General features: G+C 41.5%; 3 protein-coding genes across 6 annotated transcripts; 1 reads left to right on the top strand and 2 right to left on the bottom strand.

Annotated features, from left to right (window-relative positions):
• Window positions 1-43,624: 43,624 nt before the first annotated feature.
• Window positions 43,625-65,049, top strand: klf4 (Kruppel-like factor 4). 2 transcript variants are annotated; one of them, XM_041960205.1, is made up of 5 exons: window positions 43,625-43,784; window positions 60,946-61,057; window positions 61,751-62,630; window positions 63,258-63,428; window positions 63,886-65,049. In XM_041960205.1, exons 2-5 carry the CDS (start codon window positions 60,968-60,970, stop codon window positions 64,059-64,061), a joined length of 1,317 nt encoding a protein of 438 aa, XP_041816139.1. In that variant the 5' UTR covers window positions 43,625-43,784; window positions 60,946-60,967; the 3' UTR covers window positions 64,062-65,049. The 2 variants fall into 2 exon arrangements, with proteins under 2 accessions (XP_041816139.1, XP_041816138.1); XM_041960204.1 differs by lacking the exon at window positions 43,625-43,784 and adding an exon at window positions 60,541-60,820.
• A 1,895-nt stretch (window positions 65,050-66,944) lies between these two features.
• Window positions 66,945-75,991, bottom strand: rad23b (RAD23 homolog B, nucleotide excision repair protein). Its single transcript, XM_041960150.1, has 10 exons — window positions 75,797-75,991; window positions 74,867-74,948; window positions 72,227-72,306; window positions 71,430-71,611; window positions 71,264-71,319; window positions 70,284-70,411; window positions 68,469-68,610; window positions 68,230-68,357; window positions 67,522-67,701; window positions 66,945-67,304 (listed from the first exon to the last, which is right to left on the bottom strand). Exons 1-10 carry the CDS (start codon window positions 75,860-75,862, stop codon window positions 67,191-67,193), a joined length of 1,158 nt encoding a protein of 385 aa, XP_041816084.1. The 5' UTR covers window positions 75,863-75,991; the 3' UTR covers window positions 66,945-67,190.
• Window positions 75,992-79,624: 3,633 nt separating this feature from the next.
• On the bottom strand, window positions 79,625-131,415 carry znf462 (zinc finger protein 462). Of its 3 annotated transcripts, none has more exons than XM_041959910.1 (13): window positions 131,287-131,415; window positions 107,952-108,211; window positions 102,497-107,718; window positions 101,759-101,893; window positions 98,111-98,535; window positions 95,875-95,993; window positions 93,965-94,162; window positions 90,607-90,862; window positions 90,282-90,421; window positions 89,467-89,690; window positions 85,330-85,645; window positions 84,370-84,508; window positions 79,625-83,222 (listed from the first exon to the last, which is right to left on the bottom strand). In XM_041959910.1, the coding sequence occupies exons 2-13, from the start codon at window positions 108,169-108,171 to the stop codon at window positions 83,018-83,020; spliced, it is 7,599 nt and encodes a 2,532-aa protein (XP_041815844.1). In that variant the 5' UTR covers window positions 108,172-108,211; window positions 131,287-131,415; the 3' UTR covers window positions 79,625-83,017. The 3 variants fall into 3 exon arrangements, with proteins under 3 accessions (XP_041815844.1, XP_041815848.1, XP_041815845.1); XM_041959914.1 differs by having other exon boundaries at window positions 94,076-94,162; XM_041959911.1 differs by lacking the exon at window positions 131,287-131,415 and adding an exon at window positions 126,426-126,549.
• Between the last annotated feature and the right edge of the window lie 12,764 nt (window positions 131,416-144,179).

Raw genomic sequence — 144,179 nt, 5'->3', positions numbered from 1 at the left:
TCCTGCTACTTAGCTCCGATTGCCAAAATCAAATAGCATCTTCCCTCATCCGGTGGGACTGTTTGTTTAAGATGAAACATTTGAGCCTTTTCCCTCCAGTTTTATCCCAACGACATATTTTCTGTTTTCTCCTGGTGGCCCATCCGTCCCAGTAATGGCTCGCAGACTCTCGCCCTCTCTGCCTTTGCCTGGACACTGTCCATGCTTTGACTCATCAGACGGTTGGCAGACTGTGGGGGAGAGCTCACTGCTTTGTTAGTCACTCTTTGGGCGTTGGTAGATGTTCCAATTTGAAAGTGGGCGCAGCAGCAAAGAGGTGATCATCTGGATTGCCTCTGTGCTTTTGTTAAAGTCAAAGGCGCCTGAATACACCCCACAGTATTTAATTATGGTCACCAAGAAAAGGGGGGCTGCTGGTTTCAGGTTTTGACTAATGCAGTCATGTATTTGTAGCCATCTGTTGCATTTAAATATAGTTCTGTGCCTCCTTTTGCATTTAGTTACTGTACTGCCTGAAAGCGCAAATATTTTTTACACTTTGAATCAAATTCCATTTAAGTACAAAGTAAAAACAAATTTATGAACTCGTCAGTCGTTTCCCAGCACCTTAAAACTGCTTAAAAAATATAATTTCTCTTTTCCTCTAAAATTGGAATATACCAAGAAGAACCAGTAAGTATTTTATAGGTGGCTGACTCACACAACCATCACACTGTAAAGCACAGGCTGCATTATAAAGTTGCAGTTATTCTTTATCTGAATCAAGAGTCCAAGGATATGAGATATTGTTGTAATTTGGAGCTAACGCTGTAGTTAAAGTTGTCTTGACTTGCTACTCCAAATGTAATTTCTTAATATATTTTCTGAGTCATACAGGATACAGTTAGTTTCCCAACTTTCCACGACTATAGGATCATTTTTAGGGAGTGACTCCAGTGACTAAGTTAATTGCACTGGTGGGGTGATACCTCACAGATCAAGCCTTTTTTATGTAGCACCTCTTCCAATCAGTTATTCCCCCTCCCACCCAACAATAGTTTCAGACGTTCTGGTTTTACGAGTAAAAACCTCCATGCATTAATTCTCTGATCCAGATGGAATCGCTTTACCAGTTTTACTGTTACAATTCCCAGGGAAAGCCCTTGACTTCCCCACCTGGACGTTCTCACAGCCCACAGCCTTTGCTGGCTCTGTTTGCTCTAAGGTGTAGGATGCCTGTGTTTTTACGGCTTTGACCCACTTTCTCTTCTGAGGTGAAACTGAAATCTGTCAGATTCAAAGTCTTACATAAAATGCCTGACCAGACTTTCTGCCTGCATGGAGAAACGGTCACAAGATGGCACCATAACATACTAAAACAGCAGACATATCTGTGCGTCTGCAGACTTAACAGGGATCCGGCAAACATTTGTGACCATTGTTTAACTTGCACTTGCATTTGATGGCTGAGAGGAGATACTAGTAATAAATGCAAAATGCCTACATCTATATAGTTGTCATGAAATGTTTTGAAAACAGCACAAGTAAAGAAGGAAAATAAATCTCTTGGCATCAATATATGAGACTATATATGAAATGTGAAAGTATAAGAGAGCAGGAGATGGTGTCATAAAAATGTAATATTTCTTTAAGAGATCTTGGGAGAGATGAGTGAATTGTGCAGCTGTGATGTTGACACAACAGCTTGTTGTCCACAATCACCCTGAGATTGTTAGCAGTCAGGGCAGGTGGTGTGGTCACTGAGTCTGCTGCATCTGGCAGACATTTAACTAGAAGTGATAAATGTCCACATCTCAACACGAGCAACTGAAGAAGGTAAATGTAATTGATATGCCAGGATACCAGTGAGAGAGAAAAGGGGAAGATCGACTCACAGTGGAGAAGAAGCTATATGATGGACACAGAAATCTCCATCATCTCCATCAAGGTGAAAATTTGCTGGTTCTCAGCTGAGGTTCTTAACAAGGCCATCATCAGTGTGTGGAAAACACAAAAAGGGTCTTATAATCAAATGAACAGGGAGATATGATCCGTTTTACAGAAAGCCATGACGTAGCTTCAGCAGCATTTACTGACGTCAGCAAACTATGATCTCAGTTCTTCCTCCTGATCAAATTAGTCGCACTGGTAACATATATGAATAATATTAATAAATTGTTACCTTGGTCGAAACGGGACAGCAAACAATCAAAGAGGCTTTTTTTTTTTGTCTAAATTACTCCACATGTGGGAAATCAACATTCTGTTTAATGATGATTTTAAATATTCTTGTTTGCTACTGAGGCCAAAAAATGATTACATCACATTTAGTGAAAGCATCAGCAGTGTCATGACGGCTGGTAACATGAAAACATCTCGTATCCAGGGAACTCCTTGATGAGAAGTGAGAGCGCGACTGGGCTTCACGATAATTACGATATTGGGCTTTGAAATCACATGGTGATGGTCCTCGCTGTCACCATGTGATTTCAGAGCTCCTATCAGATGCATGCCGCACGCTGGAAGCAATTTAGTGCATCAGTTGAAATCCAATCACAAAACTAGAAGAACCTGTAAACCCTCTGGGTGACTTGCCAGCAGCACAGTTCTGTGGATGCCGATGTCAGTCGGTCGTCCATCACAGGTCCAGACTGAAATAACTCAGCAGCTACTCTGCTGGATGGATTGTCAAGACATTTTGTACAGGAATCCATGTTGTAAGCGTCTAGTTTTCACTTAATCTGTGAAATATCTTAACATGTACTGGATAGATTGGCACGACAGACATTCACGATCCTCTGACCTTTCTTCAGGGCCACCATGAGTTCAAAACTTTGTTTTGTTTACGACAAACTTCCTGCAAAACCAATGACATTCCCAACAGCCTCGGCTGTATTTTGTGTTTTGCGCTAATAAGCAAACGTTAGCATTGCATATATCACAATTTTAACATTGTCATTGTGAGAATAGCATGCTGATGTTAGCATTTAGCTCAAAGCACAACCTAACAGTACCGCTAGCATGGCTGTCGGCTTAACATCTTGTTATATTACCAAATCAAATGGTGTGAAACGTTAGTCAAGTTGCTCAAAGTGAAGACCGCACAGAGAATTATTGTGTGTCTTCTGGATGTGCTAATAGACAGCAGTATGCTAAAACGTATGTAGCCTGTGCATGTTGGTGTTTACAGCTTGCTGCTCTGTCGCAAGTGGCCAAAAAAAATCAGTCACTGCAATTTTAAGGATTGTTGAGCAGCTAAAGAGCCAGATATTTCCCTCAGGAGGTGGTGGCGACCAAAATCAGAGCTAGAAGAAAAAACAACTATTTGCTGGGTGGTCAGACACACAACTTCAAATAAAAGCTAATCGTACTCAATGTCTGCTGGATGTGCAAACAGGCAAGTGTTTGCTAACATGTTAGCCATTCTAACTTTATATGGTGTTAGCTAATACGTTACGATTAGTTGTTGTAGTTTTCTTCTCCTTCAGCAGCGTTTCTGGCTTTGCATTCACCATTAACTTCCTAAAATTGAATGAAAAATTAACATTACTTTGCTTCAAATACCCGTGAGCCTTTGGTAGCCAGCGTTCTCCACTAAATGACTAAATGACACTAAATGTGCTGCAGCTCGAGAGGCTCCAGCACAATCAGGACGCTCAGTGACTGATAATCCGCATGTATTAGCTGTCTACATGGCTGATAAGAGGACACAGCAGACTGTCTTGAGTCATGACGATAATTCACTCGCACACTCTGGCTATCAAATATGTTTTTCTTCTCTCAGTCCACAACGATAGGTTCAAAGGGAAGTCGTGGCGTTGCAGAGGGAAGGAGAGCAGCTTGATGGATGGCTGACTGTACAGTATATACAGCTACGATCGCAATGTTGTTGTTTGGTGGAGCTCGGCAACGTGGATCAAGAGGACAACTTCGAAGACTTAATTAGTTAAGGATGTCTTCTTCAAAACATTTCCTTTAAAGATGAGAGAACGCAAAGAAAAGAGGATAGAAGAAGAGTACAAGTTCAAGTTACCGTTGGAGGATGAGTCCTAGAAAACATTTAGAAATTTCCTGAAATCTAAAAGCATGTGAAGATTCCATTGACTTTAGGTATGCGCGGAGGAAAAAAAACAGCTTTTTCCGGGGTTGACCAAATGAATTACCCTCACCTGGAGTTTTGTTTGGCTGCCAAACGCTTCACGAGGCTCACTCACAAACTTGAAGAGGACAGTGCATTCACCAGATGTTCATTAACCACCATGGCAACCTGCTGCAGGTCATTTATCTGTGAAATCGACAAGACACTCGGTTTCAGTTACAATTGAAACCAAATGAAACCTTTTTAAATCCATAAGCACGTTGGGCCTATCACCACACACACACAAGCACACACATGCACACATTTTCCTGTGGAACTGGATCTGCGTAGTGCTAGAGGAAAGCCTACATGGTTCTATGCCATGGATTTGTGGTTTCCAATACAAATCTCTGGCAGGGAAAGAGGCATTTTCACTTTGGCCTGTTGCTCTACAGCATCAGTCACTGTTTCATAACAACATGCTTCACTTGTTTTCTCAACATAAACCCAGCAACAGTGAAACCAGGACCTAAGGCAAAACGTATCTAACTCCGAATCTGTGTGATGTAAAACCATTACAAACACTGCGGGAGCTCCATTTTAACCGTAATGATCTAATTTACTGTGTTAATTGTTCAACATCTGAGTTGATCTGAGTAGAAACTGTAGCCAAAAACGGCTTTAGGTTATCACAGTATGCGGGACATCTGCCTTGGCCCCAGACTGTATACATTTACGTCGAAAGATGAGGTGCTACAGCCGCTGACACCCAATTCATGATATCATGTAAAGTGTGTGTGGATGCGTTTGTGTGTGTGTGTGTGTGTGTGTGTGTGTGTGTGTGTGCTAGTGTTACTGTTGGAGGGGATCCAGGCATGCAGATGGCCCTGGTTTGTGTTTGCACTGAACGGCTGCAAGCCTCTTGCCTCCCTAGTGACCATGACAAGCCATGTGCGCATGCACACACACACGCTAAGGGCCATGTGCACTGACTTTTCAAGGGTTGGGTCAGAAAACAATCTCAAGTCTTCCAAAGCACCAATGTACCGTTGTGATTCTGCGAATTATTCTGTTCCAGACCTGAACTAAGCTTGACGATAAAGGCAATGAGACCCACAACTTTGTTTATAATAATCATTTCAGTTTCTATTCCTCATTAACTACCAATTTTCTGCAGATATCGTGTTGGTACGTTGTTTATATCTACGGTACAAACATGCCAGACTAATGTTACGCCAGTGACGTCTTTCAGGTGTGTCCTTGTCGTATATATAAAGACTGTGCTCTATTTTTGTCAAAAGTGTTTAATGGAAGGTGACAGGTAGAGGTGGGTGCAGTAGGTGTACCTGTTTTCACCTGTACCTGTATTTGCTGGCTGGCAGCCACTACTATAGCAACAACAATAACAACACGGCAGGAAAGCCTTTTGGACTTCCTGGGAGATCCTCTGGTATGCAGGCTCAAGTCTGGGCCAATGTTTATCGACTCAGGAATGTTGCCCGGGCGACCGGAGGCCGTGGAGGGGGAAACCCCTTATCTGCTGACGGTGTCATTCAACAGTTGTCACGGTTCAAAGGCCGCTTAGGTAGAGACGAAAAAAGGAAAAAAAGACATACAGATGCACACCTTAAACGTTGGTCTGCATACAGTGTGTGTCGCCATGGAGATACTGTTTGGGTGGAGCGTACACTCCACAGGGCATGAATGGCTGCAAAGCTGAGCCGGAGAAAAGAGAAAAAGGGCGTCCCTTGGCTTTCAGTCAGAACTGGTAGACTTACACTTTCTAGCAGGAACTCCAAAGACGTAGATTCATGAATGAGCTGCAAACTGAAGGCTTGTTTATGTTTGTGAAGGAAAGGCAGGGTCGGATTTTAAAACCTCGCTCAGATAGAGGAATGCGATTGCGACACTGTTTTCTCTCCATGGTGTTGCAAGTGTTGTTTAGCACTTCGCAGATCTGTTGATAACTTCAGATCTGGCCTTGGTTTTAAAATGGAGACGCTTTATGGTGCAGAGAGATGAGTTTCAGCCTTTGTGGGCTTACAAGAAATGCATCTCAGAGCAGCGTAACCTAGAATACTATCAAATACTGGGAAATCATGGAAAACCTCCTTTGTGATACAACAACATGCACACACTGCTTTGTATGTGTTTAATATTTTCCTACCTGCTATTTGCCTATACAAAGGCAATACATGATGTGACGTGAATGGATGTATAGAAATGTTTAATCTTCATGCACAATATACTTTGCATGCCACCACAGTTGTATAGAATAACACGCTTTATCAGATCTAAAATCTCTAGTCTTCATGCTGCGAGCTGTATTTCCATCATACTGCAGAGAACAGAAGGTGATGAAAAAAGTTAAAAGTGTCCAGATATCAAAATACATGAAGTGTCTTTATTCTCGCCTGGCAGCTGACACAACCTGCACAGATGGTGCAGATTGTGTCTGCGCTCTGATGGCGCTTCACTCACTCCTTTCAAAAATGATCACAAGTGCCTGCGTCCTCAGTTGACCGCCTTGGCTCGACGGACCACAAACACGAAGGTTTGTCCTCGCATTAAGAGCAATCCTGCGCAGCTCGTGGGAATTCTCAAAAAAAAATATGCTTATTCATTTGGCTTTTCTTCTACATCTGAGAAATTTCATGATGGGAATTTCCAGTGCAACGAGGCCACATTTCTGATCTGAGGATAATGGGGCCAAAGCAGCATTGTTGTGCCTCAGATTAGCACGAAAACTTTGCACTTCAGCATGCTGATTCATGCTCGTATAATTAAACCCAAAACAATCTTTTGAGTTGTTTTTCTCCCTGAGAAATTATGCTCTGCCTTTACTCAAACCTGCCTCTCTTTTTGCACACAGATCCCTTGTCGACACAGAGGCGGCATGGCCGAGGAGCGCGCCGATGAGCTTTAAACGACTCCTCTGCTCTCCATCATCTTATAAAATAATAAAAAATCTTTAACGCTTGTGTTTCACCCTGTAACATCATCTTACCTCCTCCTACGTGCCAAATGGAGCATTACACAGGCATCATACACCACTATGTTCATTAAAAAACACTACCTCTGCCAGGTTTAATAATTTAATGCTCTGTTCGCAAATTGAATCAAATGTTATATCAGCTGGACTCTGTCAGACTCGGTGAGTGAACTTACATCAGCCTGCACTCTTACAATAAAAGAAGACCAGAGGAGGAGAAGTACCTGATTTCACTGTTTGGCTACAACTGCTGTTTTCATGAGCAAAACTAGCATATTTCTGCTTATCAGTGCATCAAAAATTAACTCCCACTTGATCAGACGAAGCCTTTTTGGTGATTGCCTTGATGTTTAAAAGCCAAACATTTAGTTACGGGCTCACGCTGGAAGACCTTTTATGTCACGGCTCCTCTCAACACTTTATTCTTTGTTATTTAAAAGGAAAACAAAAGCAACATTATCTCAGAGAAGCAGCAACAAAAATACAATCAGAAGGATTCCAAAAGCAGCAATAACTCAACGAACATCTGTGTGAGATTCATCAGTTTTAGAGGCTTTTTGAAAGGAAACTTTTGATCTGTGGGGTGTCGGTGGGGAGCATATTCGAGGCAGAAGGCAGAACCTAGTTTTACTGCACTGCCTTAAGCCCTGAAACCCAGCAGAACAGCACACCAGCACACACAGAGCAGTGGCTTATCACAGCTGCAGGGGTGAGATATTTTGCCGAGTATGAACGATGAGTCATCTATCCGAACATAAATTTCATGGTTTTTCACTGATGAGATCTCGGATTTGCATGCAGCAGTTGTGATGATTTAATTGTCTTTCTTGATTTATTTTTGCTTTAGCGACAGGACTAAATTTTCTCTCACTTGTAGAACACGCACACACTGCTGCGTTCTGTATTGTGTCCCCGAAGGGATGTGTAAACATTTACTTATGAATCATTAGTGATGATAAACCTAAGCTAAGCTAAACCATTGATCAATATTACACCATGTCTTCCTATGGAGTCCTCAGGAAGACACCTCTGTTGGACAGCCAAATACATCAAGTGACCTTTCCTTTGATAAACAACATTTAAGTATGCAAAGGCACTTAATCAATTTGGATAATGTTAATATATGCGTTGAAATATTGATTAGGGATGATCTACCACCTATGAGGAGAAGCTCGTTAAAAAACATAATCCCCCGAGCATCCAGCCGGCAGAAAGAGATCAGACGGGGGTGTTTATGCTGAGGTTGACCTGCTGAATTAAAGATCAACAAAAACCAAGTTTACCCTTAAATGAGCATCAATGATTTATGCATAAATCCCACATTTAAAAACAAGGATTTTTATAATATATTTACTTCTAAATGGACACTGGCATCTCTCAGAGTTGGCTTTGACTGAAAACGTTCTTCTTTTTGGAGCTGTAAAGCCAGATATCACCGGATGTTTTGGTCACATTGCTTCTCTACAGCTGACAAAAACTAAATTATCAAGATGATGAACAAAGACAGAAGAAAAGAAGAAGAAGCCGATTAAAACACCGCTCCAAACCAGCTCCTTGACGGAAGCACCGCATCGTGAGCTCACCTGCAGTGCAACATGAATGGCAAGGTGTGCTATACCTTGCCAACATGACACCTTGCCAACATGAATGGCAAGGTGTGCTATAAAAGACGTCCTTTTTGTTGTGATTTATTGAGAGGGAACTCTGCCCAAACAGGTCCAGCTGGTTCCTCAAAGCAGCAATGGACAATGAAACTTGGGAACACCAGCGTAAATCCTGGTCTAATACCACCTCCACGCCCTTGTATGCAGCCGTTGTTTCGAAAAAGACACATAAGTAACTCACAGGCAGTGTGTGTGTTTGTGCTCCATTTTCCACGATGATGAAAGAGGCAAACCTTTCTAATCTTAAGTCTGTTTAAAATTTACAAATTAAATCAAGAATATATATCAACTTTAGAGGGACTGTTAGGTGGATTTTTAAGCTTTGGTCTTTATGCTAAGCTAACCCGATGGTCTCTAGCTCAATAGAGTTGTAAAGAGCTTTTCATCTTTGTGTGTGTGTGTGTTTTTTTTTTTTCTTTAATCTTTAACTTCTCCCAGGTTTGTGCCTTCGGCTTTCTTTTGGTAAAGAACCGGATATTTATGTAAACCAAAGAGAGTTTCAAGTTCATCCAAGCTGTACAAATGCTCCAATGTAACACGGTCAGTGGGACCCTATACTTAACACACAGACATGAGAGTCAAAATGTCTAACTATTCATTTACGAGAGGACGCCAGTGATTTAATGATAAAGAGGGGAGACAGGGTCAGGCCTAAGATAAGATAAGTGAAAAATGAGGCAGGAGAGGTGAGAAATCCTGATATTTATATTTATATATATACAGCTCTTTTCTTAACAATGTTCTAAAATGCTTTACAAAATAAAAATAAAACCAGATAAGACAGAAAAAGTTATTTAAGTAGGAGGAAATAAAGACAATAAAATGAAGTGAACAAGTTCAAATAAGTAGGAACAAAAGATATTCAATGCAATACAGTCAAGCTCCAGAAACACTGGATCCTACACTTCCCATAATGCACTTTTGTTAAACCCTCCCTGTCTGGTAAACACCCACCTTTAACCTCCCACTTTGTAAGCTCGTAGTTTCAAATTTGCAGCCACCAAGACCGAGCTGAGACAATTTTAGACTTAACGGAAGACATTAGACAAAATGGAGGCGTGCCCCTTTAACATAGACCAAGCTGAAGTTCAGCGTCGCACACCTTGACCTAACTTCATCTCTCTAATGACCCCCCTTCACGCTCTCGCTCTCTGCACTTCTAGTGTTACAGGGCTGACTAACGTTATGGCGGATGCTCTGCTGGCCTCAGGTCACAGATGGCTGACAATTACAGCTCTCATTGTGTTTCCTACAGTTTTCGTACAGTATCTCCCCCCCGGCCTTGTCCTTTCCATCCCAGCTTCCCAGCCGCCTTCTGGCCCCCTTAATCAAAGCAGAGTAAGATTTAGAGAGGAGGTAAACACTCTGGTTTTATGATTGGGCCCCTTCTTACAGCGTGGCCTGTGTAATTGAAAAGCCCTCGTTGACTATTTTAAGACACTAGTGGGAACAGACTCCCATGTGTGCGCTATGGCTGGGAATGGGGCTCTCTCTTTTTCTCTTGCGTTCACTGATTGCTAAACAAGTATGGTGTCTTTGGCTTGTTCTCTTCTGTGATTACCGTATTGCATTGAATATACAGAAACTCAAACAAAAGCTTAAAACAAATATCTGTCGTCTTACCACAACAATGATCTGTCACTTGTGTGATAAAATAAGAACGGCGAATTTCACAATTAGGAGGAGAAAGAAAAGCTGCGCTGTCATAACTGGTTGTGTGTTTTCGAACAGGTTTTTCACTCGGGCCATCTGTTCTTCACACCGCTCCACAGTCCCCGACCGCCAACATCCCGCAAACCAAAATTAACGTTGTTTCGCTGTGAGTAAAAAGTTTAAACAAACAGAAATATCAGCAGTCAGCGTCTTCTCTCTGCCCCAGAAACAGCCACAACAGACTCTTTGTTCAGCTGAAATTATAAACTCGTATTTCTGTATGCATGTGTCAACCTTGTGCGTCATGATGATAAATGCTTGGTACCTGAGAGTTTCACCTCTGCAAAGAAAGTCACAAACTTATTCCTAAGGTCATCATACTTAAAAATAAGAAAAAAGGACAAAGACTCCAAACCAAAAAGAAAGAGCAAGTGAGGACATCCATTTACAAAACTAATTAAATTGCCAAATTACTCTTCAACAAGGTGACGTGAGGTAGTCTAACCGCATGTAGTGACAGATTTATGGCTCTCGCGAGCTTCCTAACCTGACGTGCCCTGAACTCATTACGTAGGATAATGAAGGTGGGGAAATCGGAGTCTAGATACAGCATGAGCTGGCAGAGTTGAGACATTCCCAAGTCCCTGAAAACAGGACTGACATCACTTGTCCGCCTTAAATATTCTGAATCACACAGAAAGGAAGCACCTGCTGCTCAGTTACTGAATGCTGCCCTTTTTTTTTTAAATAATATACAGGACTAGGAGCGACGTGAGGCTGTGCATTGAGCTACATGCCAACATCAGCAATGCTAACATGCCCACAATGACAATGCTAACATGTTGATGCAAAGGAGATGTAATGTTTACCATGTTTGTTTAGCATTTTAGCACGATATCATTTTCTAATTAGCTGTTCAATCTTAAGTTAAGTTAAGGGGTTACCAAATGTATTACAAGTCATCCTGAGGTGGAGATGAATTTCACTATAATCCCATAGTTTTTTCATTAAAACCACAAATATCAACCTCATGGTGATGCAACAGGAGACATCAGTGCATCGTTAGTTTCATTAGTGTTCATCCTCTGGGAACCATGAACGTCTGTACCCAATTTCAGGGCAATCCATCCAACAGTTGTTAAGATATTTCAGTCTGGACCAAAGTGGTGGAACGAAAGACGCGCTGCCATCGTAATGCTGGTATATATTCATGGTTAAAGACAACTCACTTTTAAATGATACTGTAGCAGGTCAGGAGAGAAACCAAGAGCCATATATCTTCACTACTAAATGCACAGTCACATTAAAGAAACTCTCCATGGTGCTTGTGGTAAAAAGATCTTTTTTATATATAGAAATATAGTCCAATAAAGCCATTTAAGTAACATAAGGGCATGGTCCCCCAACTCCAACAAATAGGCTTATTACCACATGAAAGACATGCTCTGCTCTAATTCCATTTGCCATTATAGCCTTACATGCCTTAACTCCCAGCTTTACTGGGTGTACCTCTTCAGACAGAGGCTCAGTTTACCAGTGTTTCAACATACACTGGTGTTTGATAATGCTTGATGAACAGGAAAAACACAATCAAGTAGAAGGACCCCAACTAGGCAACTGAAGGTGCACAAATGTTAAGACTATTTGGTGAAATGGGCTGAATAAATAAACGAATTGTTCTATTAGCAAGCTATAATGTTATTATCAAGTGCAAATTGTGCACTCCAGCAGCAGATGAAAATAGATTAGAGTGGGTACAAAGTGAGGTTGCAATTAACATCCACCATAGCAGATTCAATCAATACACATTACTCATGCAAGAGCAATCAAATCAAACTGTATAACATTAGTGGACACTGAAAGTAAATGGGCTTTCCAGGAATTTGTAATTCAACACTGCTTACACTGTGGCACATTAATGCTCTAATGCAACAGAGGGCTGAGAGTGTGCAGGTTTCATTACACCCAATCACGACAGATGAATTCCTGCGCTGATGTAGTAGCGTTGGGGCTCGGTCACACAATTAGGACGGTTAAATTTTGGACTTAAATCAGTCGCTGTGATCAGGGGATTTGCTCGTCAAGGCAAAGTCAAGTCATGTGGTGGTTTCTCCTAGAGTTTAAATTTGGTGAACTCTGGCATCAGAATTCATGCGGTTGGCCAATTGCAACTGTACCGACATTGTTGGCCTTTGAGGGAGGCTATATTAGCTGTGAGGCACCACCCAATTCTTTATAACCCTGCTCTGCTGAATGAGAAGCCATGACTGTAAAGCTTTCCTCGTTGTATGTATTTTGCCCCAAATAAATCTAGATACAACCAGCAGCAGCAACAACACAGCCAAACTGCATTGTCAAGCTACAGGTCAAGTATATCAGTCTTGGTAGATTTGGCGACACCTGTGGTTACTGGTGGTAACAGCAAGAGCAGTTTAAAACTACAGGTCCCAGAATTCTGGAGGCAGCAAAACAAACTACTGTCATTTTAATAAAGATGTCAGGCAATAATTGGCCTTTTCCATCATTTTGTGAACCACTGTCAACTGATTTTATGCTGCACATGTCATGAGTCAGCTGCTGAGAAGTTGGAGGTGTGCAGCCTGCAGCTCTTCAGCTAACGGCTCACTGTGGCTGCTCCCTCTCGTTCCATCACTCCCAGCAATATTTTAAACTGAAAAGTCAACTCGTGGCAGTAACATGCATTTAATGTGAAGCTGCCACAGTGGGAAATTCAGTTTGCATTAGCAGTAATTTGATACAGCATTTATTCCAGGAATGCTGCCACAGACACCAGTTAATAACACTGCATATATAAATATTGCAATACTTTCATAAGAAGGCAATAGGCATTCTTGCTCTGGAGTTATCATAACAGCCAGTTTCCGACTCGTGAACAGTGTTCATCCCAACATCCAAGTTGTAATTATGACATTTTTGAAAGATCTGAAATCTGAATTTGCTATTAAAGGAAGAGGCTGAACAAACAAACATGGATGACTCATATCAGCCAAAGTCTGTCGTTTATGGTAACTACACCCAGCTTTAATGTGTGTTGTGCTATATTGTCAATTGACTGTACTTTTAACCAACCTTTCACAAAACCCTGCAATCGTACAACCGCCTTATCGTACAAGGATGACGTGAATGCTCACAAAGTGTAAAACGTAAGAATCTCTCCCGTCTCTACTGTTCTTCCCACATGACGTGAGCAGGCAGTAGCGGGTAGCATAAAAACAGGATGGCGGAGGAAACAGCTAGCTATTGATTAAAATGCTACGCTAATTTGTCTAATTCGTACACAAACAGAAATGTCACTGTTTCTTAGCTTAGCGCTGGTTGCTTGCGTCCCTTGACTCTAGGTAGGTAGTGCAGTGCCCGGCCACTGTTCTCTAAGGAACAGGTGTATTTTGAACTTTGGAGCGAGCCAAGCTAGCTGTTTCCCCATGTTTCCACTCTTTATGCTAAGCTAAGTTAGCCACCACCTGATTCCAGCTCCATACGAACAGATATGAGTGGCATCAGTGAAATCTCCTGGCAAGACGGCAAGAAAGTGCATTTCCCAAAATGTCAGAATGTTGCTTAAATAATCTGGTTCAACTAAATAAAACAGCAGCACACAGCGTCTTAAATGTGCCAGCGAGAACCGTGCAAAGCAGCTCTGCAACGAGACATAGCAAGTGTGTTTCCAGATTTCAAAGTTAGCCACAATCATTACATTTGATTCCAGAAAAAGATCAAAGAGAGTGGAAGGCAACCCGCACACTGCAGACATCAGGAAAAGCTCCTCACCAGAGGTTCATAAAAATAGATGCGTTTTTACATTTCAACCGTGCTCAAAAATCAGTCCACATTACCATCAATGGATCATCACACTACATCACATACAATGAATAAGATAGAGCGCAAGATGACGGTGCCACATTTGTTACATGCGGTAAATGGCAAACAAAATTAGAGAATGACTTGTTTTATGAGTGTCCGCTGTGGCAGCAGTCAGCATCGCCACACTGTCTCTACACAAGGAAACACAGTGGCAGTGAGTCACTCCAAAGAGGTTTTGGTCACATTCACTGTAACAAACATGGATTCACCAAATTTCAGATGTTCATGTAGCTTGTGCAGGTGAGCATCTGAGCACCTGGATGGATTACTAGACCCAGTATGTGCACTTTGAGCCTTCAGATATGTATGTTCATATTGATCCATCTTAATAAACCAATTAGTCAAAAACACATACATTTCTCTCAATATCTAACTTTGTGCATTGGGAAGAAAATGTCATTCTTCACTTCTGCAGTCTGCTTTTAACTTTGAACTGGCTTCTTACATTTTAAAGGCCAGAACGCTTTACGAGTGTAACAAAAGCACTTTGTGGGAAGTCTTTAAAAGAGGCAGTAATTTTTCAGTTAAGGAGCCAAGATTGTAAATGAAGGGGTTGAATTACATCTCCAGATACAGGTATAGGACACGTTATTGCTCAACATTTTCAGAAACAAGCTTTCTTTCCGAGAGTTAGTTTGACGTTCACTAAGAAATAATCTGACTCATAACTCCCCGTAAAACAGCAAATGATCTGATTTATATATTTTTTTTATTTTTCACCTCTGGACAGAGACAGGCAAGTTGTTTCCCTCTACTTCCAGCCTTCATGCTAACGTACGCTACCCAGCTGCTAGCTGAGTGTTCAATTCAAAGATCAATCTTCTCATCTCGCTCTCTCAAAAAAAGCACATGTTGATCTATTGTTTGAAGCGGCTTAAGATGCAAGAGCAAAAACAACTTGGTGCCCAAATACTGCAAGCAAGCAGCACACAGCACAAGAATAACTGTTGAAGCCATGATTCCCGACTCGACGGGCTCTGCATTATAGTTAGCCTGAATTAGCAGCCACTTCAATAACAATAAAGCAACAGTAGGCAAGCTAATGAAACACTGAGCTGTTTCCAGCGTGCGAGTCTGACCCAGACTTCACTCACACCCACCAGCATACTTTCCCCTTACATCAGCAAACAAGAAAACTGCAAAGCTTTTTATTATTCATAAAACAAGATAATATAAACTGTCACTGGCACTGCAGACAACATTGTGGAGTTTTTTTTTAACTGTGTATTACGCTCTCATAAAATCCCCACTTTTTATTCAATACAGCATGTCTAGACTATATTTTTATTATCATTATCGCCAGTAGCTAATTAGAATTTTATTGTGCAAGTCAATTGGGGTTTTGGTGTGCCTTTGTTTTTCTAAGTTTTTGTCATTCCTTGTGTCTCTGGGGGTATGCCAGTCAACCAGGCAGTCAGCCACCCACTCAGATTCAGAACAACCACAAGGAACCAGGAACCGTCTGCATGTCTCCCCGAGCGTCACACTGAAATAGAAAAAGACGAGCGCTGCTGTACATCAGACACACTGAAAGGAAACTCTGCAGCCAAGATGTTGACCAGCTGATATGACAGGACAGTGTCACGCTATAATACAAAATGCTTAAAACATGACTAATACTTACTGTATTAAAGACACATGACCTTCATTGCAGATATGTTGCTACTTGGGCCTGCAAAAACTTCTATGATAATGTGGGCACTAAAAACATTGGTAAGGCCAGATTTTTCCAAATATATGCGGCTGACAATGTCTGTTTCTGTGCAGCATAATGGGGGACTGAAGCCTATCCCAGCATGCAACAGGCGTAGCCGGGGAAACAACCTGAACAGGCTGCCAGTCCATCACAGGTCTGACGCACAGTCAAATCAGGAGTAATGTTTCCTCCTAAAAGTATTTGGCAACAGAAATGAACAGTATATACACACATTTTTTAGAAGAATAGGCTGCAACTTCATGTTCATCCATTGGAATTTATTGGCATGTTAGAGTCCACATTGAGAATTAAAGCAAGACAGCCTGGGCTCTGGTTCACTGAGCCACTTACCTTTCTGCCCCTATACACTGTGGACTGTATGTGATACTTTTCTGCTGTTAATTCATGAAGGTTCATGTTTTTAGCCATGTTAGAGGCTCTGTGTGTCGCAACCTGTCAGTTAGTTGGTCGATCGTTTGGCCTAATACAATGTCCAGGCTGCTCAAAAGCGATATGGATTACCATGAAATATAATGCACACATTCATGCTCTGCAGAGGATCAATCTTACTGAGTTGGTGGTGAGGTCAAAATTGTAACTTTGCCAGTGCTTTTGTTTATGCCCAAATGCCTGCAAAAATAGTAACAGTTCTATCAGCTGCACGTTAGCATGCTAGCATGCAAAGCTAAGTTGGCGAACATGGTAAACTTTATACCTACCAAACATCAGCACGTTAGCACTGTCATTGTGAGCATGATAGCATGCTGATATTAGCATTTAGTTCTAGCCACTAGTAGCCACTAGCCACTTTTGACTGTAGACATAAGTCTGGACAAAGCAGTCAGGGTTCATGAAAACATATTCAGTCTCAACAGCGATCAGTGTTTGATGTTATTTTGGTTGTTTTTAGCCTGACTGACCATTGATATCTCACACTTCTGTATACTGCATCTGCTCTGCTTTGCCCTCAATCATGCTGCAGATTTAGACTGTGTGCATTTCCTCACATGATTTAGTTGATGTCTTATATATCAAACTGTATCTTGTGGAGAATGCTAATAGCAGCACCTTTCCTTTCCTGCTGTAGATAATGTCCGTCCCCTCTGGTGATCGATGAGTAAATGGAGGAGATTTTTTGCTCTAACAGCAAAGCGTATGGAAGAATTTGATTTAATGTACTTAATGAATTGAGGTTGCTGCTGCTGTGTAAGCACCCAAAATCCAGAGCTGAGATAGTTATAATGTGTGAACTATTAACACAGTGCACCACAAAGCACCATCCTTTTACTAAAGGGTGCCTTTCCACAGAAAAATAAGTAAAATGCAGCTGAATCCTGTGAGAAAGAACCATCTCTTCAAATTTCTCCCAGAACATCTTTTCACTAATTTCCAATGTGCATGAAACCTTGACTGATGAGCTCAAATGCTTGAATGTAGGTGCCTCTGCGTACATATTCTGAGACTACTCTGTGACTGACAGGTACTCGGGGGGTGAAAGGGGGGAAAGGGCTGCTCCAGGGTGGGAGCTGTGCAGAAAAGAAGAGTGAGAATCACACAGATACAAAGAAAGAGAGGAAAGACTGAAACTGAAAGCAGCCCACAAGCTATATATAGGGCAGATGTGGTGCTGGTGATGCTCCTTATAATAGAGGTGGTGGTTGGTGTCAGGCTACACCCCCCACCCTCCCCTCGCTCTGTGTCTCTCTTTCTAGCTCTCTCCCTCTCTTTATTACCCTTTGGTTCCTGGCTTACAGCTCTTTACCCCTTGAGCGCAATTACCCCTGAGGACGTCATCAGCTCGTTCTCCACTCCACAGCTGTCGGTGGTGGCGTCCAAAGGCAAGAGACGGACATGGGAGGAGGAAGGGCAGAGGTGGGGAAAGAAGATGTCACCCTGCATGTGCTTCCTCGAGATTCCCCACAGAACGACTGTTTGTGTTCCTGATGACTGAGAGATAAACAACAGGTGTTACATATGGGATGCCTGGGGTGATAATCTAAAAAGGGATTAGCTAAAATAGCATACAGGAGATTGGGTGACACAACAAGAAACACGAAGCATTGTCTGGGATGGTAGTAATGCCGAGCTGGCCCTCTGGCACACACATAGGCTGCTTGTGTGTACTTTTACATCTCTTGTCTGTTCGTTTATTTGTGCTTTTCTTCCAGGAGGTGAAGCCTGTGCACACGACGTCTTCTTGTTCCTATCAGTGGATGCATGACTGTTCAATAAGTATTTTACTCAGGTGAGTCACAAGGCTGCAGTAAACACATACTGCTGGTAAGTATTAGTTTAAGAGGAGAGCCATACAAACAAAATCTATAAGAACTCAGAAACTTGGACATTAGTCAGGTTTCCATCTAAATGTATTGCAAACTTTAACCAAACATACAGAAAACTGGCAGAATAAAATGCAAATTAATGTTTGGTTCCATCCACTGCTGCTATGTGACAAGAAGAAGTTAAATGCCCCGAGATAAACAGTTGGTGGCACTAATTCTTCAGTCAGGTGCTGTTCATACGCTGCAGGAGAGAAGGGCGCAACCATAGGCTGTATAAAGAAGTGGACGCAGCCACTGTGATGTCACCCAATGGTTTGTGTACCATTGTTTTGAAGCCTCAAGTTTGGCATTATGGCTGTCGCCATCTTGGTTTTTTGGAGCCAGAAGTGACCGTATTTGGACGAGACGGTGGAGGTGCCATGCATACACATTCCTCCATCCTGACTGACGGTCACCGTGGTAGCAACTGGTCAATCACTTGACAGCCACGCCCAAAAGCACACCCTGCTTTATTAACACACGCTCACTCCCAACTCGTCACGTACGGACGATGGAAGATGGTCCAATAGACTTCAGTGGACGACTTTTCTCCTCAGCCACATGTTTTTTATTTTCTGCATTTCCATCCAGCTGTTTTTATGCACAAATTGAAAATGTGCATAAAAACTGGTGAATGGAAATGCAACTACAGTAACTGAAAGTCAGAATGTCTCCTGTAAACTCTACTGATCTCAACTGCACCACTGAGATGATAGTGGAGTCCTCTACCAGGGCTGTATGGTTTAACCTGGCGTCAAAGTGGACACATTTGCATTATGTCTGTAAAGCACTTAGAAACATTTGCATTATGCACGCTCGGCCGGCTGAGCCATTAAAAATGAGGCATTCACTGACCTTAGCCACAGCCTCAGCCCATATGACCTTTGGTTGTTAGATCCTACAGAGAGGGAGTTTTCCCAGTTTTCAGTAAGTAGACTGTGATGATATATTGGCTGTTTGCAAGGTGTATAATTCTGTTTATTATTTTTATTTATTATTCTGTTTATTTCTCAGTCACCAAATTTCAATACTTCTTATGTTTAAGTCAGGTAGGTTATGTTAATACTGCACAATATAACAAATGCCAGCACAAGTTCATATAGTGTATACAATTTGCAGATATTTACAGACACCTACGATGATTGCCGTTAGGATGTCTTTGCCCTTAGAAAACAGCTTGCATAGGAGGTAGAGGTCTGGACCAGATTTGGAGAACCTGGAGAACCTGAGGATGGAGAATGAAGAAATTTTGAAAAGTAATGGTCAGACGTTCTTGAGTCCTTATCAGTCCTACTTTTTAGAGACAGTTGTTATATTAAAGTAAAATGACCTAAATGAAAGACAACTGTGTGCTGTAACATGCACATGAATGAAACCTGAAACAAATGAGAAATGCCTGTGCCATGTATATGTCAGCAATAATTTACTTTACATTGATGTAAATGAGTGTGTGTTGTCCCTGATAGATAAATGAATAAAGTAAAGTAAATTATATGTTAAAAGGCTGAATTCATATGGGCCTGACAGAGAGACGTGATTACTGTTGACCTCCTCGAGCTCTTCCACTTACAGAGAGTATGATCTCTGCTTTTCATTTTTGTCTCTTTCTCTTCTCATGCTCTCATATATCAGTTAGTTTGAGTCTCTTTCTCTCTCTCTCTCACACACACACACACACACACACACACACATACAGCCATGTTTCCATTACTTTCGGGGACATTACATAGACTTACACTCATATCCTGGAGACTTACCCGAACCATAACCATAACCATTAGTGCCTTACCTTAACCAAAGTCTTCACCCTAAAATGACTTATTTTATGGGGACTTGCATTTTATCCCCATAAGGAAGACAATTCCCCACAATGTGACTATGTAAACATATTTATGTCCCCACAACATGAGTAAGACCTGTACAAACACACACACACACACACACACACACACACACACACACACACACAGCTGCATGCCAAGCAGTAATCTGATGGGCAGAGCTGTACCCAGATGGTTTGATTCATAGCCCTGCTGTTAGTTGCTGATGTTAAACAGGTGCTACCTGACCTTCATTCCACCGCTGCTCTGCCCTCCTTCTCTCCATATTTCCTCTGTATAAAATAACACTGTGTTATGCCTCTTCCCAGCCCTGCTATTTTACTGACAGTGGTGTTAACAATGCCGTAATTACTAGATGGCAAATTGGCTTATAGTGACATACTGACGCCTTTTTATTTTGCCAATATTTTAATCAGAAGCCAATCACTGTTTTGTATAAACTCGGCCTGAAGCCATTGTCTCCCAGACTGCATTTTGGTGCCTACAGTTATTATGTTCTGTTAATGAGAGCTTTTTTTCACTGTAGTAAACAGCACATCTTTGCATGTACCATTGTAACTGTTATTGCTGATCAAAACCGTTGGCAATACTAAACTTAGCTGGCTTGCTGGGCTCAGGCATATTGAGGCGTGTGTCCATTTAGCTTAATGATCCATGGTGTGATGATTGTTTGTCTTTCTCTCTCGTGGAAATGATTGATTAGGCAAATATTTTTACTGGAGACAATGTGATTAAATTTCAAAGAGCAGGCATTTCAGGCGTTTTCTGTAATTTCCCAACTGTTTTGCTTGAGTTCTGTTTTCCTCATGCTATACAAATCAAGACGTAGCCTTATCTAACCGATATGATTCAAAGCAGTGCAGCACTAAAAAAAGCCTCCTCGTTTAATTACTGGGCTTGCGGGAAAGCTGATTCCCTCTATTTATTTGGCCAAACATTACAGTTCCGGTTGGGACAGATGAAACACACTCCTGCCATCAGTCCCCTCTTTGGTGATGTACTGCGAAGTGTTTAATTATGTCAGAAATTTATGTTCTGAGAAAGTGGATCATTCAGATTAAGTTTGTTTCCCAGGCCAGTGTACAACCTCCCCCACTCCACACATATGAGCACGCAAACTGGTTTAAATAGACCTCTGGTGTCTCCCACATGTGAGTACAGAGGATATCACATGGGAATTAACTGTGTTTTCATTATAATAGTTCAGACAGTCAAGATCTTAAAAGTCCCAATGATGACAACAAGCCACTTTGCTGCCTAAAATTCGTTAATCCCACCTCAGGGCCTAAAACAGCTCTGGTTATCTTTCTCTCTGCTGAATGGAGGCATGCACAAAGAGAAGAGGGTAGGGTGGTAACTCAAGCTTTGGGCCTGTGTTGCTGGGTAGCGTGCTGACTGTGAGAGGCCTAGATTGCATCCTGGGTTTCCCGTGGCTTGGAGAAAAGAGTCAATTCTCCTTGGTGGTGTCTGATGTCACTGGATCCAGTGGCTACTCTGGTTACCTGTGTATCCTACTGGGGGAAAGCTGAGAGAGAGTGAAAGAGAGGCTTTTTGAACATAAACTGTAGTACAATAAAATATACATGACATATTTCATGCATAAAATGGACAATTCATAGCAACCTGCAGCAACTGTACATATGTTGGGAGTCAATATGTTTACTTTTAAAAGCAAAAGTGTTAAACATAAAAATTACAGCTGTGTTATTATTTTTTATGAGATGGCTGCTTTTTTGGAGCACTTGGCAATCATCCTGCTAGTCATCCTATACTTGTCTCTGGGAAGGCCAGGATAAGGTGGCCAGAGAGGATGTTCTGGGATAAAGTGACACAAAGCAGCAGGTGTGGGAAGAAATGGCTCAGTCTATTCGGCCCAAACTCTGGCATTTCCCAAGGTGGCCATCAATAGCTTAGATTTCCAACTGCCTATTTGACCTGTGTGTGCATTGATATTGTATGTGTGTGTGAGAGAGAGAGAGGAGAAAAAGAAAATGGGGGGAGGTAAAGGTTGCAGGATACGGGTACTGGGTGAGAAGCATGCAGAGGTGTTACACCTCCTTAAGGTTAACTTCCTGAGAAGTAACATTTCATATGCAAATCCAGACACTCAGGGTGTCAGCTCCTTACAAATTCATGCTGTGCTGCTAAACATTGTTCAAACCTACAAAACTTTACGTTAAATTCTTGTGGGGATCCTGAAGTTTCCAAAGAAACCTGATATGTCAGGTTGAATTTTGGGAAAATGTGCATAGCATATGCATAAGACACCTGGAGTCTGAGGTTTGAATATTTCAGTGCAAAAGCTTCAGCAAACAGCTGGAAGAAGCTGACACAGAGAGTCAGACAGTGCAACACAATGGCTTTAAAGGCACTTAAACGGCAACTCAGAGGAGCTGCATGATGTTTGAAAAACTGTCAAACTGAACTTTTGGTGGTTGAGTTGCATTGTGGGACATGTATGCAGCAGGTGTGTTGTGTTTTGGAGCTTCAGCAAGGAGACAGTTACCTGAGCTTAGTGTAAAGACTAGAAACAGGAGGAAGCAGGTAGCCTGGCTCTGTTCAAAGGTAGAACAATCTGCACAGGCTACAAGCACGTCTAAAGCTCACTAATTTACATGTTATGTCCCGTTTGTCAATTTAATACAAAAACCAAAGTGTAAGAACAACAGGTTGTGTTTAATTAGGTGCAGCACTATTTCTTGGCTGAGCAAAAGTAGGCCACGAGCAGTGAAAGATGGAGCTAATCTCACTATCTAAGATAACTGCCTCCTGTCTTAGCTTGATATTTAACAAACAGATATCAGAGCGGGATTCCCCTGTCAAGAAAGCAAATAAGTGTGTTTCCAAGAGTCATTGAAGGGGAAACAAAAGGAGAAACATGGATTTTAGGGGTTCATGGTTCCTGTCTCAGCTATTACAGAGGTATTCAGGTGTCTCTAAGACACACAGAGCGTAAGGAGGATAAAACAAACATGTGGAAGCCTGTATACTGTAGCAGTTGCCTGACAGTCATTATTCGTCTCATATTTCACTTAATATAGCTCCCTTTACAGTATATTAGCAGCTTGTGGTTTGAGGACACATACGTTCATGAGGCTTTGAAGGGCAGAAACATTCTTTTCTCTGATGTGTGCTAAGCTGTTTGGTTCAGCTTGTACCCCCTCTGGCCTGTAATTAGTCGAAATCTGGTAGAGTCCTCACTACAAAACACAGAAAGGAGAAATCAGCTCTCATTTCTCACACTCCTAATGAACCGTACCTTGCATGTGAAGAAGAAGGAGAAGCGGAGTGGAACATGCAAAGCCTAAACCAGACGGATGGGTTGTCATACGCAAGTTTGAACTGAAACCTTGATAATACATAGCAGGCCTATCTTCAGTCCACTGCAATACATGCTGAAGACACTCCAGAGAGTAAAAGCAAATATGCTTACTCAGTTTCCCTGGATTCCCTCTGAAGTGCTCCTCGGTGTTTGCTGCCAAACGAACAGCATGATTTTGTCATTATTTCTTATCCTTGTTTTCCCCTTCTCCTTTTTTTCCTCACTTTATGAAAGCCTGGCTGCTGTGATATGCTGCTTTGTTTATGTGCCATCTAAACTTGCTTAAGTAAATGCATCATCACTTCAGTGAACCTCATGGGAAATACTTGTAAATGTCCCAGAAGGTGCACTGACATCAAAGACAGAGTTTATTCGAGTGTAAAGTACACAGGAAAAGTAGAAAGTGCAAGAGGGAGAGGGTTTGGATAAAAAATGTCACTAACATCTGTTCCCCGATGATGCAACTGCATCATGCTTGTAGCTTAATGTAGTTGAAGCTTTATGGTTTCAAGAAATGGACCAAAGCCTTCACCCTGAGTTTGCACATGAAGCTCAAGCACAGACTTGTTGTATTCAAACCTGAAAAAGAACTTATCCTTTAAAAGTACACATGAATCATCAACGATACAGAAGTGCGCTCCCTTTACACACCCTTTCCTACCCGGTGAGGAAAGCCCTTTGTGTAGTTTTATTGATGTATAGCACGCAGCTATGCATCTACACGCACTAAACAAGTGCGACACCATCGTCACGTGGCGAAATGCCCAGTAATTCCAGATCCTCGCTCCTGCAACGGTGCCAAAAAGAAGACTCCCCACGCCTTGATCTGGTCTGAGTCAGCAGAGCGGGGATGGTGCCCTGCAGATTTAGTCCCTGTTTGTGTGCGCGGGGCAGAGCAGACATGGAAGGGGGGTTGGAGACGAAATTGAATACACAAGAAACACAAGAACTGAGCTATGGTTTAGGCAACTTTAATGACATAGTATGTGAAAAGGTATTTTAGAGGTAATTACATAATCATAGAAAAGCATGGGGTTCAGTTCTATTGTACTACAACACAACAGAAGTGACTTAAAACAGTCTTCCATATTACTGAAAATGTAAACAGTCTGCTTTGCTTTGTCATGCTGAGCAGAAATATGATTATTTATGGGTAAAAAACTGACATCAAGTGACATTAAATATCATCCATAGTTTCATAGTTTATAGGAGGGTTTTATGCATCAGCAGTTCTGGGAAGATTAGTTTTGAAATTTAATAGGTTACAGATGTTGGTCTGTTAAAAATATAAGCAATGTGAGCATTTTAATTGGTTCATCAAAACAATGTGACTTATTAATTTAATTACTTTTCTTGCAAGTGTTTTAAAGTAGAAAATAAAGATGAAAAATAACATGGTGGGGTGGAAGATAATGTATTTCATGGGACTGATTGAGGTTTCATTAACTTACCTGTAGATGTTTCCTCAGGTTTGAAATCAAGCATTTTGATGTTGACAGCATTCTAGCTAAACAAGCTTTACACTGTGCAGTGATGTTAGAGCGCTTTTCTGATTTCATGAGGAAAATACTGTTGAATTTCCACCACTGAAAGGCGTTCTTGGCCACCCGTGGATGTGGAGTCAGACTGAGCCCATACTGACCAATGAGTGGAGCCTGTCTAGATGAGGAGACAGCTCCTAACTTTCCATCCTAACTTTGATGGTGTTGCACTCAAATGTGTCCCAGTGGCTTTGCTGACCCATGTTGTCTGGAAATGTGCCAAAAGACGACATTCCTGCAGGTGAAAAGATGCAAAGCAACAGAATGAATGTTATATTCTCTGCAAAATATTTTTACCAAAAAGAATACATTCAGATGTAACTTTGTAATCACCAACATTTTGATGAATAACTTAAATCACATACTGTTTCTAATACCTTTATTTTTTAATTATAATTATCTAGTTACTCCCCAAACCTGTGTATCAGTAATGAAAAGCTTCATTCAGAACAGACATTAACAGAGCTGAATTGGATTAAATACTCCTGGTTAAATATCACATATTAACAGGACCCAATCAAATTTATGTCACCTAAGAAAAGACCTTGTCTCTGACATAAGTGCTTGGACCTCACTTCATTTCTCTCCCTTCGTGGAGGTTGGAAACATTGACACTATCATAATTTTATTGCAGTATTTATTGCGCCCGCTGAGACATACATTACATGTCGCCTTGTTTTAGGGGCCCAAATTTGTTACTCAGCTCGCTTTAAACAGCTGCTCAGCCTCTCATGGGCGCGAGGCTGATGTATTTCATGGGATTTTTCAAAGCATCATTTGGAGATATGAAAGTTTATATCAGTCATATTCTGGAACTGCTGGTGGAAAATGACTTCTCGGGGTGTGCTATTGGGTTCATTTGTAATTTATGGACATATTGAGTGGATAACACTTCAGCTGCTCCCTGTGTTTATTGATGAATGTGTGGAAACTGTAGAGTCGATCAGTAAAGAAGTGTGTCTTCACGGTGAGACAGTGTTCAAATGTGAAATTATAGTCACATTCATTGTTTCCTCTCTTACAATGTGAGATTAGCCCAAACACAGAAGTAATGATAATGTTGTTATTAAAGCATTTCATCTTATATTTCTGAAATTACTCATAAAAACATGTGTAAGTCATTTAAATTGTATGAATGTACTTGTATTAAATATTATAATATGTGGTAATTGGGAATAGTCATTAAAGGAAGAGTTCAACATTTTTGGAACTACATTTACTGACTTTCTTGCCAAGAATTAGATGATATCCCATATCTCTCCCTTCAGTTTGAAGCTACAGCCAGGAGATGGTTAGCTTAGCTTAGCATTAAGACTGGAAGCCGGAAGAAAGGCTATCCTGGCTATGTTTAAAAATCTCAAAATCCACCATCAAAGCTCACTAATTAACAAGTAGAATCTTTGTCTTTAATCTGTAGAAATACCACAAAGTCTAAAACCAACAGTTTGTAAACAGTTTTAAACAGTCGCAGTGTGCCGGACTTGTTTTTGGCCTGCCATAGTGGACTTCCTGTAGTCTCCATTGTGTGCCTTGCAACCTCACTCCACTGCACCTTAAGAGCTAGGTTAGCTGTTACCCCCTGCTTCAAGTTTAGCTAACTGTATCCTGGTGTTAGATTTATGTTTAACAAACAGATGTCGGAGTGGTAGCGATCTTCTTGCCAAACTCACCAAGAAAGCAAATAAGCACATTTCACAAAATGCTGAACTGTTCCTTTAAGTTTAGCAATGTTCATTAACTGATTCATAGAAATGAGAAACATGTTCTTGAATGTTTTCATTTTATTCAACTTTTCACTTCTACTCCACTACATCTCAGAGGCAAATATTGTACTTTCCAGCTTTAGTTATTAGCAACTTCTTAGATTAACATTTTTCATGCCCTTCATGTCCAGTGAAAACCACTTACCTCCATATTGTTGAGTTTGAATGTGACTGTTTCTGATAAACTGAAGGATTAAGAGTTCTTTATGGGTTGGTAAAATTCCCGTACTTCGTAAGACGAATAAACTATTTAAAATTCTCTTGGATTAGCTGGATCATGTTGAAAACAAGCTGTTTTTCTGAGTTTTTCTGAACAAATCATATGATGATCTTATAAAATATGATGCGTTGCTGTAGATTAAACTACCTGACAGGATAAAAAATAGTTACAACCAACAAAAGCTTTGAGACACACCAACTGAATGGCTCTGAATTTTGTTATTATAAAGGTAAAAAACATATTTTGCAAAATGTTTTCCATTATTTATCTATCATTGTTAGACATGTAATAATTTATTTAATAAGTTATTCTTGATGAAATTGTGCTTGTAGAAACCCTCATTACTGACAACATGATGTTTCAGTTATCTGCTGTAAAGCTATAACATACAGTAAATAACACAGCAGGTGAACTTAAATATTTTGTCGGGTGTTATGAGGAGCATCTGGGGAACATGACCTTTAACTTGACCCAAATGTTAAACACAGTATCAGAGAGGATCAGAGTTAAAAAGGTTTTTTTTTCGTAAGACTACAACATACAGTATAAAGGTAAGGTATTTCAATGAAGTGCAAATGTTTGTGATGTACTGGAGTTCGGCCACATCCCTAACCTGATTGGTCATTTGGCTACATATTTTATGTTTTATATCATGTTGCTGCTCTGTAATGCATCCAAGTGTCTGAGGTCAGAGCTGCTTGTTGGTCCACAGAGGAAGAAAGAGAGAGAGAGAGAGAGAGAGAGAGGGATGAATGTGAACAAGAGGAGAGAGAGAAGCAGATGCTCCCTCAGGAGGAGGGTTGAGCTGCCCACCTCCTCTCTCCCTCCATTCCCGCCCCCCGCCCTTTTAATTCTAACAGCATATGGACACTAAAGAAAGACCACAGGACAGGACACATGCGGGATAGGACAAACAAAGAGAAAGCGAAGGTGGGGGAGGAAAAACTGAGAAAAAGAAAAATGGGTAGCGGCAAGGAGAAAGAAGGAGAGGTGTGAGAGGGGCCGCATCTTAAAAGTAAACATGTTTTTATTCTGAAATTAGAGCTGGAATGAGCGTGAACGATGGAAAATAGTGAGCATATCATTGCGCATGAGGCAGCAGGCAGCTCGCCCGCTGAGGCGGGGTGCAGTGAGGATATCCTTGACTTAGTTTGCACCCTTTTCTGGCTTGAATCTAATCACTGTCAAACAGCAGAAATCCTCTGAGGCTTATCAGTTTAATGAAACCATGTGCTTTGATTTGGTGATTGAATATTGTGTTTACAGTGACAGTTAATGCATCAATGAAAGGTCTAGAAGTGTAGTTTGCAGACAAACCTTCTCGAGGAGATATCCTAAAACATTCTAGATCAAATTTGCTCTGCTATGAAACTGTGTTTTCTTTGTCCAGAAAAATAAAATGTGTTCAGGCTGATGTCTTTAGGTGATGTCTTATGACATAAAGGAGCAGACTACAGTCTAGATGAATTACAGAAACTAATGCTTTCAGTCCACCCAACATGTGTTCGGCTCACAGGTTTGAAAAATTGGGAAGAATATTTTTTGTATGTACTGTAAAACCAGCGCCTGTGCAAGTAATCTCTCATAAAGTAGCTTCCTAACTGTTTCATATCTTTTCTGAGATGTCACCTTGCTTCCAAACTGGACATGCAACTGCAACACCTGCTGCAGCTGGAGATACTGTGCAGAAGTGCTGGATGGACTCATAAAATGTTATTTAATAAATCCAACGTTGTAAGTGCCTCTAAAGCCATATAAATAAACGAGATATAACATGACAATAAATTAGATAAAATGTCAATAAGACAGCTGGAGTGATTGGTGGAGTCAGCTGTTTCCACTGTTTCCAGTTGTTGTGCCAAGCTTTGCAAACACATCCTGGAGGTATCGCTCTGTAGGACCTGCAGGCATCAAATTGTTATTGATATTCCTGACTGACTCTGGGAAAGACAGAAAACACTATTTATCCAATTTTCCTTTCAATCCTAAATATCTCACTTTTATGCTTAATGAAATAACCATGGTCATAAAAAAATGGCAACACAAAAGTCGATCCCTGTGTTATATTTGACATGAGGTCATTCTCTGAGTGTATTGCCCTCAAAGTCACCCTTAGTTTGCTTACAAAACTCTGCAGGAAGTTTGGAGTCATAAAATCCAGCTAAAGGTTTACTTAATTTTATCACAATAATCAATTAAGGTTTTATTACCTGGCAGGGGAATAAAAAGGAATATATTTTTTTAACACCAGGATGTAATGAAAAGCATATTACAGCTTTGGACCATATGTTATGTTTGTTTTCCTCTCTTCATGGCACCTTGTAAAACTGTCTGTTGCTTCCTTTTTATTTCACATTGTCCATCTTGCTTTGGCTTTCAGGCAACTACCTCCAACAACATTTGTACCGACACATACATTCCTCAAGGTGTTAAAGCAACACATTTCTCAGCGTTTTGTCAGGTTGTGGTGTTTTGAGTCAAGAAAACGGAGAGGCACGATGTCTTCTTGCACTTCCAGTGGGCAATTTGGCAATTTTGGGGCATTATAGCATGAGAATTCATGAAGAATGCCATTCTCTTCCCAATTTTGCCTTACTGTAACTACAGTTTTTTTTGGAACACAGGGGCAGTGTTATTTAGGAGAATAAATGTCCTTAACTGACTGTGCAACAATGCCAAGACCAACCGAGTGTTGCCGATGTTGTTACATTAATCTTGATTTAAGACCCCTTCAGCAAGATGGAAATAGGTCTTGAGGACACCCATGTCAAAAGCAAGTCAGAAATCAAGATCTAACTGACCTGGAATCAATCTTACAGGCCCTCTCAATCAGCTCCTTACTATGAGCAAAGGGGTCCTACATGAACACACAAAGTCCTGCCAGAGTTAGAACAGTTAAAGATGCCTGTATTTGTCTGTGCTCACCTCACTGGTTTGAAGTGAGCTCAGATAGAAAAAGGTGATGCAACAAACCTCCACGGATTTAGCGATACCTGAATCAAAACGTCATGACACAAATCTGTCCGAACCACATGAGTCATCACATCGCTTTTATGAGTGTAAAAGTGTTGATTAATAACACCCAAGGATGCTTTTTGAATTGAATTTTAACTTAAATGTTGCATGTTTAGTCAATAAAGTTACAAATAAGTTGAAACCAAGTTTCCAGGGGCTTTAAAGGCCTCTAAAAACCTATTTTCTCAATCAGCTCCTTACTATGAGCGATGGAGTCTATCTGTGCTGGTTTGACTTTGCTCTCCACACTGGTCTAAGGTGGGCAGGACTCAGCAGGAAAAAAACAACAAGACCAATCAGGATTTAGCAAATTTGAATCAAAATCTGATGAAAGTTGGTAGGTTGTGTGCTTGAAGGTGAAAGGACTTTCTCAATCAGGACTTTTGCAGTTGCTCCTTACGCCCCAGATGTTGCCTCATGTGGTACTGGTGAGCTCATTTCATTGGCCAAATGACAATTCAAGCTCCTTTTCACTCACAACAGTATCTGAAGTGATTGCCTCAGGTCAGTGTAAGTATTATTTGTCAGATGAGACATTTTAACCTTTGACCTTGGCGAGAAATATCATAAGAGGAGCATGCATTCATTTCACAAGAGGTATGGCTCCTCTGAGCTGCCTCAAGGTGACGCACGGAGCCAAGAATGTGCTGATTTCAGATGTGGCGAATGGCAACCGTGATGATTGTCAAATCGTTGCAGTCTTGTTATTGAAACCATGTTTCACTCAGCAGGAGAGACTCGATCCATTTTTAAGAAGGCCAGTGAACCACAGCAAAAGTAACAGTGAATAATTAGTAGATCTGAGAGCTGATTTAAAAGCTCGCGATGAGTCAGATCAACACTTGGATCAGGCAACAGTTGCATGTGATCACAGAATGATTGATTCCGCTGATGATTAGTTGTGCAATTTTATCTTTTGATCATTTTTTTTTTGTATTAAACCACTGCATTTTACACTATAAATCTTCGAGTGCGGGATATGATGTTCTCTGGAATTCAGTTTCCTGTTGAAATGCTGATGTCAGTCTGACACGACTCCTGATAAATCCAATGAAACCACTCTGAAAATAAAATACTCTGCTACTTCGGAAACGAAATCAGCTTTAATCTTTAAAGCACACAGACGCTGGAGGGTTGAGCAACATAGTGACGCTGCACATTAAGATAATGCGACGTTGAAACAATGCAACTGCGAACCCATCTAAGACTTTATTTTGGCTTACCATTATATTTGCGCTGTCTGGAGTTTGGTATTTAACCAGGATTAATAGCAAGAGTTTGTCAAATTCCTGTGGTCAAACCCCCCCAGAGAAAATCATTGTTTGCAAAGGCTAATTCATTTAGCAAGAAAAAGACATTACATCTATTGTAGTATAACTGGCTTAGATGAAGCGGATTGCGCTGAAATTATTGCAACTTATTAGGAATCAGGAATGTTCCCCTCGAAAGTCAATAAATCATTTTCACAATCTTACTGGACAACTTATTTTATAAAAGTCACAATGAATCTTTGTTATATCAACATTGTTGCACAGTTTCAAAGGATTCCTCAGGGAACGGTCTGACTGGCCACCATCAATCTCTCTGTGTCGAGGGGAAAAAATTGGAGGTGGTTAGCACATTATATCATTATAGTAATCATAACTTCACTTAGGCAGTGTTTGTGGGTAAACGCAGTGATCCTATAAAAGCGTTTTCAATAGCAATCTTAAACATAATGTGAGATAATGCTAGCTAAAGTATTACTCAATCTATAATGTTCTGCTATTATTAATTCTGTTCTAATTACTGTTACATCTGGCAGAACGTCTACAGCTGCAGCTCAGTATTGTCCAATATATGTAAATGTAAGTTACACAAGTCAATTTGAACACAACAACGTCAACTTGCATCATATCTTGATTTGTACATATGTTTCTGTACAAATCATTTGTTTATGGATGTATATGCAGTTGTGAGTGTGTGTGTTTCTGTGTAGTTTATAGCTTGTTTAACTGTGGCAGCCTAATGAAATGGTCCTGATCTCATTGTGAGCCTCTACCATCAGTTTGCGAAATGTGTGTTTACTCAAGCATTGAGCTGCTTTTCTGCCCTGGCCTGAATCCATTGAATCATCTCTGACTTGATACGGGTCTGGGTTTTTTGGTTGCTGCATTTCCAAGATAGATAGTGACAAAAGATGGAGTAAAAGGTAGCAACAAAGTAATATACTAAAGGAGTAGACTGGCATTGTGTGCATAAGTTTTGTTGCAGTACATCATCAGTTACAGGAGCATTTATTGTCAACAGAACAAGTTGTGATCTTTTATGCAGCAGCCAAAGAAGCAGTCTTCTTGCTGCCATTGAACCATTGATACTCTTTTTCCTGTGTTTATTTTCCCCAAAAATGGACTTACAGCCTCATTAAGTTTAAAAATTTGCATGTTTGCCATATTCAGTTCATGTGTGTACTTTGCCAGTTGTTAATGTCTTAGTAGTTGGGTGAAATCAGTTTTCTGTGTGAGTGTTAATTATTTTCCAGCTCACTGAATGTGAACACCAAGAAAAGATTACAGCTTGTACTCCTCAAGAGTCGGTAAATGAACAAGACTAAGAGTCTAAAGTCATGCTAGCAGTTCTATAAAGCTGCACTTTTGCACAGCAGTGCTTTGAGCTAAACGCTACAGGCAGCATGCTAGCTTGCTCACAGAGATGCAAACATGTGCCATGTTCACCATCTTAGTTTAGTATCAAGCAGTACACATTCTAAAAATTGTTAATTAGCACTAAATCCAAACTACAGCTGAGGTTGAAGGGACCATCATTTGTTTTGCAGATATTTGGTTGTAATACAAAATATTGGACAAAGTAAGACTTTGACCTGATGATGACACTAGATGCAAAATGAAGGGCTCACCAAATTAATTACAATTCATCCTGAGGGGAACATGAATTTGCACCAAACCTCATGACCATCCATGCAACAGTTGTCGAGACATTTCACTCTCTTCCTGGTTTCACACATTCATTAACACGAAGCATGTTTGTAATAGAGCTGGATAGACTTTTAGTGAAAATGGTACTTATGTTTATTTGAATTCAAGATCATTAATAAGAGGATAGCTTGTTATTATTTTCAGCTGTATAGCATAGTATAATTTAAAAAACAACACATATTTTGTTCAAAATGTTGTTGTCGGACCCAGATTTTTCTGTTTGCTCTATCCTAACTAGTGGATGTACTAAGCTAATGATATGCACATGGTCCAACAAAGTGAAATGAGCACAACTCTTAAATTCAGACTGCATGTTGTCGACATAAATCATGTGAAGATTACTTTCCAAAAACTAGATATAGTGTTATGCTTAAGAAAAGGATTATGGTTTGGCATCTACAACAACTTGGTTCTGATTATGGTTAAAACTGAGAAACTAAAGTTAGGATATGTTTTTTTTAATTTTAAAGAAAGAAATGTGTTTCCTAAAGAGTGAGACTTCACGCACAGAAAGAAATTCCTCCGTATGTGCTGGGAATTAAACCCAAGTCACCAGAGTTTAAGGCCATGTCCATCCATCCACCAACTCGACCACAACACCCTCCACTTTCCACCATGTTAGTTCAATGTGAAAACCACTGGCTGTGTCCTTCACCTAATCCTCATGTGGTGGGAAAAGTGTCTCACTTTTCAAGAATATATTTGCATTTTAAAACTTTTCATGCTCACGAACATTTGCTGGATTTGAGTTGTTCAAAAGAAGCTGCATACATAAAGACATATATCAAGAGTTTTATCCATGTTGAAAACTTAGAAGATTCGACTTAAGACGAGTTCTGATTGCAAAATTAAACCCCCCTTTCCCAACTTTTCTCTGTGTCTCTCTGTTCCAAGCAGTGCTGACAGAGTTCCTAATTAGAGCCAGATATGAGCTGCCAAATTCTTCTGAATGGTTTACTGAGCGCTGATGTCAGAGCGGAGGTGAAAGTTGAAGCCAATGATTCAGTTTGCCTGTTAGACTATGAAAAAGTTAACAGGATAATATGGCTTTAACTCTTATTCCTTATTTTCTTTTGTCAGTCTGCTGGACTTTGTATGGAGTTTAAAAAGTCAGTGTAAATCTACATTGCCACTCATTCATTTAGATTCATCGTTTTGACCAGAAACTTAATAAAAATCCAATTAACATTCAGCCTTTTAGTGTTAAAACACTTTCAGCCCAACTGGAATCAATCAGCTTGAAACAATTACATGCAACTCATTGGTTTTTACATTGTGGACTCGCCAAGACTTTTACAATGTGTTCCTTCAATTTAAATACGATATTTCTACACTGCCCATTTTAGCATCTTTTAATATGGTTTTACAGCTTGTTTATAATGATATTTCACACTTTCACACAAAGAACGATCTTTAGCTTGAAGCTTCTTTGAGCCTGGTGACATAAATACTCCAGGATCATAGCAAGAGAAAACAGATACACAAAGATTTTCAACTTAAACTGATTAGCCTTCGTACAAAAACAATATTGTATTAACGCTCGTCTGAGTTCTATTAGTGTCGTCTTTTGGCCACACGTGGTTTAAATTTTGGAGAGGTCAAGGGTCATCGTACATCTTAATCAGCCAATAATAAGTATCAGCATGAACCCTCACCTTCATCATCTTCAGCCTATCGCTCTGGACACAGGGATTGAATCTCAAAAGCCATTCTCATTAAATTATGTCCCATTGAAGTTCGTTTTCACATTTGCACCATCATCCTTTTGCCTTACGTCTGTTTTCCTTACTTTACAAATCCCAAATGTGTCCCTTTCACTGTAATGTTCCCTCCTTGTGTATCTTCTTCAACAGTACTTACATTAAAGATTTGCATGCAAAGCTGTGGAAATATCGAAAAGGAAGATTTAATTTGTTCCTTTGCCGTATTTCTGCGAAGAGGTCAAAAATAGAGGCTCACAGAAAATATATGTGGACAGTGCGATGCGCTAGTGAAAGGACAAAGCAAACATGACACCCTCTGGAGACTTAAGTCCGACAGACCCCCCAGACATCTGTGTGTTCAGCAAATGTGATTAGGGGTCAATTAGGGGAGGGACATTTTGACACATGTCTTATATTTGGAGTGAGAAGAATGAGATATCAGAAGTGGGGGATGGTGGAGGTCGTATGGATGATATTCAAAGAGTCAATAAGGTGCATTTAAGTTTACGGTAATTCTCTCTTCGATTGCACTGTTTTCATGAATTGCTAGACTTTTAGTGCAATTTCTATCGCTGGAATAAAAAGTGTGTTTAATGCATGCAAGTTTTTCAGTCAACAGCTTTTCACACTCTCATTGTTTGGAGCAACGTTATGTCAGAACAATTGTGCTTTTGATCCAGTGCAGGCCCAGGCTTTCATTTTCTTTGGGAATCAGTCCAAAGCATAGCACATTCTGGTGAGAAAGTACACTTACAAGACTGACATGACCTCACATTTCTACATGCGTACATAAAGTTGGTAATATGTCGAGGTTTCCTACGTCACTGGATAGCTCTGTGAAACCACTTAAGCAGAGCTAGAAGTCTTGTTTTGGTAAACACTCCTCTAGAAACCACCCCGATCAGAATGTGGCTCGCCGGCTGATGCCAGAATTAATATGCGGTTAATGACATGGTTTGGCAAGCTGCCCTGCGCTATTGATCCAATGTGGATTCTTCCAGTCACTTTATTACCCTAATGTAAAACATTCACCACTGATGATTTCTGCTGTCCAACTCAGCTGGATACTGTACAGTATATGCAGTATTTTCCCTTTGGCAGCCTCAGGGTTCTCTCGCAAAAACAGCATATTTGAGATGATCAGATTTACATTCTTTTGTCCTTTACACCCTTAAGTGGGTTAAAGGACACTGGCTAAGAGCCTGGTGCTGTGAATGTTGTAAGATATGCAATGTCTTTACAAGTAACAATTTATTTATTTATAATTTATTTATTAGAGTTCTGCTCAGTCAGGTAAGCAAAAAGAAAAACAGTCAAAAAAACTGTTTATGTCTCAATTATGTGCCTGGCAAAAGAGTGTTTTGTTTCAGTGAATGTGAACTATAAATGAGAGCATCTGGAGGCGATCGATGCAGGATTGAGAGAGGGTCCCTAAAAGCAGCATGGGCTGCTCCAAATGAAGCAATTAATTCAGGGATAGAGAGCTGGGACGCTGTCAGAAGCTTTGAGGTTATGGCTCATCCATCCGTCTCTATCTGTCCGTCTGTCTCTCATTCGCTGTCTCTGTGTCCCTGGGATGGGCTCCAGGTGTGTTGTAACTCTGTGGTTATTTCCAGGGTATACACTCACTGCACAGGCGCCAGAGTGCTGCGGTTCCTCACAAGAAGTTTTCATGAACAGTTGGTTTGGATGAGCCAGTGACACAAACTCACACAGTGACACACGCTTAGTTAATTGTCATTAAGGCAGCTTTAGGCAGAGCTTTTCAGACTCATGCCAAGCTCGTCGGTTTGACCAAGTCCAGCCATGTGAAAAAGACGGTGAACGATTGAACTCTTCTTTACAAATTCCAGTCACTGAATGACAGTTACATGATATGATCCAGCGGCGCTCTCATTAGCAGAGACAAGCTTGTCTTTTGAAAACATCACTGCACTTGTGACAAATTGTTAAAGTTCCAGACGACTGAAAAATCAAATATGGAGAAAAGAGGACTCTCTACACTTTGGTCAAATTTAAACATATCATGATAAAGCCAAGCATCTTTATCAAGGCTAATGTTATAGTTTGATTACATCAAATGAAGCACACAATAGGCACATAAGAACTGAAGTTGAAACTGGGACTGTCAGTCCAAAAACTTAAGAAACTGCAAGTCATGTCAAATACATGTCACAGAGACTAAAGATAAAACAGACAGCAATCAGAAAACCAAAATAAAAATATAAGCTCACATCTAAAGTAACCAAAGAGAAGGAAATATTGTATATGCCTTGGAAAAGCTGTGATAAAATGCAGGAACTACAACCTTTGAAACACATTAAGAAGGCCATCTAATAGCATAATTGTAATGCTCAGACTACAATCTACATTTATAGTTATAAAGACCCTATTGTATTATCCCAGCTATTGAAAATGAGTCACTCACTTCTACACTAGCTTCTACACTGCTGCCCGGGGCCTGAGAAAGTGTTGGGAAGCTGTCTTCACCAAACGTCCATATGTGATGAGGTGGGAGTGCAGGTTGCCCACTAATAAAAGTATCACAATATTTATATATTTGCAGAATTACAAATTGGAGGTCTGTGGTGACATTCCTGGAAAAAATCCTGTATTCAGTTACTGCTGATGCAAACTGAACCTTTCCGCAGTTTCACATTAAAAGCATTTAACGAGCGAAACACGAGTTGAATTATGAAGGAGTCACAAGAAATGCAATGTTTTTGTCAACTGCCATTTTTGGCATTTCTTGTCAGTGGATCGTGTTGAGTGAGATCGACAGTGAGCTGTTACATGAAAAGCTGCAAACACTGTTCGACTCATGTCATGTGCAGCCTAAAATCACATCACAGAATGATGGGAAAAAGCCAAATATTGCCTGACTTCTTTATTAAAATTTGTTTGGCTGCACTGTAAACAAATACACCTGTTCCTCCTAACCTTTGAAGAGTGTTTTGACCTATAGTACCACCAGTTACCACAGGTGTTGTCAAATCAGCAAGGACTGAAATCTTGAGGATCGCAACTTTAAGTGTTTTTTTTATATGTTCCTCTCTTTTAGTAAGCCATCTTTGTAATTTTAATAAAGCCCTGTTCTTAACACTGAAAAGTAGCATATTTGTCATAGAATATATAAAAAGATCAATGCCAAGATCCTCAAAATGACTCGCCTTTCATTTCCTCCCTTTTTGCACTCTTACTTTACTAAATTCACGTATCCAGTCCCCTTTTTGCACCTGTCATCATATTTTTGCACCACTTTTCCTGTCTTGCCTCATCATGTGTTGCCTCACCCTACTGTACCACTCCCTGTCCTGTCCCATCCCATCCCATCCTGTCTTGTCACACCTCACATTTCCCTGTCATACCACCCCATCCTGTCCTGTCCAATCCCTTCCATGCCATCTTATTCCTTTCCTCGAACTATTGCCTTCCATGTGTCTGTCTTCCCTAGCTCTCCCTTGCCTCACATTCCTCTCTCCTTTTCCTCTTAAATAAACGCTGTCACTGTAATATTGACCTTGCGGTTGAAATATTGACAAACACGATGCGAATCTGCCCAGAAAGCACTTTATAAACAGGACGAAGTAGCCAAAGAAACCCAAGCTCCGTCTGGCTCAGATTGTTTGAATTAGAGCAATTGCGTCTTAGCCTCCCCTCTGCTCCCTCTGCACACAAACACACACACACAAGCGCACGCACACACATACTGACATGTGCGAAGGGTGAAGGAATTGTTACAATCCAGCTGCCTCCCATCCGAGGCTCGTCCGCCACTGCCAAGGGATGATGATGCTGACGATGAAGTTGCACTGGACAGCATGCCAACATTGGTCCCATGATGACATCACAGGCTGATGTCATGCAGACGGGTGTGGTGATTGGACAGGCAGCTGAGAAGGGTTATGTGTATTATGTGTGTGTGTGTGTGCATGTGTTTGTGTGCGTGTCTGTGTGTGTGTGCACATGTTAGGGGAGGGTGAAAGTATGCAGTGTCCTCTGGGGTTCTCTGCAGTCAGTCAGAGTTTTGGATGGACACTCACTATTGCGTTTTTGTACTGGAGGAGGAAAAGATTAAGGAAGAGAAGTAGAAGAGGAGGTGGAAGAGCAGGGGGGAAAGAAGGAGAAAGAAGTAAAGCAGAAAAGCAAGTAAAGTGATTAAAATATGGAAACGATGAAAGAGGGAGAGAAATATAAGAAACAGGAAGACAAGAGTCTATAGCCATGCTAGCAGCTGTCAGGCTGTTATTGCTTTGAGCTAAATGCTAACATCAGGATGCTAACATGCCCACAGTGAGAATACTAACATGCTGATGTTTAGCAGATATAATGTTTACCGTGTCCAACATGTTTATCATGTAAGAATGCTAACATTTCCTAATTGGCATCAAATACAAAGTACAACTGAGGCTGGTGGGGCCGTCATTGTTTTGCAGGTGCTTAGTCATAAACCAAAGTATTGGTAGATTAAAGAGGCAGGGAACATGGATGTGTGTAACAAATTTCAGGGCAATCCATCTAATAGTTTACTGGAGACATTTCACTTAAAACCACAGATGATGCCAACCTCATGGTGGCCTTACAGAAAAGGTCAGGGGATCTCTTAAGTCATTAGGTTTTATCCTCTGGGGACCATGAATGGCTGCACCAAATCTGGTCCAATCCATCCTGTAGGCACTGAGACACTCCGTAGGATATGTGAAAACTTTGTCCTGCTGGTGGTGCTACAGTAAAAGCCAGGAGGTCACAAACACAATGGGAAGCATCCTCTTTGGATCATGAATGTATGTACCAAATTTCATGCAAATCCATCTGATAATTGTTGAGATATTTCAGCTTGTTTCAAGTGACCAAATGACAGACTGACCTAAAGCCGTAAGTGTGGCTAAAATAGAAAGATAATAGGGCATGAAATACAACTAGAAACACAACTCCCTCTGTTACAATTAGTGAAGTCAAGTGCAGATAAACTGTACATGAAAAGTGTGTCTGTCCTGCCATAAGGTATGAAGGTCAGAGGAAACCTTTGAACAAGCTGTAGTCGGTGATTCAGCTCAAAGGAGATCCACAGGATTACATACCTGTGATTGCATGTTTAATCTTATCTCCTGTGTCTCCCGTCATGGACCCCAGAGGACAGGAGGTTTTCCCTCAAGCTTGTTTTTTTCCTTTCAGTAAAGGTAAGCCCTGTGTCATTTCTTGGACTTTGGTTGGCCTCCTTGTGGCAGTAAATTGCACCACAATCCTCCCACGCAGTCCACAAGCGATAAGAGCATATCAGCAGTTGTGCTGTTCATAATTTGATGTTGTCACAACAGTGAAAGAGACACACGGTTATATACTGCTGGCATATGTAATTAAATATATTGCTACAGGTAGGATCTGGGGAAATAGTAACAGTACATAACCAGGTAGACAAACTTGTTTCCTCAAAATAGAAGAAAGGACAATGAGTCTTTATCAGATAGCAGGCTGGCGATGAGTCATGTGTGGGTGAAAGTAGGCCAGTCTGAGAATGAGAGACACAGGTATTCAGGTGTAGGATGTAACTATGGAGTTCAGCCACAGACCACGACCTCACCCTTGTATTTGTACATTGTAGACTATGTATAGGTACCTGTGCGTAACTGTGTGAGCTTTCACGTATCGTAGTTCTGGGAGGATTGTATTGATACAGTTGTTTCCAACTGATTTCTACAAGTAGCAGAAATCAGATACACATGCAGAAGATCTAAGATAAGTTAGTTGAGGAGACATTTGTTTATCAATGGTCTGGTCTGGTATTTGCTCCTTAGACAAAACTTGACTGTGGTAGACCTGTTTTCACTTGGCAGAGCTAAAACTATGCAATAACTGTGCAATATTTTGCCTTGATTTTATTTACTCTTGAAAAGGGTGACGATATACATTTCTTTTTAAAATACACATATAGTATTGTTTTTATTGATATGCACAAATTGATCTTGATTTTAGTCTTTAAGTGGGAAAATACAGTAAATTGTTCAAAACTGAAAACAGCTTCAGTCACAAAATATGGTGTAAATGACAAAAACAGATTTGACTAAAAGGATGAAGTCTGAAGCTAAGGCTTATAATTTGATTGGGGACATACGTGTGTCTGCTGACATGACAAGAATGTGGGGCTTTTGTCAAACTAACCAAAAAAAAAAAAGGATCAAACAAGCAAAACAGAAATCATGAAGCTGTGAGTGAGATTTTTGCAGTTAAATGGTATAAATATATTTTATATCTTAAAACGTACAGCTGCTGAGCTGAGAGTACCATGACTTACATAATTCAGGGTTTGTTTTGCTGCTATGACGCAACTTCAAAAATGGCCCCACAAACCAAGGAGGTTAGTTTATAGACATGTAATTTACTTTTATAAGCCCAGCTTTAGGAGTTGAGAGTCAAAGATGAAGAAAGAAAACTAACTTTGCCAATGTTTGCATGGTCCACTTGAGCAACGCTCCTCAGCAAAGTGATACATGTGTGTCTTTGCAGTTTAAAAATGTTTCTGAATTTATTCTCTAAATTAGATGTAAAGTATTAGCTAACACAGAAACTTACACATTAAGGTAAACATAAAGACTTACTGATACAGTGCAGTTAGTAAGTATTTGGACAGTGATATGACTTAAGTTGTTTTGGCTCTACTCCAGCATTTTGGATATGAAATGAAACAATGACTGTGAGGTAAAAGTGCAGAATATCAGTGTTAAGGGTGTTAAAGGTGCCCACATTCATATTCAATGAAAATTGTAGGAGCATTTACATACACCCCTTTAGGGGGACTGTATTAACAAAAAGGCTACACTTTCAGCACAGTTTATCTGATGTGGATGTAAACCAGTCCTCACATTAAAGCTGAAAGTCAGCACTTTAACCTCATAGTTATTATTTCATTTCAAAATCCAACGTGCTGCAGCACAGAGCCAAAATTAAACTGTCTAAATACTTACAGACTTCACTGTACATAATAGTAGTGTAGTTACTCAACCCAACTGAACACCTATGGGAGATTTTGAAGTGACATATAAGACAGCATTCTCCACCACAGTCATTAAAGATGACTTCATTTATACTGGGAATACAAGGAACCAATATGTTGTAATATTTAATTTGCTATGGATCACTAGTACTGTAGTTTCGGTGTTGGATGCTTAAAATCTAGCAATAACAACCTCAGTCAGCTCCTACTTCTGATTGGTTAATGTTTAGAATAAGTAGCTAGGTAGCTTAGGTGAGACCATGACCAAGACCATGCTTGTCGTGTTTAGAATGTTTTGTTAAATTTTTGTTATTTTTGAAGAAGATGACTACATGGACATGGCATCTCTGACACTAAGAAGAAAAGTTTGACATTTTGTGAAATATGCTTTTTCGCTTTCTTTCAAGAGTTAGATGAAAATATTGATACCACCCTCATGTTTGTACACGAAACATGAAGCTACCACCAGCAGCTCGCAGACTTAGCTGACCATAAGACTTGATACAGGGCAGTTAGCCCAGTTCTATCCAAAATCAACAAAATCAGTTTAATCCATACAAATACCCAAGTGTAACAACGAACAGGCATCTGCCATGCCATCCGTAGTCTGTGAAGACCTTAATCTGACTCTGACGTTTTTTCTAACCCTCTCATCTAATTCTCGACAAGAAAGCAAACAATGTTGAATTTTTCCATTCAAGAGATTTTTACATACTATCCATACAGGTGCTGCATGGCTGGGGGGTGACTGACTGGCTGTTACAGTGACAGGCGAGGCAGACAGGTAATGAGGTCTGCTGTGGTTGATCCCTGGCTAGCAGGGTGTGGGTTTTACTTCCTCTGCCAACGCTGTGTCAAAACTCTGACACAGGGCTCCAAGTCCTCTTGTGGGTGGAGAGAAGTTGTCTTTTAAGTGCCCCGTCATGGCAGATGAATGAGGGCGGGGATAAGAGGGGAGTGGGCATGGATGTTGCTTAAGGTGCGTTTGTAAGCATCAATGGGTGTACAGACAGACATCCAGCACAGATGAAGGTACTTGTGCTTGTATTTGTGTGCACAGGCACATGGGTGTGTGCATTCCTTGATCATGGCTGGGCCGTTCTTGTGTGTATCCCTCCAGCTGACAGGAGCTTCCTGTTGTAGTAATTGTCTTTTTATAGCCAGACTGAGGCGCCCCCTGGCCTGGGGCAGACAAACCGGCAAGCACTTAAAAATCACCACCTATTCAGTGAAGAAGATCACTAAATAACAGCAGAGGAAAGTGAAAGAGAATATACAGGTCTAAGTGCTTCGAGGTGGATTTAGGAACGTTAAAATGTTATGAGGCTAATCAGTAAAACACTTAAATCAGCCTGAAGTGGCAGCAGCCCCTCAAGACCTTACATAACTTTCGCTCCATTTTGTTTCTCTTGAACTACACTTATCTCAATCGTGGCCCCTGTAACAGGAGCCCTGTATTGTTACTGAACAGAATAGTAACAAGATTAGTCCTGGCTCGGCTTTGTGTGTGTCATAACTCCACCTCTGTGGCATTCATAACACAGGCCTGGGTCACAGCTAAGAGGGAGAAAGGATAAAATAAAGCAAAGGCAGCGTTCTTATCCGACGCTCCCCTCCCTTCTCCTTTCCTTCCTGTGAAATCAGATCTGAGCTCTGGCCTGTCTCTCCACCCGGCCCCCCGAGAGGGAGAGGGGTCTGTCTGTCCTCAGTGCTTCCTCCCCGGCCTCGCCAACACGGGTGGCGCTGGGGCCGTTGCGTAACTACAGGTTAGAGGCACGATCTTGTGAGGTCATCGTCCTGTGACCGACATTATGCCTGCCGACTCCTCTCCAGCCGGGCTCAAGCTCCAGCCTGTTCCACCCTTCCTGAGTGCATCCTGTGATGTAGTGAAAGTAGGTCTGAGTCTGAGGTTAAGTCATGGTCTTGTTTTAGTAGGTGCACATACAGGGGTGGAAACGTTGAGGCTGTTATTATATTAGAATTCAACGCAACAAAAAATATCATACCAAGTTGACCTTCTGGCATCATCTCGATAAGATGAAAAAATTGCCACAGTAAAGTTAGCATTTATAAAATAGCGAAGGCTTTCAACTTTACATCAAACAAACTGCAAACTACGTCATGCAGCGTCCGTCCAGGTGTGTGAAGGTAAGAAAGATGACAGGATTTGAACTTTTCTCTCAAGCTCTCTTTAGTCACACATTTTAGCCACACTAGCTGCATCATGTCTGTGAGCGACACTGACTGCAATGAAATTTGGTACAGACATCCACGGTGCTAAGAGAATGAACCCTCATTATTTTGGTGACCTCCTGACTTTTTCTCTTCTCCTCTCTTGTCACGTATCCTGAAAATATCTTTGCATCCACTACATTAAATTCGGTAAAGATATATCCATTGTACCCAGATAATATGTTGTAATTCATTTGGTGATTCCTTGACTTTTCTCTGGTGTCATCATGAGGGCGACATTGTTTTTTACATCTGGATAATTACTGAATAGATTGCCAAGAAATTTGGTGCAGACATTTGTGTCCCCCTCAGGATAAGTTGTAATAATTTTTGCAATACCTGAATTTTTCTTTAGTGTCGCATACTTTGGTTTATCACCCAATACCTGCAACACATTGACATACTGGGAATGATATTTCCATAAACCTTCACACCGTTTAGCAAATGTTAGCATTCAAACTAAATTAATACAGTAAAAATGGAAATCTCACACTTGTTAAATATTGGCATTTTAATGTCATTATGCGAATGTTAGCGTGCTAATGTCTGCATTTACCTTAAAGCATTGCTGTGCTTGAGTATAGCCTCACAAAGCAGGCAGCATGGCTATAGACTAGTTTTTTTTTCTTCCACAACTACTTCTGTCACTTTAATGTGTTTTCAACCAAGTACGACAGCAGGAATGCCTTCCAGGAGAGCCTGCTGAAAGTGTGTGCCATTATCCACGTTTGTACAATTCTTTGTGTTGAGACAACAAAGACACACAAAAGATACGGAGTTCCTGGAGAGAGATTAGTGAGGCAGTGTGATGCAGCAGGAGGAGGCTATGACGGCAGGCTTTTTGCCCCGCCTTTAAGTGTGGCTCTTTTGGATGACTGTACACACATTTGCCTTTAAACGTGGTCAGACGACACTTGGTACAGTCTAGTTCATTCCAAGTGCATTGAACCCAACTGTCTGGCACAGGAGGCATAATTCTTTCTTGTACTGTTCTGAAGTGGACTTAGGCCCTAGATGATCAAATATTACATTGTGACACTTCCCAGCAACTCGCCCTTTACCATGAAACTTCTCTGCTTTGGATTGTTGCCTCCCGTCTCTAACGATATAAAACTGTGTCTTTGTGCTTATCAATCAAAGCATCAGTGAACTCAAACAGGAAATGTTGTTTTAATGACCACGCTGCCCTTGTACCGTAACGCAGTACTAGCCAATTAGCTGCCAATAATTACATGCTTGTGTGTATTTCAGAAATGGACCTTGGAGCTCTGAGCACAGTTATTAGCTTTTCAAACAGAGAGGGGGACAAAGTCACAAAAGGTCTCTTTGAGAAGCTCCTCAGGTGCTTTTTGTCACTGCGGTCTGCAGCCTTATCTGATGGACTATGAGATGAAGCTGGCATTCCGTGGTCCACTTCAACATTTCCTACTGCAAAAACGCAAACATTTTGTGCCGCAGATGGTCACATCATGGAGTGGAGACCCACTGGCGCACAGAAATGGTGATAAGCATCAAATTGCTCCCGTCACCGACAAAAACTGTCTCTGTTTGTCACATTTTATGGCTCAGGCCATGGTCCTCAGCAATAGGCCCCCTTTTAAAAAGGAGCTGAATAAGACACGTTATGGAGTCAGCAATAGAGAAAAAGCTATCACAGCATTTAGGCAAGGAATGACGAGTGGTCAAACCATTTACCATCTATCTTAATATACAAGTTTAATGTGCTAGGGGAGGGTTTTCATTACTTTCACTTGGCTCCTTTCCTTTGCCATATTTTCATACTCATAAATGAGAGTTTTTACAGGGATCCTAAAAATGAAGTACCTCAGAAAAATAAGTCAGCAGTGTGAGCAAACAGCTAAAATCATTGTAAACCTTAAACTGTCTTTCTACTATACCTGGATAATGTTGGCACAGTATTTTACATGTAATATGAGTCTGAGCTCAAATACACAATGATTTAAGTAACATAAGTCATATATTGCATCTTTACCATGCTATTAATTCTTGATATTTTCCATGGTCACTGAAGATGCCCCTTCAGCATTTTCTCTCTGCTCAGTGCTGCTATTTTTCTGTCCTGTCACTGTTACTGAGCCAGTGTGTGTACAGTTTAAGATAAAAGGCTGCTCCTATCTGTGGGCAGAGGGTGTGTACACCAGATCAGCACGCACATTATCGTCAAGTGAATATTTACTCTTTGGCCCGGTGCCCTATAGCTTCTCTCTCACGATGGCATCTGACGTGGTTTCTGTGCCTCCGTGCTCACTTAACATGTCCCAACTGTGCCACACTTTTGATCTGAGTTGAAGTTTCACATTCTTGTTGGGTTTCAGAACATTACCAGAGCTAGGTTGTATATATGTCATATGGACAAGCTGATACAGTGACTGCTTTGATACTTTGTGAAGCCAAGTGTAATAGTATTGCTGGCAGTGTCAGCTGTGACATTATAATTTAGGTAACACCCTCATTATGGCTTAATGGGGCTATGAGAGTGACATAATACTACAGAGACCCTCAGCTCGATGGAAAACCCCCTCGACAATGATCCTTCTTTGACCCAGAGTTACTATCCCCAACACCTGCTTTTTTCACACTCTTCAACTCTTTCTCCGCACTTCCACCGTCCCCCTTTTTCCTCCCTCTGATCCCTCTCTTCTCTTCAAAAGTTTGCTTTTCTCCTGCCTCTCTGTTCTTTCAATCTCACATCTGCTCTATTTCTCCCCTTTCCTATTTCTTTTCTTATTCTGTTGTTGTTTTACCACTTCAGCTTTAGGCTCCTTACTTTACTTTCTTACAGTGAAAAAGTTAACACTACACTGTAAGGAAGAAAGAAGCTAAACAGCTGAACATTTCCATGGAGATGCATTATCTACATTATGATCAAAGCCTAGCTGCCACAGTGAGCTCTGTTTTTGAGCATGGCTGTCATTTACACCAACCTGGCACCGGGAGCTAACAATACAACAACTGTGATGATGTTGAACATGAACACAATAATAATGGTAGGAGTAATGGAATACTACTCTCAGGTCTGTAGCGACTGCTTACGCACATACAAGAATGAGTCACAGGGAGGGGAGGGTCCTCCCTCTGCAACTTTGTGGTGAGGTATTAACATAGTGAGGAGAAAAAAACTGGTTTGACAGACAGTTACACAATCCGGATTCTTTGTTATGGAACGCAGGGTAAGTCGTGGTGGATTTGTTGATGAAGTGTATCCGTGCACATTACTGTGCTGTATCTATGAAGAAAAATTAAACCAGCAGGAGATGAAGAGAAAGTTGAAAGATGAAGAAAGAAAGTCAATATGGTGTTTGGAAGAGATGTTATTTTTTAATCTAATCCAGCCTCAATAAAATGAGCTTGCTGTGTTTTTACTTTAAAGGATATTTATGGTGGGTCTTATTTTCATGGTTCAGACCATCATTTCTATTAGTTATCATGATATTGTACTAACCAAAGTAATCACTGAGATCTGTGGCATCGATACAATGAATTCAGATGCGGTTAGAGGATCAGACAGGTTGTGGACAAATTAAACCAGATTATTATTAACCACTTTATTTGGAGGTAGAGTAAGTGAACATGCTTCAAATGTTGGTAGGAATCAGTCAGGGTACTGGAAAACTCTGTGCACACATGACTATCGCTAAGTAACTTACTGTATTGCATGGTAGGTAAGCAGGAAGTTGGCCTATAAACTGTGTTGGATGTTAACAACTGACAGTTGGGGGCATAATTTTACAGTTTCCGCACTTCCTCTTCCAAAAGACTTTGGCTAACATGAGGGTTTGTTTGAACCATTATGCAAAACCATGGAGTTCTTACTCATTTAACTTCTGTTTAGTCGTGCATTCTGCATGGCTAGCAGCAGTCGATTGGTTGTTCCAACACTTTGGTGCAGACTGAAATGTCTCAACTATTTGATGGATTGGCGTAACATTTACTACAGACATGCATGGTCCCCAGAGGATGACCTGTGATCTCTTGGATGATCACCTGATTTTTCATCCACAGTAGCCTAGTACAATCATCGGGTCAATGTTTTAATCTTTCCACCACTTTACTTTATGACCAAATACCTGCAAAACAAATGACATTCCCATCAGCCTCAGCTGTACTTTGTGTCTCAAGTAGTAAATATTAGCATGCTTGCATGTTCAACTAAGAACAAGGCAAACATTCCTGCTTAACATCAGCATGCTGATGTTAGCATTTAGCCTCACAGAGCTGCTAGCATGGCTTGTTTGAGATGTTGTGTGTTCCCGGATGTCAGCATGGGAGTTGGCCAAAGCTATGAAAGTTGTGCCAAACTGTAAAAACATCTTCATTAACGTTCACTATGCTTAGAGGCAGTCTCGAACCTAAAGGGGAAAACAGAGGTGAGTTGTACCAAAAATAGCTTCATGTCCTCCCAGCGGTGGTTCCCAGCTCTGGGACAGAGGAGAGAAAGTAAACTAAACTATAATCTTCTCACATATGCAATATGCTGCTCCTCTATTCACGTGTCTCTTTCAGACACACACAAGCACATGCATAGAGAGGAAGTGAGGATACTCATAGCTCCTGGGTATGTGCAAGCACAGAACCACAAGCGTTTATTCCTAATGACACCCTAGTAACAACAGGTACACTGTTGATTGTTCAACTCATCATGCCATCCTGTGTACTGTGGAGTCATCATGTGCACTTGTTTGCCCTATGCAGGAAGGGGCCCCTCACTTATTTAACAAGAAAATACAAATACAAGGCCAGCTGAATAAGCCCTTTATTGTTAACATGGGTGTGCTTTAAATAGCAAAATGACTTCTTCTTGCTGCGTGCGAATGTGGTGACACTGGTGCTGAGGCCTCCAAGACAAACAAAAAGTTGTATTTTTCCCTCAGTGTTCAGAGTTGAGGTGTGTATGAGTGTGTGTGTGTGTGTGCATATGATTACATGGTGTTTGCATGCCCACGTGTTACTGGCTTTTTGTCAAGTTCCATAATATTGCGACATCTCACCACAGTATCCTGCATCACATTTTCCCTGGTACAGATGGAGCTCACGTCTGCCATGTATGTGAGCAGTCATACATACTGTAGCTTGGCATTGTGGGTTAGTGGAATAAGTCCACACACACATTCTCACACACAGTCAACAAGCTGGAGAGCATCCACTGCATAGTCTTGAAACCAACGCAGGGCAACGAGGTCACATAGTTAGAAACACAACCGCCGCTGCGAGAGTCACAAAGTTCTCTTAAAAAGTCAGAAGGCTGGAGGTATTTTTGGAAAAGCACACAGTGAGAAAAAGTTAGATATGTTTCAGGATAATTATCCAAAATATTTCGAATCTGACAACAGCAGAAAACATTCATTTAAAAACAATTGTGGAAGCTGTGAATTCCTCCAACAAAACTGGCAACTCCTTAGGTTTCAATTTTGGCGTGTTCATGCAGGCAAAATGGCAACTTTGCAGCAAATTATACTTTAACCACTGCAGCTTGTGGAGGCAATGACCAGCAAAAAGTGTACAAAAAAATCACACTGTCTCACTCACCAGCTCAACATGCTCGCTCAACTGATACATCTGAACAATGATGTCTGATTACCTGCCTTTTTCGTGCAGGTTTTGGGGCACCAGTTCCAGATTTAAGAAGCTTTGGCATCTACTCTGCTGAAAAGAGTAACAGCTGAATGAGCACCATCCACGGTCTGCAACCGTAATAGCTCACATTCTCCTCCAAAGGCAAATAATGGACATACATGCATGTAAATGCAAATGTAAATTTGTTCATGTCTCAAAGACTGAACTTGATATGTTGTAATATCAAGTTTCTTTAATATTTCTTGTTCTGATGTAATGAATGCCCACTGTTAGCCGAAGCTCTAAAGCTCTGTCTCTACCAGCATCATGCCCATACAACAGTGTTCCTGTGCCAGTAGCTGAGACAACCAATCAAGTGTTAATCTTACATCAGTTCCCGTGGTCTGACTGCTTTTTGCAATGTTTCCAATACTTCCCTTCTGGGCCATCTTTACACAATTTACCAAGTTTCCCACCAAAGATCAATAAAATCTGTGGGCAAGAAACACACTATTCAGAGTGATAAAACAGACTTACATGTATTTCCACTGATGGCCAAGCTTTAATGATTACCATGCTTTGTCATGTTTATGGGCATTTATGTGGAAGTTTTTGCCAGGGGAATCCTAATTTAATTCTTAAGAACTTCTTGATGCCTTTATTTTCTCAACAAGCCTGGTTGATTACAGTACCATAGCCTACAAGCTGCATCATGAATGTCATTAACAGTTGGTGAAACTACTTTAATGCCTTCGCTATTGATCGCAGTGGGTATGAAATCAGAAAGTCTCTGATGTCTTTTCAAAAATGCCCACAAATGAAGAGTGTTTTGCTGATGTGGCAAATTTCCCATTTTGGCTTAAAAGAATGTGAACCTACTAATTTAGTTCACTTCTAACAGCCAGTTCTCTTCAGACTCATTAAATCCATGTGTCTAATGAACAGTCCATGTAGTAGCTCTCTCTCTCTCTCTCTCTCTCTCTCTTTCTCTCCCTGTGTGTGTGTGCGTGCGTGTGTGTGTGTCATGTTAATGCTCTGGATTGGAACTTTACTTAGGCTTCAAAGGAATAGTTTGACATTTTGGGAAATATGCGTATTTGCTTTCTTGCAGAGAAAATTGATACCACTCTCATGTCTGTATGCACAGTATGTAGCTGGAGCCAGCAGCTGGGTAGCTCAGCTTAACATAAAGATTGAAAATGGGGGAAACAGCTAGCCTGGCTCTGTTCGAAAGTAGCAAAACCCGCCTACCAGCACCCCTAAAGCTCACTAATTAACATGTTATACTTTCTTTGCCTGGCAACTGTTCCCAGCCATGAAACAGTCCAGCACATAACCCTGTGCAAAACTGCATTTTTACACTTTGGTTTTTGTACAGATTGAACAAAACACAATATAACATGTTAATTAGTGAGCTTTAGAGGTGCTAGTAGGCAGATTTCTTTGCCATACAGAGTCAAACTTGTTGTTCCCACTTGTTTGCTGACTTTTCCAGACAATTAGCAGCTAAGCTAAGCTAACTGGCAGTTGGCCCCAGCTACATCTTTACAGACTTATTAGCGGTCTCAATCTTCAGCCCAGTATCATGGCCATTCCTGAAATAGTCACAAAATTGAATATGCAGATGTGTGTACATGGACATTTCATTTCATGACACTGAGCACGACTTTAAAACTAATAAGGATGAATGTGGGATTAAGAGATACAAAGTCTGCATAGGGTGGTGGATGGGATGATGGATAGGCCAAATACAGAATTTCACAGAGGAGACTGGGGTTTGGCTCCCATATGAAACCAATAAACAGCTGTGATTGTTTAGCTATTATAACCCAAATCATAATCTTTTCCTACACCTAACCAAGTAGTTGTGGTGCCTAACCTTAATCAAACTGTGAAAATCACCTGAAATGTTTCTCAGAAAGCTTCATTTTGTAAATACCTTGACCATGGAATGAGAGCAGCTGTGGACATGATGCAGGCACAAACGATACTTCTACTTGAAATACATTAGTGTGAAAGTGTCATGAAAAAAATGGAAAATTTGTGTTCATATACACGAATCCTATACATTAAATTCTGTGACTATTCAACACACTGCCATCAGACTGTATTGCAGTCGTCTCATCTAACTCTTGACAAGAAACCAAATGAGCGTATTCCCAAAATGTCGAACTATTCCCTCAGGAGGCTTCGTCAGTCTAACCCAAAAAGAAAATTTGATATGAAATCCATCCATTCGACATGCAAAGATAATGCTTTTGCCCCTTGTTTTCCCCTGCCAGCTCCGAGTCTCTTTATGATAAATGGCATGGTATCAGATTCTTACAATCAATATAAATTTGACTAAATAGGTCAATTTTATGACATTTTATTCCATAGTTAAGTATTTCATTGAGCCAAAATAGCTCCGAGTGCGAGAGAGAAAGGGAGGGAGACAGTGAGTGAGAAGGAGTGGAGAGAGAGGGGGCTGTTAGTTCATGAGCTGGTGGCCCATCTGGTTTGAGTTACTGAAACCCCCCTCCTCAATTAGACTCAGCATGATGTCAATAAAACGTCAGACTGGAGAAGCTATCACTTAAATTGGGCCTGTCAAGTATTGTTCTTTCCTCAGCATTCCAGCGGAGACGATCGGTCTGAAATGATTTGTAGTTTGATTAAGGTTACCACAATGTGCCATTTCTGATTTGATTTGGACTCTTGGCTTGAAAATGTTGCCATAAAAGTTGTTTCCCTGGGGATATACGTACTGTACATACACAGGAAAATGCACAGAGGAAAGAAAACTAATGGCATCGAGTGAGAAAAAAAAGCAAGAAATAAGTTTCTGCTTTGAACTTTAAAGTATTTTTCTGACTACAATTTTCCATGTCTCTCCTCTAAGTCCTTCAAAACATTCCTCTTTTGTTCAACTCTTCCAACGTTTTGCCATCTAGCTCTCAGATTTATGCTTGAATATTAAAGTTCAAACTATGGGGAGGTTTGGAGAAACAGCAGTGACATTTATGTTTCTCCCCTCTTATTGCACAGCAAATTTATTAGGGGTTCCCTGCATTTAGCGATGGGAGTTTCCCAACAAGACTGTCTCCTCTCTCCTACAAACCATGGATCATCCTGCAGCGCCTACGTGCTGATATTCACAGTTATTATTGTCATTTTAAATCTGTGAATGGCTGCACCAATTGCAGGCATGTTTCCAGAGAGTTAATCTAGGACCTGAAAAACGGCGATCCGTGGAAAAGGTCACACATTCCCAACCACTCCCAGTGGGAAAACAGGAGAGTCCACACCTTCTCAGGAACGCAGAGGCCTACTACCCTGAAATCTGACAACAATTACTCCATGACTTTCTGCATATTATAATGCCAAACACTTTATCTGCAGACCTCCACTCAGTGGTGTTCAGCCAGTCTGGAGATCATCAGCAGATGATGCAGGCTATTTGGTAGTTTTAACTGTACAAATTATCCATTTAAAGTATTTAGGCTTCAATAAATCTGTTGGAGTTCAAAATTTACTTGCTTGAATGCTTAAAATTCCAAGTGCAATGATACGCAGGCTCAAAGCTCTGTAAATCACCCACTCTAGGCTACACGTCTGTGTCGCTGAACCGCCGAGCCTTTATCGCTTTGCATCTCAAATTCCATGAACATAAAGATTTAATCAAGTGTTGTGAAAATGTGACAGCCATGGTTTAACAGCAGTGCATCAAGAGCATAGACGACCTATTAGCTGCCTCTGAATCAACTCCAGGGCGCTCTTGAAGGCTTAAGAACGCTGGTGATTGCCATAATTGCTGTGCAGCAGGGGTCTGATACGGATTCATACCGAGAAATAAAGAAACTTAAATGCGCTTATGTTTCTATAGGAACCTCTCTAACGTTGTAAAGATGTGGTCTTGGTTTACTGACAGCCTGTACACTCAGTTTTAATGGTACAAGCTTGACTGAAACGGTTCGCGTTACATCAGATTGTTCTATAGCTCACACTGCCCTGGAATATACTTTAAAAGCCACAGATACAGGGGTGGACAAAATAATGGAAACCTTTTAAGATAAATAATTTCTATGGCTAACATGGCTGATTCTTCATGCTAAATTTGCGGAACTATATGGAGCAATGTGCTTTAAATTCCTAACATAGTGTACTGTATTTCCGTCGGTCAGCTTTAGCTTATGAACGTGATATCTGTTTTCAGTTGCAGTTTGTCTGTGTTTGCCACATGTTATCATGATTTTCAAAGATTGTTCCTATTCCATATTTTTTTCTTTTCTTGCACCTGCACTTTCAGCACAAATGACTTGGCCTCATTGGAGCTGAGTTAATTGGCTCCTATTGCGTTGAAACTTTGAAAACTCATATCAAAGAGTTGATTGCCAGATCCCTTTTATAGCTGACAGATGCTGCTGACTGGTATTCAAACTTAGATGACCCGTATCTGAAGCAGAGTTTGCAAATATGATTAAAGTACTGAAGGAATTAAGTACCCCTCCATGTTTACATTATGTTGTCTACACCCTCTGGATAGATAGTACACACAATATCTATTCTATTAGGGACACGGCTTTGTTTATGCGGATGACTTAACCATTTGGATAGTGAGTCACATTTAAACAAAACAATAAACACAAAGCATGAAGAATCAGGTTGAGGGGTTCAGTAACTTAATGCTCAGCTCATTTAAGTCCAAGATTACCAATCAATAGAATTCACAATCTTATTTTTCCATTCCTTAACCCTGCACACAACTGAGGTTGAAGTTATCAAAGTTGTTTGGTTATAATTAATAAGAGTTTCACAAAAGTATCATATGTCTGTTTGACATACCACAGATTCAGAAACACTGTTTCTCACTGAATATTTCCTTAATGTGAATCCAAGTTTACCTAAACTCTGACCCTGTTAGTGTCATAGCAACACAACACCATTCAAAGGTGCAATAGGCAATTCTGAAGTAGGATAGTTGATTGTTGAGTGTCATTCCCAGGTTGTCCAATACTGACAGACCCAAAGCATTGGTATTTGAAATGAGACTCAACGATCAACTGGCTCTGATTGGACTTTTTTGTCCAGCAAGGTGGATTCTTGAAGCTGCCATTAGGAGGACTATGAGGAGCAAGAGGAGCCTGACGTTTCCACAGAGCATCTGTCTCGTGTACTTCAATCAGAATATAGTGACAGCTCCAGCAGCGATGGCAAAATCTAGTTCTATAAGACTTAACTTCTGAACCTTTAAGTGGCTTCAAAAATACTGCACACTAAAAGTTTAAATCTATCCAGTTTGGGTCAATATACCACTGACTGAGCACCCATGGGTAGAAAACCAAGCAAACCTAGTAGGTTACTTTGGTCCAGCGTTAGCATTATTTTTATATTACTGTTGGGTTATTTACCAAAACTGAATTACACTTATTTTGACCCAATGCTACATAAAGTATACCTTGTTTGGTGTGTGTCTATTAGACAAGCATCCAATGATTTTATCTGTACTTCAACCAAATTAAGCTTGACATATTGTGCATGCTCATCCATTTAAATGACATGTATCCACTGTGGTTGTGAAACAATACAAATCAGTCAAACATTTCGGTCTATGATGTGAGGCTGGTACTAATTTTGCTGGTAGTGAGGTTAGCGCAGATTGAGACACGAACCAGTCCAAGTTCTCTGTATGTCAACAAGGTGAGCTCATGGGAAGTCCCTGAGTCTCCCATGTCAGACAGACAGAGAAACACATTTTCTCCAGCTCTGGCAGCTCAGTCCCAGGCCTTTTCTTTTTAGAGGCTTCTAATCCTGGCGGGTCCTTGGTCTGACGTCACAAGGCCCTCCCCCCACCCCTCTGTCTGTATGTGCTGTAGCCACACTCTCATTTCCTCCGCAGCTCACGAATGCCAATCTCTGCTCTGGTCCCTTTGGCTTCTGACGTCTGAGCATCTGATTAAAACAGACTGCCTCATCTGGCCAGTTTGAGGGGGTTAAATTTTGGAGAAAGGAGGTGCTGAGTGACTATGTGGGCTGGCGTGGGTATGAGGCAGCCAACCAACCTCCCTCTCCTCCCCTCGTCCGTTCTTCCCCACTTCTCCTCTTGTACATCTCTTATTCGGCTGCCTGAGCTGCATCATGTGACCAGGAAGTGTGGCTCCCCTCCATTTCCCCTCCTGACAGAAAGGAAATATTGTAACAGAGGGGGCCGGCGCTGGGCTCTGTTACGTCGCTGGTTAAAAATAACTGGCATATTTAAGGCTGCCGAGGAATCCCAGGGCAGGCAAAGGCTGGACAGCCTGCCGCCCGGCAGGAGCTCTCTCCTCCCTCTCAGTCTCTTTCTCGCCGACTTCTCCCTCTCTCTGCTTCCTCTTCTAAGTCCATTTCACTTTACACAAGCCCTGCAACATAACCACGACCACCAACCCATACCTCAACGACATTTTCCTACCCCTGTGGAGGCCCACCACTAAATTATATGACGTGATGAAAGCTCAGGGTTGGTTGGTTGCATCCCCGCCTGGCCGCATCTCCGTCCAGCTATAGAGGCTTGGTTGGAATAGTCCAAACAAACAGCCCTCACTGACTCAGACCTCATCCATATGCATACCATCACACAGCAGAACTGTCAGCCATCCCCGTCTGTTAGCATTGTGGCCCTTTGGAAAACAAATACAGAACTATTTTGTCATAAAAATGACCAGAGCTGATCCGTGTCACTGTGATAAATTATGTAGTAGGTTTCCCTTGCTGGTGAATGTCTGGACCACAGTAACAGGTGTGGTGAACTATGAGGGCCGAAAACTGTGTTGAGCTGAACACCAGGCTTGGATCCATCACGTGTTTTTGGAACAAAGAGCATTTGAGAGTATATGAAATGTAAAAGTCAAGATCAGCAGTCCTGATTTAAGACAAATGTTAAAGATCCCAAAAAATAACAACGGTAAATGGGCACTTAAGTGAAGCAGCATTTCAGCCACAGAACTTGAAATGTGAATGTTGTACATAACCTGACTTTAGTTACAAATGTACACTTGAAGATGCAGCCATTACAAAAAAATTTAAGGAACAAATGTCACTAGTTTGACAAGCTGAAACAATTGGTTCATTGATCAATTAGTCCACTGACAAAGAAGTAGAGTAAAGCATCTACCATGTATTAAGGCTGAGTCCTTACCGCAGTGGTCCGGGTTCGATTCCAGTCCTTTGCTGCAGGTTATCCCCTCTCTCTCCCTGCTGCCTTTCCTGTCTCTCTCCAGGTGTCACTATCAAAATAAAGCAGAAGTGCCAAAAGAAATTATCTTAAAGAAAAAAGAAAATTAATCAGCAACTACTGTGATAATCAATTACCCATTTCAGTCATATTTCAAGCAAAAATACTAAACATTCACTCCTTCCAGTTTCTCAAATATGACATTTTAATGCTTTTCATTGTTTAAAATGCATATTGTTTTGGTCGGTCAGGCAAAACAAGCAAGTTGAGTCTGTCACCTTGGGCTCTGGGGAACTAAATCATTAATTGCAGCCCTTGACGTTTGTATCATAACTTAGTGATTTAAACACCTGAGCAGCACTATGGTGTTCATTATTGTTGATTTCTTTATGATTTTGTCATGCCTGAAAAGTAGGCTAAGATCATTGAACAGATGCTGGTGTCGAATATAAAGGTGGAAGGAGAAGTTAACAGCTGAAATGAAACGTTTTATTGAAAATGGCTTTTTAAACACAGCTCCTTTTGTGTAGTCAGACTTCAAATTCTTTATGAGATGGAGAATTATGACTCTATATTACACTACTCCAACACTGCTATTCAATAAAACAAACAAAAAATGATTATTACAGTTAGAGCAATAGTTGGTGCTCTGTTGCCTGAGCTTTTCAAAGGTTCTTTGGCTTTGCACATGGGTGACAAAAAAGAAAGTTCCTATATGTATAATTGCATTAGAGCTAATGTGAGGTGGAGTGGAGGGAAGTGCAGCACTCAGAATCAAAAAAGCTTGACTCAGCTTTCAAGAATTAAGGAAAGAATGAAAGCTATTTTTTAATTACTGAACAGCATCTGGAAGAGAGCACTGAAAACCTCAATATCTGGAGTTATGATCCGCTGGTACTCATATTCACTTGGGTGCTTTCCAGGAGGGGGAACTTAACTGAGGGACACCGGTGGAAACCATGTCAGTCACATGAACGCCAAGGGGGGGAAAAGCCGAAAAAGAGTTGTGCAGTCAAGTTATTTGACTACTTACACTCTGTTAACATAATATCAATGTTCACAACTGTGTGACTGGATTACTGTTTGATCTTGATTTGAATAAAAGCATAGCCACAGACTATGTCGGCAGTACTGCTTTGAAAATACTAAATATCTAAGTAGTCGAAACTCTTGACACAGCCAAGAAGAGCACCTGAGCTCACCTTTTAAACAGTACCTGCTTTGAAGGTGCTTCTTCAAGTAGGTGTCACAACATCCAAACTTGATCTGTGCTGATAAGCACACACAGAAACAACATTAACAGGACACTTGTTGCAGTTAATGAGAGGAAAATGCGACACCTCTTCAGCAATGCATTAGTGCCTAACAGTCCTCATGGATAGAATAACATTACCTCAAAATGTCCACATCTGATTCTACTGTTAAGTCATCAGTGCTTTTAACATAACATAACATAATGTCATAATTTGGAACACTTGAAATGATTCATTGGGGCAGGGTATTGCAGCTTACACTTTCATATTCTCCCTACATTCAGTGTAAGTGTTGCATTAACATAATTCCATACAAATGTTTGGTGTGAGTTACTAAATCACCATGACTTCATTGTGTCAGGAAAAGCACACAGTGGTGTCATTTTCTCTTCCTCTATCTCTTTTCTCTATTACTCCTTTCTCTGTCATCATTGCGATGCAAAGCACCTCAGTTGTCAAGGTCAAGCCTTTGTTTTCAGGATCATTTTCAAAACCATTATCTCCTACCATAAAGACTATGGCTATAATGACATAGCTCTCATTGTGTTCCTACCTGCTTTAGGAAACAGGTCTTCAAGAACAAGAAATGTAGTTCAAACGTTGTGGGTTTAAAGCCATCACTTCTCACCACGCAATTGGAAAAGTAAGGTGAAGAGAATACAAATATTACTGTTTGGATACACTTGGAATAAGTGTCTTACTGTTAATTTATCAAACAATAAATCATGGGATGCCCAACAGGATATACATTCTATTTACAAAGTTCCCATGGCTTTGTAGTCTATATTATTCATACCAGGTGTTGTTTGCCAACCAAAGCATTCATGCAAATGAAAACTTTGAATGAAGACACCAACATACACTGATAGTGAATGTGTTCTGTTGAAATGACGGCATGTTTGTTGACATGCCTAACGGACAAGATCCTGATGCAGCAGGATCAGCGGCAAGGGCTTTGTTTGCTCTTTCACTGAACTCTTGAGTAAATGTGTCTAATTATGTTGGACAGAGAGGTTTGTGTTAGCTCGCTAGCTCTGAGCAAACACTGCCTGAACCCAATTCAAACTCAACACTGAACAGTTCTCAGCATTTTAATGTTCCCAGGTAAGACAAGTTTTTTTCCCCATATTCAATTTTCATGACTGTACTGTAGTGTTAGTTAGTAAGTCTTTTTCCTGGGGCTTTCTTTGGCAGTGGGAAGGAATGTGATTTGCAAGGGAGGCCATTAAATGTTGTTAAATAAAGATAGGCTTACTTGGTTGCTTGATAAAATTGCTGTAAACAAGCACATGCTTCAACTAATGTTGTCACAATACCGGGATTTAAACTTTGATACAATACTAGTATAAAAAACGATACTCAGTACCTCTATTGATACCACGGCAAAAAGAAAAACAAGTCCTAAGCACACAAAATAGCATTCTTTCTTGTTTTTTGTTCCTTTTTTCTTTTTAACAACCTACACGCAGTGCTAGCACAGACTAACTAACAGCTAACTGTAGCTTGCTTCTTGAAAAAGTTACAGGCCGCTTGCTGGTTGTTCTACCATCCAGTCGCGTAGGGCTGTCTGCTTCTGCCTCCACTCACTTGGTGGGTTTCGTTGCCCTAAGAGCCACAGTTTATTTCTTCCCCATTTTCATCTGTGCAGCTATGACATCTGATTGTAGACCTGCTTTTTTTCTTAACAACTTCGGCACTTTCCATACTAGGGAATGTATGATTAACATAGATCATATAATTTTAAACACGTGGCATTGAAAAATGTATTGAAGTATTAATACCTTGGCACTAAAAAAGTACATTGGATATCTGTATCTTATTATAAGTCACATTAGTCTAATATTTTTGTCAAGATCATAATTATTATCTTTTGGCAATGCTTATGTGTATATACAGTATGTCTACACATATTCATGCATGATGCTGAAATATGAGCTACAGTAATATACATAACAAGTATACAGTAATATAATAACAAATAAGAAAAGCTAAATGCTGCTTTGCAAGTGTATGTTGGACTGCGGTTAGCAATTGCGTTTCAGTCTTGTAATGTAAACCAAAGGTGTACCCACAATACCCATAATTATGTATAAGCTAGTACTGATGTATGTAATCATTAGTAGGCTATCTATTATCACTTGCCAAAGAAACAACTAAAACATTTCAGAAATTACAGATAGATAACAAATGATAATAATAAATAAATAATAATTAATAATAAATGTTATTATGTGATAATGTAATAAAGAACATGTTCATCATCTGCCTAACCTTTAGCATTCAGTGTGAGTTTGTTTTTTGTAGCTAGCTAAGGAAGTAGGCTAATGTAAGTTTTTGATCCAGTTGATGCCCGTGCCGGCAGTTGAGTCTCTAGATGTAATTAAAAAATACTCACTGTTATTCCCGTTTTAGCCGGTATGAAAAAATGCGCTTCTTCACCCACATTTCACGGGGATAACAGTTGAAAGGATAGGTACCGTTGCTATGAATACAAACAAACCTCGCTCTCTCTCACTCTCTCTCTCTCTCTTTTCCCCGCTCGCCCCAGCCTCCCCCCGCACGTGCTCCCTCCCTCGCGCTTGTTTTTCCGCTTGTTGCGGGGCAACGAAGGCGTGTCCAGTCCAGTGATTTAAGGATACCTCTCACGCGGGTTTCTCAGTTCAGCCTGCCGGTCTGCTGCATGGCAACAGGCGCGAGGGATTCCCCCCGTATGTCGCCGCTCTGTCTTCCCGTTCAAAATCGCGTTAGCGTTAGAACGCAATCTGTGTGGCTGCTTCTGCCCGGCGCGCCCATCAGCGGCAGCATGTACTGGAATACAGCATAACGCGCGACGCGGAGCAGAAACTTTCAACCCGGGGATATTTAACCAAAACCCAGTGCAGCAGTCACACCGAAGAACAGCCGCAAGGACCGCGTCGATTCTCACTGATGAGGTGTGGACCTTGAGAAACTTTTAATAAGAGCATCTGACTGATGAACATCTTGGACTATAGCAGGCTGAGCTCGCTGCCCCTGGATCACTCCACTGGGATTTACGATATTTTCTCTTTAATTTCAGGCAGCCTCCAAATGACGTCGAGATGGCTTTAGGTGGAACACTTCTGCCGTCAATTTCCACGTTTGCCAGCGGCCCCACAGTCAAGAGTAAATCCATAGGAAGTGCCAATTTAGTGAGTAGCCTGTGGTCACTTCTTACTGCATGCGCATGCCAAATAGCCACGGGCATCAGAGAGTCTATGAGGGGACATATGTAGCCCGTGCAGCTTATTTACAGTGAATCTGCTTCCCGATGTGTTATTATGGGCACAGCCAGGGTTTGACACCACACTCCACTGGGGCGTGCACCAGTTTACATTGACTGCTCCAGTAGGTTTTCAGCAAGCATGGAGACCATGAAAGAGCGCACGGGAAACTGCAGAAAACATCCTGATCCCCAGTATTGCTTTTTTTAAGGCACAAATGGTCATTAATAGGCTACAAATTGATTGCAAGAATCCTCTGATGGCAGTCTGAGTCCAATCATTTGATCAAATATCACTTGCTAGTGCTTCTGAGTGCACTTTCTTTGTGAATGAGAGTAATTTGTATTCGAGGGAGTGCTCTGTGCCAAGGACACTTGCTACAGCAGACTTAGGTCTGTAGCTGAGCTGGAATAATAATCACTTTCCATCACATAGCCTGGGCCCTTTCTCCTTGATGCACTGGCTTATATTATATAAATTATATTATACTGTATTTCTAAATAGACAAACACACATGTGATTTTCTTGGCTACTGTGTGTGTCCTATAAACAGTAACATACGTACAGACACACTCATCTTATACGAGTGCAGTCATTAATGCCTCTGTAACTTTCCCCTAGAGATGGAAGGAGGAGTTGTCCCTTCTTAAGAGACCCAGCGTGCCAACCGGAAGCAGCTGCTCTGACCCAGACCATCCCACTGCCACCAGCACAACAAGCCCCAGCATGTCCAAAAAGCACACAGAGCCTGACCCGGACTTGGACTACGACTTCATTCTGTCTAACTCCATACTGCAGCAGCAGCAGCAGCAACAGCAGCAGCAGCAGCAGCAGGAGGAGGCCATGGCATGCAGCTCTGCCCAGGCCCTGTCTCCCTCCCCTGGCTCCTTCTCCTCATCTTACCCTCTCCCCTCCCCCCAGGGCACCGCCAGTGAGCTGCTCTATACCATCCCAGATATCAGTGACGTCTCGCCCTCCGGAGGCTTCGTGGCAGAGCTCATGAGACCCGAGTTGGACCCAGCATACCTCCACCCAACCAGCCTCCACGGCAAGTTTGTGGTGAAGACAACAATGGACATGGGGGAATACAGCCAAGGCGTGAGCGTAAGCAAGGCCTGCGTTAATGCAGCGTCCGACCCAACTCCTTCACGCGCATCACCGTCCTTTGGCTGCCACAGGATAAAGCAGGAGAACCCCAGTAACTGCACCATCTCGCAGCCCATCGACCTACACCTGGCTGGGATAAACTCCCAGGGCCGAGGCGGCCAGCAGCAGCGCCCCGGCCACTTAGACCTACATGGCTTCCCTGGCGGAGGGAGATCCATGACAGGCGGCAGGTTATCGTCATCTTCCTCCCTCTCCCCAGACCATCCTCTGAGCCGGGAGCACCAGGTCCTGGGGCATCCCCACACTCAGATCAGTCTACCTCCCCAGGGTTACCACCATAGCTCCCCGCAGGGCTACACCTCCTTCCCTCAGCCATCCTCTATGCAGTACCAAGGTTAGCGAACATTTCTGTCTGTCATTATCCAGAGCTACTTTATAGACTTTCTTGTAATGTCATGTAGCTACTGAATGCTGTAACCCCAAAGTGGATTGAACCTTTATTCAGATTTTGTGTGTTAGCCAAAGATTGTGTGCATACATGATAAACAGACTAACACAGAGCAGGGACTGCAGGATTACAAAGACTCTGTTTAAATACATCTTATACAACCTTAAGGGCTTTAATTATACCCCAAAACCAGCAGTTCAAAGGGACTGAAATCTACATCCAATGGCCTTGGACAGCAAAACTTTTCTTCATAAAGTTCTTTAAGGAGCCAAAATAGATCTAAGGCACTACCAGATGTTTGATGAAATGTACAGTTATTATGTTGTTTTCAGTGCTCATTGGTGTGCCCCTTTGCTTTGTGCACTATTGTGCTTTGAATTTCATTGAAAAATTGGCTGATTTCACAAGTCTTTTAAGAAGTCTGATATCTTAAAGTTGATGGCATTAAAAAACACATATTTGTCAATGATTATTGACAAATGCTCCCTTTAGCACAGCTCCTATCTGATATATTTATACACTGAATATATTCTCTGTACATGTGACGATGACCGCGATCTTTTGACCCCACAGAGCCCCTCATGATCTCCAGTGGCGACTGCCTGCCGGAGGAACCAAAGCCGAAACGTGGTCGGCGCTCCTGGCCGAGGAAGAGAGTTGCCACACACACGTGTGACTATGTTGGCTGTGGGAAAACTTACACAAAGAGCTCTCACCTCAAAGCACATCACCGCACGCACACAGGTATGTAGTAGTAGTAAGTTTATCTTGGATGGTCTTCGGGGTGGTTTTGTTGTTGTGCCATTTAAATCTGGTTTAAATTAAACGATGTCACCTGCAGGTAGCAGGAAACATGTTTTTGGTAGCTATTAAACAGTTCTTTCATGCTGTTTTCATTGTTCAGAGCAAATTACTCTCCTAAACGTCTGTTGCACATTATGTACCAACACACTGAATTATTGAGTCATGAATGGGGGTTAGATGGGTGGGGGGTGGGGTAGGGGAGTTGTTCGGCAGGTGCAGTGAAACAGGTTGATACTGATCCCTGTTCAAATACAAACCCCAGGCTGATTAGCTTGGCCTTTATAAACTAGCTGCAGGACAGGACGGACCTCTTTTCTCGTCAAGGTGGGGAAGGTTGGACCAGTTTAACCTCCAGGCTGGCACTAACTGCTCCGTGTGTATTGTGTTTCCATCAAAGGGGAGAAGCCTTACCACTGCGACTGGGAGGGCTGTGGTTGGAAGTTTGCACGTTCGGATGAGCTCACACGCCACTACAGGAAACACACAGGCCACCGGCCATTTCAGTGTCAGAAATGTGACCGGGCCTTCTCGAGGTCAGACCACCTTGCTCTCCACATGAAGAGACACTTATGAGACTTGGGGATGGAATGAAGGCTCCAGAAAAAGAAAAAAGTTAGCAGAACCCTGAACAAAGTTGTGACCTACCCTTTTTCTAACCATAATTTGCCTTCCGGCCGTTGTCAAGCAACAAGACAAGCTGTGGTGTTCACGGCAAAAAGAGCATGACTCCCTCAAGAGCCTAGAATTTCTCTCGAGGCCGATCCCGTCTTTGCACATTGTGCAGGTGACTAGACAAGACCTCTCAGTCAGGGTTGTAAACTTTTATGAAAGGGACCAAACTGGAATTTGTCTTATTTAACCGACAAAACTTGGAGGACCAGGTGCCAACAGCTTTTAACTGGAAATGTATTTCTGTCAGGGAACCAGGAGCAACAGACAAACATCTCCAGAGGCCTTCTACCAGCAACATGCCAATATAGGCTCTGTTAACAACTTCACACTGTTCAAAATACTGTATTAATACGTCTATATTTATATACACATTTCACCTGCAATGCCATTAATTTCAGGTACAATGTTAATTTATACAGAATGGTGCTCAGTGACTCCGAAGAAGGTACCAAAGATTAAGGAAAATATACAAAAGGGTGAAAACTATGAAAAAGTGCCATATGGTTGTTTGTGTGTTTCTTAGAAACCTCTCTTCCACAATCGGACTTAAATCAGGTGAACACTTCACTTATAAACAGTGATGGCAATCTTCAATGCACTGCAGCTGCAAAGTGCAATAATTTATATGAGACATTCATATTTTTGTATTGAATGAGTGAACTCTGAACAAAGATTTTTTGTTTATAGCCAAAATATGTAATATAATCTTGAATTTTGTACATTTGTGAATAAAAATGCTTTGTTATTGTTTTGTATTTTACAGTATAATAAAATGTATTTGAAGTAAGAAAACCATAATGACGGTCATACTCTTGTACCATATCTACGTCGTTGTCATTATCTCGTTGAAAAGGAAACAAAAAATGTGTTTTCACATTAAAATAAACAATATTAGTCACATAACAAATTGACATGCAGAGTTTCCTTCAACATCAGCAGTTAGAGTAATTGTAGATTCCCCTGGCAGTGTAATGGAGAAGTGCATTTAAATGGTGGCAATAGCTCACAGTCAGCTTTCACACAATATCCCCCCCGATAATAGTGCGATTGCCGCAGGCAGGCTAACACAAAGTTACGGTTAAAAAGGTTTTCCAAAAAAATATGCTCCTACAATGTCCTGTTTCCATGGGGTTCTCTTTCCACCTGTCACTGGGAAGAATGGGGAGGACAACCGAGTTACTGGCTGACATTCAAGGGTGACACCAAATCTGACTGCCACTCTGAGTTGGAGCTCTCAGGTGCACAGCACGAATCCAAGAGATAAAGATGCAACAGCGAGATAGCGCCTTGATGTGTTGCTGCTATATGATGATGCATCGTTCTGTGTGGTGCATTTTTTCACGAAGAAGTTACACGACAGGATTATAAAACTAAAATTACACACATGAAATCCTGCTAAAAATGCTCAGTGTCCACTCAACAACTGAGGGACAAGGAATATAAAGTTGATGTTAAAAGATTATTAACAGTGAATATTTGACAGTTGTTCTAAATCACAGTTCATGATTGCAGCTTAATTAAAATATAGTAAATCGGTTATTTCTTTTTGATAAGTTGAAAAACGTGAATCAGTTCTCTGTTCATTTAAATATAAATTTTTATATCCTTACAGTTCTATTTTACAGTGTTGCAGCATTGAAACATGTCTCATAATTGCTAAATATTACAAACAAGCGACAAAAATAAAGAAGTACATTCTATTACTGGTGGCAAAAAGTTTAAACAACGTAAGAGCCAGTCTGCCTTTGTTTGAAGTGAAACATTTGTATTCACTAAGTCTTAAAATATGTATTTAAACTGTGTTTTAAGTTGCCCAGTAAAGGCAATGCATTTCCAATGCTTATTAATATAAATAAGTTAGAAAAAAAGCACACCACTGACATTCACTCATTTTGTGGTATTTGTCACACATTTAGGCTGGTAAATACAGCTCCATCGTCTTCTGGAAACATGTTGTGGTCTATGTTGCCCCCTATAGGTTACTTTGAGCACACTCAGGGATCTCACTCAGTCACCTCCTATTCCATGGAGCATTGTGGGAAGTACCTTTTAGCCCTTTAAAAACACAGTAATTCTACATTCTAACCTGCAGAACGTAGAAGTGAGTTAGAACTTTTCTAGTCACTTTATAACATCTGGTCACATCTTGCCCTTTATTCCAGGGGTGTGGTAAATCTGGCAACTTCAGGTTTTTCAGATTTTTTGTGGTCTAGTGGACAGAATTACTGTCTCTGAAAAAAGGCAAAAAATCACCTATAAATTAGGACCAGGATCGATTGATAATGTAGTGGCTACACATAATTTACTAACAAAAAAAGGGTAGTAATTTAAGTGCCATGGTAGTCAGCCTGCATTCAGATTTCTAGTTACACTCCATGCAAACACAGAATAGTCACAGCTTTAGTTTTATTTTGAAAACTTTATTTTTCTGTAAAAATGACAGCCATTGCAACTAAACCCTACCACATGTATATAAACTATATACATGTTAAAATGCCTTCACATATGCATTGCTGTTTGGACGCCTGCCTACAATCCTGTTGATTTACATGCAGATGAAGGATGGTAAAGAGAAGGAGGACCAGTGCCATACATGTTGCTTCTTTGTTATGCACAACCTTTATTCTTTAAATCCCCATTATCTGCCACCTTACACGATATGAGCGCATGAATCCTGTCTTAACTTATGATGTGACACACAATCCCATTGCAAACTATATCGATTTTCCTCATAAAAAAATCATATTGATCTTGACTTAAGTTTAAAAAAAATAGCACACGTGATTTCTGATGCAAAGTTTTTGTACTTTAATTATTCCTCCATTTCAAACTGATAACAACAGCCTGTCCTCCAGCCTGTACACCAGCTAATAATGATCCAGTGTTATTAAGAAAGGTGAATGTGGAAGTAGTGAATAAAACTTCATTTTCATGTGGGGGAGGGGTGAAAAAGGCTTGTTTTACACATATATTCAGTATCAGCAATCAAAAACAAGAGGAAGAAATACGAAAAAAGTGAACATGACTCTTTTAATCATCATCAAAGTTCTGTTGTAAAAGGAAGTTGGCTGCCAAGTTCTCGTTCTTCTCACAAGCAAAGTAGGCTTGTATAACAAGTCCCTCTGGAAATCCTAAGGCTTTTAGCTGGAATAGGAGCGAGAAGAGTTGCAAATTACCCAAACAATACTTAATAATAAGCAAAGGACAAGTTGTGCTTCATGTTTACCAGTCTCTACTATGTGAAAGTTAAAAAACTAAAGTGAGGATTTGGGCAACATCAGCAGAGTTGTGTGCCACATTCCAGCACTTGTGAACTTTGAACTGAGGGAAAGGTTAGTGACAGTGCTGTGCTCCTCCTCACCCTCTCAATGGCCTCTTTCTCCTGTGGCGTGACCTGGATGTAGCTCATGTGACTCCCCCCGGGCGTGTCACTTGCCATCCCTCCGGCTCCTCCGGCTCCATGTCCACCATCTCCTGGCACTGCCTCTGGATTGGGTTCATTCAGCATCTGGATGAACTGCTCTTGGTGGTTGCTAATCTCCTACAGTGGTAAATGTACAGTTAAGGCATGGCTGTTCACTGTTCGTTAGCACTCAGAGCAAAAAATGATTGAAAAATGAATAAAATATTAAAAAAAAAAAAAAAAAAATACACTTGGAGGACTCACAAGAGATAGACTTAAAAGAGATGGTTAGAACATGCCTTTTATTCTCTAGAACGGATCCAAAGACTGGATCCTACAACTCCCATCATCCCTCAAACACGCCTTCATTGGACACCTTGCCCCCTACACCTCTTGGTATTCAAACCCCACACCTCCAGTTTGTAACGCTGGCTTGTCAGTTTACTTTTAAGTCTCAAGTCCAAATTGAGGTTGTGTTTTTTAAACTTGAGAAAAACATTGGATTTATACAAGGCAGAGCATCACACCTCGTAAACTTCATGCGTAAAATCAGCGGTGAACTGTGATTCCAACGCTTCCAAACTGCTTCAAGAGCCCCCAACACATCCACACTTACTGCACATTTCTCTTCATTTAGAAACACATCGAGCTCTGTCAGTACTTCACCTGCAGCAGCTCAGGGTTTTCCCTGCCGATCTCCTGCAGCAAGGCAGGAAGCAGGGCGGCATTCTGCTGGATCAGCTGTCGCATCACTTGGAACTGGGGCTGATTTCGTAGGAAACTCAAGGGGTTGCCTGAAAGGGTAAAGTGTGAGTGAGAAAGTCACAAAAACAACTGAAACAAATGTTAATTTGCTCATTGAGGCGGCTGGTAATGCAGAATGCAGAATGGTATAGAGCACTTACCTCCCCCAGCACTCGGTGAAGAGCCAGTGTTGGCGGGCATGCTAATACCGCTTGTGGGTGCAGCAGGAGTGGGAGCTCCACTCACTGGAGGCGCCACCGCATCAGGTCCTGTTGCATGGCTCTGATCTCTGCCTGGAATACCCTGAAAGGAAAGTCATGAAATATACAATTTAAAAAAATACATATAATGGACAAGTTAGTGTGTCTCACTTTGACTGTGAGACTCAGGATTACTTGTTGCCCACTTGAGATTAAAGTTTATGGGCTAGAAAGAAAACCAAAAATTTCAACATATTAACACCTGTGCAAGATCTAGGGCTGCAACTAATGATTATTTTTGTTGTCGACTAATCTATTGATTATTTTTTTCGATTAGTCACGATTAATCACTATTTTGGGCTTCTGTTTAACCTAACTTGCTTAATAAACCTTCACACCTGTGCAAGTTACCCTGTTATACTCTAACAGCATACGATTTTAAACAAATATATTAAAATAATGACACATAAAACACGTATCTGTAACAGCTGATATATTTTTGAACATATATAACACAACATATGAACGCAATAATATCACAACAAAAAATAAATTAATTAAATAATACAAACTTAAAGTGCAAGTGGTAGTAAACAAAAAATCTTTGTAAACAACTAACTCCAAAAAGCTGCAGTTAACCAGCCTTGCAGGTTGAAGACACAATAATGTTTAAACCAACTAAGGAGTTGCTTTTACTTCAAGCAATTAAGTACATAAAATTAAAAAAATAAAATAAAACAAAACATCCATTTTGACAGATGGCAGTTAAAATACCTGAAACAAATTATCAGTGATTTTTTTACAGCGTTAATATGGAATTAATATGCTCCAAATCACACAGTTGATAAGTGAAAGATGTTTACAATTCAGTATAAACGCTAGTATCGACAGGGACTGAAATTAAGTATGTCAAAGCAGCTTCGCCTGTGATTCATTGATTTCTGCCGTAAAATACGCATCAACGTAAGTGACCTAGCGTTCCCTCAGCAAGCTTCTTCCATGATTTCCGACTGATAGACGTACGACACAAACCTATTATGTACGTGCATCATAGGTGGACGGTTAATTAAGCAGTTAGCATTGTCTAGTTGCTTTATGATTTAAATAAATTTGCTAACCTCTACTACAAACCTGTCTCCCCATTTTTTGTCATGGCCTACGAGCCAGGTCGTGATAATGTAATTTAATAATAAAAACATCTACTCAGCATCAGCGTTATTTGTGAACTCTGATCCAGTGGCTCCGGGGTGTCGCCGTTTAAGGTGTTTGTGCATCGCCATTGTGCTGCCATGAAATGATAGTTGAGCTTCACAGAATTTACATTTCACGTGTTTCGCTGGTTTATTTTCTGTGACATGTTCAAACTTTGGAAAGTTTAGGTCAGAGTTTTCGAGCCTCTCCTTCTGTTTGTTCCGCCATAATTCATTCATTCTTCTTCTCTGTTTCCTTGTATGATGTAAACAGCAAGCGATACTGCCCCCAGCACTTCCTGTAGTGCACTGCAGTTACAGATGAGCACGAAGCGGACTGTATGTTTTTATCATACATGACTAGTCGACTCTTAAATTTTCACGTCGACAAATTTTTATTGTCAACGTTATCGATAACGCCGACTAATCGTTGCAGCCCTAGCAAGATTCAGCCTTGAGCAGCGATACTAAGCTCTACGATTGGCCAAAACCTCACTGAGCTATAACCTATCATGGGTTATGTACCAATCCGGCAATTTGCTCTAAGCCACATTTGCCGCGGCCAAAGACATAACACTGTACTTACTGTGAGCAGGTACTCCACAGCTCTGTCTGGGTTGTTGAAGCTCGCTCTCAGGGCTGCTACCACCTGCTCTCTGTCGTAGCCCATGAGCATCATCTCATTCACCATGGCATCATATGATGGGCCTGTCACTAACGGAAACACAGAGTGCATAATCAGTGGTGGGACTAACGAGCTTCATCATGGGTCAACTTGTGTTTTGTCAAATGCAGCGCTATGATTGGCCACATTTAAAGCCACTTCAGAAAATGAAGAACATAAGCCCAATCACTTTAATTGTTAATGATCCAATATTTGTTTTACTGTTGAACATTAGAATGTGCATTAGTCGTTTACTTTACATGGGTTTTGAACTGTTTAGGCCATCAGAAAACTAACAATGTTTAAACATACATTAACATGGCACTTGGATTGTAACGAAACATATAAAATATCAAAATACCCAAGAAGCAGACATGCTGCTCGCATGGTTTTATGGTTACATAACACAACTAAAATGGAACACTATGACAACAAAACAATGATGAACGATCATTTGAGCAAAACTTTAATACATGACAGGTGAAGAGAATTTTAGGAGTTAGCAAACTTTAAGATCAGTTTCTCTACTGTGTCTCATAAAAATAAACAATGCCTCCAAAGCTGCAATTTCATATCAATGGCTAAACAAATCCTAATAATTAAGACCTGCAGGATTTGCTGTGAGCAAGGCAATATTTGTGAATCTCAGAGCATGTAGCCATGGGGAACGTTTTGGCCGCAGTATCGGCTGCTTATTGATTAAGATACATCAAAGCCAGTATGATATGGATATCCACAAGAAACAGGGTGAGCCAAAATGAGACAATAACCCCGATTCAAACATGGGCCCACAGATTTATTACATATGAGATGATGCTTCGAGGCATTGAGGCAAAAAGTAATATTTGCACAAATGCCACACACTAATGGCTGATGAATTATGTTTACAGATGCAGCCTTACCTAGAGTTGAAACAGCCTCATCAATTAGGTTTGTGTTTGTTGAAGCTTCGGAGCTTCTGCAAGAGAAAACAGACCTTGGGTGAGGCGTGACCTGCACATCAATTCTCAGAGCGAGACGCACTGAAACCAGAAAAATAGTTAAAGACAAACATCTACCCATCTTTACCCGACAGGGGTGGCGGCCGGTTCAGCAGTCGGAGACCGTCTCTCCTCTGGTTTGTCGTCTGTGAAGGCACGCTCTGTGGCGTTTTCTGAGCCGGATGACGTGGCGGGAGCTGCCGCGGGGGCTGTCGTGCTGGGGGCTGAGGTGGCAGGTGAAGGCTGTGGGGCTGCTGAGGATGTTTTAGCCTGCGAGTCAATTTGGAGATACATTTTACTTCCCCGACATCAGTCGGTAGTCATAATGGGTCATTTGCTTATGTGAAGAAAATACAGCCTAATCATCATTTTCTATACTGTCCTACAGGATTATTTTTTAAAGGAAGTATGTGTTACAACAGGACAAGCCAGTTTCTCTCGAGCATCAGAAAAATACTAATCAAAAGCAGTTTTACAGCAACAACAGGTCATTTCATATTAAATACAGCGATGCATCATGTTAGGAGCTAGAAAGCATGTACACTATTACCAAGACAATCTCTAAAGATAATCTTCATCTGATTTTATCTGAATGTACATCACAGGAGTAAGCCAGAGCCAGGCATTGACAACACTGACCCCACTCTAAATCAGCAGCGATCACACTGTGAGCTGCTTGTTTGAGTGCACCAAAAGAGCCTGTTCACCAGCTCCAACAAGAGACGTGAGCAGCTGGCTGTGGAAAGAGAAGGTTGCAAAACCTAATCACTGTTTCACTGTTGGCTCATATCTGTAACATTCAAGGGTAAGACCTTCCACCAAAAAAAAAAAAGTGTTCAACAAACTAAACTTGCCAGTTACTGAAAATATTTGTAATTCCCAAACCTTTGTCACCATGACGACCACAAAGTTCTTCTCACTGATTTTGTATTCTTTGAGTGCTGTGTCATCGTTGAGGATTTTTCCTGGAAAGAAAGAAAAAAAATGAGTCACAATTCTATTGGCTATACCGGTCATGAACTCTGAAAAAGCACAGAGGGATGTAACAACAGATGGTATCATATTTATCACTGAATGCAGGGTTGCATAGCAGATAAATCGCCTGCTTTTGTCACCAAATCTGGTTGTTTTTGTTACATTGTAAAGCACTGCTTTTGTTTTGAGTTGTACAGTATATGTTGGAGAAGCTGCTTTAAGCAGGTCACACAAGACCCTGTGTTTAGATTGCCACAACATACGCAGCACTTACAAAATGTCTTCAACCTCCTGCTGCGTTTGTCATGTTCGATTGCTTTAAAACACAGTACAGTGGGGTAACCGTGAATTTTTGAGAGTGACAAAAATCCTAATTACTACCCATTTTTTCACCAAAACGTTATCTATCGCTCAAAAGACAGATAACCTGTAAAGCTTATTTAAACAAATGAGGCTAGACATGTCATGAAACCCTTGTGCTTACCCAAACTGTAGTCTGACTCTCAGTAAGTAGGCTGGCGGTATAAGCCACTGGCCAACTATTTCAGACAGCATTCTCCTACCCTTCCATTATCTGCATGTTAGCATTTTCAAAGTACTCATCGCTAAATGGAACAACAAACTCCTAGCTAGCAACCTACCCGCTGAAAATGTCAGGTTACCCTAACCTAGCTGCTAACGACACAAATGTAAATAAGCTAGCAGCTGTCACCTTTTCTTTTGCAGGGATTCAGCCATTTTATTGCCAGGGCTCGCCTCCTCGTGTGCTAATGTGCACCAAAATAAGTTGCCCCCACCACATCCTGGGTTAAGTGACATGTGATTGTGATTGGTTTAAAGAAATACAAACAAGCCAGAGTGTTTTTTTTCCCCTTGCCATAATTATAATGGGTTCACCCAGACCTTTCTCCAGTGCTGACACAGCACTAAAACGAAGCGTGGAGATTGGTCTGGCTATGCAAAACTACCCAAGCTGCAACTGTTGCTTCTATCTGGCTAACATTTTCATTTGTCAGAGAGACAGACAGACAGGTTCTTTGGCAGGTTTCTTGCAGTGAGCAACAAGAGATTAAAACCAGCTCTTACTGTCGCTTTAATGTATCTGTTTTACCTGCTGAACAGAAAAGATATTTCAGGCCATTACCAACTGTTGTCCAGCTCGACAGCCCTGCATTTTTGCATTTAAACATTATCACTGAGGGTTTAAATGAGATGGACAAAATGAATTCTTTTAGGCCGCTCAATGTATAAGTAGTCTAGTGTGTGTTAATTTGCATGACAAAGAAAAGCCCCATGCTACGACTCACAAATTCAGTGAGACAATGACAACCAAAGCTAAATCTAACAATAATGTTTTCCCGATGTTGTTTAAGGCTTGTTTACATCAGTTTTGTTTATAAACACAATACAGTAGAACAACTCCATAACAACATAATTTCCAATAATAATAAGCTATGACTAGGGATGTTCGGTACCGATCTGTAGGATGAGGTGATATAGGCTCCTATAAAGCCTCTTATCTATTTTGATTATTATTTAATGATAATTATTACAATACGATTATGATTATTATATGTTAAGATTGCTCAGGGTACACTAGCTGCCACACTTTGCTCCATTAAAACACTGCACAGCAGTGTAGGCAAAGTAGCCACGAGTGAACCACTGAGGAACTAAACAGCATCAAGCAGTTTAAATTATTTATTACCATGCAGCAGGAAGAGATGCGAGCTGATCTGGGGTTAAAAAAAAGTCCCTTGGCATTGATTTCTACAATACTCTGATGGTGTACCACACCTTTTAAGTGCTGTTGTCGAAAATAGCAAGTGAACTCCAGTATATTTTTACGCTGGGGTATGAAGAAAGAAGCTATCAAACACTGTCCAACTTTTTTGCCACAACGGTTCAACAGTCACTATCATCTCCTTCCATTTAGAGTATACAGTTTGCTATGTCACAAAATATCACAGTTAATCATGAAAGGAAAACTGTGATGCACATGATATCTTCTTAACACAGAACTACTCAGCTCTCAAACATTTTAAATATTCTAATAATCTCAGTGAAGGCCCACTTCAGGCTTCAAGAGCAGTGCGAGTCTATTCTACTCGCTTGGAAGACCCATATTGGCTTTCATGACAATTTTAGGCTCCCTGTGACTGTACAGGATCCAACATAGAGACAAGGTAAACATGGATCCCAAAATGAATCAGGAGAGAGCTAGTGATGGGGAGTGAGAATAAATGTCCATCTCAGCAATGAAAACATTGGATAAACAAGGTGGTCTATTCGGACCAGAGTGAGTCTGTACATTGCTAACATACTGCCTTGGTGGCTGTTAGCATCGTTTAATGTGTTGAGCATCTCTGATGTGTTGACAGAGATGCTGATAGTGAAAGGGGATCAGTGGTTTAATGCATTCTTCATTAACCCATTGATAAACTGAAAATGGCAAGGCAGTGTAGATTTTTAAAGCATAGAAGCAAGAAGAGAAACTCTTATCAAGAAATATGAGGATTTAAGAAGGGTTAAACACAGCCTGCAACATACCAGCATATATCAGTTTCAGTCCAGAAACTGAAAAATGGTCCTTTCCTTTCTCCTCTTCAATCTTCTCTTTCAATGTCTTCACCTGTGAAAAAGAGGATCTATTCATTTTCTTGATCTTTGTAGAACACTGTTAATAAAATGAATCATCTCTTCCACCACCATTTCGCCCAGCCCGAACTATAACACCAGTAAAAAATAAAAATAAAGTCCAAAGTATGCACCAGCTAACTGCTAACACCATCATAAAACTGGAGTTGAATAGTCAATAGACTGCTGGCTAGAATAGACAGTGCTGGCTCCTCCGTGCTGAAAACTGACTTTAAATTACACACTGACAGAACGAATAAGTTTACTCCTTGCTAAGTTCGTAAAATGTTGTTTTCGTGTGTGCTTAAATAGAGTGTAACTAACATTAACTACTTCGGCTGTATTATGTACTAACGTAGCTATATGCAGGCTTATCAGGTCATAGTAAAAGATAAAGTTTAAAGAACGTCAAATCTTACTAAGTATGTGTGTATATATATTCTTGTTTGTAATTTAAACTAGAATTTACTTCTCTGAAATAAATGTAGAATTTATCAGAACTAAACGTACGTGTTTACAAGCGCAAATCAAGGTTAATGCTAACTTGTCACCCCCCTTCCCATTTGGAACCTTGAGTGGGCTACGGCTAAATGCTGGCACTAAAAACTACTTTCCTGTTTGTTGTTTGATAAATGACGTTAATTTGTCTCAAGTCCCGCCTCAAGCACAAACCACAGTAATTAGAACAGGTAGACAGATAAAATGTATATGACCGGTTTAGTCACACCTATTTACCGATCGTCTAATTTGAAATGGTTAAAACCTGAAGTACTCAGTTCCAGAACATAACGTTACCTAGCTCCCTCTGCACCCCCTTCACAAATGCATGGTTTCAACTCTCACCGTCTCTTCTTCGTCGATGTCGATTTTGAACGTCTGCTGCTGCAAGGTTTTCAAAGTGATCTGCATTTTGTCGTCAGAGTTTTTATCCCCGGTCCTGGTTTAAACGTTGTACGTTCAACTTGCAAGAATCTTGGCTGTTTTCGTTGGCTCATCACAAACTGTCAGCCGCCATTGACTTTTCGCCTTTCTTCTTCTTCGGACGCCATTGAGGCGACAGCGCCCCTATTGTCCGCCTTGAAATTGCAGCGAAAATGGCCTTTTTTGAATATAATTTCATTCATCAGTGGAAGAAGTGTCCATCACATCTTTTACTAAATAGGAGTCGTAATACCTCAATTGAAAAATGCTCCATTCAAAGGAAGAGTCCTGCATTCATCGTTACAGCGTACAGCATTGTACTCAGAAGTATTACCCATAAAATTGACTCATTATATTGAATGGTCCATGATATTTTACATGATTACATAGATTGCCAAGTGAAACCAATAAGCGACTTTATACGCTATTGGATAGTTCAGTATATATTAATATTTGACACTGCATCATATTTTATAAGATGATTACTTGTTTTTATCGAGAATCTCTGTATGCAACATAACTGGTAACTGTTGATCAATGTAGTAGAGCAAAAATTACACTACTTGCCTGTGAAATAGAGTGTAGCAGCAGTGTGAAGTAACAGAAAATAGAAATACTCATGCAAAGCAGCAAAATGTAAAGTACAGCAAAGTAAATTTCTTTAATCTCACTTAATTAAATCCTTTAACCTGACAAGAGTCAAGATGAGCAAGGGCTTGAAAATGCTGGTAAAATACATGGATTATTTATTGAATATTTTCTTTTGAAAATAATTGTTCAAATATATAAACTCTGCAGTATATTTTTCTACAATACTGTCTCTTAAAAATAGAATAAAAAATAAATGAAATAAAAATAAAGACAAACACCTTCAATACTACAAAACACTGTGTGTAGTATGTAAGTATCACACCTACCATTTACATGGCTGATTGAGGGTATAACAGTGAGCATAATGTCATCCCAGAGCAACAACTCGATCACTCAACCCAAGGCATTATTAACTGGCTGATTTTAGTTTCTGCTTCAGGAATCCTTGACATCTTTAACGTCTGCTGTCAAGTCATAATTGATATGCGATGAAAACTTTTCAGACACATAAGTTGGAACATTTTTGGATCTTCCTCATCGAGCTCCTCTCAAGACTGACACAGATGGAATAGAAATGCCGCCCTTCCTTAACTTTAGAGAGCTTTTTATGCTGTTATCACAGCTTTCAACAAATCCCAAGTCCTTCAAGCATGGAGGAGTTTCAATATCCAGCAGTCAGTATTCAGCGGCTTTATTGGCTTCTGTCTCGTATGCTGCCATGCTGCCCAGCTCTGACTTTGAGAGGACTGTTAAGTACAAGAGATAATATGCTGGAGCTCAACGGGGTCTCTTCCCCACGCCACTTCTCCCTTATTCTCATATCACTCCCACTCACTTTCTGTTACTCCATGTATGAGTCTGTTTATCTTTGTCTGCCACTCCTCTCAACTGTCCCCGTCTTTCTCCACTTCCCTTCTTTCTGTCCACTCAATCCCCCCATCCAGTGATCATGACAGGAGCAGTGCCCTCGCCTGCCTCGGCCTGAGCTCACTCTCATCAGGCATTCCTTATGTTGCTCCCCTCAGAAGCAGCAGCGGTGGTGTCCTCCTTTCCCCTCTCCCCACTGTGGCTGTGCCTCTTGCTCCTGTCTCCAGGGGTCGTCATTCTGCCATCAGGCCCCCTCTGAAGTGGTGAGCCGCAGAGATTATAGTCTGATCCCTGGTGACTTGGAGATATTTTTAAGGGATGATGTTAGACATGTGAAATAAAGACGCGTCCCCTTCCAAAATAGGCAGGAGAGGAAATGCTGAGGACATGTGTGAAATTGAGACCTTCAATCGAAACGCACCAGGGACAGACTACTCCACATGCTGTTCTTTCAGCGATACGGGGAGACGTTGACAAAATGAAAAGACCAGCAGTGACAAACACAGTGGAAACACAAGCTGATTGAACTTGCTGTCAAGGACTTGTGGTATTCATGGTGCAAGAGCTGTAGCATTTCATGCCTGTGCATTGCACAGGCACACACAGCACACACTCGGGACTGGCATTTGCAGGGTTTGCGGTTTTGGTCAGCAGAGCTCTTGCAGGGTGTGGAGTAGAGAGAGAGAGAGGGAGAGAGAGAGAGAAAGCAACAGAAGGGTGGAAGGGTGTAACACAAAGTGAAGGCCACTGAGATGCCTTCTCAGCCCGAAGCTATTTCCTGTGGACAAGCGGCTGGTACTATTATTGGTCCGTCCAAGGGCTCTGTGGACATGTTACAAAGGAAATCCTATGTGTCCCTGACAATGGGAAACATGTTGCACAAAAGCTGGAAAGATATTTTACAATGCACATAATTAACTTAAGAGGAGGAGTAATTAAGCGCTTGAACTGCTGCATTATTAGAGTGTTTCCACTGAGTCTCATCAGATAATAGCGAACAAAGGCTGAAGCGGTGCTGCTGTCCATTCAACTGTTGTTAACCATCCTAAAATGACTGAACAAGCGTAAGACTAAAGACAGAGGGGTCAGCAATTTTAAATAATAAAGTAACATAAAGTAATAATAATAATGATAAGTGATACATAGTAATAAAACAAGATAAAGAATCTGGGTGGTGCTTTGAGCTTAATGCTAATGCCAGCATGCTTACATGCTCACAATGACAATGCTAACATGCTGTTGTTTAGCAGGTGTAATTTTGACCATGTTCACCATCTTAGTTTGGCATGTTAGCATGCTAACATTTGCCAATTAGCACTCCATACAAAGTGCAGCTGATGCCGTTGGCTGTGTCATCAGGTATCACAACACACCAAAACAAAGAAAAAAAACAAAGAAATGTATCTGACAAATTTAAATTATGTCCTAATGATGGTGCTAGATGAAAAGTCAGGGGGTCACAAGTGTTATTGTTAGTCATCCTGAGAGGAACATGAATATTTGCCTTAATTCATGGCAATCCATCCAGACACTTCCCTTAAAGTCATTAATGTGAACTTCTTGGTGTCTTGGTAGTAGTTAAGGTGTTTCACATTCAGGCAAATAATGTCATTTCAGTAAGACACAGCGTATGTGTCTTTGTTCCTCTCACTCAGCCATTCTCATTGCCATAATATGTAAATGATTGCCTTGATCATTTTTTTTTTTTAATTTATGATCAAGATGAAGCAGCTAGGCCACCTCTTCTTTAGTGTTCTGCCACCTGGAGACAGATGCTTGGCTGGGCCTGCGAACAAATACAGTGAAGCAAATAAAAACTGGGTCTTCATATCCACCATGCCCAACATAAGCTGCAAGTAATGACACAAAACACTCCCTATTTGATCAAATTTGATAATGAAAGAAGGCACTAAAGGCATTTCCCTGGCTAGTTCCTTTGCCATCACTGCTTTTGACTGTGGCACCTTCCTCTCTATTTGCAATTATGGAAGCTTGCTTCTCAGGGAATTTTAATACTTTGACATCTGTGCTGATATGCATAATTAACTGATTTAGACAGCAGCAGATGTTATATATATCGTACTATACATGAGGAAGAGATATCATGTGTGATAAGAGGTGTATTAAATTGGCAGAAAATATATATAAAAAGCTATTTTACAAGGTAAAAGTGCAGCAGGTTCCAATAATTCTATATTTAAATGAACACCTTGATGTTAAGTTAGAAAAAGTTTTACATCTACATTTAGAACCTAAACCAAATGTGTCTGTGCAAAGAGGAGATAAACAGAATTAACCATTATCTGATAACTTTATTATCAAGTTAAAAAAAGACAATGAATTACAATATTTACAGAATATCCAGAGATAAATGGAATAAAATTGTAAACAATCATTCTAGGCAACATCACAACCCACCATCAGGTAATCAGATTTATATGGGAAGAAAGGCAAGAAGGAGAGATTCTAGTGTCAAACTATGGAGACAACAGTCTGAAAAGAGAAATGCATCGGAAACAAACTAAACATATATACAAGTATCCAGTGTGTTGTCAGCAGGGGCGTAACTTTGGGTAAACTGGGAATATTACAGTCTAGTGACTGCACACAGTGAGGGATTCATAGTCATTTTCTATTAAAATGATCACAGACCAACAAACAGTTTTGGGTTGACAGCTTCATTTCCCAGTTCGTCCCAGTTCATCATGTGTTTTAACTGGACTTTAGGCTGGGCAACAAGCTGCCTTACAAAGCTTATTTCTACAACAACAGTTTTCAAACAGTTTCACTTTCAAAAAGCTACAAGCTGGTCCTGAAAACCAGAAAAAGGGCTTCGAGATTCAGCACCAACTCAAACGGTTGTTCAGGTATTACAAGGACTGAGGAGCATAGTGGGGCTGCTACATTCCCACCTACTGTTGACTTGGTAGACTACGGGCAGGCCTACTAGGAGCAAGTGAGCTGATGCCCTTACTGGTCGTGGATAGAAGATACTGGAGTGTCAGATTGGACATAGAGCTAGATCTCAGTGGGATCGATAGGCTGACTGGGAACCCAGATGGTGGTCAAACCCAGAAAAGGACCAAGCAGTTTAGGTAAATGCCCCCAAAGGAACAATTTTTTTCTTGTCTCTTACGCGGCCTCGGTTTTCTCCTTCACAATAAAAGCCCTGGCCATTAATCAGTAGAGAACGGCATCATTTTCCTTCACGTGTTTAAATATTGTACAACGACACTGCTCTTCCTATCTGCTCATTCCCATTACAGTACAAAAAAAAGAGATATTTTTCATTGTAACCAGACATTGTACGACAGTGTAATAACGTTGGATTGGGGACTCAAAAAGCCCCTAAGGGTTAGCTATCATCTTTAGATTTCTTTTTTTCTTCTTTTTTTTTTAAAATGAGAACACCTAAAGGAAAAAAGGGTTAAAGTATCCTTTCTGAAACACCACAGTTCAAACACTTAACGAGTAGTTTTGTTTTCTATACATGGCTGCAAACATGTAGTTCACCTGGGTTCCACCCGTAGAACTCTAATTCCAAAATCCTATGGTCCAAACCCAGATTTCCCATTTCCATCAATGGTTCAATGCTCAGGAAGGACAATCACAGCAGCAAACACAGCAGGCTTGGTAAATATTTTGGTACCAAGAACACAATTACATTAATTGTGCTCCTCTACTAATTTGATTTTGTCGCTATCAGCCAGTTAATTTCAGACTGTACAACGTTGCTTATTGGTCTCACTGGAATTGGACATAAATTTGACTTATTTGCTATTTATCATCTTATAAGGCTTTAGGGCATTCAAGCAGCAACTTCCAACAAATACAATCTCTGCCTTTTGTCAGTATCAACAATAACGTGACAACTTTGTCTAAAAAGAAGCACACAGGATGAGAATTTAAAGGGGTTAAAGTTGGGGAATTTGATGCGTTTAAAAAGTCAATTTTCAACCTGTAGTCCCAGTGGCAAATAGATTCTATATACGTGGAAACAAATGGTTTTAGCGCTTTCTGACCTGGTTACCCTTGTCTTTTCAGTGTATCCCATCATGTCAAAACTGGATCACAGACTGCAGAGAAACACGTCTGTGGATTCTGTGGCATCAGCCATAAGTTTCTGAAAGGACTTTTTGAAGCACTGGGTTTGAGTTCAATCCTTGACGCCAGCCTGTCAGTCATTTGGAGCCTAGAAATACAAATGTGGCCGAAATGGAGGAACCTGGACCAATGACTTTCCAAATTGCCACTAAGGGAAACTTTTGAAGACGTGGAATTAGCTGCTGAGAGCAGAAATTCTGGTGCATTTTGAGAGTTAAGTTTGGTGATTTCGTGGTTACTTCAAACCAGTTGGAGTCTTTTTTTTAAAGCAATTATAGCCTTATAGGGGCAAATAGAGGAACTGCATTTTAAGGCACTCGGGCTTCAACACTCAGCCTTGGTGGTCAACACGTGGTTTGTGCACAGTGTGATCCAGTCAGCCAGACCATGCCCAGGGGCGTCCTGGTTCTGCTTTAACAACATACCTGTGATATATCATTAACTTGATCATTTATTAGAAACTTGTGGATGCGCCTACAGTCAGAAGACAGAGCTGGATCCTGTCACATCCAATTATACATTTTGCACTGAAAAGACAAGCGTAACCTCTGTCTATTGATCACGATGAGAAGATGATATTACACCACTATTGTTCAAACCTGTAGTTACGTTGCAGGCTAACGATTTCTAAGCTCAGCCTAACAGATTGCTATATCATATAGTTACAGTCATGACACATTAAACATATCTGTGTTATATGGATCTGCGGGGTGCGCACGTTTACTGTGATACTGTTCAACCTGGAATACAAACAACATCATATCCTACAGGGGAGGAGAGATTTAAACTAATCCCATTACTTCCTTAATTTCATCACATCAGTGAAATTACTGAACAATAAAATAGTCAAATTGCAAGGGGTGCCACGGGCTGAAGGCTTATACGCAGTATAATATTAAGGGGCCTAAAATATAGCAATTTGCTACATACATTGTCTGTATCTCTACGAATGAAGAAAATGTGATTTGTGATTTCACTAAAATAGATAAGGTGCGACTCTTCCTCAAGGAATACTTCTACACATTTAACACAAGATGAAAAAAAGAATCTCAACAAGAGAAGGTAGCTTTACAGTGGGTTACTGTTGTAAATGCTTTCATATCTCATTTGTTCCTCTCAGGTAGATTTACAGCAACCCTGTTTTGGATGGGGGGGGGGGGGGGGGGGGGGGGGGGTAAAAAGGTGCTTCAAATAATAAAATGCTAAATTTAGTTTATCATTTTCATTTTGGACAACATTCTTTATAAATAGCGTAGTTTTATCTAGGTGGGATCTTTCATGTCATTGTAGATTTGACCAGAATGTCAGCAATAAAGAGTTCTGTTCACTATTGGTTACCAATATATAAGATCTGTCCTAGGGGACTGCCCATTTAAAGAGCTCAGCCGATTTATGCAGCACAACCTAATACTTAAATATGTAACACCTAAAATCTAGTAATGCGCCAACTCTTAAGAAGTCACTTTTTTCAGTTTCAATCTTTTTTCTTCCTTTGACATCCTATTTTAAGATCCAACTCAGTGCTGATCCTACCAAACGCTATCAGTTTCTAGCACAATACCCCAAGAGGCCACAATCAGTTCAACCAAACTGTTGATCCTTTTTGGTGTCGAGCATTTCTTTGTCTTCCACATACTGGCTTTGACTTCTCAGCGATAAGTCTTCCTCTTTTATGTTGCCGGACAGGTCCAATCCTGTGTCCATCACGATGGAGGAGCCAGTGGAAGATGAAGCTGAGGCCTCTACTGCGGAGGAGCTGGTGTCCATTCGGCTGTTGTTAACCATCCTAACGACAAAGGGGGGAGCAAAAATAGGTGCTTTTAACATGTGGAAAGATATGAACCAACATAAGGCTAATGATAGAGAGGGCATGATTATGAATATACAGATATACAGAAGAAAAACAGGACTAAATGTGTACAGCTTTGCTAGAGGCTCTGTGAGGATGTGCTTTTTTTCCTATGATGGTGAAGGCATGACCTTGGTTGAGTTGGTTAGATTAGGAATGAGGAGTTGCTATTGGTTAGAGTTAGGGTAAGAATATGAGGGTAAGCAGAGTGGGTGGGTCATGCCTTCACCATCCAAGGGAAAAAAAAAAAACGTATTGCACAGCTTTGAGCTGAATGCTAACATGGTGATGTGTAGCAGGTATGTTGCCTATTTTCACCATCCAGAGCAGCCTGTTAGCATGCCAACATTCGCTAATTAGCATTTAGCACAATATAAGGTTTGCAGGTATTTGGTCATGAACTAAAGTATTAAAATTAATCTCTTGGGGAACATGAATGTCTGAACCAAATTTCAGGACAATCCAATGGCTGTCAAGACCACATATGGACGTCATGGTGGCGCTAGGTGAAAAGTCAGGTGACCACTAGGCTTCATCCTGCGGACTATGTGTCACATCAGCCTGAGTCTTGCGCCACATTCACTATCTGCTCTTTGCCCTTGCTGTACATGAGCTCCCCTGTCATTGCTGATCATTCCACTCCCTCCTGCCCCGCAGTAACCCCTGTGTTCCCACCTTTCATATCACCTGTCCTCGCTTCGCCCACCTGCACACCTGTTCAAACATCTGCAGCAGCCTGGCAATAAATATACCTGCCCATTCCCATTTACTGTCAGTCAGACCACCTCATGTGCTTGCTGCTTAGTGGTCCAGCCGCTTTCTCTACCTGTCTGTCTGGACCCCTCTTTGCCTTTTGGGCTTCCACCTCTTTACCTCCTGCTTAGCTCGACAGCATTAAGAGATATAGCTTCCTCAACATGTATAACGCCAATGTCTGAAAGCCATTACCAAATAAAGACCCAGCTAAAGGTCCTTACTGTTTGCACAAGGACCAGACAGACAGGTAAAGAGGACCGTGGTGAGAGTACACAAGCTCACACACAAAGAGATAAAAATAAAGAGAGAAACAGGAAAATATACTAACATGCCATGACGCAGGACATGGCGCTCCCACTCCAGACTGTTGGTGAAGCAGCGGCCGCAGAACTCACAGGGGAGACGCTTCTCTACGACGCTCGGCCCAGAGCTGCTGCTGGTGCTGCTGATGGGAGATGCAAGGACCTCTGGGAAATGGAGTTTAAAAGACCGGTCAGTCTCAGAACACAGTGATTTCACAAGTTTAAATATTGAAAACAAAGGAAATATTTATGCTGTAGTTGATTTATTATCAGATGATCAGTGTTCCACAGATAATTACACATCAGTCACAGCTTAGAAATTCTTAATGTGTTAGAAGTTAATGATGGCCCCCGAGTAGAACAGGGATGATAGGTAATAATACTCTGGCATGAAATCTACTTTCTCCTTCACTGGGCAACCAATACCAGCCAAGTGACTCAGTGCATTATAAGCAAGAAGACTGAAATGAGGAAATCAATTCAGAATTCCAATGAGACTTCTGGAAGACAAACACTGCTCATGAAGAAGAGCTAAAGCACATTACTCATTACACATCACATCTTACTTATGGGCTCATTTATTTGGCTTTAAAGGAGACACGGGAGATTTTTCACACGGATCAGAAGTTGATATGAAATAACGGGATAGAAAAAGGCAGACTTTTCAGCAGAAACTCATTTATAGTGTAATCCCAAAAGGTCATGGAAAGAAATATGTTCAAGACGGTTCAGTGGTGTTCTGGTCTTGACTGGCCAGGTGTGAAGTGTATATTTATTATTTCAGCAAACATCAGCGGTTATATTTGACAATGTGGAGCCAAGTGGAGGATCCAAACTTCCTGATACAGTTTCTTCTTCACCCAGTTATTGACAGACATGATTAGATATGGTGATAATAAGCATGATGCCCATTTGAAAACACATTAGCTTTTAATAATTGTATTAACACAGTCTGTCAAAGAGGATCACCACTCATCTGTGTTTACCTTGTAGGGCAGGCCTCTCTTGCTCCACCTGCTTGACTTCTTCTTCCTCTTTGTCCTCCTCCTCCTCCTCCTCTTCCTCTTTGATGTTACCCTCCATCTCTTCATCATCCACCTCCCTCTGCTCCCGCACTATGCTCTCCATCATCTCCATTCCTTCTTCGTCATCCTCATCCTCCTCTGCGGAAGCCACCTTTGCGCCTGCAACCATCGCCATCATTTCTCTTTCGTCTTCCTCCTCTGCGCTGCTCCCTTGTTCCTTTATCATCTCCAGCTGGTCCAGGTTGACCCGGCCCATCAGCTCAAAGTTCCGGATGACCTGGTCAGAAACAGGAGGTCATAATCAGTTTTTGTCCTTTTCTTTCTTTTTTCTTTTCAGCTTGTAGAAGTCTTCAAAAACATGAGTGAAATGGCAGAAACTGTATTCGCACAAATCATTACATTTATGTGTGTTCAGGCCTTAATTTCTCTTTTTTCAACTTTAAAGTTAACACATAAATTTTAGGTCGACTGTTTTCAATCTTTATTGTCAATATTAACCACAAAAGCTCAAGAATAGTCAAATGAATATCTTGCTCAAGGACACTTCAGCTGTGGAGGAGGAGGACAGTGAAGCTGGTGCTTGTCTGATGTGGGCCTATTTTTTTCTTATGATTTGGGTTAATTTCTTCAGTAACACAAATCCACCCCCTGCCTGTACACGATACTCAAACCACAACAGTATCTTTATGTTTGAGGCTGGTTGAAATTTATATATTAGTTGAAAATGAGGAATTTTATGCACATCACATAGGTGCAAGACAATCAGAAAACAGCGTCAATGAAAGGCTTGAAGTAAATGTGCAGGCATTACCTTTTTTCATTTATGCTGAAATGTATATTAGCCTTAAGAACAGCCACCGACCTTCTTGTGTCTTTTGAAGGTGACAGCCTGTCATCTCGTGAGCCAGAGGTGTGTTTCTAAACTGTACGATGCAGCATGAGAACTAAAGTGATCTGAAACTGAGGTATTTTAGCAAAGAGCACAGAAGATCTTGACGACAGAACCAGATCATCTCATGGCAAATGTATCTTGTCACAAATGATGTCACTCTTTCTGGGCCTTTGCCTCCTCCCTGGAGACTCGGAGCCGAAGCCCTGCAACATCCTTCCCACCAGTGACAACGCCTGCTCTTCCACGCTTCCTACCACGGATACTCTTTCGCCCTCTCTCCCACCCAGAAATAAACTTCATCCAGTATGAGAAATATTCCTGTTTTGCTGTTATTAGCTTTCTGGACCTTTTTTGAACTTCAGCAACACATGAAAGGACCAAAAACTTGTCCACACAGACGATCACTTCTACACACTTTATTTATCTTGTTTGGGACCTCAAACCATCATCAAATGAAAATCATAAAGACAAACAGCACTGGTACCATTATGTAAACACAGCTGGGAAAAAAACCACCAAAGGACGCCAGCAGCACTTTTCAGTATACAAATTAAGGTCAATGAACTCTAATTGTAAACAAGAGTAGTTTACAAATCTCAAAAGATGATCTACACAGGCTCATGTAATCTGATCAAAATCTGAGCAAAAGTTTGGGCACCCCTGGTCAAACGTTCTAAAAAGCGAAGTCTATCCTAGTCTATTTTCAGTGCTGTTTAGGTCGGGACTGTGAGGGCCACTGCAAAACCTCCGGCTTGCGCCTCTTGTGGATTTTGAGGTGTGTTTAGGATCATTAGCCTGTTGTGGAAGCCATCCTCTTTTCATTTTCACTTTTTTACAGATGGTGTGATGTTTGCTTCCCAAATATGCTGCTATTTAATTTAATCTATTCTTCCCTCTAGCAGTGAAATGTTCCCTGTGCCGCTGGCTGCAACACAAGCCCATAGCATGATCGATCCGCCCCCATGCTCGACAGCTGGAGAGTCTTTCTTTTCAGGGAATTCTGCACCCCTTCTTCTTCAACATACATTCGCTCAGTCCAGTTCAACATCATCACTCCACAGGACGTGTTTCTAACATGCACCAGGTTTGTTCACGTGTTCCTTTGCAACTTTCTGATGCTGAATTTTGTGGTGAGGATGCAGGACAGGTTTTCTTCTGATGACTCTTCCATGAAGGTCATATAGAACAGTGTACCGCCACTAAAGAGTCTTCATGAGGGTCTTCTGCAGCCAAACTTCCTGGCAATCCTACGAGCAGTTCTCTCTAAAAGTTTTCTTTGTCTTCCAGACAGACCTCAGCTTGACCTCCACTGTTCCTGTTAACTGCCATTTCTTAATTACATTACGAAATGAGGAAATGAACAGCTAGATGAAAGTGCTTTGCTATCTTATTATAGCCTTCTCCTGCTCGTGAGCGTCAATTATTTTAATTTTCAGAGCGCTAGGCAGCTGCTTAGAAGAGCCCATGGCTGCTGATTGTTGGGACAGGTTGAGGAGTATTTATAAAGCTTTGAAATTTTCATCTCCTTGCCTTTCCTAACGATGATTGAGAATAAACCGTAGCCCTAACAAGCTAATTAAGCTCTGAGACCTTGGTAAAAGTTATCTGACGGCTCAAATCTCTTGGGGTGCCCAAACGCTTGTGTCATGCTCCTTTCCTTTTTTTTTTTACTCTAAAATATTTATACACATATGCACACACACACACATGTCATCTACTTGTGGTCACAACCCATCACATGTCTGCTGCTAAACTCTGTTCATTTATTATCTATGCCCACTTACTCCTATTTTACATAACAGGATGCTGGATCCCAGCATGCATTGCGTAAAATCAGACATCTAGTCATGTAAAGAGTGAAAAATGATAACCCTGTGCCCTTTCAAGTTTAATGCACTCTAAACTTCTAAAGTATGATGTGCTTTCTCACATCATCTCATGAATTATCTCCCTTAAGGGAGACCGAGAGACGGAAGCTTTTCCCTCCTGGATGTGGTTGGAATACACTGAAGCTCCAGCAGTCTGATACTGTGTGCATGAGCCAAGTCACCTTAGTCCACCATATTTTTATATTTTTACATCCTCATCTTTCAAGAAGCAGCATAGAGTTTCATTCTGGCTTTATAAGCTTGTGTAGCTATGTTATCTTGTTGTTTTAATAAAACCCCTCCATGTGGTGTTATTCACTTTTAAGGACTCTAAAGGAAGCTGGAGAAATAGGACAGGGAAGAGGATTGGACCAAACCTATTAGCCTGTTTACATACTTTCCTAATCCTGACTGGCTTTATGGTTCAACTGGAATTGGACTCTTCTAACAGTTTCAAATCTAATGAAGTTATCATTCAAAAACATTATACTATATTAATATATATATATATATATATATAATCTCCCTTAAGGGAGACCGAGAGATGGATATATATAAAAATTATCACATTCTGTTTAATTTAATAAACATACATTTTTTACAGGTTTCCCCTAAATGATCGTTTTTTAAAATAATGTAAATAAAAGTAACTGACTTTTTTATTATTCTAATTAGAATTAGTATGACTATTATATCTCTTTTTTTTTGGTTTGATATACGTATGTATCATGTCAAATTCTGGACACCATTGTTTTTCCAGACTGTCTTTGTCTATAGTATCCCTGTTTCTATCATTGTGGTATCTGTTAAGTCACTACTGTTTAGTTTTCGCACCAACAGACAAAATAAATTAGATCAATAAATAAAAAAATGGCATCAGCATTTGGGATTCAAATGATTTCAGAATATTTGATGTGTTTTTGTTTTGTTTCTTTTTAATCCAGCTGCCAATTACTGAGGACAAGTTAAATTTAGGAGTTGTTGGTATAATAACTGTGGGAATAAAGACAGCTGATTGGCACAGGCCTGATGATTACCTCCCATAAAACCAGCAAAGGCCATATAGAATTAATTGAACTGTTTGAAATTACAGAGCTCATAAGCTGTAAACACTTCATGTTACAGCCATTAAGCAGGCTGATTATTAAAACCTGCTCTTATAATAAACCACTTTCAATAAGACTCTCCATCGGTGATGAGCCAGAAAGTCTCTCATGTGCCAAATGAGGTTCATGGCCATATTTTAAATCATGGTGTAGAAACCAGTTCTGTGAGGTATGTCAATTTCAATTTAGTTGCGCAACACTCCATGTGCATCCTAAGTGGACTCCAACTGACCTTGTGCTCAAGGCGTAGATGCTCCTCAAGCTGGCTCCGTCGACTGCTGTCATAATAACAGAGCTGGCACTGGTAGGGTTTTATCTCGGCATGCTTCTGCAGGTGCAGCTGCAAGGCCTGGTTGCTGGAGCATGTGAAGGTGCATTTGTGGCAACGGAACACCAGGCCCTGAAGGTGGCGCGACAGCTTGGAGCGGCTGACCTCCAGTGGTCCCACGCGCTCCTCTGGCAGAGGAAGACGAGAGAGCGGCGTGGATTATTAGGTTGGAGAGAGGGGAGGGATGAAGAGGTAGAGCGCGCGCACACACACACACACACACACACACTGTGTGTGTGTTTGGCTTTGTTTGTATCTTGTCAAGGTGAACACTTAAATATGATTTTGGAGCCAGTAGCTGGTTAGCTTAGCTTAGCATAAAGGTTGACAACAGGGGGAAACAGCTAACCTGGCTCTACTAGCAAGTAAAAAAGAAAAGTCTGCACAAAAAAGGTGTAAAAACGGTAAGGTGTGATTTTAGGGGAGGATGTTGCATTCACTTGTAGCGTGAATGTCCCACTTAGGGAGAAGAACTACAGTAAGTGTCAACAAACTGATGCAAATATGGCTGCAAAGCCATATCTGATATTATCACTAAAACAATCGATTCAGCTAGTTTAAGAGGAGATATACAGAAGCTGCTTCCAGGCTTGATCTTCTTATCTAACTCTCTGGAAGAGTGTGAATAAGCACATTTTCCAAAATGCTGAACTATTCCTTCAAAAGTGAAGTTTACAAAAGTAATATATGTCCCCGCTTCCATTCAGCATGCTGTGTACCTCTGTGCAGGACAATGTGGTCAATCATATTGCTCTTGTGTTTGGTGTGATAGAGGCAGAGAGGGCAGCGCAGGTCTTTGGGGATGTCGTCAGGTGCATTGTTGTTGTGACCGGCCTCCACGTGCATGGTGAAGGTATTCCTGAGACAGATTCACAGACAGAGAGAAGGATCGTTAAACTACTGACGGAGCGTATCCACTGCTTGTCTGTCTAGTATCTGCACAGCTGGAAAATCCTTGCAACTTTTGCAGCATCTGTACTCACATTAACAGCATGTAGCATACAATATGTCAGTCATATTCCTATATTTCTCGTCTCTCCTTACTTGTAGCAGGTGAAAAAGGAACAGTCTTTGCACTTGAAGAGCTTCTTCCCTCCGTGGCGATCCCTGTAGTGCCGCCGCAGGCTCTGCATGTAACCAGAGCTGAACTCGCAGAACTCACAGGTGAGGACGCCGTCTGGTCGATTGTCAGCCACTGTTGAGCCACCAGGTATCGAGCTGGAACACATTTGACTGCGGGAGGCCAGCTGGTAATGACTAAGCTGCTGACGAACATCCGCTGGCTCCAGGTACGATGGGTCTGAGGCAGGGACGCAGAAATTCAGAGAAACTTGCTGTTTATTATATTGTAACACAGTAAAACAGGGTCTAGTTAGGGCGTCTTTTCACATTTCAGATGTCTGAAAGTTGTGAGCAGCTCTCCCAAAGAGACTCTAAATTCTAAACTCCTCGGATGGTGTCATTTAAAAACTGTTTGAGGCTCACAGACTAAAAACAGAAAAAAAAGAAAGTCCAAAATATGAGTGCACATTTGTCATTTGTGTAGCAGAGCTTTTTTTTTCTTCTTCCTTTGTAAACCATTAATCACCTCGTGGCCTCACAGTTTTATCTCGTCACCCTTTGAAGGAGGCCAACCCCTGTGAGAAGCACTGCACTGAACCTGCTCCAATTCCATCAGCGAAATACTACTTTAACATCAACGCATCGGTCTTCACAATCTAATAATGCCATAGATAATAATATAGTCAGTCACAGGGGACATCTCCAGCAGAATGAGTACTTCTGATACATTAATTACGTTTAACTGATAAACTTCTGTTCTTTCACTAAGTAGGGTTTTAAATGACAGACTTTTATTTTTGCATTGTTGTATTGGTAGTTCTGTATTGGTAGGAAAGAATGCACTATTAGCATACTCCACTTTCACGGTTATGTTCTAACAATTACAGGAAGGAGCCGCTCTAACAAGAACACATCATCGCTGAAATTAAAACATATTCTCTGCTAATTTCAAGAGGATCTGGGTACTAGCTGGACAATGCACCACGCAGGGAGTTTAACCTACAACCCCGACTCCAAAGAAGTTGGAACGCTGTAAAACTTAAAACAGAACATGATAATTTGCTAATACTTTCTTCACTGATTTTTGTAATTATCTGCTTATTCTGAATTTGATGCAGCCACACGTTTCAAACAAGTTGGGACAGGAGCAACAAAGACATGGAATGCTCTGAAAACACCTGTTTGGATCATTCCACAGGTAAACAGGTTGATTGGTAACAGCTGATAGTATCATGATTGGGTATGAAAGGAGCATCCTGGAAAGGCTCAGTCTTTCACAAGCGAGGATGGAGCGAGGTTGAACTGTGAACTGTTGTCGTAAAACAGTTCTGTTGAAAAATGATTGCAGTCTGCTTTATTCATGTTTTACTCAGCGGCCCAACTTTCTTTTTAGAATCGGGGCTGTAATGTACATGTCTGATTGTTTCTTCAAAAAGAAAATGCATATTTTCTGTAAATATGTAGAGTATTTCATACAAGGCTATCGGCTGACAGCAGTTGATCCTTCCTCTCTGAAGGAGACTATCTGCCCCCCCCTCCTACTTTGGGCCTCCAACACATCAATAAATAAACCACAGTGACACTAATAGAATATCTATCCATGTGAAAAATGCTTCATTCAGCACTCACTGTGTGAGGAAGCATGGAAGAAAAAGAAAAAGAAAACTTCTTTTAAAACTTTAACTTTATAAAATGCTTGAGATCCAATTTCTCACTTGTGCAGAGGAGGCAGAGGAATTCATACGAATCAAACAATGCCACCGTTGATTCATGCTTTTAATATCCTCTCTGCATTGTGGAGATGTATGGAGATGAGATAGCAGGTGGAGAGCAAATGCTGTCATAAGGTGGTGATGTGTCTTCTTTAATGGATTACCGGTCAGAACTGTCTATTATGTTGCATAAATGAGAGCTGGAATAGTTCTGTGAGGAGCTGGAGAACACAGGGGAGGAGGAGAGCACTTTAAAGCAGCATGAAGAAAGTGAGGATGTGGTTGGAGTTCAAAGAACTTGTGTGTTTTAGTCATTCTGCAGTTTTGCACAGGTGTAACTGTTTAAAAAACGGCAGCTATATTCAAACCATTTCCCCAGAAATCCAAGTAAACATTAGAGCCAATCAAACGCTAACCTTTCCAAAACCAACCCTCTGTTCCACTGCAAACATCAGAATTTTAGACATTCGACCGAAGGTAGCTCGTTTGGCACGGCAGGGAGACATTCAATATGTCAGCTCTGCTCTGTCTCAATGCTTCACTTGTCTTGGTAGGGCACAGCTGACAGTGGTGGTTGGTGCACTGAGGAATGCTGCCCTGCTTCAGCTCCAGGGAAGATTCCACAGCTCCAGCAGCAAGGTGACAGCTGCTGCCAAGAACAGTCTGCGAGCTAAAGCCGCGGCTGCACAGCCACCAAAACACCTACAACACGGCATCGCATCAAGGGGTTAGCTGCTGCGCCTACCTGCAGTGACGGCGCCGCTTTGATAGGAAAGATTCAGTAAAAAAAGGCCGTCAGAATCAAACCGCAACAGTCAAGAATTTATTAAATCTGGGTGCACAACCCTTTCTCAAAGGCACCTACTACTGATTTTCCAAATTTATAATAAATTTAATGTGTTACTTTAATAGCATAAAAAATAAAAACATGAGAAAATGTTACATTTTTTGTGCAAACGTTGCCTCCAAGTTTTAAAATGTGAACAAAATAATTGTAATTTGATTACATTCCCTGTACTACTTTGTTATATTTTCAAGAGGATTGATCATTATACATAAGCGACAGCTGCAATGATTAGCCTATTAATCAATTACTTAATTACTTTGATTATTTTATCATTATTTTTTCATTATTATTGATTTTGCAGCATAATTGTCATTTTTCAAGCAAAAAGGCCAAACGTTCGCTGGTTCCAGCCTCTCAAATATGAGGATTTGATGCTTTCATTCGTCTTATAATAACAGTTAATGAAACTCTTTGAGCTTTTGGACAGTTGGTCCAATTAAACGAAGATACATACGAACATCTGCTCGGCTGTGGGAGAATTAACATGCATATTTTTCCTTTTTTTGATATTTCATAGACCAAATTATTGTATAGACTGAAAGAATTAAAAGAAGATTTATCAATGATGAAAATAATCATTAGTTGCAGTCCTTTCTTAAGACATGATGTTTTTATTTTTTTATTAAACCTCACATGAGGCCTTTTCTCTAAAGCTAAGAAACTCTGTTTTAAGGATTGATGTATTAAAAAAGATTCTGCTTTGATGCTCAATTGAGATTTTCCAAATCTGGCTTGACAAGCCTATCATATAATCTTATATCTATTAAGATGACATTATTACCATCCGTGGTCAAGGGAGCCTGCTCTGTGTTACTGGCCAGCCGGGAGGGCCTGAGGGCGGCATGAGCAGCCTGGGTAGCAGCCCGGAGTTTGTGGAGGGTCAGGGCCTCACCATGGTCTCTCAGAGAGTGCTCCTTCAGCTGGCTGATGGTCATAGAGGAGAAGGGGCACGACAAGCACTTGTATGTGTGTTGCTCACCTGCAGGAAAAAGAATCGGGAGTCAGCAACTTCACTGTGCAAAGGCAGCTTTAGATGAGGATCCACAGAGGGCTGTAAATGGCTGAGGATTCTCTATAAATAAAAATATAAAGATAATAAACACATCCAAACAAAGCTATTCCCCTCTGAGCCAATCTGTAACAAATATGTCATCTTGTACTCACTTAGTGCTCCCCTTGGACTAATTAGCATAATTCTGATAGAAAAGATGTTGAGCTGCAACGTTGATTAAAGTGCCATTAAAATTTAAATAGAAATGTCTTGAGGTATCACATATAAACATGAGCTCATGAAATAACACATTAAGTTGAATCCACAGTCAAACTCCAAAATATACACTTTCCTTGTAGGCAATTTGGACAAAGTAACAAGTAACAAAGTTGATTTTGTATTTATTCTCCAAACAAATCATCAGTACAGCGTGTATACATGTTGCCAGAGGGAGGCGAGTCTGGAGGGGAAGCAAAATGTTATTGTGGAACTTTTTTCCATAATTAGCATGAAGCTTGTTAGCTAGTTCGGCTGCTTGTTGTTTTACAGTGACAACCTTATTGGAACGGATTGCAAAAGTCGACCAGTGAGGGCTGTTTCCAGCTGTCCACATCCGCTGAGTCGGACTGACACAGGAACCAACATTAAATAAAGTTTTCTGCAGGTTGGTGAGTCATGCATGTGACTGTGCTGAACCTGTTTTGGCTACTGTGTGTTGGCACACACTTTGGTGGAGTTTTTAAAGGTTCCCATGGTGGCTTCCTGTAACTGTTGAATATATCTGCGTAACAACCTACTGCAATCCTTTGGAGTGGCGTCATTACAATTAAACATGATCTGACTGTTACATAGTTTACCAGAAGTGGTTTAATAAGGAAAACCACCTCCTGATTGAACTGTTTCTGTCAAGAACATGTTTATAATAAGACAATCAATCCAAAGTATCTTTATCTTGTTGGACACAAAGGTAAACAAGTGGACCACAATGGTGAAATTTAATGCTGATTGTGTTTGCAAAATGTACAAAGCCACCAAACTCTGCTTTTTCAGATGCAATCACAAATCAAAATTGGTTTGTGTCAATTATCCACAGCAGTTGTTAACTCTTACTGCTGTTTCTTGCTCTCTCCAATCAGACAGTTGAGAGCACTCAAAAGCCATTTGAAAATTGGCCTTTCTAGTTTGGCAGTCTTAAGATTGTTTCTTTTGCTCATGTATTGATCGCCCAGGTGGAGCTTTTTATTTATATGTTTTTTCGTTTTTTGCATTTGCTTCTTTGCCTTTGTCCGCTGTCTGGCTCCCTCAAAAAGAGAAAACGATCACAGGCGAAGACTCTCATCTCACACCCGTACGCCTTCACCTTTGTAGCATGCTTAGGGCATCTCACGTCAAACAACATTAACGGTACATTCATCTGGGCCATTTGTGCTAAATCTGGATTCAAATATGATTCTGTGCATGTATAATTAGGTGTGTCTAATATATACAGCGAATGGTGAAGCTGCTCCTGCAGCTAATCTACAGGTTGCATTGTGCTGGGTAAGCTAAATCAAGCCCTGTGTCGTTATGTGGAAGATGATAAACAGGAAGCTGCTGTTCTGGCCCAGGAATACCTTGTTAGTCATGGATTCAGCTGTAAGATGTGATTTAATGTACTGAGTGTGTGTGTGTGTGTGTGTGTTTGTGTGTGTGTGTTTTACCTGTGTGTGCCTTATGCAGGTGGCTCTTCAAGCGACTCACGTAGGCAGATTTAAAGGGGCAGAGTTTGCACTTGAAGGGCTTGTGGTGCCCGTGATGAGACTGCACATGTCTGTCCAGACTGGAGATGAGACAAAATACAGCATACAAATAAAAAACAAGAAGGGAGGATATGAGATAAGAGGATAAAAGATGCATAAAAAAAATAGATGAAATGAGGACAAAAGGATAGAAGATAAAGAGAGAAAGTGGCAAGAATAGAGCGGAGGAAAGAAAGCGAGAGAGCTCTACTCTACAGCATCCACTTTGATGATTTTAACAGCAGGGTTTTTCAGCAGCATCTAAAGCGCTCGATTCTGTTTACCTCGCAAACAACAGCCGCACATTTCCAATGACTACAGAACAAGGAGCCGTGGGGTGAACTCATCTACCCACAATCCCCTGGTGGGAATGAGTGCGTGAGTGCCTGTGGGGACGGTGGCTGTGTTTTTAATGCCAGCCTTCTAGGTGGCATGGGAATGCGGCTTCTTTCTGGGTCAGGGCACATACAGTACAGAGGGATTACACCTGGGAGCTCAGAGGAGATGAGGACTCTCTTTCCCTCTCGCTCTGTGTCTCTGTGATGGATAAAACAAATCACACTACCAAAATGTCTGTCTCGCTGTAATGTTTGTCTTACTCTCCTAGGAGGCAGGAAATCTTAGAGAAGATTGAAGATTCAGAGGGCTCGTGGTAGGGTAAACAGAGGAAGGTGTAAAACTGCGCTGTACAAAATGAGTTTAACATCCAGTTGATTTGTAGAACAGCTGGTGTAAGACTGGTAAAGTATATCAGCTACATATTGCACGTGTTGTAAATGGGCGGCTAAAATGATCCGTCACTGTAAACGAATGACAAGATTAATTCACGGCTATTTATAAATGGCAAGCAAACTGACTTTTAGACTTTGTGCTGCTGCTGGATCATAGGGCTGAAATGTCTGAAAAGTCACACACACTCAAAATGTAAGCAAATCTTGCAGGATCAAAATCTGTTGGGACACTGTGTAAAACATCAACATTAATATGTGATAAGTTGCTAATCATTTCTGACATATACTTAATTTAAAACGACTTTAAAAGACAATATATTTAATGTTTGACCTCATCGAGTTCATGATTTTTGTAAATATCTGCTTATTCTGAATTTGATGTTTCAACATGTTGGGACGGGAGCAAAAAAGACTGGGAAAGTTGTTGTGCTCCAAAAACACCTGTTTGGATCATTCCACAGGTAAACAGGCTCATTGGTAACAGGTGACAGTATCATGATTGGGTATGAAAGGAGCAGTTGTTGTTAAATACAGTTTGTTTTTTATTTTGTTTTACACAGCATCCCAACTTTTTTGGAATTGGGGTTGTACTATTTTACATTCTATAAATAAGCCACAATATTATAGTTTTCATTGTTTGTGGCGGAGTCCGCCAATCAACTGGATTTAAGTTACCTTCACATGCACGAGTGATTCACCGGATACTGTTCCCTCTCCTACAGCCATATCACAGCTGTATTGCTGCTAATGCGAACCAAACATTTCCTCTGCTTCACATCAAAGGCATTACAACTAGTGAAGCGTACAGAGGCTTTTATTGTGAAGCACGCACAGGAAATGTAACTTGTTTGTCACCGAGGTTTGAGCTGATTGCGATGGTTCATCAAAATTGCTCCTACAAAACAACATTTTCCAAATTGTTTTGTCAAAAGATCATTTTGTAATTGCAGCTATTTGTTTGTTAAGTTTGTTGTTGCTACATTATAAAAAGTTGCTTTCTGAAAAAAAGTAGCTGCACAAGCAGTGTTGCTGTAACATTAAACCATACTTGATTATACCGCCATTGACCGCAAGTGTTGCTAAATCAACCAGGAGCTGAAACCTTAAGAATCACAAATTGAATGAACCTTTATGAAAAGCAAAACTTAGGGGAACTGGTCAGTCAGAACTGATCAATGTTCAATGGAGGATCAATGGATCAACATTATAGCTGGGGTGCCATTCAAATTTCACAAATTTTAACCAAATTGTGAGAAAATCAGCAAAAGAAAATACAAATGAATGCTTGTTATGCGATTATTAGGGGCTGTTTCATTAAGATAAGCAGTAGGTGGCGCCAATTCCACCACTTGTACACTTTACATTTACTCTAATTTGCTCTTATGAAGTACCATCCTATGTACAGGGACTGAACCCTCCCTACTTACTTGTGTCTGAAGGGTGAGACGAACTGGCAGTACTGGCAGCTGTATTTGTCTTCTCTGCTGAACAGTGCCATGGCTGAGTGGCTCCTCTCATGGGACCTCAGTCCCTGCATGGACATGAAGACTCGGTCGCACTGGGCACACGGGTGACCCCCTGATGCTAATCGCCGCTTCAGTTGATCCTCCGACACCACGGCCCTCGCTGCAGCTACGAGGGCCGCTGCCCTTCCTTCAACAGCATCAGTTTCTGGTTCCAGTGTCTCCGAAACGACCTCAGCACCACCGGAAGCTGTGGAAACCAAGGGTGGGCCCATAATTGTAGCCACGGGTGTCTCGAGGTCATCTACTTCAGCTGCTTCATCCCCCTCCAGGTCGCCGTTAGTGAGGCTCTCTGAAGGCAGCGTCAGAGGGACCTCGCTGACTTCCTGCTGCAAAACAAAGAGGACAAGTCTCACAACCTGTTCAGCAACCTTTCTGTGCCTGTTGATCCTTTTCAAATCACTCACCGTCTTGACATGAGTACTGACTACTGGAAGATCAACACGTGAGTATATCATTGCCCTGGCATAAATTTGTCTCCCAGAACTATCCTGAGGAACAATTTCAAACATCCTGAAGTGAATGTAAACTGTCCCAGAATCTAAATGTTGTTTCTTTGCTTTATTATTGTCTGAAGTTCTTAGCTAACTGTATTAGCACTTAAAGTAGTTTTACCGCTGAAGTACTTCAGTACACCTAATTACTGAAAACTTGCTGTGTTGCAACATTTAACTACAGTTCAACGCTTCATGTTCTCCTGAACAGAAAACTCTCTGTCCTGCTGGGTGTTTAAACTCTGTTAGCATTTAGCTCCTTTAGCTGTAAGCTATTAGCTCTGTTAGCTAAAAACATTGCTGTCTGCTGTCAACCAGCTCAAACGGCTAACAGCTAACTAGCTCTCCTCCTACCCAAGTCAACACGGATTTGTTGTTTACAACGTTGCATTATTTGAGAGAAATTGCATCCCCCTGTCTATAGAGTTTTCTACGTCCTTTTGGATTTTAATGAAGCATATTTATTGTAGGTGTGATAGTAACTATAGTAACAGCATGAGATGCGTTCTGTCATAGTTAGCGCTCGGTTCAGTTTGTCATTTGCTAAGGGATGATTATACATACATACAAAAGTCCCTTTTGTCCTAGAGGTGTCCCGGGGATGATTTTTTGTGTCCCCAGAACGAGACAGCATTTATCTCGAGCTCTAGGTCCGAGAACAAATGACTGAAAAACATGATTGAGTCCAGGCCAGTATTGACAAGCTCCAACAGTTACCTTGGGCTGTATTTACCGAATCACCACTCTTGGCTGATATATTGAGTTGATTGCGTTAAATCACCTATATAATCATCTAAATGGAATGTGACATGAAAATTTGGGCCCAATCCCTTGAATCTGTCCAGAAGCTTTGTTACACATCATTTCCGATTCTCCTCCATCTTTTTTCTATATGTCTCAACTGTATCAACTTGAAGAATAAGAACAAGTACAATAAAATTCTTCTTAAGAAGATTAATCACAATATGCACCCAGTGCTATCTTTATACCAAACCACAAGCCTTTATTCTCCCAGTTTCATTCCCAACTGCTGCGCTGCTGCTGAATCACCCAGAAAAGAAATGGGATGATACAATACAAGGCATACAACAAAACACATGAACGGCTAAAACAGAATACCTTGCACATTCGCCATCTACCAAAAATAACACAACTGCAAAAACAAAACTCCATCCATTTCTTCTTCCTCCTTCTGCAGGCTGCTTTCTGTCGTCACAAGTGGACAGACAATCACCATGACTTTTTTATTGCCCCGAGGAAGCTCATTCTTTCTGTGGAAGGACCTGACCCTGCACTTCATGCAGCCATAAATAAGATGTGGCATCCACAGACCCAACCTTGCCATCCAGTCTGCCCTGACTGCACTGTCAGCCTGTTCTTCATCCAACTGTATTAGAAACCATTGCAGTTCCACTACTGAAACTGTATTCAGAATGCATCCCCAATCCCAGAAACGTTGGGACGTTGTGTAAAAACATGAATAAAAACATAATACAATCATTTGCAATTTAACCATGTTTACTAACAACGTTTTTACCAAGTGTGCCTGTGTCCATGTAGTAACATCCTTTATACAATCCTGTGTTCACAGAGTGGTAAACCTCGCTCCATCCTGTGAACAACTAAGCCTTTCAAGGATGCCCCTTTCATACCGAATCATGACGCTATCACCTGTTACCTGTGGAATGATCCAAACAGGTGTTTTTAGAGCATTCCATCTCTCTTTAGTTGCTCCTGTCCCAACATGTTTGAAATGTGTTGCCGCATCAAATTTAGAATAAGCAGATATTTCCAAAAATCAACAAAGTTGATGATGTAAATCATGAAATATATTGTGTCTGTGTTGTTTTCAATTGAGTGTATGTCAGAAAGGATACGCAAATGATCACATTCTGTTTTATTTATGTTTTACATAGCGTCCCAGCTGTTTCGGCATCAGGGTTGTACTTGTTGTTTTACCCTCTTCAAACTGTCAAACATGCACCTTGTCCCATCATCATAGTCATTGTGTTTTAGACCATGAACGGTCATAAGGGTAAGTGCCACTAGCTACACAACTTAGCATTTTAGCCCATATAATAATATATCTAAGTCAAAGTTGCTACAGAAACACTCCCTTTATTTTAGTAAAAAGTGAATACTTCACTGGATCATTCTCTGTGGCCCCATCTCATCTTAAATACAACAGACAGACTGAGTGTCTGACGGAAGAACCAGGCCTCCGTTTGGGTGAGGCGTTGGATCCTTAGGCCTGTTCCCCTCACTGGCAGCCTCAGTGGAATACTAATGTTCGAATGGTTACCCGCCGCTGCCCTAAAAGTTATGGCTCACCACTCTGTCCTCCACTCTTCCCTCCCTCCTCTGCAATGGGACAGCCTTGCTTGTTTTCTCTGGGGGAAGCTGACAGATTGTCTACCCAGAAGCCTCCGTCAGTAATAAACAAAATGGGAAACAGAACCCAAGTTCAGTAAAACAGATCACTGCAGAGCAAGGAGGATGAGAGTTAGATTACAAGACGGAAACGCTGGGGACAGACAAAGTGGGTCTTTCTAGTATTGTTTAAGAAAACATAGTGTTGATGTTGTTTAAGCAAAATAGGAGTAAATAATGCATACTGTGCATTAGCTGCACAATTTGCTAAAGGAATAGCTTGACGTTTTGGGAAATGCACTTATTTGATTTCTGTCTAAGAGTTAGATACAAAGGTTGATACCACTCTTAAATTCATACACTAAATATGAAGCTACAGCTAGCACCATAGTAGCTTATCTTAGGGGGAAACAGCTATCTTGGCTCTGTCTGAAGGTGACAAAATCAGCCAACCAGCACCACTAAATCTTATGCTACGCTAAGCTAACAGCTGCTGGCTGTAGCTTTATATTTACTGGATAGATATTACAGCGATATCAGCCCTATCATCTAACTCTTGGTAAGAAAGTAGATTTTTAAATTGTCAAACTAAATATTATTTTTTATTGATGTAACATATCCCTAGTTGAATAAGGCAAACACTACAACAGCATTAGAGAAATTAAAAAATAAATCCTACTCCATTTACCTTGACGTGTCCCTCTTTGACCTCTCCATACTGGACATGCTTCCTAAGGTGGTTGCAGATGGCTCGGAGGGTGGGATGCACCTCTCTGCAGAAGTTACACCTGAATCCTATGGGAGCTTTATTTACAGGGCTTTCCTGTTAACAGACACAGAATGACAAAAAGGATCTACGTTAGTTGTTGCTTTTTTATGTATCTGACAACAATTTGTAATAAAGAGGTTTATTTAAAATAATCTTATTTCATATTATTGAACCTTTTAAAGACAAAAAGGGTGCCATTAATGCCTCTGAATCAAAACTAGCTGAACTTAGAGACAAATATACATTATATGTGATCAATGGGATTTATCATGAACTATTATGAAACTAATTATCACAACTCATTATCATGCACTGCTATATATTCCCGGTGACAATGAAGGGGCAATTCAAAACACCTAATTATCTCTTTAATTCTGTTTGGCAGAATAGGAGTACTTGGGGTACAATGATTGTGGATTCATAAAGTCATGATACAATAAATTAACAACACTCACGGTGATACATTATGTCTGTACAAGCTGTTTTCCGTGGATTTTTAAAACTTTCAGGACCTAACCTGTTGGATGAAAGCCAGTGGCAGCTTTGGGACTACATTGTCAGAAGATTTTGAGTACGTTCCAGGATATTAATGGTAAAAAAAGAATTAAACCATGCCAGTTTTTATCATTTTATTTTAAGAGTTGTATCTGTGCTCACCTTCTCAGGTTTGGCCTCAGGTAGTTCGGCGGCTTTCTGTTTGCTGAGGAGCTGCCTCCTCCTCTCCTGCCTCATGGCCCTCTTCTGAAACTCCTCATTGTGGTTCAATAGATGTTTGGCCAGAATTGGTAGAGCCAGGAACTTGAGCTCACAGTGAGAACACTGGTACAACTCAGAATCTTCATCCCCGGGACCAGGCGATACCAAAAAGTCCCTCTTCAAGTCATTGCTGTGGTGGTCGTTGTAGTGCATAGAGAGCAGCTCACCTGAGCTGAAGGACAACCGGAAGCATTTTAGACACTTGAAGGGCAGCCATTCAACATCACTGTCCTGCTCAGGTTCAAGTGGAACATCCAGCACTTCCTTGTCTTCCTCTGCCATTGCACTGACAACAATCTTCTCTGGTTCTTTGGCATAGATAACGGTAAAGTAGCGACCAAGCTTGCTAGCATGCTGCTTCTTGGGGAAGACACCTGGGTGGCGTTTAATGTAGTGTGAGACAATGCTCTTCCTGCTGAAGGCTTGGAAGGCGCAAAGAGAGCACCTTCGTCTCTCAACAGCCAAACGCAAGTCTTCACTCATTTCTGAATTGTCCCCTTCTGATGGCGGCGGTGCCACCACTTTGTTAGGCTTTTCACTAATAGTCTTGGAAGCAGCCAGACAATGGGTATAATAGGCATCAATATCATGCCGCTTCTGGTAGTGTGCTGCCAGGCCTTTGCGTATAGGGTTTGTGTATGAACACAGAGCACATTTGAAGACATTGTTTTTACCTTCTGGCTGAGCACGGACGTTGTTGTGCTTGATACGGTAGTGGCGAGCGATGCCTTTCCTGGTAGAGCAGAAGTATTTGCAGAGTTGACACTTGAATACAGCGTGTTTCTCTGTCTTATTGATGGGTAACTGGGAGAGGGCAAGGTCCAACTGACTGACCTCCTGGACTTTCGCTGCACTTGATATATTACTAGCACTGCATTCGGCTACTGGCTCAGTATCTTTACTTGGAGTGAAATTTGTCATAGAGGGAGTGAACATATCAGAGGCCGACTGATTGTGATATTTCTCATAGTGGATTTTGAGTTTCTCCAGTGTGCCATGTGTGTATGGGCACATTTTGCATCTGTATGCGCCGTAGCCCTGCCTTTGAGTTTTGCACTTGTCATCTCCTTCATTTAAGTCAGTGATTTGCTCTATATCATCTGCAAAGTCTTCCGCAGTGACTTTCACTAATGGGTGTCTCTTCTGATAGTGTGTCAGGACACCGTGGATTCGGGAATTGACATACGGACAGTGACGGCATTTATACACAGAACTGGGGTTGATGTCTGCCTCCTGTGCAAAATCTGCAGCTTTTACTTTCATGCCTGGGTGCTTCTTTCCATAGTGAGTGAGGAGACCATGGAGACTGTTGTACTCTGACAGACATACAGTACACTGATAAGGATTACTAGAGATGGAAAGACGTGGGTGTTGGGGATGGGGATTGCTTTCTTGAGGAGGGGTAGCAATGAGCAGTGCTCCATCATCTTCAACAGACTGGCAATTGAAAGACACATGTTCTTTGGCAACCTGCTGGTGGATCTTGTCTGTTGTGCCATTTCCTTTGATGATATCCAAAAGCACAGATTCATCCCCTTTAATGACCCATGGGTGGACTGCCTGATAGTGACTAGTGATGTCCCATATTGTGCAGGCCTCAAAGGCACAGTCTCTGCATTTGTAATGTTTAGTTTCCATATTTCCCCCTTGTTGGGTGGTCTCTGGACCAGCCCATAGCTTGCTGGCCATGTATGTGTAATCGACGTTGTGCTCAGGATGGCGTCTTTGGTAATGGAGCAGCAGGCCTTGGGGTTCAGCGTGGGAGTAAATGCACCATTCACAGTGGTAGCCAGCCTCCAGAATGCCATCTTGGTAAGCCCAGTGTAAAATGGTCATAGCAGTGGCCTTCACAGTGGGGTGCTCTTTCTTCAGGTGTTTTTTTAGGGCGTACACGTAGGGGGATGTGTAGGAACAGTTTCTGCACTTAAGGGAACGCAGGGAGGTAGCGTTGTCGGGGTCTGTAGAGGCTGGGATTACGGCAGAAGAGACACTGCTCGACTGAACAATCTGCGCACGCTCACGCTGACTCCGGACAACAGCAGTGTGACGACGTACAAGGTCAGCATTGGCCTTGGTTTCCCTGTGCTTCTTCTGGTAGTGAATAAGCACTCCTTTTACAGTGCGATTGCCATAATCACAGTGCTGACAAAAGAACAGCTCGTCCTCACCTTTCTCCCCACTTCCTGGTTTAGGGCTTGAGTTGTTAGAGCCATCGTGACCATTGTTTTGAAACTGCTTCAAAAATTGTTTGGGAGCCACAATTTGCAATTCATCCATTAGTTTCATCAAACCAGGGGTGGGGGCCCCATGTTTGATATATTTTGCTGTCACTTTCACTTCTGGGTGTCTCTTTTGGTAATGGACTAACACGCCAACAACAGATCTGTTGCTGTACACGCAATGTTTACAGTAGTACATTTCTTCGTCTGATCCATACAGTGCTGCGCTCGGCTGTTTTGGAGGTGTAGCCATGCTGAGATTATACGAAGAGTTTGCAGCAGACTGTGATTGATCCACTGAGATGACCTTCATGGTTTTCTGTATACGGAAATAAGATGCCTTTTGCTCCGGGTGTTTCTTCTGATAGTGGACCAACACAGAGTGCATGTTGGGGCTAGCAAACGAACACATATCACAATCATAGACAACAACATTGCCACTCATAGATTCTTTGACAGGGTCTGTCTCAGCACTGGCTTCAGGGGTCTTGGAGACGGTTTTCAGCACTGGGCTGGAGGAAGACCTGGGGGTTGACGTGGCGGAGTTAAAATTCTTGGGGCCAGAGTTTAATATTTCCCTCAGGGTTTGCGATTCTCCTGTCTTGTGGGACTGCTCCACTACATAGCTCGAGAAGATCATAGCATTGTTAATTTTCACTGTCGGATGCATTCTTTGGTAATGGGGCATCAGGCTCCTAACGTTGGGGCTTGTGTATGAGCAAAAGCGGCACATGTATACCAGATTTGGTTGGTTGAAGTTGAGTACATTGCTCGCTTCAGGGTGGTGATCCATGTAGTGTTGGTGTAGATCGTTGTAATTTGTATATTCAATGTAGCACTCTAAGCACCGGAAGACCGCACTCTGGTCCTCAGGGTCCAGGATGTACTTGAAGCTGAACTTGATGTAAGGGTGCATCCTCTGGTAATGGGTGCTGACGCTTCGAGCTGATTTGTTGTGGTAATCACAGTGTTTACAGTAGAAACGTGTAGTTCCTGGTTCCTCTGAATAATCCGCATTTTCTTGGATAGTACTCTCACTGGGGTCGGCAGAGATGTTTTCGCTATCATCTGAGAGAGTCAGGGATATAGGAATGTTTCTAGGTTTTGACTTAGGGTTGCTTTTTCTTTTCCCTATCCTGCCTCCCTCGTGAGAGGTCACTGGTTCTCTTGCATGAAGTTGCTGTGTGTTATAAGTGAAGACAGGGTTTTTATTGTCATCGTCTCTATCCTCTTTATCAGTACTGGCGTGATTTTCTCCTGCATCTTCATCATCCATGTCATCTAGGTTTATGATCATGTCCTGCTGGCTTTGGCTTATCTTACTTTGAAGGTTACTGGCAATTTCATCAATTCTTGTTCTCTTCTTAACTGAAGACAAATCCAAAGGCAAGTCGTTAATGGACTTCCTGGCTCTTTTCCCTGTTACTAAGGGCTTTTTGGTGGCAAGTCCTAAAATGGAGGTCTGGGTTTTTTGAAGAAAGATTGGAGAAGCGTCCGCTTCAGAGTCCGGCTGGTCAGTGAGTTGGCTTTCAAAGACAGTGGGATCTAGGTCATCACAGTAGGAATGCTTATGCTGCTGGTGAACCCTCAGACCTTTCAGAGTGGTGGTAGAAAAGCTGCAGAGTGTGCAGCGATGAGGGTTCTGCTGGTCGTTCGATGTGCTGGTTATCCTTTTTCCATTGACTTTGGAACTTACATTACCCCCATTAACTGGCTCTGCTGCACTGTCATTCTGAGGATCTGGGCTGTCACTTGTTAGGTCCATGGTCTCTAAATCTGAGGAATTGTGGCTCTGTTTGTGCGTGCCGAGTTTAAGAGGGCTGGTGCAAATAAACGGGCATTCATCACATTTGTACACTGTGGTTTTACCAGAAAGGTGAATGTTTTCAATATGGCGGGAGATGCTCCGCCTGTGCATGGTGAGGAAGGAGCAGAAGGGGCACTGAAATCGGTTCATGTACTTTCTAAATGGTATTCCTTTTGTCTCCAGTAATTTATTATCATCGTCGGTTAAAAGCTGCTTTGCATCTGCTGACAAGGTCCCAGTATAGCTGGGATCATCTATATCGCCCAGCTCTTCCTCATCATCATCATCCTCTAAGCTGCTCCTGGAGTCTTCCTCATTGAGTAAGTTGGCATCCATCCCTATGACACTGTTGGAGACATCAGATGAAGCAAACCTCTTGGACAAAATCGAGGAGCCTGTGCTGTTGGGTGTTACTGCACTAATCTGTGCAAACTGAAAGGACGAGATCTCTGGGACTGACTCCCCCGATGTGTCTTCTGCTGTTTTTCCTACTGACTTTTCCTTTCCAGTGATGCTCATCTTCGATCTAGTCGGGCTTTGGGAAGCGGAGGGAGAATCTGGCTTGGGTGAGCTTGCACTTGCCTCCCCTTCCACCTCCGTAATGCAGGAAACTATCTTGACCTTGTCGCTGTGTTCTTTCACCACGTGATTCGTCCAGCTCTCCTTCTGGTCGGTCTGATAGTCGCACCATTCGCAGGCAAATGTTCCCTTCATGAGTGCGCTGGCCGAGTCACACTCCTCTCCGGTCTCAGCGGAGGGATCTCCAGCGCTCTCTGACGAAACTTTGTTATGATACATTAGTTGATGTTTCATTATCCTTGCTTTGCGTGGAGACTTGTATGTGCAATACTGACAGGAATACACCTTTGAATGGTCATTGTGCATTATAACGGTGTAGCTGGGCTGCTTAGCTGTCTCCGAGGAGATGCTTGCATCTGAATCTTCCTCTACAACATTATGCACTTTTTTGGTGTGGTTTCTTAAGAATGATTTCGATCTGAAGTAACGGACGCAGAACTTGCACTGGTAAAACGGCAGAAGGGTTTCAGCTGTCAGTTTTTGTGACGTTTGGTTGGAATTGTCAGAAGAGTTGGGGCCTAAAAAAAGAACAGAAAGTGTGTGAGATGTCTGCTGAAAAACAGTCAATCACTTACATTTTGCTGTTATCGTTTAGACTTTCATTAAAACCAGCAACTGCTCAATAAATGTTATGCTCCTTAATAAAATATACAATCATCCTACTATGGAGAGTTCTTTGAAACAGAAAAAGAAGCATTTCCTAATCCTCAACAAATTAACTGTGACATCTGAATTAATGTGGTGGGCATACTCATTCCAGCTTTAGGAGGTGTATAATCCTTGTCATCCTTGTCATCCTTATCCTCATATTCCTCCTCTTCCTCCTCATCTTCATCCTCGTCTTTCAGAGAGTCAGACTCATCTGCATCTGCAGGCTGCAGGAAAACAGTGTGCACTTCCTGAATGTGGGTCTTCAAGTCATCGTATGACTCGGCACGGAAGTCACAGCCATCACACTGCAATACCTCCATCACTGAAAAGAGGGAGCACTCCCTGGAAAATCAGGGAAACCTACAGGGAAAAGAGAGAGAAAAAAATTGTGAGGACATGCAGTATTTTCCACAGAGTACAAGGTAGAAGAAATGTCTAATTAAGTGGTTGTGATTGAAAAGAAAGAAGAAGTAATTTATAAAAATCAGGTTAAACTATTCATAGGAGCCTCCATTTACATCAATTACAAAGCTTTAAGACTGAAGTCAGTTCAAGACTTCGAGACTAACATTATCATGTGATGCCTCATTTTCAGTGTAGCGAACAAGCCCTTCCATAAAAATAAGCTTTGAGATAATCTAGCGTGATTACTAATTGCAATTCCTGCTGTGAACAAAGTATAATCAAGTGCAGGATAGATGGCACACCTTTTCCACATAACAAGACAATGACCAGCAAAACATATGCTTTTATATTCATGATCATACGCTCTGAAGCAGTCTCATTTTTTTAGCCCTTCATAACCTTTTGAAGTTTAATTTACAACAAAATGCAGTTCACTGACGTGTCAGTAATCTGAATCAGGACAAATCAAGACACAGCATAACTGTGCATTTATTTTTTTATCATTGCTTTGACTTTCAATAATATCAGAATGGTGAGACGTTAGAATAAAATCTGAAGTCTAGATTTAATATGTCGGTGAAATACAAACACACCATGCAAATCTAAATTAATTTTCCCACTAAAAAACTAATATTCTCAAAAATCAGATAAAGACACATTCATTTACACAAAATTGCAACAAATTTCTCTCATCATGAAGACAAAAGCAAATGGACAAAAGAGTCACACATTCAATAGAAAATGAGACTATTTTCAATCACCAAAGCGCCTCTGGTTGTCCACAAACTCTGATAGAAAGCCTCACAAAACGTAACAAAGAGGAGAATTCAGCAGATGCTGATGTTACTAAGAAGAACACTGATGAATACTAAGAAGGTCCCATTTTTTAGCATAGCATCATTCCAAGAACAATGGAGGGACTGAGGAGGGATTATGGGCTGATTTGTCCCATTTTTATTACCTTGGGATAAGCAACAGCTGGAGAGCAGCTCCACAGCTCAGTATTTAGAGCAGACTATTCCATCAGATTGTATCAACTGCTCTGAAATAAGATTGAATGAATCAACCGAGAGATGAAGGCTTTATGTCTTTGGGCTGCTTTGCAGTTTGGACTTGGTCAGGAAAATGGATGTTGATGATGTGGCCATCATTTCACAGCTCTTTCATCATGGCTTTCTAATCAACTGTCATTTTTTCTTGAAAACCATATAATGTCACTAACAGGATTTGTAGCTCACGCCAGATCTGAGATCTGAGGAAGTTAAAGGGCACAGTTTACAACCTTGACTCTCAAATCAAAACCCAATCATAATGACTTTTTTCACACTTTCTTTTGAAACAATAACTAAATCAAAGCCAAAAAACCCCAAAGTTACTCGTGTCTGTGAGCACATTATGATTGCTTGAGACAAGAGGTGCAAACTGCAATTCTTTAGGAGGAAAAAAATATGTCACATGGGAACTGAGTTTAACTTTATGTCAGATGAAATGAAAAATGCCTTTTTTGGTGCAACGACAATCACTTGAAGCTTAACATCGGCAGAACCAATGAGCTTCAGATATGGATGCTGCTTCACACAACCTTGTCAGCCTGGCAGCGCATAGATCTACACAATCACCACAGTTTCAGAGTTATGACATTGAAAAACGTCCGGATAAGTGTTTTTGCAGAACATTATAATGTTACACTGAAGTTGACCTTTGACCTTTTGGTCATAAAACACAGTTCATCGCTTTATCTCATGTGACATTTGTATGAAATTTGCTCACAACTCGCGTATGAATTCTTGAGTTATGGCCAAAAATGTGTTGTCTTTGGTCTCAGTGACCTTGACCTTTGACAAACAATCTAATCCATTCTCCCTTGAGTAAAGTGAATGTTTGTGTCAAATGTGAAGAAACTCTCTCTAGATGTTGCTGAGATGACGTGTTCTCTAGAATGAGACAGACAGACGGACGGACGGACACCCCGAAAACGTAATCACATTTTGTCACATCCTGTTTCACTGGGATATGGAAGCAGGAAGCTGGAAGCAAGATACTCTCTACATGCTGTATCATCTGGACCTAAATGCAGTAACAAAGGTGAATCACATCACTGTTGAATGACTCTCAAATAATCAAACAGCGCGTATCAAATATGAACAAACTGCTTAAACAAAAGGATACAGAGCCTAAAAAAGTCAGCAAATGAACACTGAATCAGCACCTCTCTGACCCAGTTTGTGCAAGAACTGCATGTGAGTCCACAAAGCTGATATTCATAACAAGGCTCCCATTCATGCCCAAACTGCTAATATTCAAGGCTCAAGCATAAAGACGCAACTAACATGGAGGATCTGTCAATAGCATGGATGTGGCTATGTTGCAGGACTCACTGGGTCTCCAGAGACGCATAACGGCCAATAGCCTTACAGTATGAGAGCATTTCACAGGACCAGGTGCACCCTGTGGTACAAACGCTGGTTTCTCATCATATTTCCTGATGATTACAGCCACAAACCACTAAGTTAGCTTAAGGGCAGTTTCATGGTCTGAACATATTTGAACCTACGCACAGCTATACCTTCTACGACAGCATTTCAAGATGGATTGAAGCTCTTCTTCATGCACAGGTGGCCATTCTCCTCATTAACTCCTTGATATGAAGCCAGGTGTTTCCCCTTCATATCAATGCCAGATTGAGGGGGGAAAAAAACTTGAAATACAAGACTAAAACAACAATGAAGTTTGCACATGGAAAGTTGTGCACACACCGGTGTATGCACACAAAAGGTACACACACACACACACACACACACACACACACACACACACAAACACACACACACACACTGTGCACACTGCATGTCAGCTCTGTTTGTTAAAAATGACCAGGACAGAAGCCTTAGTGTGCAACAATGCGTTTACGTGTTTCTCTTTTGTGCCAAACTCCTTTGTGTGCTGACAACGCGATAAACCTTTTGGTATTTTAAGGTATTTCTTTTGGTATTTTTTGCCTTTACTGTGCAGCTTGACCACACAGAGATACAGGAAACGCAGTGACAGAGAGAGCCGAGAGGGATGACATGGACATTATACACATTATGGTCCATCCTGACATCCCAGGGAGGCAACTTTGATTTAAATTAACTGCAAAACACAAGCTGAGACTCACTTTTCTAAGTCCTGCTTCTTTTCTAAGAAGTATTCATTTGTGTATTCTATTAGCCAAATACAGAAATATTTTGCATGTATTCAAAGAGGATTAATGGTTCACATTGCAAGCATGACTCTATGTTGAGCCATTGATCTCAATGACAGAAGCCTACATCACACCATGCCATGGTTCATGTTTACAATCCACCTAAAATACTTGAAATTCTAACCACCAGTTCTCCCTATATTTTTGCTGAAATACCAGGTGATGAGGATGTTTCATCAATAATACCCAAACTTAAAGGGACAGTTCAGGTTTTTTGAAGGGGGTCTGTATAAGGTCAGTGTATTACAACCCTTTCCGACAGGAAAATTAAGACCACTAATTTATATTTTCCTGCGTTTTGCTATCAAAACATTTTCACAACCCATAACTCAGTGTCCATGGTAACACCTGAGGGTTTGACTAATACCTGGAACGATCATTACCATCCCATAAGGTTTTTATGCAACACAAATATTGTTCACTATTCCAGTAAATTAGGTCAAACCTTAGGTATGACTTGGCGGCTGCATCCTGGTCATCAAAGTTGTCATATTCTCAAAATGGGTTAAAACTATTTTGTAGGAGTCCATTACCCAGGAATTAATGGGCACTCTACAGCCAATCAGAATCAAGCATTCACTCAGACCATGGTAAATAATAATCACTATCATCCCATAACACCATCATAATCAAAACTTCTCAGGCCTCAATTGAGGCCTCTTAATTATATGAAGACAAACGTCCTAATTAAGTTACATTCATACAAAAGCAGCTTCATTAAGCTACTTCAGAGCAGAAGTGGCATAAACACAGCAACACTGTGTTTTTCACTTGAGCATTAAGTAGAAAACCCACATTTATTTCATTCAGCCTGATGTTGTATTTAACACACACAAACAAGTCAGTAAGCAGGTCTATAAAGTATGTAAATACGCAAAAACAGCAAATCACACAGGCCCTTTTCCGTTTGTCTACAAAAGAACAAGTTTCAATTAATGTTAATGTGACATGTATGCTGACATGCCGCTCTGAACTTAAGGTTAAACTGCGCCCACTTTAGAGTTTGTTCACAGGTCTTGGGGAGCATGACTGCATATGTGACATATGTGAAAAAAGTGGCATACAGCCGTTTGTGGATCCAGAGGACCAGATTTTGAAAAGGACGAAGAATGCATGGAATAAAAAATTATATCTCTGGTTCTGCTGCATCAGTTTTGCTCTTTAGTCCACCGTTAGTCTGATAGTTACAGGAGTGTAAACCTTATCAGTGCACTACTCTTTTAATGTATTCAATCTGGCCCTATAGCGGAGAGGCTCAAGGGAGGAGACGGTGAAATAACTGTGCCCACACAAGTCAGAGTATCTTGTAACACAGTTTTTGAGCTGATGCAGGCTTGGTGCTTAAGTGTGCAAACTTAAAAAACAGATTTTAAACACACCACAACAGCTTGACGCTAAAACACTGCTGTGTTTGATATAAAATACCAAAGTTATAGAAAATGTTAGCACGTATAAATTCGATACGATGTCCTGTAAAGTTAAGCAAAGCAGCTCCAACTGTGAGGTGCTGACATCGATGTTACTAATGAATTAACTGATTATTTCAGCCATTCATTAAATTTTGAGACAACAAATGCTTGTTTAAAAATGTTAAACTGATCATTTCACAGTTGCAGTGTAAGTTATTTCACACACAAGAAAGAAATTCTGTAATACTGAAAAAAATAGAAACTGGGTATCATGTTACAAAGTCACCTTTGATTTCAGCAGAGATATAATGAAACGTAGCTTCAGCACCACGATCAAATTCAGTCCACTGATCTCGATACTGAAACCAAGAAATTTCAAGTGAGATCAAGCCAGAGACAGTTGGGAATCCCACCCGGCTTCCCACACCCAACTGGCCGGCCAGTGGAGAGCCGGCCAAGCAGCCAGTATGTCCCTGAGCAACCAGGGGATCCATTGTTGTTCAGGGTCAGGTTACAGCCTCACCACGGGGCCCCACCCTGCTCTCTTGGCAGTCCACTGTTGTTTTGAACAAAGTTGCCTCCTAATGCCAGGTTCCTTGACATGGATATCAAGCGAGAGAAGGGGAGAGGAATGCCCGGGGAGGGGGGAGAAAAAAAAAAAGCCTCCTACACAACCACCATCTGCCTTAGAGTTGGCTGTGTCTTTTCAGCCACTCGGTCCCTGCGCCACACCAAGTTAATGGGTGAGATTGTGTAACTGCTTTCATCTAGTCAGCTGGGGCTCTAACAGGCAGCGACTGAGCTGCTCAGATCCTCCTCTGAGCCGAGCTTCAAGGGCAGCCATTTTAGGAGCTGACTATGTGCGCTTAGGTGTTCAGCCAGCACACAACATGGACCCACAGATCTGATCCTCTTCCTCAAAGGCAGGCAGCCTGACACTGGAGAGCTGCTGACAGAAATCTATCTGCCAGATGTACAGTGCTGTACCCAGGCCCTCTGCCCACACAGCTCAGCAGAAAACATCTCACACTCTCGCTAGGCTGACTTTGCCTCGTCCTTTCATTTCTCAGGGACATTATCTCTCGCATCGAGAGATTTTGAGAGAAATGCTACAACCCCCCTGTTCCAAAGAAAGACGGAATAGGTCAGCGCGAGCGGCACGCACCAACACTCTGTGGAGAGGCTGCCAACTATGTTTCCACAAGGGGGGTCTAAAAATGTGAGGCATGTCTGAACTTCTTTATCTCGGAGCTCGGTAAACCCTGAGCCCCGAGGAGAAGGCGAGAAGAGGGCAGAGAGAAGCAGAAGGGGAGAGCGGGGCCCTGGAGGGGAAGGGTGGGAGGAGAAGGGAGGCGGCGAGAGAGCATGACGGAGCCACCTGGAAGACCTTCAGTGGTGAGCAACGGAGGACAAAGCCATCAGACTGGGCTCCCCAGATTCCAAAGTCTACTGACATTTGTTAATCACCAACCGGTCTCTCTGCATCGGCGAGCTCTGCCAGCAGTCACACCCTCTACTCAAACTGGCTGACAGCAGCTGCTCTGTCTGAAAGAGGGCCTTTGAATAAGCCAGCATTAAGCTGATTAGGAGTACAGAGGTTTTGTCCTTAACTGTTGGTTAGGGCCACCATCTCATGCCGTCCAGGAGAGGAAAATCCACTGATGCGTTGTTATTACACGGCGAGCATCCTGGCTGCATATAATTCGTCTGGCAAACAAGACAGAACGTGCATCTTGTCAACCTGCGCACCCTCAATAATTAATGACCCATTGATTGAAAATGACAGCCAGCTTTTTAAAGGGAAAATACAGTGGCAGTAAGAGCAGGCAACCACAGCCACGGAAATTGATTTTTGTCTTTGCGGAGATGACAGCGTCGGAGAAAAATGAGTACATGTTTAGTTTCAAGAAAGTTACCTCAAAAAAAAGAGAGAAAAAGCTGGTGCAAAGGTAATCGCATCATACTTCAAATTCTGATGTCTTTAGTCCACAGTCTGCTCCTGGTTTTCAGCAGTGGAACCGTCTCCTGGTGTCTGCAGGACCAGCGACGATTCGGCCTCTTGCACAAACAGGAGGAAGAGAGCTGGGGATCAAGATGGCTACTCCCATCCTCCAATGTCGTGAGCCCTGGAGAGCTCCACGCACCAGATCTGATAGTGAGCTTAACAGTTGCTCATAATAACACAGTGCTGAAACACAAGCCGACACACCACAACCTGTGGCCAAAGCAGGATGCTGGTTGCGAGGCTACTTTACTGGTTTAGTATTTGTGCAGGTGTTCACACGCTCACATGCTCTGCATGGACGAATGTGAAGCTATAAGACAACTTCAAAATAAATGTGTTGTAAGGCAGCAAATTTATGGTAAAAATAAACACGCGCTTCAAACTACGTTCTAAACATGACATGACGATGATCAGCGAGAATGAATGGTGCAGAGAACTACGCCAAGCTGTCGCCATCTCTGATAGAGATGGTGACAGCTAGAAACATGTATTAGACCTCATTACAGCTGGAAACATCAGAGCGTAACATGCAAAACAGCAAAACCTGGCTTCAATGTCTAAAAACTTGGCTTGAAAATCAAGCACTGGATCTGGAGCGCAGTGCACCTCACTGCTACAAGGCTGCTGCGAGGGAGATTTGTTTACATGAATTCAGCTCCCGCAGCTCTTCCATGTTATTATTTTATCATAAATATATCACAGGCACAAGAGACAAGAAGTCTGCCGCACGCCACTGTGGCGCAAAGCAAGTGGGTTCATAACAGCGGCTTCTGCATGCTGGCACGGTAACTCTGTGTAAATAACTGATATTCAATATTCTCTGATAATCTCATCAATGCCAAAAGCCTTTTCTCAGTATTTCCCACCCCGACAGCTTCCTCGCAGTAATAATATGAACCTGTCTTTGAGCTCGTTGTTCCGGTTTAAGTAACTTTCTGCCATTAAATGTGTCAACTTGTGACCGCATGCTGTAATAAGGCTATAAAACACCTGGTCAAGAGGAATGAATTTGACAATGAGCAATTAAACACATGACTTCCATAATAAAACGCCCAGGTAGCTCACCTGTAGAGCGTGCACCTCGTGTACTAAAGATGTGTCCATCCACTCTGTACTGTCCTGTCACAGCATCAGGTGCTGCATTTGTATAAATACTGACGGAACTGAAAAACTCATTCAAAGAGGTAAAACACCATCTCTGTCGGCCAATGTTGATTGTTTCTTGATTGAATCGATGAATCTTTTTGACTATTCAATTTTTTTTTAAGGAGACGTTTTTTGAATAGTTTTGTCTGACCAACAGTGCAAAACTCAAAGGTGTTCATCTTATGAAAGCATTATGAATTTAGCTGCCAAAGACACTTCTGTCCATCAAGTCATTGATTAATAAACTAATCCTTTCAGCGCTACACGGAAGCATACAGCTGAGTTTTGCTTGCATGTCTCTTTTGTGTAGTTTTCTCACTTCCTTATTGCTTATCAATGCTTTTAACAGCTGTTAATTCTAGTCTATGCAAAGAGACAAGGGAGATATTTTCACATGACACAACACAATTGTAATGTATGTGAACTATAAGGCAGCAAAACCTTCCCTAAGATGTTGTTGACAAGCACAAGTGCAAAGTGAGTCTTGGACCAGATGTGGGACTAACAACAATAGATTCTCAACCTAGTTGTAATCTGTGGATGGATATCGGTCAGTTCATCCCTTCATATCAAACAATCAAAACGCATATTTATTTTCATAAGATCACCTACTGGGACGCTGTCTCACACCAACTGCAAAGGTGTTCCCAATTTAATTGTACTATTGCATTTGGGATGCACCATTTTTTGAGGTAGTTCCCAAATGTAGAAGTTCCCAAATATCAGCTGTTATTTTCTTTTCAAACTGACATGAAGCACGCAGATGACATTTCAGTCAAACTCCTGCGGTATTAAAGAAACATTACATCTTCTGTTATTTTATAGAATTATTACACTGCTCCTGATTTAACCTTGTTTTCATTTCAAATGCATTTACATAAAGAGTTTTCAACAGCACCTTTCTATCACAGAATGACAAATCTCTGCAGCCTTTCAGAAGCTTTTTAAAGCCGAAGGCTCAAATCATCGTCCTGAAATCCAACATCTGCTGATGCAAGTATGGGCCAAGTCAAGCAGCAGCAAGAAATATTTATTTTGGCATCAAACCTTTCGTCATTCTCTTTACCAGATCCAACGGAGGGACCTTGAAACCGGAGAAACTGAGTTATAGCTTTAGTTTCAAAGTCAAAGGTTTTTTTGTTGCTCATCCTACACCTGGTGACTGCATCATTAGATTTAAAGTGGCGAGAGTCTGTTGATGAGATTATCTTCACCTGTGCTGGATCACATCAATGTTTAACTTGCATTTTTAATAATACAGTTAACAGGGTTACAGTATTACAACATTTGTAGACTGACAGGAGCTGTCTGGCACATAAGCATTTACTATTCTGATAGTAGAATAATCCCTCGAGTCATTTTTCACACAAATATGACAAACATTCTCTAGTTTCAGCTGCTCAATTGTGAGGATTTTTCTGCTTTTCATGTCTTTTGTGATGGTTAAATGAATATTTTTGGGTTTCAGACTGGTTGAGCAAAACAAGTGATTTGAAGACGTCACCCTGGCTTTAGAAAACTTTGACAGACATTTCTCCCTATTTTCTGACATTTTTCAGACAAACAATTAAGCAAATAATTGAAATAATAATTGGTAGATGAATCAATGACAATAATGACAAAGAACTAGTAGATGCAGCTCTAGACCAGATGACTGATGTGTGTGTGTGTGTGTGTGTGTGTGTATTTTAACTTCAAACATAGTTTTTCAGACCTATTTCAGCACCACCACCAAGTTTTCCACTTTGATTGTAAAAGGCACATAAACAATGTTAGACCTGTATTTCAACATGCTAAAGGGACATATAGGGCTAACTATACAAGGCATAACACCTAAAACAGGTTGAAAACATGCTTCCGCTGAATGGAGCACCAAAACAGTTAAGACTTGGTGACTGCCACTACCATCCAAGCTGACCTGAATTGTACATAACGCCATCACAGACCTGACTGCAGGGTCAGGACAACTGAGTCACTCCTTCCACATCTGTGGGAAATCTTAACACACCATTTCTTTTGGAGCCACAGCGAACTCACATAACCTTCGCGTCCTTTTTTCGCCAGAAATAAAGTTTGATCTGTAATGACAGCACATTAAATTCTGCCAACAGTTCTGCATACAAAATAGTTTGTATTGTATTTACGGAAATTACAAAGTGTAACTGAAATCAAAGCATAAAATGTGATTTTCTCAATAAAATGTCCAAAAAATGGAGCCTATTGTAATTTCCCTGAGCCTGAGGTGGCATCTTAAAATTCTTGTTTTTATTTGACCGTTAATCCAAAACCCAAAGATCAACAGTTTAATATCATATGTGGCTAAAAACCTGCTTATCCTCAGTTCAAATGCCTCTAACCCAAACTTTAAAGAAGAAATAAAACACGATTCTCAATACAAATGAACACCTGAATCCATCAGCAATAAAACACAGCCTCACTCACAGTGTTATTATGTCTGGTTTGACCAGTAAATAAGGGTGGCTAATATTAGCCACTGTTAGCACACTTTAAATAGATATTTCTGTGTACATGATATTACTGGGTCAGTTTGCTGACTTCATGATTGCTTAGTTAGAATCAATATTTTTGTAAATTGGCAAATGTGGAAAAGCAGTTGGTTGCAGTGATGCTCTTCTCTCCTTTACAGAGCTTTATAGTTTAGCACATAGTATAATTATAGTATATTATAGCAAAGTTTCAGTTCATTATTTAGCTGTATCACAACTTTAATATTTTGGTTCACTCTCTCTGCTCTCATAGTGTAATTTCCGGCCGTAGCATGTAGCTGTTTTTAGCTAAGAAGCGCTAAACCCACCGCACCCTACCCGCTCAGCCACACACAGACACAGTTAGCAACTAGCTAGTCAACATGGTGGATCTTTTAGAAGCTAAAGAGCCAGATGTTTCCCTCAGGAGTGGGTGGAGACCAAAACAGAGTTAAAAGAGCTTGACTTACAGTCACCGGGTGGTCAGAAATACACAACTGCTGCTAGCTGCTGGATGTGTAAATAAGCAACTGTTTGCTGACAACTTCTTCATATCAGCTTAAAGATGTTACTGTAGCTTTAAATGACAAAATAACAATTAATAACAATAACATGATATTGTTAACCTTGTTATGGGGCGAGACACATTTTTGTCATAATCATCAGCACATTCCTTGCTGCATTATTTATGGCGAACAGACACAGGGCTGCTACAGGCACTCAATCCACAGCCAAAGGGTAACCAGGAAGTGTAATTAACGTTTGGATGGTTGGACTGTCGGCTAACATGCAACCATATGTGCATGTGCTTACATTCTCTCAGCCAGGCATGCGTGAAAGAACACAAATACCGTACACAGCTACTCAGCACCATCACCACCTCAAACACACGAAGGTCTGAATTCCAGTGTCAACTTGTTTTGGATTCTTCATATTCACCTGAAGGTCTCGAAACACGTATTAAACCAGTCGGTTCAGAATATGTCACAGGGCATTATTCCCTCAAAAGGATCTCCCAAGAATTTCTTAATACACAGTTTGGAAGTTATTTCGGCCCAGATTAGGAATGGTGCCCTCGAATGCAAGCCAGCCAAAATAGCCTCGCCTGGTCTGTAGCGATTCTTTGGCCTGCATGTAGCTTACACTCTTGTTGGCTCGCTGTCAGGCTTTTATCTGTCGGCACTGTAGCACATAACAACACTGGTCCCAAAAAGAAAAGATGGTCCGACCTGAATGGCCTTCATACACCAGTAATCCCTCCACAGAAGAGCAACATATTCACAGATACAACCACAACACTACTGCATTAGTAAGCATGTTAAGTGGAGATACTATACATAGGTGCTGAGTATCACTCATGCTCGTTGTTTTCTGGTTTTACAGATTTGCATGAAAGCAGATCAACCCACACTGAGTTTCACACTGTTGTTATGTCCACTTGCACCCAAAAGTGTTGGGTTTCCTGCTATAAGAAGACACCAAAGTTTACAGTAAACGCAGCCTCATGCATTAAGGAGAGCTCAGACAAAGAGGGGTGGAGAGGAAAAAACAAGGTGCTGATTTTGCACAAGAATAGAGCTGAAACCAAGAGTTTCATTGGTAGTCCACAAACAGTCACAAGTGTCAACCATAGTTTTCAAGAAGCCAATGTGATGTCTTCAGATTTTTTAAAAATAAACATCATCAAACAAATCGTAGTTTGATGTTGTCACGAAGTAGCATGGGATCATGGGAGTTGTTGTTTTCATTGTCAAACAACCACCACTGCTGATGAAAATCTATCTGGCGTGACTCAGAATAAGCAGAAATGCTAATGAACGAGTTAATGTACTAAAGTTTTGTTTACTTTACGTTTAGTCACACTAGCCGACTTCTTCCTCGCTCTCTGACGTATCATGTAGTGTTTCCCGTACTTCTCCAGACGTTTAAAAGATCGAGAGGGTAAAGAGGATATTATGCCATTTGACCTAATGAAACCCACTTTGGAAAAAATAAGGAATTCCCTGGGTTTGAACATCGTTGCAAAAATTTGGGATATTCTGATTAGACAACTCAACAAAGTCTTTGTTTTTAGGGATTTAAATGCAGAAATGTCACATATTATATGTTTAAAGTAATATTCATAAACAAATACACAAATATATGTAAGCCTTTTAAGCATCATTTTCACTGTGATGTTTTTAAAACCAAAAATTTACATGGCCAGAACCCTGTATGACTTAATACTGTTACTTTAGCTTGTAATTTCCTGATTATTTATATATATATACGTAATAATAATCCACTTCAATCTAACAGGTAATCTAATAAACTTTGACACTGTAATTAATTTACAGTACCACAATCTAATCACCTGATTCTGACAGATAGATATCTTGTTACTGGAGTCTTGACGAGCCTATCTGTTTCATTACGAGAACGCCTCAGCCCTCGGGTGATAAGACCGACAGTGAGCTGGACAGTGACCCCGCTCCTCTCTGACTGTGAGAGCAGAGAGCTTCCTTAAATGATGTGATCACATGGTGCTGTTCATTTGAGGAAGTCTGAATACACAGAGATGAGACATCGATCCCACCTGGCCGATCAATGGACCAGGCCTTTTCAGAGGAGATGTGAGCAATCAATAATGTTCGGTATGAACGTTTTGTCATAACATTCATCAGACATCTGCTGGAATGGGATGAAAGGGATGAATATGGCATGAAACACAGCGGAAAAAAAGGAAAAAAGAGCTGGAAACACAAGAGTCATGCCATCACACACCTCCCTGTAAACTGCAAACTATGATCATTTCTATAGACTCTGTTTTTATTCTCTGAGGTCAACATGCTGAATAAATATAGCAGGATGAGCAGCAGCTGAACGCCTGAACCCTAATGCCGAGACCATATCATGTTAATAAGGAATCAACCAACAGTGGATGGAGCACAAGTCAGCAACGATGTGCGAGAGGCCGAGATCGTCAACATTATCGTAAGATATTATCAGCCACCTGACTAAAAACGCTGGCGTTAATCTGGCGACAAATCTGTTTCAGGAAGCATATGGCATTCAAAAAAGTAGGTCAACCATTAACCAGCTAACACGGCCTTGACCAGAAACATTCTTCCAACACTCCTTCGTCTTCAGCCGCAAGTCCATCCGACATATCAGACATAGAGCAAAGTGCTCTCCATCAAAGCAAAGAGAAATGACACATGTTAAAATAAACGCATAGCAAAGCAAACCCTCAGTTCACTCAGAGGCTTTGCTGCTACAGCCTCACTTGCTCTGATATGACCAGTGGCTTATGGTGGCTAATGTTAGCTGAGATTAGCAAATTTACTTGTGCTACTGTTAAGAGAACATTTTAGCATTTACCATCATCCCATAGATGCCACATGTTCTGCTGTTCAGGAAAGGTTACACAGGCTGCACTTTAAACTGAGCTAAAGGAAGGTCTGCTCTGTTTGACTGCACTCACTTTTGGAGACAGGAAGTGGTTTTCCCCCTAAGGTATTAACTCGCCAAAAGTTTTCTTTTGTTTTTTTATTACTCAATATTTTGTTTTAATTTGATAGATTTTTTTGCTTTCCTCCATATGTGCACTTAACATATTTTTCTTTTCAGCCACGTGGTTTCAAATATGAAACTCCCTTTTAACTTTACAGTGGAAACATATTCTCAGAGTGTCTTAAACAACTCCTCTTCTAGCCATCCCAACAGCTGTGCAGTATTATGGGCTGTGCATTGCAGTAAGCATTGTCCTTAAGGTAATGACCTGTACTCCATGTGCCACTGCTCTATATTTAGATATTAAGATCAAAACATTCTACCTTGGTCTCACCAGATCACAGGTTCCACTTCCTGTCATGGGAATGAACCACATGCTTGCAAAACGAACATGTGCTCTTTGGTGAGAAGAAGTCTTCATCTTGCTGCCCCTCAGCTCAGAAGTGCTCAAACACAGAAAACTCTCACTCAGTGCATGTTGTGCATAGACTCTGCTATACAGCCCTTTGGTTATTTTTAGCTTGCTGTTGGCCTCTTGGTAGTTTTTCCTTTAGAGCTTCCTCTTTACATGACCATCCATCAGAGAAAGATGACCTGATCTAGATAAGGTCCTGATTCCTCCAAGTCTTCAAGTTTGTTTTCACTTTGTACCAGAAAAAATTTAGGAGAGAAAAAAATTAAGAGCCTTAAATCTGATTTTAGATCTGTTTTCAAATCTGAATCTGTGTCACCACTTGTCTTTGCACACTTTGGCATTTACTGAAAAACTAGTTTTAATTGCTTCAATTAGATTAGAATTAGAAAAAATAGCTCCCTTCTTGATTTTAAATGCAGAAAACCGAATCTTAACACAGTAACAACCCTGAGTTAATGAAGTATTGTGCTACCTAAATATTTTGAACCCCTTCTGAGCACAGAGGGACTTCAAACAGTAGCCCTTTATGCTGAACCTTCTTGCACTGGTTACTTTAACTGAATGGATGAGACAAAGAAAGTCTGGATTTCGGGTGAACATTCAGGAAACCAGCTCAGTAATCCCACATTGTCTCAGAGGATGGGTAAATACAGGTGCAGAGACTTTCAGACGCTGCAATCCAGCGAGCTTTGCTGATCTGTCTGCAGCCTGACCTTCACTGGTGTCACATTCAGAGGACGTTAAAGAGAAACACCTCACGGCTGCAGGCCCAGACGACCCTTAAGGATTCTGGCAAAAGGAGAAGATTGTGTAGGCTTACTACCTGACCATCTGATGAAGCCGACTGGATGCAGGATTAATGAAACGAAATGAAGATGCAAAACTGAATTCTTTCTTCACCCTATCACTGTGTTTACACAATGTTACTGCCCTTAAAGCTGGTTTACTCATCAATATCCTGCTTTGGATATCATCTGCTTCGACATCAAAGTTAATGCATACATGATATGAACATGTGCCACCTCGGTATTAAAGGACAACGAGCGGAGTCTGGAGAACAGAAGGGGTTTGATCACTGGACCTCAAAGCATTCTGCTGACTGAGGCCTTCAAGCAAGTCCTCACATCAAAAAGAGACACAGAGGAGCTGAAAGGGAGAGCGAGGAATGCCATTAGCATGGCTCCCAGTTGCAACACTACGCTAATCCCAGGAAGAGGAGATAATTTTCTGTTTTATGCGTGTGTCGTCCATACTGCAAGGTCAGACGGTGCTTGTGTCAGCCTGTCTCTCCCTGACAGATGGTTACCTGACATCACCCATCCAGTCAGACGGCCTTTAATACTTAATATCACTGCACTCGCTCTCCTATTTATACTCTTTCTTTGCAAACCAAGATGTTTCTTCTCTCAATCAAAAGACATCCAACTTGCTAATTGCACGTTTCTCTAAAGCTGCACCAAAAAAAAAGAGAGAAAGAAAGAATCTGGCCATCATGGTACAAGTAACCTTGCTCCAAGGGTAGCCTTTGTGCTCGGCAGAGGGCTCAGATTGTTCCCTCTGAAAAGGAGGACGGCTGCAGCACACAGCACTCGCTAGCAACATTTGACCTCTTTTGCACAGAAGATAATGACCAAGCAGATTAGGAGGAGACAAGCATTAATGGCCATCTTCCATGTGGCTACTGTCTTCAGGTTGTCATGGTGAAAACTCAGCCAAAAAAAAAAAGAAAGAAAACTACTCCATTCAAAATGTGAAAGACTGTAAGCGCTAACATCTTCTGCATTTACGCTTTTTAATCACGAGAGATATTTATGTGACCTTCAGGCCTGAATTTTTCACAAAGCAACAAAACAGGGGGCTGGTAAATCCCTCAGCTAAAGCCTGCTGGGTGTGAAGGTTAGATAATGAATACCCTTACAAAGTCACTCTCTTCACTCCTGTTAACAAAACCAAAAATGAATCCTTTCATCTGAGCTCAATGCAAAAGCGAAAAACGCAGTTGGTAACAGAAGTCAGAACCCGGCAAAGCAAGTAGCTGCGTGAGGAGGAGATGTCAGGAGCATGCAGACATGCATGAGTTTGAATTTTCAGGAAGTCTACAGCTCGACCTCCCCTTGGTATAGTCACCTCACTTGGCTGCTCTCTCCTCTCTCTCTCTCTCTCTCTCTCTCTCTGTCTCTCTCTCTCGGGGCTGACAGAATTATCTTCTGCATCAGAGCTGAGGCTGGGCCAACGCTCCACACAGAGGACTCCATTTCACACAGCCGGCCCCACTGTGGCCAAGGAGACACAGCCAATCATGCTGGAGTATCAGTGGCACGGCCATCCACCATTTTGTGCTCCTCAAGGTCTTTGACTGTCCTCAGCTCAGCTGCGTGGAGCTGCCTCCGCTCGCTATCTTGTTACACAGATGGAAGTGTTTAACTTTAAGAGCACAGACCTGAGCGAGCAGCTTCCCCTCCTGTCTGTTCCTCTGCAGACCGTCATGGCAGTCAGCAAAAGCAGAAGTGAGATGTGTGGTTTTGCTCGGCTGCAAAGATGGCCACCAAGAGCGTGGCTGGGCCGTTCCTCACGAGCTGAAGGCAACGTCCAAAAGAGATGTGAGAACTATGCCTTTGAATGCTTTCCCTCGCCCCGCTGTGCAGAACGTTAAGAAGATATGTGACATCTTCTGCAGATAACATGGGCAAACAAAGGTGACCCAAAAAGATTCTTGCTTCAGTGCTTCTATGAGAGAGGTAAATTCATTTTTCTAGACAGAAAAGCATAAAAGATAAAACTTGGGGCAACCCTCAGCAACATGATTAAATATTTCCATCCAAAAATGATTAAGTGCACAATTTAATTAATCGCCTTAGGCGCGATTATTTTTACAATTTTATATGGGAAGGAATAGGTAGATATATTTGGTTTTCTCAAGAGGTCTCTTCCCTCGAGCTCGAAGGGAGAAATTCTCAGAAGAAGAATTCTATCAAGTACTGTACACAAGTAGGCTACAGCACAAAAATGTTTGCTGCTCCACACACACACACACACACACACACAACACACGAGCCTAAAGCTTGTGTGTTCAGACGTCCTAAAGCTGAGTTCACGGGCTAAATAAACACCGCTGAAGAGTCGGGGGCAAGCGAAGGATGTCCAAGGACAGATCTTGGAGAGAAACCAGGAAGTGTTTTTCCACAAAGACAATTACTCCAGGAAACCTTACATTCCACGCAGCCTTGTAGTCCATCTCTCCTTGGAAACCATTTCCTGGTGTAAATCAATCTGCCGCCGTCTCAAATAAATCCTGTATTATCTCAGGCAACATGTATGGACAACTGGGAACAAACTACACACACGAAGGTCAGCTCTCAAGGTGCTAAACTCCTGTCCAGTAATTGAGTAAAGTGCAGTACTTGTATGAAGGGACACCATCACCTTCCACTGAAGGCTCTTATCTCAATCAACAGTCTAAAACCTTGATTTTGTTCCTGTTTTCTTTTTATCTATTAAAACGCCTTCAGCGGTATCTAATTCCACCAATTCACCAAAAAAAAAGAACAACAAGAAGAGACACAAGAAAAGGCTGCGAGATGCACTGAAGGGATTCTTGTAAGTGGTGCTCAGTGGACAACTGCCAGAAAACACTGCAATGCTGACTTCCTCGTAAGCCTGACATGGCAGTTACTACAGTTACAGGGAGTGGGTGAGGTTACAAGCTCGTCAGGATGGAGTATTCCAGAGTGACCAAAGGAGGACACAGCAGTTAAAAAAAAAAAAAAAAAAAAGCTGAAAAACTCAAGTCTGGTTCGCTCACAGAGTCTTTGGAGGATTTTTTTTTTTTTTTTTTTAATTCAGACAGCTTTTTAGAGCTGAGTTTATCTAAGAGGAGGAGAGGTGAGGTTCCTCTCCAGGTTCACCAAACCGACCTCTTGAGGCAACAAGTTTGAGAAGGGAAAGATGAGAGACCCATCAATATTAACTTACCACTGAGACCTCCTTTCCAAGCCTTTAAATATTTAATCGTCCTTGGACAGCTCTGTTGCTTCGTAGGCCGAGCCAGTGTGGATCCCTTCTACAAGACCACTCCTGTTCCCGCTCAATGAAGGCCTTGTCCGGTGGCACCACACTGCCCAAGGAACGGGCGTCTCCAAAGAATTCGGGATTTTTTCCACCACAGGCAGCTCGAGGCTGACAGAGCCGGTTCACTGTGTCTTATTAGAGAAGGGCATAAATCCTGAATTTAGTCTGGAAACCTGAGCGTGTCGTGATGGCTTCGTTTATCTCAGTGGACAGACTGTCTCATCAGCACGGCCACCTTATACCTGAAGTCTTCATTTTCTAGAAAACTAACCCCCCATATGGGTAACATGTGTTCTGTCAAAGACACAACTGTGAGCTATGTTGAGTTACAGGCATTTCTTTTTGTCCCAGGAGGGGGAGAAGTGAACTGTTGATGTTCGGATGGAAAGCAGAGAGGAGGAACCAGTTTTGCAGAGATGTGACGTGGCAACTGACAACAGAAACTGGAATGACACCTCCAGCAAGCCACTTCCTTGTTGCATCTAAACCCCGACATGATGTTGCTTTTTAGTTTTTCAAATCAGCCCATCGCACAGCGCTGAATTATTCAACCGTGACAAAGCTTTCGTGTTTAAATCAAATCCAAAATCAAGGCAGGAAACAGGTTTATGGCGCGAGGAAGGTCGGTAAAATGAGAGAAAGTGGAGGGTTTTTTTTGCTGCACTTTAAAGACTGTGGTGTTTTTGGATCTGGGGGCCTGTGTGTGTTTCAGCACACTTACAAGCGCAGCAGCAGGGCCGAGCTGCGTCTCATGAGCCATGCATCATGTCAAGAAAGCACTCACTGGAGCATTTCAATTTGCTTTTGTGCGTCTCCCTGGCCTTCTTCACTGCCCCAGGTAGAGAAGAATGGAGGAGTGCATCACCCAATGTGAGCGAGTGAATGAGAGGGAGGGAGGGAGGGCTGCTCTGTGTGTGTGTGTGTGTGTGTGCACAAGAGACACAGCAAGAGAGTATCGCAGTGAGTGATGAGCTTCACAACCACTTCCTTCCAGCGTTCAAACCATCACAGGAGCCTCTCTTGTTTAATCCTCTGTCCTCTCTGTCGAGTTTTTTAAGCGTAATCCTGAAATACCTCGCAAAAATCCAGTTACATAATTTTTATTTTTTTTCCAAAAGTATCTCCCATAGTTCAGTTCTGTCACCTCAACGCTGAACTGCAGCAACAATGTGTGTTAAATATATCATGCAGAGGTGAAATTTCAGCTTGATTTGGACGGCCTTTGCATATTCAGTCGGTCGCACACTTGGACCAACTGAAGCTACAAGCCTCATGTTGCAAGATGCTGCGCTGAATTGAATAAATCAATGCTGGGTAAATACATTAGAAATGGAGTGTGTTTAACAAATTACAGCAACTTCAGAAACGTGTTAAAGGCAGGGCCGGATAAACCTGCTGAGGGGCTCCAGGCGTGTGGGCCCGTCAGCACCACCATCACCCACACATATTCTCCTAACGCCTTTTGCCTTAAGTGCCCCAGATCGGTTAGTTTGTGATAAACTAGATATTCACCATGCAAGCAGAATATCAACTGTAATACTTAAGACATTAAGTCCAATTTAGCCAGTGATTATTTTCACTATTGATTAATCAGACTATTATTCTCTACATTCATCTTTTTGTCTGAAAAACATGTGAAAAAAGTGTGAATTGTCCAAGGCAACATATTGGTGTGTCTTATTTTGTCCAATTAACAGTCTAAAATCCAAAGATATGCAATTAACTAACATACAATATGACTTCACACTGGAGAAACTGGAGCCAGAAAAATGTTTGGCAAGCAATAAAGTTCAACTTATACTTGTAATAACCTTGTAATAACCTTGCTTACATTTGTAACTAATTGTAAAAACAAATGCAGATTAATTTCCTGATAAATTGACTAATTGTTTCAGTTTCAGTTGCTTCAATTTAACACAAGCCCTATCTGGTAAAAATGCAGCAGCCACCTTAGTGCCCTGTGCTTTTCAGTTTTTAATTTACTTTAGTGGCGTATATTGCCAGACAAAATTCTAATTAATCAAATTACAACAAAGTAATTGCCACACCGAGAGCATTGGGGGCCTCTGAGAGTCTGGGGCCCCTGGGGCAGTGGCTCATTTTGAGCTGTTAGTAATCCAGCCTTGCTTCACTCTAACACAAACTACTGGAAAAGTCATGTCTGCCACAGCCAAAGCAAACAGCCCTGACCCACATGACCTCAGGGTTGAGCTGAAGCGAAAACCTGAGCACACAGATTAGCTCGTAGCGTAGCATGAATAAGCTTCACCACTGAGGAAACAGTCATGGATGCGTCGAGGACGAGAGTTGCCACAGGAGCTCGAAAGCGCGAAGACACGCAGTCCCGATCTGTGAGCTCCCTCCTCACACACACACACAAAAAAAACTGCATCCAGAGTTTAATCAACGGGCTCATTTGCAGAACATCCACCAGACTACATCCACCGCACCCGCCTGCGAGACAAATGTGTCGACCGCAGCAGATTCCTGCCCGGCCCGTCCTCTATCGGCTCCCTCCTCGAGAACCTGTTTGCCCTGCCACGCCAGGGAGAAGGAGCATCGCCACCATTTTGATTGCTCTTCTCAGCCCCAGCATTGTCGCAGCACAGTGTGTCAAGCTCACAGTCTCCTTGTCAGCAAGATTTCACACAGTGGCCAGGGGAACTGCAGAGCGTAGCACAGCCACACACACACACACACACACACACACAAACACAGGAACACGCTACAGCTTGCAAACACACCTCCTTCACTCTCCTCACAGGCTGGTCAACAGACACCTTTAGGATATAATGTGTGAAAAGTCACCTCTGGCTGTGCAGAGTGCATTACAGCATAGAGCCACTTAATAGATGACCAACACCCGCATCTGTAAAATAACTTTTAAAGTCATTTAATATACTTGAATTAGATAAGTACGATCTTGCAACAGCAGGCACGTGTGCAGCCACATAAACAGAAGAGGCGGTCGGCTAGTCCCTCTGTGACTAATAAGTCTGTTCATTACGAGTGAGAGCATAAACCAGAATATGTTGCTTTGCATTCAGAGCCGTCACACAGTGAGCAGATGACAGATATATGCAAGAAATAGTCCATAAAAGTCCTCCAAAACACAAGCAGAGAATCATCTTGAGAACTTCCTTAAAGAAACTGTCTGCAACAGCAATTACTTCACTCTCTCTCTCTCTCACACACACACACACAGAAGAGAGAGAGAAGACAGTGTGTGTGTGTGTGTGTGTTGAGACCACTTAGTTGAACATTAACTACCTGCATGGCCAAAAGAAGAAAAAAACAACAACAAAACACTGCATTATTCAGCATTAACATTCCTCTCATTCACGTGTCCCTCAGGCACCACGAACACAAAACCACACAGTGTCACCTGCAAAGCCAACTGAAAAAAAATAAATAAAAAATCACCACGTTTCTACAAGCCATGGGATGTTTTAATCGTGCGGATGAAAAGGCGGCGAGTTCGTGGAGTTAAAACGCTGAAGTTAACCTTGAAAGCCCCTACTGAAAGGATCCAACCTCACTTTGCAGAGTTCTTCTTCTTCTGCTTCCTCTGGCAGACTGAAACTTCCGAGCTGAAAAGGGCAGAAAAGGCAGCAGAAGAAGAGGAAGCAGCAGAAGCAGAAGAAGAAGAAGAAGAAGAAGAAGAGGAGGGAGGAGGAAGAGGAGGAGGAGGTTGTGGCCGACTATTTTCTTGAACACAACCTTTGTTCTGGCGTGAGGGATCCTGCCTGTCTGACTCCAGGGCTCTCCTTGGAGACTCATCTGCTTTCCTCCATTTTATGGTGAAGCCCTACTAGAGGCTGACATACCTGACTTGAGACCAGTGACAGCAAATAAGGCATCCAAACAGTGCAGGGGACCCGCGTTTAGCAAGAAAAATCCCCCCACCACCACCACCACCAAAGAACAAAAACAAAAACATGGGAATAAAAGCAGATCAAGTCCACACTGCGCTTACATTCATTTCACCACCATCAAGAGATATCTAGCTCCAACCCTGTGGAGAACCGAGTCAAAATCGCCACCAGATAGGGTTTCTTTTTCTAAAAAAAAAAGAAAGAAAGAAAGAAAAGGATCAGGGCAGAGGGGAGGGGGTGCACATATAGCCTCCTCACGCTGGACATGGCTCTCACAGTGTGTATGTGACTGGACCCAGCGGCTATGCCAGCTCCTCTGTGACGCTAATGGAGGCTGGTTGGGAGAGGAGAGCAATCCGTGCAATGGCTCCTCCGTGAAGCTAACGCGCAGCAACACGCGCGGCCGGAGCGGGGACGCACGGCCGGGGCCAGCAATCCCCCCTGACCAGACATGTCAGAATAACAAAACACTCCGCTCCGGCGCCGCCGAAACGCGCAGGCGACCCCGCTTTTCACGCGGCGCCGCGTCCATTTCCTTGTGTCACTTTGACAACAAACCGACAGGCGACATAGCGAGGAAGCGAGGCAGGTCGGTTAGGATATTAACTGGGAAGCGAGAAGACCCACTTGACTTTGGCTGCATGGTTGCCAGCCGGAGCGCCCACCCGACTAAAATCTCGCCCCGGCTTCCTCTCCCAAGTCGGCTGGACCTGGACTAAAAAAGGAGAAGCGGAGCGGGGGGGTGAGCTCTTTCCAGGTCATTCACGAGGCGCTCTCCAAATTATATCCCATGATCTACCATACCGACGTTCTCGCAGACCTTGAAAGCCCAGCCGAAATCTTGGCGAAACTGGAAATATAGTGCAAGAGGTGGGGGGGAAAAAACTCACTGGTACAGTCTTCTCCTCAAGCGATCCTCCCAAAAGTTGTCCTCGTATTTCATGCGTGCGCCCGGTCGGTCTAATGGATGATCGCCATCTTTCCTGCTTCTCCTTTGCTGCAGCTGCAGATGACCTGAGATCCGTCTGTCTCTGAATAATGAGCAACCACACAGACAAGGAAGACAATCTGCAAAGCAGGCTACACAAAGAAGTTTGGGAGACTAGCAAGCACCAGAGGGTGCACAAGAGTTTACGATGAGACGAGGGAGCATCAGCAGGATGGACAACGTCTACGTCTGAGAAGCTCATCCTTCATCTAGACTGAAGTCAGAAAGCCTGCAAAGCCTTATCAGCGGCTCAGACCACCACCACATGCGGGCTGTGTGAATTTTATATAGGCTTTCCATACTGTGTCTGCCACGTCATGGGGTTATCTGCAGTTCACTTTGGTGGTGATGATGCTGCTTCACCCTTCAACCAGACTACACACATAGATAGATAGATAGATAGATAGATAGATAGATGTTTTCATACAGAGTGGAAACACAATCCAGTTTTCTGAAATTAATATGTACAAAAAATACACTAATAATAAAATATATGCATATATTTATATAAATCACCAGTTCCATCTAATGCAGTGATCCCACTCCCTCAAAGGTTTATCATCCATATTCCAATAAAATCAAAACAATAAACATTCTGCATAAGAGTGTTAATTCATTCTGTCCTTCATTCAGAAAAAAAATAAAAAATAAAAATGGCCGCTGTTTTGCTGCGTGTTGTCACCGTGACACTGTTAACGTGGAGTGGACGTGATGGTGCCGCTGCGGGCTGCTGCTCTGTCCACCAGCTGCTAACAAAGAGGCAGCCCAAGACAAAAGGTGCAGGGTCCTGCTCAAGATGTATGTCAGGGTAAGGGTGGGTGGGTTTTGTGGTGAGGGGTTGAGCGGCAGGAAGGGGCACGCACACGCGGGAGGGTGGGTAGTGTGGAGCGGGGTCTACCTTGCATGATTGAGCGGCTCCGTAATGTCACCTGAGAACATTAATCTGCCTTGATGGCTTTTGTGGAAAATAACGTGACATGTGTTGGTCGCACTTATTAGAATGTTGCACTGGAATATATTTAGAATATTTCCAAGTGATGTTTTCGACGTGACGACAGTTTCACGAGGAACGCAGACCTCAGGATTGTTGTGTCAAGAGCACTCGTCTCCGTACACTCAGACCGTCTTAACATTTCAATTCACTGCATGAAGGAAAAGTCGCCTTTCTCTATAGCTGACCCCAGTTGATCTTTAGTTCTTGCAGCTGAGTGAATCATGCTCAATATAAAGCTCCCAATAAAGCTTGATTACATTGAAAGCTATCTACCCATGGGTCAAGGATGTTTTTATTCCTCTTGCAGAATTATGAGAAACTATTATTAGTATTAAACACATTCTAACACATAACATATTTATCTAAATTCCAATATGTTTATTTTTAGTACCCGTTAATAGTAATTACGCTGTGTGTGTTTTTCTTCCGTCCTTTACAGACAGTAGATGGCAACAACAGCATCTGCCCTGATTAGAACAAAAGCATGTGAACTGGTCTTTTTTTTTTCCACCCCATATTCAACAACAAAGTTGTTTGCATGCCAGAAACTTACTTTTCTTACCCTGTAATCCTGTGTGTGACATTCAAACACCTGAGAATCCTCCGCCACAAATCTCGTGAGCTCGCTGGCTCGTGATTGTTCGCTGATTTACAGGCAGAGACACAGAGAGGAATTAAATTTGTGTAAGATACAGACGTAGTTAATCATGTCTGACAAGTGTTGGTGTTGCCTCTTGCGAGGGTTTCGGTTATGAATTATGGATTGTGGGATGCATTTTTTTTTGCGCAATTTAATAAGAAAGCTTCAAATAAGAAATGATAGTCTTTGTATCACCAAGCTGCTCTCTGTGTCACCAGTGCTAATACAGGGTTACATTCTGCACAGTGCTGTTAACCAGTGTGATACAAACAGTGTCTAAAATATGTGACACCTTGGGATCTGAATCAAGTGAGAATATGAAATATATAATGTGCTGTAAAGCATAAGGTGGCAGATGGAAACAGGAATGAGCCTTTTTTAAATGCGGGTCCATAGTGCCAGTTCTCCTGTTGCAGTGACGTACGTAGCCCCATGTATTTCCCAAACACTGTGGCAAATGATCACTTGGCCCAACAATGACTTCCTCCACCTTCAGGGTTACCTCTGATGCCCTTTTGGTCATTCATGCCTTCTTTTTTACTCCAAGCATCTTAAAAAAAATAAAAAACACGCCAAGAAATACCCGTAATATTCACGCCAATGACATTTTTGACGTCTCAACAGATCTTTGAAGTCTCTGGAGGAACGACGTGTGAAATGCACACACCCATGCAGACACACACACACTGTGTTGACAGCGCGTCCTGTGGGTGCCAGGTAGCAGCCGGGGTTTATCATGCTGCTTGGACATATGGCTGCTGCGGCAAATCTGATTAATATGGGATGGCCAGGAGTCCAGCGTACAGCAGAGGACAGACTGCACCAGGACATCCCCACTGGTCCGGCCTCCCCCTCACACCGTGCCAGGCCTCCATCCAGCACGGCTAAAAACAGACCAGTCGTCAGGGATTCAGATGGTCTGAGCGGTGGGAGAGCGGGAGGAGTGGGGTGTTGCTGTACAGATTTAGAAGGTGGCCAGTGATTTTTTTGGATACATTAATATTAATGTGCCACCATTTCACTGGGAAAATGTTATTGCTAATTAAAAACAAGCATTATAGGTAGTTATTTCTTGAGGTTTTTGCAAATAAAAGTGATTAAATGAGAGGAATCTGACTTCACCTTCTTGTTGCACATACTCTCCTGTATGCTGGTGAGAGCTCAAATGCACCTCCTTGAAAAGTTCCCAAGACTGGAATTGAGACACAGTGGAGTCCTGTATGGGTCAGCAAACACTATGAGAGGTCGACTGTGTGCCAGAGGAGAGGGGACAGAGGAGATAAAATGATTGTCACCCTGAAAGTACAGCATCTTCACCTACGAGTCTGATTGTGTCTTACAGTATCTCTCATGTAACACAGACCTATAAACACACATGTGAACTGCATGTGCCACATCAATCCTGATTTTACTGTCTCGGGTAAGACAGTCAGCAGAACGAGGGGATTCTTCCAAGATGGATTTTGACATGTCTACTTAATTGAAATGGGTTTTTCTATGAGATTATGATGAAAGAAATGGCAATACATTTAGTTGTTTCTTTGATCAGTATCTACACCATCTCCTCCTGAAGAGCTTTTTCTCCAAAAAAATTGCACTGCAGCGACCGAATGAGGGATCACTTGAATTACAAAACCAAAGCATAACAATGTGTGTAAAATGGAAATAAAGTCAGCGGCTGTTGCCTGCAAGGACTTCTAGACAGAGACGTTCCATTCAGCAAATTGTCATGGCATGTGCCTAAATGGAGAAATGATCATGAATTATTAATGCTTCAATTATTATTTCATTTAGATAAGCCCTTTAACTCCTCAGAAATGTTTCATAAATGCCTTCGTGTTTTCAGGATTACCAGAAATGGTTGCATACAGACTTGGAGCTGGTCTGTTGTCAGTGATATTTGCACATTTGATTTACATTTTCCTTGCTCTCACATGGCTTTTCTCTGTGTGTTCAACTGTCTTCCCACAGTTCAAAGATGCAAATCAGGTGAATTTGAGGCCCTAAGTTGCCCAGAGTGGTGTATGTTTTTCTGTTTTTACCCTGCAGACTGGCGACCTGTAGAGCATGTTTCTCAGCTGTCTTCCCAATGCACGCTGGGTCCAGCTCCACATGTTCTACAAAATTAACAACAAGTCTTTTGAACAGGATCTGCGGTGTCAAGAAAAACAACCATTCAGTCATTCAGGCTTCTCCAAACCTTTATTTAGTTGGATTTTTGCAGTTTCAAATAAAATTTACCTCCAATCTAGAGAAAACAAGCAGTACAATCATTACAATGCACTTACAGTACATATACAAATAGTACAACCAACAATACATATCCCTGCTGCGTAATGTGAATGCAATTTTGCAGTCTAAACCTTCTTTTGAATGAGAGCACTTTATGTATATATTGTGGAACTCAACAATTTGGGATGGCAGACAAACCAAACGGTCTGAGAGCAGAGAGCTTTTCATATTTTCTTCCAGGATTTAAAAACCCTGCTGTTTCCCTTCAAATATGAATACTCAAAATGTTCCTAATCGTCATATTTATGGAGCATCTTTAGTCATTAAGAGCAAACTTGTTATATGTTGTTTTATCAGCAGACAAGTAAAAAACATTTCATGACATTACGGTTCTTTCCCGCTGACCTTCAGCAAAAAATCCATTTATAAACGTGAACGAGAGAAAACATGCATTTTCACTTACCTCAATCAGCACCCGACAAACGTTAACAAAAAAGAAATTTGAGTATTTGAATTTTTCACGCAGTCATGTAGATACAGTTTGTAAGAAACTCCCTGATGTGAAAGGAAAGGCCCAAACATGACAGAGCCAGCATGGCTTTGCACTGCCGGGAAACTGCTGCCCGGTGATTTGCATAACCTCTTCGCAGCTCATTTGATTATCATATTCTAATGTCTAGATGGTGTCACCGGATGTATCACCTTTCTAAAAGGCTGAGGGATTGATCTATCACTCCTGTATATCCATCGCCTCACTCATGGCTGACTGGCGGTGATGCTGATGGTGCTGATGGTGTGCACGAGCGATCTCTACACTTGGACCTTATGCAGAAAAATGGATATGTCTGGATGCACTGATCTGTATTTGTCTCAGATCATCAGTAAGTCAGCTCTTGATATTATACTTTTAGCATAAAATAAAAGACATTAACAAGCTAACATTAGCGCTATCTCGCTTGCATCTGAATTTTATAATTCAATCACTTGCTCAACAACATCATGCTGGAATACTGTAACATTTATTTTAGCGTTTAGAGTTTACAGTCATGCTAGCAGCTCTATGAGGCTGTACAAAGTTTGAGCTAAATGCTAATGCTAACATGGTAACATGCCCACAATGGAAATGCTATCTTGTTGATGTTTAGCTTGGTATGAGAGCCTGAAGCAAGGTTGTTGACCAATATTAGGTAGACTATAATCTTTACCATGTTAACAATCTTAGTTTAGCATGCTAGCATGCTAATATTTGCTGTGTAGCACTAAACATGAAGTACAGCTGGAGCTGATGGGAATGTCATTATTTTTCAGGTATTTCATCACAAACCAAAGTACTGGGCAAATAAATATTTTGACCAAGTGATGGCACTAGATGGCCAAAGTTCTTCTAATTGAGTTTTGTAACCTGAGAGCTAACGGTGTTCAAGAAAAGTGAATATAGAAAAAACGAGCTGTTCTGTCAGGCTGCACTTCGACACAGTGAGCTAAATGCTAACGTGCTCACAGTGACTATGCTAAAAAGCTCACAATATGAGTTTTTGCATGTAAGCATGCTAACATTCGCTAATTAGTGCTAAAAACAAAGTGCAGACAAGACTAGTTGGAATGTCGTTACTTTTGCAGGTATTTATGTACTGTGTATTATTTATATGCTAGTCTTCTGTCTATCTGATGTATTCAGTTTTCTACAGCTGAAAAATACATGTGAGGCAACATGTAAGGACTCTAGTCTCTGCAGGATATTGTTTAATTCATAATAAAGTGCTCTGGCATATATTTTTGCACAGTAAAAATACTGTCGCATGTGTGCATGTGTGTGAACTGTGTGTGTGCTGGCGGATAATTTCTCATTGTGGGGAATTTTATTGCTTTCAAGTCCTCATTCTCTGACCTCGGTGAAGTGATTGCCACTGATAATGCCATTAACCACTGCCCTGCAATTCTCAGGGGTGCAGTGAAGAGACTGAGAATAAAAAATACTTTTATTTCTGAGAGAGGTGTGGCTGTTTCTCGCTCCTGATTTATCAAAGGGCAAAAACTGGCCACATTTTATTTGCTTCTAACTAACTGAATCATACATCGATCGGTTCTCACCTACTAAGCCTTTCATTTGTATGCCAGTGGCTGAGGCAGAGAGAGATGGTCAAATGAATGGGCAGTAACTAATGGCACTCTAATGCTAAAAACATTAAAGCCTTCTTCTCTGTGTTTATTGCCGCAAACAGTAATAGAATTGGGGCATAATAATCATCTGAGCATTTTGTGTTTAGTAAAATAGAAAGAAGAGATGATGTTAAGATGCAAGTTTTCTCAAAATGCGTTGCATTCTTCAATATAGTTTCTTCTCTATGAATATGATTTTGCCAGTTTATGTAGAAAATTGAAGGCATTCCCCTCAGCCTCAGCTGTGCTTTGTAAGCTAAGCGCTAATTAGCATTTGTTAGCATGCTAGCACACCAAAGGAAGATGGTGAACATGGAAAACATTATGTTTGCGTGGTATCAATATGTTGGAACTGTATGTTAGCATGATGATATTAGCATTTAGCACTTAGCTCAAAGCACTACTTTTCCTAAGTACAGCCTCACAAAGCCGCTAGCATGGCTGTAGACTCTTCCTGTTAAAATGCAGTTTGATGTGGAGCACTTTGAGCTATATTTCATGAATGAAAGGTGCCCTGATCGTCTGGACGACGTGTTTTGTGTTTGTATCTCATAGTCTCCACTTCAGAACCATCTGAATCTGCTTGCATCCTCTTTCTCAGTCTCTCCCTTCATCCCTCTATCTTTGTTTCTGTCTGCCGGTGGTGTCCAAGGTGCCCAGTCTTTATCCCCATCTATGTAACAATAAATCGGCTCTGCCACAGGAACTAAAAAGTCCCCAGGTGAGAGCTGTGCAAGGAGGCCCTCCTATCAGGGAACAGCCAAGCATACAGTGGACAGTGGCATCTCTGGGATTAAAAACTGCTGCATCCACTGTTCCCCTGGCCCATTGACGGATGGATAAAGCCTTGGACTTCACCTTATTGAAAGAAGGAGAGAGCGCCCGGGGAGCCATGAAATCCATAGACCCTTCTTTAAATGGGTTTGTAAGAGGCTTCCGCCTAGCAAACCACGGCTGAAAGAGCCCATTAAATAAAGCCCAGCTCCTCAGCAAGGAGCTGGGGCAGATTCATCAGAGAGAAGAAGGCAAAGATAATGATAGCTCATGGCCAGATGTGAGCCGTTGGCTCCACTCGCATCTCATGTGGGACCATGTCAATAACAACAGCAGACAGACAGACAAACGCAGTCTTTTCTCACTTTCTTCTACCATCGCTCTTTGGGGATTGTCTCTCGCAGGAAGCAGCTGCAGACACATGAACACATAAATGTACGCAGAAGTTTGGGACATGAGTTGATTCGCCCCCAGGGTGGACCATTTTCTTACCTAAGCAGTCTCACAATCTTTTATTAACTGCCGTCAGCTTATTTCATCACAAATCTTAGGCCAGTGAGCTGGATGTGAGTGCTGCAGAGCACCACCTACAGCACACACTCTGCCACTTTTACACGTCTGTGGCTTAAGAATCGGGGTGGGGACACTAGCCCACCCTCTTTCTCCCTTGGTGGTTTGGTGAGACCTTCGCGGCGAGAGAAGGTGGAATGCAGCCCGAGCAGATTTGAATATCAATGTGGTCAGATAGGATGGGAAGGTGCTGAAAGGAGGGAGGAAGGAAGGCTGAGGAGGGCCTGTGGCAGGACAGCGGGTGAGATGGAGAGAGAGAGAGAGAGATGCAGGGAGGGAGAGAGAGAGAGATTTGTCATTTGCTCTCCGTTCCACCTGCTCCCCTGTCATGCATCCTGCCGGGGGGGAAATACACCCTGATGTCTGAGGGAGACAGAGGGAAAAAGGATGAGTGAGGTGGTGGAGGAGGGGGGAATAAGCAAATAGAGGAGGGGAAAAGATGGACAGGAGTGAGAAGGAGACAAAGGGAGGCAAGATAGGAAGAAAAGACACAGTTATAGAAAAAGGAAGAAAATATATGCAAACCATTGCGTATTTGAGGTGCCAAGTCCTGAAATGCAGGAGCTAACTACAGGGGCTGGCAGGTATGCAAATAGGAGGACGTACCAGTGCGCCACCAGATTACTTTTCCTGCATTTGCTATTCATATATTTGCAAGGTGACTCACTTCAGACAAAGCAGGTGATCAAGAGCTCTTTCCTTTTCCCTCTCGCCTTTCTCCTTCTCTTCTTCCTCCACGTCTGAATAGCAAGGAGAAGAGGAGAGCAGGCAAGGCATGATGGATCCACAGCCTCAGCAGAAGTCATAAGCCTTGCAAATGCCGCAGCCCACAATTGCATGCCCGCAGATTTGATATGTATTCCGTCAGCAAACCCCCATTTAATCCATTTTGCTGTCAGCCCCCCTTAAAAGCATCTCGACTAATGCTGGGAGAGTTGAGAGTGCAGGAGAGACAAACAAGACAGCAACATGCATAGCTAACAATCACACCTGAGAAACATGTGAGATTTTTGCCTCAAATCGCTCTCTTGCTGTCTCAAGCTTCAAGCCTGTACATTAAGGGCTGACTTTCCCGAAAGCATCTAAGCATCCGCATCTCCACTGACTAATTACAGAGTTACACATTTTGACTAAAATGCTTTTGGCAACTAAAGGCCAGGTTTCAAATTGATGTGCTTGACTTTGGGAACATACTTGAAAATGTTGACCTGCCTCCTGCTGTTCGCTTAATGAACATCAAGTGAAACTGAGCTCAACTGCCTCTGCATACAAATACTAAAAAAAACCCCAAAGATTATATTTTTCCGATGAATTATAGGTATTTTTCTGGTTTTCTTCTGGAGTCCAAGTGCTCCCATCATCAGTGGGATCACTTTTGACTTTCCACTTCCTCTTGAGTTCCTGTATCAGCCTCTGGTGTTCCTTCATAGTCCTTCTTTGTGACGATGTATTTCCACTGCTGTATTTTCTTCCTTGTCCATTACTGCGTTGACCAGTTGCACGGCCACTGCTCATTCATCTTACCAGATCTGGAAGAACAGGATCCAAGCTATGCTATTCTCAACCCTATGTCTTGCCCCTTCCATGTGAATTTGGCAGGATTCAGCAACTACAAAGGCATGCCATATTGGTATGATTGTATTATGTAATGCGTTAGCCTTAAAATAGGTCTTACTTTGTCTTTTGACATGAGTTTGAAGTCTGCCACAGTGAAATTTTTTGAGAGTGCTAACTGTGCTCCAGCGCTACGCTCACCAGCTTTGTTTTGCATGTTAGCATAACGATAACATTTGCTGATTCGCATTAAAAACGAAGATCAAGCGCGACTCATTGGAATGTCGTTAGTTTTGCAGGTTATTTGGTCATAAATCAAAGTACTGCTAAACCAACTTTTGATGCCGTGATAGTCCTGAATGAATAGCTATTTCACTCACAAACACAAATGCCAATGTCATGGTGACCAACGTGGTGGACCACAAAACAGCACAAATATTCAGCGCTCAAATACAAAGTGCAGTGGTCACAAATAGAGATCACTGCTAACATGTAAACGTGATTGGGAATCTGTAAAGGCATGAGCAGCCATTTAAAAGGGGTTAGTACTATATGTCCAAAGCAGGTATTCACCATGTCTACAGGTACAGATGAGTATATTCAGCATATTGATCAGGATTTATCCTATCCATTCAAGGCCCTCTGCGAGCCTCTGAGGGCTTTGTCTGGTTGAGATCTGAGATGAATTCCTTCCTTTAGTTCTATTTGCTAACAGCCTTGTGAGCTCTCAGTAAACATAAGGTACATGGGAGCAACACTGTACATTTCCCTTTAAAGTCAGGAATTTGTAACACTGAGGGAATAAAGAACATGAAGAGGATATCTGTGATGCACCCACAGCGCTACAAGGTGCCACAGTCTCTCCAAGGTCACACTTCATCTCTCCACCAAGGCTGTCATGCAATCATGAGAAATAAATGAAAAGCATGCAGCATCCTGAGGGGGGAGACCAAAACAAACACTGGGCTGTGGTCTTCTGAAATCCCACAAAGGAGATTTTGAAAACCTGTTCATTAGGTTTCATGAATCAAAATATTGCTTTAATTATTATTTTTAGCGTATATTATTTATATTATTCACTCTGAACTGCCAATCATTTGTGGGAATGCTTATGCCTGTGACAGCCCCAATATTTGTGATATTCATTTTGGGTGATTTTTTCCTTTAGGTCAAATCTCTGGAATCAAATCCAAGACTCCGGGCGTCATAGTGACCCATATATCTTTGCGTGGCTAGTTCTCCCACACGCCTTGTTTGCTTCACTTCACCCAGTTCTGGGTAATGCTCTTCTTTCCTGCTGTCCATGATGTTGCAAGTTATGAGTTAAAAGAAATGCAATTTGTTTTAGGCAAATTCCCTTGATAAGTGAAAATGAGGAAGAAATGTTTTTGTATAATTTGTAAACATGTAGTTTATAGTAACAATTAACTGGTGTTAATTGAGGTAAACAGCCCGAGTGGATATTTGAATAATCCAATTTACTCTCTATAACTCCAGGATAATTAAAGGACTGTCTACAAAGATGAGGAGTAAGGAGCGGCACAATCACAGTCCATGAAAGGACACTTTATGTTGTGCTTTTCCTTCATTTCTTGAACCTGGTTCTAGTGAGGTCACAGTTCTCAATAAAAAGAAGGTATGAAGGTATGAAATATTAAAGCCGGGGCGTAACTCCAGGAAGCACAGAAGAAGTTGTCGGCATTTAATTTCACTTCTTTGTTGAGATTTCTTCCTGAGACAGTTGGCGGCGTCAGCAGATTCTCGCCGCTGGCACAAAATTCATGGGACAAGTGTCCATGTCAGCACTTTCTCCCCCCTCAGCCGGTGTGTAAAAGGACATCACACTTGTCAGCTGCGGTAAGCCGAAATTATAAGGACAAATAAAATGTGTCTGTGAGCGGTGCTTTTACAAAGAGGATGTCCTTTTGGCTGAACGATATGATAACTTGTATAGGGTTCTCACATGGGCCGACAGCTCTGTGTGTGTGTGTGTGTGTGTGTGTGTGAAGTTTGTGAGCAGGAATATGGATGTCCACATGTGCATGTCGGCCTGTGTGTGCACGCTGGTTCGTTCTCATAGCGAGCAGGCATTGATCACCTGAGTTCTCCATAAAGATAATGCTTGTTATGGGGGTTACACCCTGAAGTTGACCTGAAGTCTCCTATAAACTGTAATGTTAATGCAGCTATTGCGTGTATTTTTTCATTTTTCCATAAAAGGATCCGACTGTTTTTGGACATATGTATTCGTGGAAACAGCATCTTAGCTGCTTTAAGAGATACAACATCAACATCTTAGCTTACTGATGTTTTTCTCGCCTTTCCAAGCCCACATCCCGTTTTCTGTCTGCTCCTTTACAGCAGTCAACATCTGGGTGGACCCGCTGTTCTGTTAAGTTTGTATTCTAGTCACAAAATGGAAGCTAGCACGCTAGGCTAACCAGCTCTGAAAATGGAGACCCCATGTAGAAAGCGGAAGCTTGTTAGCCTGGCTTGGTAAAATTAGGCGTTGGCGTTAATTCTCCAGTCAGGTGCTGCTAAAGCAATGGCAGAAGAAGAGGACACAATTAAATGAGCACCAGACAGACCTCAAACAGTGAAAAACATGTTTGTTTGATTGATTAGACAAGTTGGTGTAAATTATCCTGCTCAGTATTTTGGTCTCTATAAAAAAAGAAGAGGTTACTATCAGCCAATATATCATTATCTACCTCAGAAATCCAGTATTGGCTGGGCTATAGTACAGCAAGCAGAAATAACAAGCAATGGCTAACAATCTGTCTGTGCATCTGTCGATATTACAAACTATTTTTAATGGTGGCCCACAATTCCAATCAAACCAATCAATCAATGTGATTAACATTTTCTCTTCCCGGTAAGAACAATTTTAACCAGGTAAGTACTCTAAAAAAACAAACACCATATGTACAGTATGCAGACTGTATATACTGTTTGACCTTGATATAAGGTGAGACCACCCTCCATGAACCCGTGTCATCCTCACACTCATAGTCGGCGCTAGTTTGCGAGTGAGTGTGACGTGAGTCAGGTTAGGAATTAGTAGCTGGTAGGTGTGGATTAAGCTTGTTGCTCATTAGCCAGAGGTAGCAGAGCTGTAATCCACATCCTCCCTCACAGCACACACACACACACAGGCCTGCATACAGTGCACACACAGAAACAAACACCCAGCTCAACCCATTAAAAAAGTTTACGTTCATTAATTTTGCATGACCAAATGGCAGGAGCCTCTCTTTCAGGTTTTACACACAGAGCCGCTGATGTAACTGGGTGGAAATGACAGGAGGGTTGCAGCAGGTATATAGGTTGAGATTTTTTATCTGGGAAAACTGTGGGAATGGCTGCAATGTTGCAGCACCTGGATCTGGATTATGGCTGCTGTGTTTTTTTCTGTGGCTTCGGAATCAGTGAGATGGAGCTGAAGCGCAGGTCCGCAGAAGTCTAATCCCCCCCAGTTCTATCAAAATCCTCACAGGGCGTCATTATGAAGTTATTGATCTGAGGACGGGCCATGTTGAATGTCACAGCAAAGATGGATGTCGTTTTCTTGGTATTTGCAGGTATCCAAATCACACTGTAGTGTTGCAAGAAGAAGAATCAGGCAGGAGGTGTATAATGAGATGTCATTTTGGGAAGTGATTCTATAGGAAGTGACATTTCCTGTGAGAGGAGATCATAGCAAGGGCAAAACTGGGCTACAATCCACGAGAAATAATCAATGTTGATTATTGTTTTGTCTTCATAAGACAGTGCTTATCTCTTATGATCACTGTAGGTCACCGATACTTTGAATGATCGGAAGAAAAGTCCATATTTTACGTTAAGCCTCACCTTTGCATGAGAGAATTGC

Source organism: Chelmon rostratus, chromosome 19 (assembly GCF_017976325.1).
Source record: "Chelmon rostratus isolate fCheRos1 chromosome 19, fCheRos1.pri, whole genome shotgun sequence".
Taxonomy (NCBI): domain Eukaryota; kingdom Metazoa; phylum Chordata; class Actinopteri; order Chaetodontiformes; family Chaetodontidae; genus Chelmon; species Chelmon rostratus.
Note: the sequence above shows the minus strand (reverse complement) of the source record. Positions and strands in the feature narration are given on the sequence as shown.

What these genes read in the sequence shown, in the direction of transcription:
- znf462 (XM_041959910.1), bottom strand. Translation starts at nt 108,171, where the DNA reads ATGGAGGTATTGCAGTGTGATGGCTGTGACTTCCGTGCCGAGTCATAC. An exon ending in GGCTCCCTTGACCACGGATG is followed by an intron (nt 90,863 to 93,964) that starts GTAATAATGTCA and finishes TCCCTGCCTCAG; the next exon opens with ACCCATCGTACCTGGAGCCA. An exon ending in CCACATTGTCCTGCACAGAG is followed by an intron (nt 89,691 to 90,281) that starts GTACACAGCATG and finishes TTCCTCTGCCAG; the next exon opens with AGGAGCGCGTGGGACCACTG.
- rad23b (XM_041960150.1), bottom strand. Translation starts at nt 75,862, where the DNA reads ATGCAGATCACTTTGAAAACCTTGCAGCAGCAGACGTTCAAAATCGAC. An exon ending in ACTGAAACTGATATATGCTG is followed by an intron (nt 72,307 to 74,866) that starts GTATGTTGCAGG and finishes CTTTCTTTCCAG; the next exon opens with GAAAAATCCTCAACGATGAC. An exon ending in TGGTCGTCATGGTGACAAAG is followed by an intron (nt 71,612 to 72,226) that starts GTTTGGGAATTA and finishes ATTGACTCGCAG; the next exon opens with GCTAAAACATCCTCAGCAGC.
- klf4 (XM_041960204.1), top strand. An exon ending in ATCCTCTATGCAGTACCAAG is followed by an intron (nt 62,631 to 63,257) that starts GTTAGCGAACAT and finishes TTGACCCCACAG; the next exon opens with AGCCCCTCATGATCTCCAGT. An exon ending in ACATCACCGCACGCACACAG is followed by an intron (nt 63,429 to 63,885) that starts GTATGTAGTAGT and finishes TTTCCATCAAAG; the next exon opens with GGGAGAAGCCTTACCACTGC.